General features: G+C 36.2%; 1 protein-coding gene across 1 annotated transcript; it reads left to right on the forward strand.

Moving 5' to 3' along the window:
* Positions 1–10,093: 10,093 nt before the first annotated feature.
* On the forward strand, positions 10,094–98,116 carry LOC131044701 (signal peptide peptidase-like 2). The gene is made up of 14 exons (XM_057978080.2): positions 10,094–10,502; positions 26,205–26,363; positions 32,281–32,392; positions 32,572–32,691; positions 41,917–42,074; positions 42,266–42,448; positions 56,381–56,415; positions 56,551–56,707; positions 65,161–65,214; positions 65,308–65,400; positions 78,434–78,576; positions 94,945–95,015; positions 97,399–97,479; positions 97,556–98,116. The coding sequence occupies exons 1-14, from the start codon at positions 10,377–10,379 to the stop codon at positions 97,657–97,659; spliced, it is 1,596 nt and encodes a 531-aa protein (XP_057834063.2). The 5' UTR covers positions 10,094–10,376; the 3' UTR covers positions 97,660–98,116.
* Positions 98,117–144,179: the final 46,063 nt, after the last annotated feature.

The following is a 144,179-nucleotide window of genomic DNA, read 5'->3' on the forward strand; positions in this document are numbered from 1 at the left end:
AAAGATAAAATCAAAATAAAACCAAAACTCGACACCAACATCCATTGTAGTCCTCAAGTTTAGTGTCTCTTGTCACTTGTATAAGTCTTATTTGATTATGGTCACAATGTTTACTTTCACAAAATGGATAGATAGCACTGAACCATAATGTTGTCTGAGTCTGTTGAAAGATTTGATTTGTTAAAGCCCATTGTTGTTGTTGTGTCTCATCTAAAACTGACTAAATCCATGAAACTGATACTTTATTGCCGAGAAGATGGAAATTTATTGTGGATCGGCGATGCAAGTGCAGCTTTATTATGGATTGTACGCGGATAGACTGAAGAAAACTGGAGGAAACTTGTACTCCTCGAAACATGTGATGCTCTTAGTTCCACACCCATCACTAGACGTAGGATTTGCCTTAGCCACAGATAAGAGCTGATTTATTATGGATGGAAAAAGGTGAAAAGGAGGGATTATTATGAATGGTTAACCAATCTTAGGTAGATCAATAACAAGCCATGATGGGAATGGGTAAGTTTATTGTGGATGAATAGGTTGTGAGTGTGTGCAAAGTGAAAGGATGAAAGTGAATCCTGAAGGAGGGAGGAGCAATGTCTCTACACATGGCGCTGGTGACCGATTTTTACCACGGTACTTGCTCAGGGAGCCACCGAAGTGGTTTTCATCGTTAGATGAAATGTTTTTCTTTACTTTTTTGATTTTTTGATTTTTTTGTGTCACAAGGCGTCTGTTTGCCAGGTTTTCACCAAGTAACGATTTTTTTATTTTATGATTTTTTTTGTATTTTGAATTTTTTTGAATTTTTTTTGTATTTTTAAATTAGGATACTTTGAAGAGCTATGTGTAAAACCTGCGAAGGTGCATGTTGTTGATAGGATCCTCCAAAGGTTCACCCTCTGTGGTTGAGAGTTAATATGCACCGGATCCATAGGTTGCTGTAATGATGTAAGGACCAAGCCAATTTGGTTCGAACTTGCCCTTCTTCTCTCCGTCTTGCTGATTTTTAGGATTTTCCTTGAGAACTAAGTCACCCACCTCAAATGTATGAGGCTTAACCTTATGATTGTAGTTACATCGTTCCTTGACTGAATGATGTGTAGCTCGAGTGACTATCTTCCTTGATGAAGGAACTGAGATAGAATTACTAGTGTGTGGACTACATAAGCCCATATGCGTGTCACCTGAAGAATTTTGGGCATCCCTGATAACAAAGTCCTTCAAGGAAGCTCCATTAAAGGTCCATGATGTATCGCCAAAAGGGAATGGATGTATGGAACAAGTGGATGAGTTATGAAGGCTTATGAATGTGAAAAGAAGTGAAAGTAGGATAGCATGATGGAGACTTAGGATCAACAAGTATTATTTTTTACTTGAAATTGTAGAACTTTTGCCCCTAGTTATTTTGATATTAGGGGAGATCATCTCTTTCTCTTTTTCTTTCATAAAATATTTATCCTTGACTTTGATATTTTCAAAGTCCAATAGCTTTTGATTTTGATTTGGACTAAAGGACTTTTCTTAATTTTTGACTTTTAGATTTTTCTTTTCAAAGCTTGATTTTTGATCCCCAATGAGTAAGGGCTTTTCTGATTCTTGTTGATCCAAGTCTAGGAGCGGACTGGAAATGAAATGAGTGGATGAAATGGTAAATCTATGTGAATTCTCAAGAGGGCTGACGATACACTCAATAGATTATTTGTTAGAACCACTCTTAGGACTATTGTTATCAAGAGCTGCTTGCACCACTAGAGGAGATTTGCATTCAGACTTAGTAGCCACAACACTAGGTGGTTCACACCCAATTCCTTGCAAATTATTTGTAGATTGTTCTTGTCGACTGAATGTGCTAGGAGATAGTGGGAGTTGATCAACATGAAAGATATACTCACCACATCCCAGGTCTTTAATTTTTAACTTTTCTTTGATCTTTGCTTGGTTTGATGTAGAAGCTTTTAATGATTCTGGATCCACATATGTTGATGAAGGAATAGATACTCTATTAACTAGAATTGTTATTTCTGATCTAGGTCGCAGATTGTTGCAATATATGAATGGATTTGGATCATCTTTGATGGTCACTTCAACTCTATTGTATGGAAACTTGATACATCGATGATATGTAGATGGTATTGCGTTCATTTCATGAATCCATGGACGTCCCAAGAGTATATTGTATGTGAGATCTAGATCAAGGACTTGACAAACCACATCCTTAGTAATTGGCCCAACTCTGAGAGGTAAGGTGATTGTTCCCTTTGATGAACGCTCTTCATCATCATATGCTTTGATGGTAATTTTGTTTGTAGAATTTACAACTTTATCAGAATATCCCAATTGTTTCATAGTGCTCAATGTACAAATGTTTAGACCTACTCCTCCATCTATCAAGACTCGTTTTATTCGATGTTTGTGTATGAAGGCTTCAATGTGTAAAGGTGTGTTATGTGGTTGGCTCATGGAGGCGTCATCGGCTTCTGTGAATGTAAGGGAGTGTGGAATGGAAAGGTATCCCACCATGGCTTGAAACTGGTCCATGTTCAGAGCAGTAGGGACAGAAGTGTCTCTCAAGATTTTGTCAAGAATGGCTTTATGTGCGGGGGATATGCGTAAGAGCTCAAGGATTGAGATAAGCGTGGGTGTCTTCCCTAACTGTTTGACAAGGTCATACTCAGGTTTGGTTGATGTGGAAGTGGTGTTTTTAGTTGGAGCTCCTTGCAAAGTGAATTTACCTCGACGAGTTGTAACATTACATTCAGAGGTAGGTTCGGAAGAAGATCCAATGCCTTTTGGGACAATCTTGGGTCTTTGGGTAGAATTTTCAGGTGTTTTGTCCTTGATGATAATGGTAGAGACATAATTGTCCATCAAAATATGATTGACAGTTGAATCATAGTTATAAGATGCTCTGGTATAGTTGGTCTGATCATCTATGGCTTTAGCTTTTCCCTTGTCATGCTTTGGGAATGGTTCCTTAAACATTTCATGTTCTTGATTGGATGAGTGTCCTTCAATCTCAATGTCACCTCTATCAATAAGATCTTGTATGATGTTCTTTAGCTGATGACAATTTCCTGTCTTATGTCCCTTACTTTTATGAAATTCACAATATTCATCATCATTCCACCAATTTGGTTTAACCTTTGGCTCATATGGAGGAAAATCTGGAATTGTGATTATCTTGTTTGCTACTAGCTTCTTGAAAACTGATTCAAGTGGTTCTCCCAATGGAGTGTACTTCCTTCGTGAATTTGAAGTTGTTTGAGTATTCACTTGATTGTTTGTAGAGCTTGATCTAGAAAAAATGATTTTGGGTCGCACTGTATTGGCATCCACAACACCATCATTGACTATGTTCTTGTTTTTATTCCAAAATATTGGCTTGTCTTTTCCTTCAAAGTCCTCTTTCTTTTCTTTGAATATCTTAATGATGCCTTGCTTAATTAGGACCTTTTCTGTTGCTAGTCCTTTCTTAATGACGTCCTTGAAAGTGGACAAACAAGCTTTTCTTAGATCATAACCAATGTCTTTGTTAACATTTTGGGTGAACATCTCTACCATTTGTTTTTGTGGAATTTCACAAGAGCATATGCTGGCTAGATTCCCCCATCTTTGTAAAAATGATGAAAAAGACTCTCCATCCTTTTGCTTGGTGTTGCACAAAGTGGTGACTGATACGTCTGTCTCTATGTTGTATGAGAAATGTTGGATAAAAGCCTCTGCTAATCACCCCATGTTTTAATTCCAGGTGGAAGTTGGGAGAACCATTCCATAGCTTGATCACCTAAGCTTTGTGGGAATGATATCATCAAATATGTCTCTTCTGCTGCTACCTCAATGCAAGCTGTGAAAAATTGTCTTATATGTGCCTTAGGATCTCCTTTTCCTCTATACTTATCAAACTTAGGTGTCACAAAGTGTGTAAGAAATGGAAGCATTGGAATGCTTTTGTCAAATGGATAAGGACATATGTCTCTCATTGTGTATGTTGGCTTCGGTGTATTTATGTCCTCCATTTTCTTTTGTAAGTCCTTAATTTGTTGTTCCAAATTGTTCTTAGGTGGAGACCAACTTCTTGGACCACAACCCATGCCTGAACCACTGAGTGGAGGAGGAGCATGTTGCATATATGGATGATATTGATCATACACATGTTCATATGGAGGAGGTCTATAGTGATGCTGCGTATATGGACCACTTGGTATAGAGTCATGGTGAGGAATGGAATATCTGCTTTGTCCATGTATACCATACTCTACAGGAATGTCATGAGTTTGTTCTAGTGTGTTGCCCCCAAATTTGATGCGGGGTTTCCTTGTGTCCAAATTTTGATCATGCCTTTGGATATCCAATTGCCTTGGTGGTTGATCCTTAGCATTGGTATGTGATTGAGCATATTTTTCCGCATAAGACTTCCATAATGGTCTGCGAAGGTGAGTATCATATGCTTGACCATGTGTGTATGGGACCTCTAGTTTTTGAAACAAAGATGATGGTGATTCAGGCACAAGATGTGGTCCTCTATTGCCTCCACTATTAGGCCTCCTTTGATCTATGTTGAGGTGAGGTTGTTGCAAAGGTCGATTTTCCATTATTTGAGACATGTCAAAATCATGAGGAATCTTGGCTCCACTTTGTGCCATCACTTGTAGAAACTATTGTCTATCTCTCCTCATTATTTCTTCAACCAATCTGTTGAAACGGGGATCCATAATGGTGTCTTCCACTTCTGCTGAATGTACCGAAAAGCTGTCCATATTGTCATTGTGTGTGTCATTGTTGTTTGTGTTGTCCATGTTCTCAACATTTGGAATGTTTCTATAAGCATCTGTGTCAGGTAATGTGTTATGATCAGAATTGAAAAAGACATCATTGTCATACTCATAGACACTCATGTTTACAGACTCTTGAGCCTCTTTAGCTTCTCTCCTAGATTTTTGGAAACAGGTTTCAACCATGAACTAGGTATTGACTGAGATGTTTGAGACTAGATGAAAATGGAAAGATTATGGAAGACCAAGAGTTTGGATGGAATGTAAACAAATCTGAGGTGTACTTGCAATGTCCAAAGTGTAAGACTAAGTATGTATGTAGTAGAGTAGGTGTGGCTTCCAAAGAGATGATAGTTTCTCTTGATGAGGTAAGTTGACCTTGACTCTAAGTAAGACCAAATGAGACCCAAAGGTGATAGACCTTGATGAGGGACCACTTAGACAAATGTTGTTGTATGTAGTGTGTTGACAAAGTACGATGAGGACAAGCAAATGACCTTTTGACTCAAGTTTAGACAAATGTGAATGTAATGTAAGGTGTAAAGCAATGATGGAATTTGTGAGACCCAAAGATAGGTTGAATGCTAGATGAAAACCTGAAGAGATATCTTAGGAAGCTCAAGAATTCTGAAACTGATTGCTCTTGTTTGTTGGACTGTAAAAGTTTTCCAATTTCTGAAGTTGTTGTGACCAAATCTGAATTTTTTTGACTGTTTTTCATGACAAGAGGACATAATGATGATGAAGACTCAATGTTTGCAAGTGTTTAGACTCAAAATGACTCAAAGAAAACTATGTTATTTGATGTAAAATTGTTTTGCATACACTTGAAGACACAAAAGACACAATGTTTTGGTGTTTGGTCTTGAATGTCTGATTGTTTAAAATAAGTCAAGCACAATTCTTATGGCTAGCCAGGGCAATAGTTGTTGATCCCACATGGGGTTTCCCCGAAGGCTACGCTATTCAGAGCAGATACTTAGATGCTTGACCCCACTGGCTCCACCCTCGGCACTCACTTCTCGAGGTAGCCAAGCATTAGTCCCCACGAAAAATCCTCGTGGTGAACTTTGTATCTCTACTAAGAACTGTGTGTGTGGGCCGCTCTAGAGGTCTGACCTCCTGCCCCAACAACTAGAAGGATTTTGGCTTCTAAAACAAAAAGGTGCTAGTAAGGGCATCCACTCGTGTGGCCATACATGCGGCACTTTCAGCTCTGTAAATACAGAAGGCTCCCAACTGGTAGAGGTTACGCCCTACAACTGATCAAATAAATTTGATCAAACGGGTGTATGGGGAGACATAGTGTTGGTATGAACTAATCAACACACGTTATCCATAGTTTTCACCATGAATACAATTGTTTATAGTGGTTCGGAAGAGGTGGGTTTTCCTTGCTACCACTTGGGTCGTTCTCTCCTCACCAGTAGTCCTAATGACCACACGAGGAGATAGGCCCTCTAAAGATTAAACAAAAAGAGCCTATTGCTCAAAACACAAAAGAGACTAGTTCAATTTTAGTGCACCAATTGAAGTGTTTGATAATCTATGAAAACAAGGCACAATAAAGATCAAAAGAAAATCCTTGTCAAGGTCCTTCAACAAATATTTTTTAGTAGTTTGGATTGTTTCAAATGATCACCCCTTCCTACAAGAACACAAGTTAGGTAAATTTTAGATCCAAAAGACTTTGTGAAATAGGGGCCTTCAACAATGCGGTTTTTTTGACCAATTCAAAGATCTGATTCATCATAAAAAAAAGACCACCTGTAAAATTTCAAGAAATTTCCAGAAATGTAAGAAAATCCAAAAAAATTGCTAATTTGCTCCAAAAATTAATTTATTTATGAAAAATCATAAAAAATTCATATAAAATGCAAAATTGATCCAAAAAATCTGAAATTTTTACTGGATAGTCTTGATGATCTTCCAAACCTGCATAAAAAAATTTCTGCAAAAATGTTTGATGCCAAAATTCAAAGCCATTTGTGAGATCATCACATGTCCAATAGGGTTTGAATCTCCATTCTTCCTATCTCCATTGATCTTGCTTGATATATTTGCTCTTGGATTTTATATGTGCACAAGAGCTCAACAAAGAACGAAAATGTGGTTGCAAGTAGGCTTGATCGCATATGAAAGTTTGAAAGTGTAGTCGGGGCTGAATGCATAGTGAGGGTTTGATAATGAAGGAAGCATCTCCTTGTATAGAAAACACTATAAGAAATGGAAGGATAAGATTGAGAGGTGTAAAAGATAAATGGTCGGCTATGATTAGAGGGTAGGTAATGTATGAATTAAGAGATGAATGACATGTGTCATAGGTAGAAAAGGCTAATGAATTAATTAAATAAATAAAGATTTATTTGATTAATAGAAGAAGTGGGATCAATTAAATAAATAAGATATTTATTTAATTTTGGAAAAGGGTAATTTAAATAAATAAATGTATTTATTTAAATGAGAAATAAGGCTAGAAGAGGATAAATGAATTAATTAAATTAATAAAGATTTATTTAATTAATAGAAGAATTAGGCTTAAATAATTAAATAAATAAAGATATTTATTTAATTAGACATGACAATTTTAGGTGTCTACAATGCCATTTTTCATTGCTCAATCATTTTCGACATAGTTCATTGACAAGTTTTTCATTCTTCCTTTTAACCTCTTTAGAGAACTTGTTGGTGCAAGTAATTATTCATCTTGGATATTATTACACCTTACTTAAGTTTACTTAGGAAATGCATTTCATAGTAGTTTGGGTATGAGACAATTGGGTGTTTGTGCCACATTGGGATAGCGTGTGTAGGAGAATTTCCACCTTTTATGGTGTGATCTTGTTGTTACACTCCACATTCAGTGGGTTATCCACCTCATGTGGAATATTATATTGTTTCTCCTACCTACCCACACCTGTTTCCTATCTACCCTTGTTTCTTATTGAGCCACATGTCATGTTTGTGTGCTCACATATCCATATAGCCTTGCCTATATAAGCAGGCTCATATTCATTGTATGTAACATCGCTTGATGATCCAGTTGATCAGTATTTTCATCTTGATAGAATACAGTTTATTTCTATCATATATTTTGTCTCTCTTATTTGTGCTTTCCATTGCCTCTTGATCTTGGCAAAATCTCACATGGTATCAGAGCTAGTCCATGTCTCATAGAACTCAAGCCAAGATGACCTGTAAATTGCAAAAAATTATGAGAAGAAGCCCGTCCCTCTCCACCAGGGACTCATTTTTCACTTGTACCATTTTTATTTAGCCTAGTGTCCTCTAAACCCAGAGTTGTGATGGAGGATCCCCCACACTCTGATTCCTTACCACTACCATTTTGGACTCTCCTGGTGGACATAAGAGTAAAAAGAAGCGCTTATAGAACCTTAGTGTTGGAAAAAGCCCCCCCCCTGCCCCTCCTCTCCCTCCCCTCTAAAAATGATTTGATCCCTAATCACCACCCCCACTACTTCTAGCCCACTGAACCCCCATGGTGATAAGTTCACTCCTAAAAAACCCCTTTCTCTATGCACAACCTTATTGCCGAAGGTCTTTGTGACCTTAAACGGGGCCTTGCTTCTAATAGTTTGGGTAAAATAGGAAAACTAAAACAAACTATGCCCTTGGCTAAAAAAGTGAAGGAAAACTTGGCCCAATTTCAGATTGAAGAGATTAACATTAATAAGGACACAACTCAAGAGAACAGGGATGGAGAGATTAAAGATGCTGGCAACTCCAACCCCTAGAGATCTAATAGGCTTGTGGGTTGGCCCATGGCTAAAGGGAAAGAGAAGGTGAATGTGGATGAGAATGAGGAGGAGTTTGAGATGAAGGAGGCCTATGAAGAATTTGAGGATGAGGAAAGCTTAACAAAGATGATTAGCTGCCAATCTAAGAACTCTCATAACTTGGACAACACTAAGATGAACCCCAATGTACATGACTAAATACCAAATACAACACTACCACCCCCGAAGGTGAAGGTCTTGGACCTTGAAAAGAAGCCAATGAATGTCTTGTGGTTCTAGATGTCTTGTGGTTTAACTAGAAGGTGATGCACATGTCTACCACCATGCTTTGTTTGCTGTAAGAGAAGGAGCTCAACAAAGATGATGATAAGGAAGGGAATTACAAGGATCTTTTAAGTTCCTCACTGAGGATTAGGGTGGCCTCTTTGCTTAGTCCCATGTTGGTTGTTTTTTGGGTCTTTTTGTTGTTTCATTTCAAAAAAATTAAAACTTTATTAATATTGGTTTATTGCTCTATAGACCGTTTCTGATATTAATGACTAGGTTACTATTAATACGCTATTAATAACTTGCTTAAGCTACCTTCCAACTATTTTGTCTAAAGGGCCAAATCCTAGTTTTGCTGCTTTTAATATAAAAAATATTTGAATATAAGTTGCTAATAATATCAAACTTATCATATCTAACATTTCATGTTAGTCAACAATAAATTTTTATTGTGAGCCACAAAAAATATCCAATAGATATATGTCTAATCAACTTTAGATTTACATGGTAAGATAAGTTTCAAAAAATGACATTGAAACAACATTCTACACCGTAATACAACACTCTAATACTTCATTTTTACATTATCCATTTTTATCAAACTCATTCACCTACAAATTTGTGTCTTTTTTCACTTCATACTCTTGCATTATTGACTCTTAAGCTTAAGTTTTCCAATAATGGTGGAATAAATGGATGCCCTTGATCATGCCGCTCGTAGATAACATGGTAGACATTTGTTCATTCTTTTTTATTTGCTTCTATAATCAAATTCTTGATACTAATGACAAATTTGATTTTTTATGTAGTTATGTGAATTGAAGTGTATGTAATTATCACATGTAATAGTTATTTGATTATTTTTAAACATTCTTCATCAGTTCTAATTTTGTCTATGTTTTTATTACTTTATAATATTATTATATTTATTTTTACAAAAAATTATTGATATATTAATGAGAATTTGAATAAAATGACTACCAAACTTACAATATACTTATGATTACTAATAGTTAATTGAATAGAAACTTTTTAACTATAGTAAAATACTCTCCAAAATAGACTCCTACTAAATCAACTATGATAAGAAATGTTTAAAAATAATATAATTTAATTATAAATTTAAAACAAATGTAAACTCATTTATGGGGAAAGGTATTATTTGGCTGATGGTTTACAAAATGAATGAATAGAATAGAAATCAGAGAAATAAGTTTTATTTTAATTATCTTTTCACTATTTTAAAATAAAAATTATTTCTCTCATTTCTATTCTATTCATTCATTTTGTAAACCATCAGCCAAATAATACCTTTCCCCATAAATGAGTTTACATCTGTGAAGTATGCGCGTCTAGAAATTGCATTCTACCAGAAAAAGATTCCATCTAATCTCTGAATAGCAAAGATTAATTATTAAATAATTAAAAAAACTAGGTAGTTGGTCAAACAAGGAGAACCCCGAATTGTTCCTGTCTGTTTCCGTTTACACACAATTGTGCGTCATCTGGAGCCATGGCCTTGTAATGAACTTTACAGGGCAGAAGTGACAGCATTGTGTAAATTCAGTCGGGCGCAATGGGATTCGACCTCTCGATCTTGCTTCTGGTGTTTCTTCTTTTTCAGGGATGTGTTTGCGATGATATAGCCAACGATGATTACACGGGTCCCACGTCCACCGGCTGCAACAATACATTTCAACTGGTATGAATATTTGCACCAAAACAAAACTGGCTTCAATTCTTTTTTAACAGACGATTCTTTCTCGCATTATTGTTGATTTCAGTCGATACGAACCGCTAAGTCATATTAATGACACGTATGAAATCTTTGGGGGTACAATAACGGATAACACAACAATTAGAGGCAGAAAACCCTCGGGTTATCACGGACTGAAGTAGGAAACCCTGGCTCCGTCATTTGTTTTGCAAATTGCCGTCCTGAAAATTAAAAATAGACAAAATGCACCACGTCTTAGTGTGTTTATCCATAATTTGTACATGTATGGCGCATACACGCGTTGTATATGTGGTGTATTTTGTCTGTCTGGTAGAATTCCCGCTGGCTCTTTCCAAATTAACTTTTCATGCTATACGATTTCCCACTTATATTTCTCGAGAAAGCATTTTCATTCATTGGAATGACCTTCGAGCATTGGGATCCTAGTAGATTGCTTCACATTAATTGAATTTTGGAGAATGAATTTTTATTCATTGGAATGCCTTCGAGCATTAACCTAGTAGATTGCTCCACAACAATTGAACGTTTGCCAGCCTGGCAGAAATGAAGTTCTTTGTTTTTCTTCACTTACAGAAGAAGAAGAAGAACTTTCATCGTCCATGAGGCTAAACATTAAATAGTCTATATGACAGTAAGCCTTGCCATCTTCGACTGTTGCAGCTCAGTTCTTTTTCTATACAAGATGATGGTGAGTTTCTCTAATTTCTCAGCAGTGCACACACCGGAAAAGCTATACCAAGAACTAGATGTGAAGACATTAACATAATTGCTCCTGATGCCTCTGTAAGCATCACACTCCAAAATGAAGTGTCTTTCAGATTTGACAGTCCCGGAAGTACAAAAAGTACACAGCATCCATTATGAGAGGATCCCCTGCTTCTACATTAGATGAGAAAACAATTTCACAAGAGCAGTCTCAAAGAATCAACTGACAGTTGTTTGACCTTTGTGATCCTTTGGGCAAGTAAATACTCGCGTCTTGTGATTGGGGAGAGTATCGAGCATATAATTGTCTTTACAAACTAGCTATGTACATGTCATCGTTGGTATCTAGGTTACAAAGTGGTTGACATGTCACAAATAACCATTCATTGTCTTCTAGTAGTTTCCAAATTTTTCGCTTTACATTTAGTGAGCCTAAATAGGAGTTCTGGGGTTACCCTAACCTAATTCTCTCTATTGTTAGGTTTTTTGTATACACAGGTCTGCCTTTTAAAGTAGTTCCACTTTCTTATTTCAATTCATGTTCATCTACATAATGGACTTGCTTTACTTGTTCATTTTGTTTGTATTGTGTGGAACTGCTATTGCCATTATTGTCAATTTCATTAATGAGGTACAAAAACATATTTGCGAGTGGCATTGATTCATTTTTTTGTTACATGAGAAGAAGCTAGGGTAGATTATGAAATTGGCCTTTTCTTGGATAAAATATTGCACTAGTGTGCACTAGGTAATAAAATTTCCAATAGCACCGATGGGTTTGGCTATGTTAAATCCCTATATGAGAAAGTGTTTGGCACGCTAAAAGATTTGTCATAACCTCCTATTACACTCAATTATATTTAGCTACAAAGATGCTCTTCTTACAACCACTTATAAATGTCTTAAAAACTTGTCATAGAATATTTCATAATGGAGATTCTCTTCCCAAATTAACTTCCCATTATTTTCCAACAGATTAATTCCCCTTAATTGCCAATTACCAATTGTAACTCCTCATTTATGAGCTGCCATAAATTTTGTCATAAACTTACCAAAAAAAATGTCAAAAAAGAAGATGCCATATGATTTGGGAGTTACATTATTCCATCTCCATGAATTCTTATGCCTCTCCTTGGGAGAATACATAAAAATAACAATATTTTATTTATACTTTGTCCCCTTTATCAAAAATGACAAATAATAATTAATTTGGGTCCAAATAATCAAATTTTAATTAAACTTATTTCTTTAGCTAGTTCTCCTTAGCCCACAGGAATTGTTGGAATGGGCATTGGAGCCTCAAAGGGGACATGCCATTGATGGGATTGTTGATCATCATCAATATTAAGGACTGAACAAGTTGGTTGGATTTTAATAATGGTATAAGGGAGTAGTGATTGTTTAAGCCATTGAATGGGAAGGGAAATCAATTGTTGAGATTTAATTTTCAACAATTTGATGGCTGTGGGTTATAATTCAAGGAAAGAGAGCCCATAGATTTAGTGGCTTAAGAATAAACCAATAAGATTTGGTCATCACATCTTGATTTGAGCAGTGGAAAATTAAATGTTTAGACATCATGAAGATCAAGAGGCCATCAGCATTGTTACCTAGGACAACGGGACCCACAATGACAAGCTTGTCAGGATATGATCAAGAGGAAAGGTTATGTAATGTTAAAAGATATATATGAAGATTCTTTGAGATTGGATAGTAAAGATCAAATGGATTTAGAATCAATGATGGAAGCTTTAGAATGATGCATAGGCAGATCTACAATGCTTTCTGCACAAGGGCAAAGACCAATAAAAAGTACACAAGTATTTGGGCTCAGAAATATTCAGTGTTTAAAGGACTGAGTATTAAATAAATCAAGAATCCAACATCCTTTGCCTTCAAGAACTAGGGATCGCAATTCATGAACTAAGCAGTGTGAGAACAAGCCAATCAGAGCTCAGCATTCGTAATTGTGTGGAATTTCAATATCACACAAATCAATTTCAAGGATCTGATGTGGCCTATATCAAACAGCTCTCATTCTTAAGAGGATTATAAGTTGAACCCGAGATAGGTAAATGAAGAGTAGGCACTTGTTGCATGGAGAATGGTTGAACTGGTTTGTAATAATTTGTGTTTATAGAGTTCAAACTTTGATCATCATATTTGAATTTAAGGATATTGATCGTGGGTTACTGACATTTAAGGCTGACAAAGTAAAAAAAAAATTAAAAAAGTTAATGAAATCTATTTTAGTGCATGATGCAGCACCTTTGACATGAGCTGATTGTTACACTGGATTAAGATTTTTTTTTTCTCAAAAGTTTTTAAAAATAAATTCTTATGACTGTTATACGGTATACCAATGCAATGGTGACGAACCTAGGATGTCAATGTGAGTATAGAATTAACAAAACTGAGTCAGGCCATAAGAATGTGAGCTCAGGAATGTTGCATATAATTATCATGAAATTGTGAAAGAATGAAAGCTTGTAAAATTTTTGGAGGCTAATTCAGATCATGTTTCATGCTTGGGGAAGGCTTAAAACCTTGGAGCTAAGCTTTATTACACACAAATCTTTCTGAAGTAGCCACAGGTCATGGTTAACTTAAAATTTTTGGCAGTGTGTGCCATAAGATGCCAGCATTGCTCTTCCATCAACAATGGATATATTAATATTAATTGATTAAAAGTTGTTTTCAAATCGTAAGGTCTGATAGGAATACTGGTACCAACAGTCAGCAACCATTTTGTCTCCATCTTCTCTTATTAAACCCATCTTTGTTTTACTCTTTACAATCCTTTCATGGGATTCAAAACTGGGCAATGATGAATGTATATTTATCATATTTAGGTCAAGAGTAAGAAAATTTATAACAATACCTGATACTTGCATGAATTTATCTTTATTAGTTGAAAAATCAGTAAACTTTTCTCCTTCTTAGCTCCCTTGCAAGGTTTCTTCATCACACTGGCCTTGAGTACCAATTGTGTGGTTAATGGCAGCAAGTTCAAGAAGAAATCTTATCCGTTGGGGTTTTGGAAAATAGCGAAATATTTACAACAAATGCTACAGAAGAAGATATATGAATTGTGGGAAGAACCAATGATGAATATATCAACCTTGATACTTACAATAAAAATCAAGCCTTCTTCAAATGCCCATTCTTTAAAGAATGGAGTTGCCTGCTCCAAGCATTGGATATCTTTGTTGAACTTGCAATCTCATTCCTTGGATCCATATCTATATGTTCTCAGTTACGAAGCTCAAGCTTTTGGGTAGACATTCTAAGTCATATGCATTAGAATGATTTTGCTAGGTTATAAGTTTTGAAGTATATTCAAATTAATTAGTTATTTACCTAATACAGTTTCAAATTATTTAGTTATTCGATTACCATTTCCCATGGGATTTGTTCTTCCTTATTTTTAGACATTTCTAAGATTTTCCAAGTGATTTTCATTTGAATTCATCTTAACAGTTAGGCCAAGCAATGTTAGCTTTTAATTTTTTTTGCCAGATGCACTTTACAAGAACTTGAATGTGAATTTTGCTGATTTCAAACAGTTTGATTGCGAGCTTCACTCTCTATGTAAAATCCCCTGTGGATTTCACCCCCAAATTTTCACCTTTCTAACTGGGTAATTTTGACAAACAGTTGGCTTGCTATCTTGAATGCTCAGTTTCAGATTTGCAGGTAATGAAATATGTAACTTTATGCAGTTAAGAATACTGAATATCATATACCACTGCAATCTTAAGTGATGAACGGCAATAAAGTAAATATAGGAATTATAAAACTTATATTGCAAACCTTAATTTGAAGATTCAGTCTGAAAATTGATAACAATCTGAAATCTAACAGAAGGGAAAATCAGAACCTTATGCCTTGGAATGAACACAAGCCAATACAAGTTTATGCCAAAGAACCAATGCAGAGGCAAGCCTTAGTAGAAGCTAACACCAAGGAAATAGGGTTCACGGTCCAATATACTTCTCAATGTAGCCAATACTGTATACCGCTGATATGATACATGTTTGAATCTGCTTGAAAGTAATATGATCATCATGCCCACTGATATTTGTAAGCATTCTGCTGCTACAGTAAATCTTCCACTACTCAAAATCAGAAGTTTAATCTCCGTACCTTTTGTTGATTTTAAGGTAGTGCTCGTTAACCACAGGCAAACACCAGATATGTTGCCTTCCCAACCATAGACGATAAGCTCTTATTGTCACCCCCGAGCACGCTACATAAATCTCTCACCATCAATTGATCTGCTTGTACATGAATTTGATCTGCCTGATTATGATCGAACTTGCTGTCTTATCTCTGTTCCAAAGAGGGAAGACCACGTCCCTATATATCCGACGAAAGGAGATATTCAAGAGTCGGCTCTCATCAAGGAGGCACGACCTTCATGAAGCATCGCATGCCTTCAAATGAGGGGTGGCAGACTTTAACCCAAAGTCGGCCCCTTTGAAACAAATCCGATAAGTCAAACTCAATAATGTATGTTTAATCATTAAACCTGATAATGCATATGTGACTTAATAAAGATATTAAAGGATTAATATAAGTTGATAGATTCATCAAATGTGTAAGGCCAATAGGCCATTCACACATTTGATCTTGCTGAGTCGGCCTGTAGGATTTCTACCGACGCTATATCATCAACACTCCCTCTTAGCTAGGGAGGAATCCTTCTTAATCTCTACAAGTCACATCACCTCATCACGATCACTAACATAATGACTACACTCATGTGAATGAAAGAAGCTTATCACCTCATTGTGATAGCATATCACCTAATGGTGATGTTTAACCACAATGGCTACTCTCAGAGGGTGAATACACACAAATGCTAAGTCATGGAGTCTCTCACATGACATCCACCATACCTACTTGCAGGGGGTGGATCCACCATACCTACTCACAAAGGGTGGAACAAGGGCTGGAACCTCAAACTTCTCTCATAGAGAAGAATGCACAACAATGGCTGATACCTCAAACTTCTCTCACAGAGAAGAATTCATAACAAGGGCTAATACCTCAAACTTCTCTCACAGAGAAGAATGCATAAGGGCTGAAACCTCAAACTTCTCTCACAGAGAAGAATGCATAACAAGGGCTGAAACCTCAAACTTCTCTCACATAGAAGAATGCACAACAAGGGCTGAAACCTCAAACTTCTCTCATAGAGAAGAATGCATCTCCACCATGCCTACTCGCAGAGGGTGGATCTACCATACCTACTTGCAGAGGGTGGATCGAGGGCTTTCACCTCAAACTTCTCCCAGAGAAGAATGCATTAACAAGGGATTGCACCTCGAACTTCTCCTCATAGAGAAGAACTCATTAACAAGGGATTTCACCTCGAACTTCCTCTCTCAGAGAAGAACTCATTAACAAGGGATTGCACCTCGAACTTCTCTCTCACAGAGAAGAACTCATTAACAAGGGCTTTCACCTCAAATTTCTCCATCACAGAGAAAAATGCATTAACCAAATCTTCATGATGACGTGGCTCCCTCTGAAGCTGAAATGTTAGGCTCCCTTTAAAGCTGAAAAATAAGCTCCCTCTGAAAAAAATATCAACCTTCTAACCTCTTCATCCAAGGTTACTTCCGACGATATGTTAGACTCCCTCTGAATGTTGATTCTTCCTCTGCGAAGACATGCAAGCAATCTTCCTTCCTTGAATAGAGATTCGTTAGTGCCTGAACCTTGGGTAGAGTGACCGCCAATGAAAAGCATAATTTTGGCAGCAGTGCCAGGCACACAAGCCCCAACCAGCCCCGCGGCCACGCTGAGAGCAGTGCCAGTGCAACGTGCAGCTCTTGCATCCGTCAACGCCACCCACGGATCTTCTGCAACTCTTCCAAAACCAAATTCAAAGTGAATTCACACTGGGAAGCTGGCAACAAGAATCGGGCGATGCTCTGAGTAGAGAGGCCATCCTTGACGTTGACTACATCGTCAACAAATTTGCAGATAGTGTCAAATGTTCTATCAATCTGCTGCCGCAAATTAGGATTGGGAGCAATACTAGACATACTGAGCCAATAATGCTCGACCATGCGGCCCTCGTCTGGATTGGCAATCAAACCAGTCTCAAGCTCTTCTAGGGCCTTAAAAGTGCTTTGAAACTTGGGTTCCATCGCTTCCACGAATTCATCCGTAAACCCCATTCGGTTGACATCGATACACAATCCGAGCTCCTTGTGCTGATAAAGCCAATCCAAGTACTGATTCCACAAGGTTGCGGGCTCCGTCTCTAGCCCCTTCTTCTACTTCAAAGAATTTGTATTGAGCACAGAAACCTCTCTAGCCGTAGCAGCCCGAGTTCGAGTCACAAGCTGGCATCTTTCAACGCTAACAATGCCGAGCTTTGACATATTGGGCAAAATCCTGTGACTGGGCAGTAGGCAACTTTTTGCACAGGTTGTTGTCTGCGTTTCCCCCCGGAACTTCAAACGCAAAGGATTTTGGGCCATCATACTTGTTCTCGAGGTTTGGGGAGACTCGATCCCCTGATTGCTACCTAATTTGTTTAGACACCTGACCGACGCCACTGTGAAGGGCAGAGGTCAGCGAGTGTAATCGCTGCATTATCCTCTGTAGTCACCTTTTGATTTGGAAGAGATCTTAAATCTGCAATTGTTTGTGATTGAATTTCCCTTGAGAGCACAAGATCTACCTTCAAGCGGTTAGGCTCTATAGAAGGAACCCGCTCCGATACCATGTTGATTTTAAGGTAGTGCTCGTTAACCATAGGCAAACACCAGATATGTTGCCTTCCCAACCACAGACGATAAGCTCTTATCGTCACCCCTGAGCACACTACATAAATTTCTCACCATCAATTGATCTGCTTGTACATGAATTCGATCTGCCTGATTATGATCGAACTTGCTGTCTTATCTCTATTCCAAAGAGGGAAGACCACGTCCATATATATCCGTCGAAAGGAGATATCCAAGAGTCGTCTCTCATCAAGGAGGCACGACCTTCATGAAGCATCGCATGCCTTCAAATGAGGGGTGGCGGACTTTAACCAAAAGTCGGCCCCTTTGAAACAAATCCAATAAGTCAAACTCGATAATTTATGTTTAATCATTAAACTTGATAATGCATATGTGACTTAATAAAGATATTAAAGGATTAATATAAGTTGATAGATTCATGAAATGTGTAAGGCCAATAGGCTATTCACACATTTGATCTTGCTGAGTCGGCTTGTAGGATTTCTACCGACGCTATATCATCAACACCGTTGTCATAGGACTCCAACCACTGAGTATGCAATATACCTCCAGCAATACACCAGCTGTTCTTTCTAATCTCCTTGGCTTTCAGGAACCAATATGACTTTCAAATTGAACCAAGAATAGACCACAATCTTTAAGGGGAATGAAGCGGTCCAGGAAGATGAGTAATTCTGCAACTCAACTCTATTCTTCACATCTGCGTTCCCAAATTGAGTGTATTCATGTCCAAAGACCTCAGGAATACTCACAATTTAGGATAATGATATGCAACAGCATTGAAGGGTCCTCCAAGAGTCACGTTTTCACTACTATAGCTCATGTCAGAAGCATGGATTTCTGATAGACAGGTTCGCTAGCAACAGTCACCCACAGCACTCTTACTTCTGTGTCTCCTCACAAAAACTGAGCAATGAAGCTCTCGATTTAGCAAAGGAAGTCCATATTTCAAGGTGCCAACAAATATATGGACCGGCCAATTCCTCCAACCTTCTCACGCCCAGAGTAATCCACAATACACTGCCTTCATGCTGACAGGATCTGCAGCCAAGTAAAGAACTCCTGATGCTGAAAGAATGGAAAACTCACGCTAAGAATGTACACCTTTGCTTCTGCATTGCCGCTCTGCCAAGAAATTAAGAATTCATCTGCAAGGAGTTAAGAGGGGGTTGTGCCTAGAATTTTAAGAGTCAATGAATGAAGCTTATGCCATGTAGGAAAATTCATGCCAATATGCAAATATTCTCTTCAATGCTTTTGGCCAGCCACATAAATTTTCAACCCGATAATATTTGCCTCCCTTAATAAAGTCGATGCATATAATATAAAGATGCACTTTTATTTTTCTTCATGCCACTAGGGTATTTCACAATATTTTATTTGCTCAAATAATCAGAACCAACAATGTGAGTATTCAATTGACCCAAAGTAGATATCAATACAAAGGTGTCCAATATATTATTGCAAAGAATTGCCAAAACATTAATAAATCTCTGTTCTCTATAAATCAAACCTTTTGCCCAGCAAAGAGGAAAAGGTAATATCATTAAGGAACTTCAAACTCTCAAAAATTTGTCTTTGAAGAAGATAATACAAAATACCAAACCTCAATCTAAATTCAACTGCGAAATCCGAATGACTCTGCCAAGTGTCAGCTAGGGAGGAATTTTGTTCTGTAACTGATCTTCCCAAGAGGGTTTGCGTCCTTAACAGGCTGAGCTGGAACAAATTCCAAATTCTAGAACCACAAGGGTTTCAATTCAAGAGAAAGAATAAATGCAACATATTTCAAATGAGTCCCTCACTTCTTTTTTATATCCTTTTGAGAAACTCTTCAAATTCTCCTTTCCAACTTCCCTCTCTTTTCATATTTCCGTTTCTACATAATTTTAAATTTATAACTTGGGAAATTCAAATAAAAAAGTGGTCCTCTTATAATTTCCCATTGACATAAAAGAGGTTACTTAAAACTTTGGGATTAATGACCTTATTTTCGACAACATAATTTTAATCATTTAGTTATATTCCAAGGTCCAAATAAAGGAGACATTACACTCTATCCAAATACAACTATATTGTTGCCAAGAGAAGCAAAAAATTAATGGTTGTGAAGAATTAAGAGTGTACAACTTTTAATATCTTGGGCTAGCTTTTGAATTTCAAACATTGTGCAAATCATTACTCCATGAATAACATATCATACTTAATGGAGTGTCTAAATATCTTGTTTTACCTTTGCACCGGATAATAGAAATTGTGAAATCCAGGCAACGGTTAACCCTGGCGTTCAGTTAAATATATTAAAACATGGTTCTCTATTACTATATGGAAAAGTAGATTTTAATTCCACTTCTGTTGTGTTGTGACGTATTCACACATCGCCCCATTGCAAATGGGGACCCCTACTTTTTGCCTTCTGGGGTTTGTTTTTCTAGGTTTTTAGGGTTTTGTCTATTAGCCTTTGCATGCTGAGTGTTGCCAGAGGGATCACTAAGAGAGCAGGTTCTGTTTTAGCTAAAGGTGAGTTAGTGGATGCTCCAGGTTAGGGTTTCATTCAAGGTCTTCCTTTGGCTTAGTTGTGTCTTGATTGAGTTCAAGTGAGTCAGTGAATTAGTGTCATCTCTCAGGGTTAAGATTGATCCAATTGGTGGAAAATGAGATCCTAGGCATGATTTGATGAGAAGAAGATCAAAGGAGGCCAGAATGGGTGAGATGAGCAGAATAGGTCAAGAAGCTTGAGCAAAACTCATATTTCGCTCCGGACCCTTCCAAAGGGTCCAGGGTGAAATTTCATAAGAACCTAAAATTGATTTAGGTCAGTGTACGGTTGAGAATCTTGGCCTGGTGATGATAGGAGAAGTCTTGAAAAGTTATATCCAAGGCAAGGAAAGGATGTTTGAGGCATGAAATGAGCTTAAAGATGAATTTTGCTCTTGACCCTTCCAAAGGGTCCAGGGTGAAATTCATATTTCCTCTGCTTTGCTCCTTGTCTTGACCAAGTTTGAAACCTCTATTGCATCGCATGGAGGACTTGGATGCATATTTGCCTTAGGAAGAAGGTTTGAAGCGACAAAATGATGGAAATTAGCTTGGAGAAGGAATTTCGCTCCTGACCCTTCCAAAGGGTCTACAGCGAAATCCTCGTCTGACCCTCTATTTTGTTTAGGACATTGGAAGGACCTTGCTTTGAGCTAAGTAAGTGGCAAATAGACATGATGGTGATAAGGAGAGGTGAATTTGATCAAGTTTGAAGGTGAATTGAGGCAATGGAGTGTGAAAATCAACCTAATTTATGAATTTCGCTCCTGACCCTTCCAAAGGGTCTAGAGCGAAATTCCTAGAAGACACCTTTTCTTCCTTGTTTGCTCTAAAAGTCTCGTTCCTTGGACATGGTGGAGGGTGGATTGGTCATGTTCTTGCCTAAGGAAGTGATTGAAAGTATTGAAAAGTGAGGGTTTTGTCCAAGAATAGAAATTTCGCTCCTGACCCTTCCAAAGGGTCCAGAGCGAAATTACCCATAAACCTCATTTTCTTCCTTGTGTAGACCAACATTCCAGCCCCTTGGACATATTTGGAAGTGGATTAACATGTCTTTACCTTTTGAAGTGATGGGATGTAAAATGTGAAGGATTTTGTCCTAAAACAAGATTTTCGCTCTTGACCCTTCCAAAGGGTCCAAAGCGAAATTCTTGGAAACTCATATTTTCTTCTTGGAGATGGTCAAATTCTTGAGTTTTGTGGCATGGTTGGAAAGACTTTGATGTGTTCTTGCCTTTGAAAATTGGATTTAGGCGATGGAGTAGTCAGAATCAACCCAAAGTGGGGATTTCGCTCCTAACCTTTCCAAAGGGTCTAGAGCGAAAATCCTTATAACTCTCATTTGCTTCCTTGTTTTGGCTAGGTGTTGGATTCCAAGGAATGTTGGAGGGTAGATTGGTATGTACTTGCCTTGAGAAGTAGTTGGACGCATTGAAAGATGAAGATTTTGCCTAAAACAAGATTTTCGCTCCTGACCCTTCCAAAGGGTCCAGAGTGAAATTCTTGATAAACCTCTTTTTGCTTCCATGTTTAGGCCACAAACCTTGTTCCTTGAGCAAGAGTGGTGTATGTTTGCCTTCCAGAGAAGATTGGAGTTGAAAAGATGAAATACCAAGCCTAGAATGGGAATTTCGCTCTTGACCCTTCCAAAGGGTCTAGAGCGAAATTCCCCAAATTTTATGCCAAGACAAGTGTGGACCAAGATGAATTAAGATTGGAAATGTCCTTAGGAGTGACTTTGACTTATTGGTGATCTTCAAACTTGAAGGAATTGAGTAGAAACATGAGTTTCACTCCTGACCCTTCCAAAGGGTCTAGAGCGAAATTCCTATAAACACCTATTTTCCTTGCAGGTCAAGTCAAACTTTTTGTTTTTATGGCTTGGATGGGTGTGAAGAGGTGTGTCCTTGCCTTTTGAAGTTGATTGAGGTTGAAAGGATGAAGAAATAAGCTCAAAACAAGATTTTCGCTCCTGACCCTTCCAAAGGGTCCAGAGCGAAAACCTAAAATCCATCCGATCCTCCAAAATTTGTGCCAAGCCAGCCCTAGACCAAGGTGAGAGAAGCCCTTAGGATTGCATTTGAATGGATTGTTGCCTCCAAAAATGAAGATTCTAAGGTTGGACAAGGATTTCGCTCCTGACCCTTCTAGAGGGTCCAGGGCGAAATCCCTTGTAGGTCCTGTCCCTGGCTATGATTTTGAGCGAATTTTCCTTTTCAAGCCTTTTGAGGATCAAGCAAATGTTGCCATGTTGAGAAATGGATTCAAATGAGGGAGTCTAGAGGAAACAAAGTGAAAGGAATGGAGTTGAGTGAGGGTAAACAAGCAAAACATGAATTTCGCTCCTGACCCTTCCAAAGGGTCCAGAGCGAAATTCTCCAAATCCACCATTTTCTCCTTGTCTAAAGCTAGGACTTTGACTCCTAGGGCGTGGTTGAGGTTGGGATGATTTTACTTTGCCTTGCAAGATGAATTGAAGTAAAGGAGATGAAGAATTAAGCCTAAACTTGAATTTCGCTCTTGACCCTTCCAAAGGGTCCAGAGCGAAATTCACAAAATATCATGTTTCCTCCAAGATTGTGTTCAGCCAAGACGGTGATCAAGGTGGATTGGGCTTAGAGATTGCCACAAGTATGCCTTAAAGGGGATTGTGAATGAAAGAAGTGTGAATTTTGACCTAAAACTTGAATTTCGCTCTTGACCCTTCCAAAGGGTCCAGAGTGAAATTCTCAATTTCACCTAATTCGCTCATGATGAAGGTCAAGAGATGGATTCCCAGGCCTTGGTGGAGAGAAGACAGGTGTATTCTTGCCTTGGAAGACATTTTGGAGTGGAGGAGTGATAGAACTTGAGCCTAAACTAGATTTTCGCTCCTAACCCTTCCAAAGGGTCCAGGGCGAAACCCTTTGAAACTCCTATTTTTCACCCTGTTTGAGCTAGGCAAAGGGCTAGTTGTGAGATTATGATGACAAGAAGTTTGAAGGCTAGGCCTAAGATTATGAAATGATGAAATGAGGTCTAAATTGGCTAGGAATGCAAATTTCGCTCTTGACCCTTCCAAAGGGTCCAAAGCGAAATTCTTATAGGGCTTGTCCTTGGGGGGAATCTTGAGCAAACTTCATTTTGATGTCTTCTTGTTGATGATTTAAGGTAGAAAATGCTATGTTAGAATGAATTTATTATGTGTCCTTAATCATCTTTTGGTTTGTTTTGTAGATAGAAGAAGACCAGGCCAGGGCAAGGACGACCTCGTCCAATCCATCATCATCAAGGACGTTCCACATGCACAAAGGGAGGACTCAAGGTGCTTTGAAGCATTGGAAGACCAGGGGTGTTCAAGGAGTTCAAGTTAGCCTCAAGACCTCATTCTACCACAAGATGACAAAGAAAGGCTTCGCCAACACTTCAAGGCAAGGTATGCTTCCAGAGAAGGACGACTTGACAGTCAGGAAACCTTATCAGACACATGGGAGTCAAAGAAAGGCACACCATTCATCAAGCACATTAAAGACAGAGGAGGATCAACCAAGGTCAATGCAAGGGTACATTGAAGAAGCAGATAGTTTCAGAAGAGTTAATCAAAGTTAACTTTTAAGCATCATCAAATTGAATATTAAAAGAGGAACAAGCAAGTACTAGACAAGGTGGCATCCCAATCATCATTCCTCCAGTTGGATTGGTCCACCTCAGCAGGACCAGATTCAATGTACCTAATTTACTGGAGGCGGCACAAACTTTGATGTACCTACCCCTGCTTCCTATTGGTCCTCACCCTTGGAATGTAATTTTCTAATTGGCTAAGGAATTTTGTTGTAACAAACCCTAATTAGGATTTCTATCCTGTAATCCTAGCCATTGATTTTAAGTCAATCAGAGCCGTCTGTTTGTAAAGGGTTCTCTATATAAAGCCCTGGCTCCTCATTTATAAAGGTTAATAGTTGGTTAATAGATAATAGTCAGAGATTGATTAATAGAGAATAGATAGTAGAATAGCAAATAGAATAGCAATTAGAGTAGATTAGGAAGAGAAGGCAAGAAATTGTTGCCTTGATTGTAAATGAACCCCCTTTTCATTGAAGATATGGTGAAATGTGTTGTTTCTTTGCAATATGCATGGTCTTTTGTGGAATCTTCATTGTAGATGATAAATGATTAGATTGAATGAAAGAAGTTATTGAATGCACTCGCATGGAATCCCCCTAGTCCAAACCACTAGCCTCTCGCTGACTGTAAGTGCGCCTTGTGTGGTCAACTGGCTTAGAATGAGCTTAATCTCAAGTTGTTACACGTCTATTGTTCATGCATTAACTTGAATGATGATCGGTATCTGATGGTATTTGATTTGAATATATTTGAGGCATTCCTTAGAAGATCGCACTGAGTTGGTGTGGAATTGTTCAGCTTGACGGTGAGACCCAGCCTAGTAGGACTCCACCTAGTCGTTCATCCATCTTCTTGCATTCTAGGTCTTAGAGTAGATTCTCTAAACTCTGTACCTTTTGCCATTTCTTTATCTTCCAACCAGTAGATAGGACTTGAGTTCCAGTAGATCAGATGCTCAGGCAGTCAAATGTAAGTCCCCTTGTGATTCCAGCAAAATCACATCATACCGCAAGAGCTTATCCACGAGTAGAGAACCTAACATAACAGAGCCTTGGAGTTTCTTTGATTGATCCTTCTGCGATATCTTCAGCATTCGGGAAGCTTTATTCAAGAGAGGATAAGATACCTCTGGATATTTTATTCTGTGTTTGGTCGTGTACAAAAGACACATCAACATGTTGTAAGACTAAAATTGATACCATAATTCTGAAACTTTAATGTAATCAAGTTGGAGTTGAGCAAAGCTAATCACAATCTACATTTGGCTGATGCATCCTTCCATTATATTTTGATGTAATTCAATTTGATAGACTAATGCTCTGAACTGTTTGACTCTGTTTATATATCCAATCATTTTTACATTATTGCCAATAAATATCCTGTGTGTAATTAACATTCCCACCCAATCAGAATAGCATTTTCACACAAGCATCCAATTTTTTTTTGTGGTCTAAACTGCATTCTTATATTAACATTTACTTTCTGTGTTGAAATGCATTAGCCTGTTTGCTGAAAAGCATGAGAAGCTGTCAATTCTTATTGATGACGCAACTTGATAGCTGAATACTGAGTTCTTCTCAACTCATTAATCTGAGGATCACTTAGTTTAACATATTGCAGTTAAGAATGTGCATTAGATTTATCGTGGAGCTTTGGCAAATAGCTCTTTTTGTTCTTTTTTTGGGGGGCACAGAAAATGAAGAATGATTATTGATTACTGAGCTACAGGAGTTCTTTTTATTATGAAACATTCACCAATATTCAGACAGGTGTCATCAAAAACATCTGTATTCGGAACATTTTTGCATTTTAGTCAAGGATTTTGGCCTTTGTTTTCTTGGATAGGCTGTCCCTTGTTTTTTGATTAAATAGGTGTTATGAGTATAACCAGTGCTGTGGTATGATATTGAATCATTGTATCTAATAGTAATTGATAGTAGAGTTGTTTGTAATGTTTAGTTGGTTTATTTCCCAAAATATTTAGCTTCTTTGTTGATGTTTTTGGCGGTATTGATACATATTCAATGGTTGCTTTGTCTGTTGCTTAATTCAGGTAAAACTAAACAACTGGATAGATGGTGCAAAAGCAAGAAGCCTAGTTGGTGTGAGTGCCAGATTTGGCACTCCTTTACCACATGAAGAAAATGAAGCTCATCGGATGACTCTTATTGAGGCAAATCCTCTTAATTGCTGCGAGAACTCTTCAACAAAGGTTTGTGTACCTTTTGTAACTTCTTGGTGCCTTGCTAAGCGTTTTTGTTGTGATGAGTCCTAGTGTTTGATTGTTTAGAAAGAAATTTTGTGATCTGCAATAAGAGTAGGGTAATTTTGTCACAAGGGGCTGATTGCTTTGCTTTTCTGAAGAAGAATAGTATTTGCGGGGTTGTTACTCTCCTAAGCTAGTTGCTTTTCTGAAAAAAGAAACAGAACAATTTGAGGCATTGACATACTTAATTTTGCATGTATAACTGTCTTAATCTATCGAGACAATCACATACTTGAAGTTGAAATGAATTATGTTTTACTATTTATAAGTATTTCTCCATGTTTCCAGAAGGGGGTGTGTGGCAATGCAGGGACATGGCTTTAAGGACAAATTTTGGGGTCAGTTGGGGGACTATAAAAATAAATAAAACTAACTAAAAGCAGCAAATTTTAAATACAGTCTGCTGAATTTGCAATGTCAATCATCCTCCGTCTTAGCATTTTTTTTTATCATTATTTTAATTTTTTTCTTTAACTCTCAAAAAGTTAACTTGTTTATTTCAATTATTTGTATGTACCAAATGGAGCAGGCTGTTCAGTCCTGAAAAACGTGATGCTCCCTCCCCAAGCTTCTGGGACATCTGAAATGCTACGGATGTCACCCACACCCCCAATGACAAGTAATTGTGGAAAAATGCTATTTATGAACTACAATGAGCATGGATCATTTTGTGTAATGTGAATTAGATCCTAGACTCACTAGGAACATATTTTTTCACAATGTTCAACAATGTCTAGTCCACTTGATGTAGATCATGAAATTGAGGGCAATAATCAACATATAAATTATAATTTGTAAATTGCTAATAATTGATTCATTTGTATTCAGCAGAGAATGAAAGTTATCCCGAGTTTTGCACATTGCTTTATTTATTCATTTTCGACTTCCAACATTTTTTTCAGATATTATAGTGGGGTTTCTGGAGGGGTCCTGGCTTTTGATATAAACATTTGATTACATGAGCACATATCTATCCATAGAGATCTGATAACAAAATTCTGCTATATGAAGAAGCTACCAGCAACAAAAAATGAATAGCATTACCACAGATACCACAGGCCATAGAAAGACTAAGACAAAGATCTATATGGAATTACAACTTATAATGGAATTCACATCTTAAACAAGAGCACCACCAAGGACAGAGAACAAACTAACAGACAGGAAACCATAGAAACATTAAACCACCCCCCAGCACTCCCTACCAACTGGCAAAGAATGCTCTGTGTCAACTACCTCCTTCACTCAGGGCTCAATCTTATTGGTTGTCCTGCTTCTATGATTGCCTGCCAAAGACAGATTTCTCATGCCATAGCATATCTCCCTCTGTCACATGGACCTGTGCATAGAAGGGCCACATAAACTGGGATGGTATAATTGCTAATGACTTCAAACTGCCCCTGGTAGTGATGAACATGCAGACTGGTCAAAACTTTGCCAACATCATCGCAGAAGGCTCACAGAATCCTAACTATACTGCATAACTCCTCCAAAAGCATTTGTTGAATCCATATGTTGAGTCAGACTTGAACCTGACTCTTCTCCTTCCATGTCTGTAGCCTTCATCTCCTTGCTAGCCTCTAACCCAACGTGCTGAAGAGACATACTAGAGAGCTGGTCCAGAAGCGAGACTTGCAAGAGCTTAAGATGAATAGCAACATCTGGGAGGTAATACACAAGATTGGTGATGAAATTGCCTTGGATGGCAGCTTTGGAGCAATGCACAGCCAATAAAGTTTGTTCCCCCAATACCCCGTTGACAAAACCTAGAACTTTTGGATCTTAACAGGAAAACCTATTTGTAACTTAAATTATCCCTTGCATCATGAACCTCCCACAGCTGGTCCTCCATTCTGTACAAGGAGCCAACAGCTATACTTCAAGTTCAAATTAAGCTAACAAAGTCAAAGCCTTAATGACTTCACCTTACCACTGAGGGGAACTGACAATCCATGACATTCTTTATAACTTCACCATACATCATTGCCACCTTACTTATGGGCATTACTGCACTATACACAGAACGATCAGAATACTCAACTCTTTGTATGCTGCCAAGATCTCAAATCATTTAATTTTATGCACAACAGCCTTCCAAACACCACACAAAAGATGCCTAAGAGGCATGACTTAAACTCTGCAGCTAAATCTTTTCTTTGAGATTTTAGAAAAATTAAGGGGCTTTATACAGCTGTTTTATGTTTTCCCAAGAGCTAGCCCTTTAGCTATAAATAGCCATCATCAGAACCTGATTCATGTCTTCATTGACCAAACGGTCTGCAATTATAATTAACTGTCATTTGCAATATACATGATAGATTAAAATTTTGATTTAAAACTTTAACCTCATCTATGTATCAATTCATTTTCTAGTTTGTGCTCGTTCCCTTGTTTATAGCATTGATCACTATCATTGAGTCACCTTCCACTATCAAGTTAGATTGCTTCTGTGAGGCAGCTGCTCCAAAACTTGCAATTAATGCCTCCTATTCCACTTCATTATTTGTGTCAATAAATCAAATCACAATAGGAGTTCTTGATAGCAAAGCCTTCTCCTATTGATCCAGGATTACCCCTTGCAGCCCCTTCAAACTTTGATCTGGAAAACCCTTCTGGGGGAGGAGACCAAAATTCATTTCTGTTGCCACCAGGTTTGAAACAATATTATCTCTACTGATTTTTATTCACTTAACCCTTAAACAGGAAGACATCTAACATTTATTATGATTCAGAAATGTAAATAGTGCAAAGTATCAAACATGCATATTGATTATGAAATTACCGCTTCTGAAACGAATCACAGGAAAGTGAAAAACCAGCTCCAGACCAACTTTGATGAATACAAGTCTTGCAAGTAATTCTTGCTATCTGAAAATCATATATAGCAGATTGTCATCTGTTTGAAAATGTTAAGTGCATCAGTTGTAGTCAATATGAAATTACCGCTTCAGGAAAGAATCACAGAAAAGTGAAAAACCAGCTCCAAACCAACTTTGATGAATACAGGTCTTGCAAGTAATTCTTGCTATCTGAAAATCATTTATAGCAGACTGTCATCTGTTTGAAAATGTTAAGTGCATCAGTAGTCAAAGCAAGGAGGCTGCAGTAATTCAAATCAATAAACATACAAGAATAAGCACAAATGAAAAGTAATGAAAAATATAAAAACCTAGAAAGTAATTTAACTGTCTTCAATCCAGTTAGCTTCATTTGGCCATTAAGGGTATTCATACAATCAGTTTAGTTCACCAAGTCAATTTAAATGCTTGCATATTTCCAAATAGAGTTGAATTTAATGTTAGTCAATGCTCTGAAAAAATATTCCGTTATCTTTAATGGTTAAGTTATGTCTCAGTTTTCATAGCATTTGCTTTCGTACTGAATTATATGTTATGTGTTACCATCTTAACTACATACTGCTAGACCACAGACCCCCAAGAAACAAATTAGGCCATAGGATACAAAATAATAGAATCTGCTATTTCTTGGAATGGTACAGACATTCATACTCAGGGTAAATAATTGTGTGGAAGAAATGGGTATTATATGTATGGATATGTGGACAGTCAAACGAATAATAGTTGGTAAATAGATTACAAGATGTGCATGGGTAGGGCTGTGTGATTACCGTACAACCATTTAGGAATAATATGTATATTAGGTTAATAAGATCTTTGAACTATTAAGTAAGTTTTGATGTCATAAATATGTTGAATATAGACTTCTAAGGTTTCTTATCTTTCGGTTGGGCCACCCCATGACCTCAGACCTGTGCAAGAATTTGTTTTGAAATGTTCCTCCTTTTAATGTCTTTTTTTTTTCTTCTTACCTTATATTTTTGAGCCTCTCTTTGATGTATAGCACATATGCAACTTGTATGGTTTGGTGTCCTTAAGTTTTTCTTGTCTCTTTAAATTTTAATTAATAATTTCCATAATTGAACTTTTTAGGGGTTTCTGACATAAGTCAGGTGGCAAACAAATTTTTGCTATGTTCGTATGACTCTAGCATTAGGTAGGGAAACCCATGTTTTAGTATTTTTATCTGGGGCATTCATGGACTGAGGTTGGTATGACACTAGCTTTGCTCATGGAGAACTTTTGAAGGATGTATATAGCTGATATGTGGTATTTATAACATTGTGGGAAAGAATCTCAGAAGCTCTATGACCGAGGTTGCTATGACCCTAGCATCACTGATGGAGAACCTTTGAAGGATGTATATAGATAATATATGGTATTTGTAATACTTTGACATTGCAGGAAAGAATCTTAGAAGCTCTGCATGTTTCCTAGTCTATTTTGTATCACTGACACCGGGCATGGGATTTGTGATTCTTTATTCCTTAACTCATTACATATGATCACAACAGGCAGGAAACATAGTACTCTTCTGATGGCGACCATTGGTCATAAGAACATCTGAATGGTGAACAATGTTTTGACTTTTTGTTTCAAGGTATAGAAACTTTGCCAATCTTTAGAAAAATACAAAAATCAGTAAGCCTTATACTGATATAGTATGATCCTAAAAGTTAGTCACACATATAGTGTGTCATTCCTCTGATGAGTAGCACTATTCTGCCTTGAATCTTATGCTTTCACCAAGCTCATTTGTGCTTTTAGACTTGATAGTCATTTGAATCTAATGGGTTGTCTTCAAAAAATGTTAACTTAATATTGTATCACACAACAGGGTAACTTCATTCTTCTAGAACATACTATCAGCTCATCCATATTGTCAAATCTCTTTATCAGTGCTAACAATCTACTCCAAATTCATGTCAGGCAGCTTTGATACATAAAACAATAACATACTAGGGAAGCAGAAGAAAATTAGCCATTCATGTTAGTTGTTGGTCCATATGCTGATGATGTTTGTGTTTTTTGTTTTAAATCACCTCTCCTCTCAGCCCGACCTACAAGTTCCCAAAAGGTCATATGCAATAATTGAATGCTTAGTACCTGTATTATTCATCATATGATGAATAACTTATTGCTGACCTTGAACATGGCTGTATCTTTTTACATTTCTGTTCTTGACCTTGATAAAGGAAAATATTTTCCTCAAGTGTAGTCATTTGATTTTCAAGAAATTTTCTGAACCAGCTGAAAGTTCTTGGGTTTTCCATATTATTGTTTTTCTTTTTATTTTTTTGGTGCACTTCTATGTATCACACATGTGGTCATGTCTTTTTTGTGCAAATATTAATCACTTCTAACTTATTTGAATGCAATCAGTAGCTTATGAAGCGATACTAATTACAACGTGGCTTGTTGCCTGACCTTAAATTCATGTCATCTCTGAAAGGTTTCGCCAGTTATATCTCAGTCTGCCATGTTTATGGAGACAACTATCTTGATATCAGGAGATGGAGGAAAGTGTGAGGACTAGATGTTTTAATCTTAATTACTAGAAGCAGATGTGAGATAAGCACTACTCAACATGAACTAGTGTTAGAGAAAATACATGGGCACCAAATTATAGGGTTAGCTACATTGCATTAAATGTGGGTTAGATGTATAATTTAATTGCAACCATTGTGCTTTATGCCTTCTTTGCAATAATTTTATTTTTTGATGACTAATTGCATGTCGTCTGTTAGAACTAGTACCTTTGCATTTAAACTGTACACATCATGAACATCAGCATTGGATATCTTCAGAGATATCTTTCTGAGCTAGCATTCTAAATCTCTTGTACGTTGTGATGACACTCTCTCTTTTTTTAATCTTGATCAGGACCTGGTCTTAATACTATATTAGATTAATGTGCTAACATATACGACTTTAGTTTATTCTACTGGTTATCATGAAAGGCATGTTCAGCTCTGAAAATGCCTGGGAATTTGTTTACATTGCAGCTATCAGGATCAGCTGCATTTTCTAAGAGAGGAGAATGTGCTTTCACTACAAAGGCAAAGATTGCAGAAGCAGGGGGAGCAGTGGCCTTAATTGTAATGAATGATGAAGAAGGTTATGTCTTTTTTCTTGATAGTTTACTATGTTGTATTGAAAATCAATGTAAATGGCAGGGCATCAGAGTAGACCATGTGTATTGCCTTCCTTCCTTGGTTTTATGATTGCTCAATTGTTTAACAATCGATATCATATTAATCCTTTCTGACTGCATGCCAAATTGTGTATTGTAACAGACCTTTATAAGATGGTTTGCACTGAAAATGATACTTCATTGGTCATCAAGATTCCTGTGGTTATGATCCCGGCATCAGCAGGGCAAGAACTTCAAGATCATTTAGCTGCAGGCAAAAAGGGTAAAGTTATGCTATTTTTGGAAAGGGTGTTGATTTTGCAAAGTTTGGCCTCCTTTTTACAGTTATATTTTCCTTATAAAAGATGAGAAGTATGCATTAAAGTCAAGCAAGGTTTCTCCATGCAACAATTGTATTTGGTTATTATATTTGATAAAATCAAGCAATTATTAGAGGAAGGATAGTGTCTTGGTAATTAGTTGGTCTTATAAAAATCTTTATTTGTGCTGACAATATCATTGACCTTATGCTGAGAAAAACTAAAAGTTACTAGACTAGACCATAACGAGCCTTGGAAAGAGGGTTCTAAACAGAAGAATCAGAGTAAAAAAAAATATTAGTTTTCTATGTTTTGCTTTTCTTTATTTTTTTTAATTGTTAATAATAGCATAGATGAACTACTTGCCACTCGGCAAAACTCGCCAAGGCCTGAAAAAAAAAAACGGGGAAAACTTGGCGGAAAACTCGGCAACTTAAAAACACGCTTAAATTTATTTAAAAATGCATTTTTTTTGCAAAATTTAATGAGAAGATGCATCCAATGAGTCAATAAATGAGAACACAAAAGAAACAAGCTGATTCTAGATATATTTAAATGCAAAGTGTCTACAAAATTGCATCCTCATGAGGAATGCTGATGGCTGGAAGCCTGGAAGCACAGTAGTAAATAGTTTTTGTAAAACCAAAAGTAAATACATCATTACAATTACAACTTCCTCTTCCCAGCTCGAGCAAAAACTAGGGGAGAGGTAGAACTAGAGGGTCTAGTCCTAGAAGTCTGCAGTGGCATGATTGTGCCTCCTCGCTCGGTATGGCTAGCTCGTCCTCCATCCTGGATGAAGCTATGTCTCCACCTGCTTCTGACACTGGCAATGACTTTTCATCCTCATCCTCTTCCTCCTCAATGTCATCCAGCGTGAAACCAAATCCACCTCCCTCCTCCTCCATAGTCTGCCTCTCCAAATCAATGATGTCATCCTTGGAAAACAATTGAGGCTGCTCCTATGATGTCCAATCACTGTAAGGATCTATATCATCCAAGTCAATTGGACCACCTTCTACTTCCTCTACCTTCCTTACGTGCAATTGAAGATTTTATTGCACGAAGACAAGGTCATTGAGGCGTTTCTGCACTAACTTGCTCTTCTTCGTGTGGATTGCTTCAAACAAGCTCCAATTGCGCTCACAATTGGATGAGGGCAAATTTGTTGAGATGGGGGGTGTTTCCACCCCAATTTTGCCACCAAGCATCTGCAATTTTTTTTTTTTTGAAAAGTTAGAAAGCAAAGAGAAAAGAGAAAACATAATTTATCAATTTATCAATCACTTTAGATCCCAAATTCCAAATGGCAAATGTTATACCTGAGGATTGAGTGGTTCTTCCTCTCCTAGCCAGCTCTGAAGAGAATAGCTTACCCCTTGCTTCCTCATATTTTTGGACTTCACCCACAATGCGGTCTCACTCCTCAACATCGGGTACCATCCTCTGAATGCTTGTAGTGAGGCCCTCCATGACCTCTCCATTTGAATCTGAGTAAGAACCCCCAAACTTAAAACAAGGTTTGAGGAAGTACCCTACTACATGAATGGGTTGGTGGAGCTGATTGTTCCACCTCTTATCAATAATTTCCCAAATGGGATCAAAGTTGAGTCTATCCCCCTTGTAGTAGTTTTTGATAGACTCCTTGGCCCTATCCATGGCCTCATAAATATATACCCCATGGGGGTTTTTATCCCTATCCACCATGCGGACAACTCTAACCAAGGGCTCTGACACCTACAATTGAAAAATACAAATTACAAAAAGATTAATTAATGAAGTTACAAATTAGTAATGAGAGACTTGAATCAAGAATAATTAAAAATTAAAAGTTTTGAAGTTACCTTCACAATCTCTGCAACCCTTTGTGCAAATTGGTTGTTGAAGACTATGCATGCGACAACCTCTCCTTCAACCTTCTTCGAATAAGGTGAGTTTAGCCATGCTTCACTCAAAAACATTTGTTTCAAAGAATTCAATGCATCAAGAATGGTTTGCCATGTCAAGAAAATCGTTGCAAACCTTGTGACACCAGCTCTCACCAAATCTTTCCCTTGGGTGTGCTCTCTCATCAAATGTAGAACCCAAGGGTGATTGCAAATATATTTAGTGATCCTCCTGGCATCTTCCACAACTGGAGTCACCCCCTCAAGTTTCCCTATTTCCTCCAAGAGAAGGTCAAGGACATGTGCTGCACAAGGTGTCCAAAAAAGAGTGGGGTGCCTCTCTTGGAGGATTCTACCTGCAAAAGAAGAAGTTATTCTTAAGAAAGATGCAACCGAAAAAAACAAAGCCACAACAAATGAAAATGTTGCTAAAGGTGATAATTCAAAAGGATTCTACCTGCTGCCACATATGTTGCTGCATTATCTGTAATGATTTGCACCACATTCTCTACTCCCACCTCCATGACAACGTGTTCCAACATTCCAACCAATGTTTCTACTTTTTTCACCTTATTGGAGGCATCAACCGATTTCAAGAACACTACATTGTCCATGCAAGCAACCAAAAAATTAATGATAGTGCGGTTCTTGCCATCTATCCACCCATCAAAAAGAATGGTGCAGCCATATTTTGTCCATTCTTTTTTTTGGTCCTCGACCACTTCTTTTGCCCTAGCAACAACATTTGTGAGCAACCTACAAGAACAAAGTGAAATTAGGTCTTAGTACACAATTTTGATTTAATAAACAAGAAATCTAAAAAACAATTAAAAATGAAATCAAGTGGACTATTTAGTGATTTACTAACCTCCCACTCAAATCCTTGCGAGAAGGGGCTTTGTACCCCTTTCCTGCAACTGTCATGCGGTCACCAAATTCAGCCAATAAGGATTGTCTGCCACATTGAATGGAATGTTGTTGAAGTACCAAAAATCAGCTGTTGCAATGTCGGTTTTCTCATGTGCCTCCCTATTCCATCGAGTGGCCTCTAATGGTGGTTGTGCTCCAAGTGTGTTCTTGGGCACAAAATAATCACCTATGGACCGTGATTGTGATGCAGCAGTGCCATTGCCAGCCCCAGGTAGTCTACTAGAGGAAGCAGAAGCGATGAGCGAGGTGGTGGTGGGTTTGCGGATACGTGGGCCACGCCGAGAGCCCACTATGCCCTCAAGTGCTTCTTGTTCTTCTTCAATGTCAATAGAAGCACATTGAGATTCAGCTGCAAGTAGGGCATTCATTTGTCTTTTTATTTCAGGATTGGTCCCTTGGCATTCTCTAGCATCATGCCTGTCTATGCCTGCAAGGTGGTATTTGAGGCGGTTGATGCCTTCATGAAGTATTTTTTCATGCTTTATGCAAGTAACTGTCCTAGGATCCGGTCCCTCATAGGCATACCTCCAAGCCCTATCTCTAGCACCTTTAGGACGGGTGCCTGTTTATCCAGATGGGCATGGTTCTAGTGGCCAATTAGAACTTGCCATAATTAATGCTTAGTTAACCTACACATACAAAGTGAAAAAAGAAAGTTAACATTTTAGTTAAACAATTTAGCAAACTATCTAAATTAGTTGAAAAAATTTAGACATCATTCAAAGTTTAAAAAAAACTAAAATATTAGGGTTTGATTTTTTTTTGAAAACTAGAGATTCTCCAAAAAAATAGTGAAAAAATCAACAAAACTTGTCAAAACTAGTGTAAAATCTTGTTCAAATAACTTAAAAAGATTTTAGACTACTTAGGAATGATTTCTAATTCATCTAGATGCAACAAAAAATAAACAATTTTTTTTAAAAAAGCATAGAAAAAAATTAAAAAACCAACCTGGGAATCTGATTTTTCTTGAAAAACCACCTCAAATCCCCTTCAAAACCTCTTGGAATTGGTAAGAATAGCTAGATATTAGCTTGCAAGAGTGTTGGAGTCACTCTTCCCCCTTCTCAACAAAAAAGCCAAGGTAAAATGATGAAATTAAATGTGTTTTTGCCGTTCTTGTCTGTTATGCTGTTGTGGCCGAGTTTATGTCAAAAACTTGGCAAGTTAAAGCGGCGAGTTAAAGGCGTTTTTACTCGCAGAGCTTGAAAACTCGGCGAGTTTTTAAATCTCGCTGAGTACTTGGCGACTTTTTAAAACTCGCTGAGTACTCTGTGAGTGGGCCATCTATAAATAATAGAATTAAACGGGATCCTTTCCCATAAAGAAAAGCCAGGCATTTACTCGCCAAAATACTGTGCTGGGTGCTGGATATTTAAAGAGTTAGGAAATTACATCCACAACTATTTCCTTCTTTTACTAGCTAAATGCTATCTACTAAAGCTTCCTAACTAAAACTATCTGGCAGCACTTTTATGGCCATTATGCATAATGGAGCTACATCCTAATTGGTTGATCTGGGTCTATAGTTCTATGACAGGTGTCTTTGCACATGCCGGGGCATGAGCAGCTGCAGGTGAAATGCTTGGAACTGCTTTTTGTTGGTGCCCTGTGATGTCTGAATTGTCCACTTCTCCATTTTCTGTCCCACTCAAGTGATCTACTTCCAGTTTCTTTCTTCACGCCAGTTGGTACTTTGGTTCTTTTTTGCACATATGCCTTTTGCTGTTAAACCAAGATATTTTCTTGTCTCCTCAAGTAGAATGAAGGCAAATTCATCCCTGCATAGAATTGGTTCTGTGTAGATAACTGAGAGATCTTTTCCTGGTTCTTTTTCTGACAATTCATCGTTGGTGCCATTTAGCTGATATATGCAAAGTCTTTGGATCTCTTGATCCATTAAGAGTGAATTTTGTTAATATTTTTTTAATAGTACCAGAGAAGAATCCAGTGGGTTCCTTGCCCCTATAAATAAAAAATCTGTTAAACAAATGTCCTGATTGGATAAGCATTAAAACAAAGCAGACATACAGGAAGCCAAAGGAGCAGAAAGTGAACAACCAAAAACTTTATAGTAACAGGATGAAGCTACCAACCAACCTCAAATACAAAGGCCACCCAAAAAACCCTAAGAAGTAGGTGCTAACAACCAGCACCATCAAAAAATACCAATTAAACCAAAAGCAACGAAATAACCAACTAAAGAGACAGTAAATACCTAAAACTAAGTAACATTCCTCCTGCCCACCTGCCACAGGCCTCAGGTGAAGCCTCTCAAATGGCGGACATCATATTTCATTCTTGTATAACAATCACAACCTGCTTGGGAGCTGAATTCCCACCACCACCTAAATGTGCCGGGGACTCAAAACATACCTCGTGGATAACCTGGTCTTTTCTTGCTATGCACCATAACTTCCCCTGCCAAAGTAGTCAGTGTAAAAGCACTAGCAACCTCCAAAGTTCCATTCTTATGGGAAACAAGCAGTCTTGACAACCATGGAAAAGAGAGAGAGATTGGAATTCCTACTGAAGAGCCTGCACCTCAAACTGCAAAGCCCTGAAGTTGCTTGCTAGAGGAGACTGGGGACCATTGAAGGCCCCCAGACCCTGTGCAGCATCCATTCCCAACTGAACCTCCTCATCCTGACCAATGGTGTAGTACCACCCATACCTGCTGCCCCTAACGCTGGGTCTTTATATCTTTGGATATAGAACCAGACTATCAAGCCATTCCTGCAGGTCCTCTGAAACCACTGTATTGGCAAATTTGGACTTTAAATCAGCAAAGTTATAAGTCCTGGACCTAAGCTGTCCAAAGTAAAAGAATGCAGCTTAGGAGCCATTGAAGCCAACAAACACGTACATATGGTATCAATTCTAACACAGGCCTTAGAAAGTGACAAGCAAGAAGCCACTCAATTGTAATAGAGACCAACAAGACCACAGGAAGTCTTGAGTGATAGAAAATCCAATGTGTGTCAACATGTTTGGCTGAATGGAGATTAAAACCATACTTATAAATAAGCTACACTAGCTGCAGCCCAAATGAGGGGAAATGACAGAAAATGTCACATCCAAAAATGTAGGCACAAGTGGAAATAAACACACTTCCAAAGAAATCAAGGTGGCCAATTGTCCAATAGCAACCTCCTCAATGATGGCCACGTGACACATCGACCACTGATGAGAGCTGAAAGGGTAGTATGGGAAATCACTACATTGGCAAGGGCATCAGCCAATGTATTCTCTTCCATCAGCCAATCTATTCCCTTGTCTATAAGAATACAAGAACGATACACTAGAGAATTTCTTACTTAACTTGATGTCTTCATCCAGAGATCTCGGAAGTTTCTAAATAGCACAATCTTGTTTTTGAAGACCTGAGATGACATAGACCTGAGATTATACCTGTTGACCAGACCAAGCCTCAGCAGCTCAGCTCACAAATAAAATTCTTTTGACACTTATATGCCCCTGGAAATTTCAATCAACACTGTAGCAACAAAATGTTGACCAAAAACAAACCTGTAAATGTGAGAAAATTGTCATGAAACCCACTTTTTAATGCCAGATGATTTTTTTCCCTGAAATTGCAAGTATTTTGTGACTAAATCTGCAAGTTTGGTGCTCAATTCAACAATTTTGCAGCAATTTCTTAAGATTACTCAGGGCCAAGTATTATGGCAAGTCACTCACCACAGGTTTTAGCTTGTGAGTACTCACAGAGTTTTCCAACTATTGTTATTATAATACAATATTTGTTAATACAATCATCGCAGTAAAGAGAAACCAGCTGCCCCAAATGGAAGTGGAATTTATCCGGTTTCTGACTTTTGAGATGATGCATTTCTTCTAAGTCTCTATGACTGTTTGATAGCATCTTGTATGCGTAAATATGCATGTTGGAGCCATGAAGAGGCATCTAGAGTTTGAACAATATTTGCAGCAGAGTATACAAAATGTGTACTATTGTTTGAGTTGTGATTCATCACAGAACAAGTGTGTTGTTCATTCTAGATGTGCTATTGATCCCACCCAGTTGTCTTTGGATGTACTAAAGAGAGCTTGTTTAATAATATTGTAAATTTGGTGATTGGAAAGGAAACGCAGTTCCATCTTGCTAGAATTTCCACCCATTGTGGGTTTCTCTGGGGTAAATCTTATATTCTTGTGGTTGTGTGCCGAGTTCATCTCTTTCCCACATTTGTACTTCATTTCCATATGCTGTTTTCATTTCTAGTACTTTGGCAAACACTCCAATTCTATGTGAAAACTGATTTCTCAAGGAAAGTACTCAGGGACAGCAGTAATTCATGATGATTTCTGCTATGGGGTGAACTCACAATAATGGTTCCCACTTTTTTGCCACTTTTGACACTGAGATGAACATTTTTAAAATAATCTTCAACTTCCGACAACTATAACTTCTAAACTATTAACAATTTGAAGATGATGTAAATTAGTGATTTGTAACATTTTGTCTGTAGATTCTATATATATTTTTCTAAATTTTTTTGAAGATTTTTTAATTTTTTTTTCCATCCCCCTCGAAAAGCAGTTTTTTATAGCAAACTACATTTTGTAAGAGTGACGTGCCTCACGAAATGTATAATATTTTTTTTTCTATAAATGATAAAACCTCAATTCTTTTGAATTTTGGTTTGTAACATCAATATCCAGGGCTTGCAGTTGGTTTGATAGTGATATGTTGAATATTTTTTCATTTTATTAAGTTTTAAGTTCGACTAATTATATTTTAGACATAGGTGTACGTTTGAACACATAATTTGTTTATATATATCGAAATTCATTTTTTTTTTGTTAGGAAGAAGACATCAATTTCTAGGGCATAGATATTTTTCAGAATTTTTTTGAATTAGTTTACTATGTTTCCCAATGTGTTGAACAGAAAAATTCATGTTCGTTGAAAAACCTATGTTTGGTAAAATTAAAAAAAACAAGTTCATAATAAACTCAATATGTAATAAAATTAAGGTCATTGGAAAGCTTGCTTCGAGGACTACCACTACATTTTGGGTTGTCAAGATTGTTCCATTTGAGCCTTCAACTAGAGGTTTGAAGGCCAAAAATCTGCAAAAAATTGTAGAAAGTTTTAGAGAAGTGTAAAAAAAGGGGTTCGAACGAAGGGGGGTTCGAGCGAACACCCCCAATATAAATAAAAATTGACATAAACAAGCATTAAAGGCGGTTCGCTTGAAAGAGGGGGTTCGAGCGAAGTGGGGGGTTCGAGCGAACCCCAAAGGGTAGTTCATTTGAACATCCCCACTTCGCTTGAACCCCCTACGAATTTTTTTTCCTACCATCGCGTTTTTCCTTTGTGGGTGAAAGTGGGAACCATTATTGTGAACTCACCCTATGAATTGTCAGATCTGCTTGATGAGTCAGAGGTTAATATAATTAATCTAATCATTTGATAACTACCCTTACCCTAGCCTATGAACTGCTTTAGCATGTCTACTAGAGAAATTAGGAGAACTTCTTGTTGTTATCTAACTCTGTTGATGGGCAAAGATCTAGTCTAGAAATCAGATAGCAGGTAAATCTTGGATATATTTCAGCTAAAATGTCCTCCTTTTGCCTTTGTAGTTAGAATGTTGTCTTCTCTACAATGGGTATTTGCTCCCTCTGTTTTGTGTATAGATCTTCAGATCTCTTGGTTATTTTCATATCCTCACATGAATTTAAGAAGCCATTAACGCCCTCATCGCTCCTCTACGAGGCTAGGAACAATCACCAAGAATCTATATCATTTGTGAAGAATGCAAGTTTGATTCCTATGGTTTGGTGGGTGAAGATCTCCTGAGTCTTGTATATAATTCGTATCAATAAACCATTACTAGAATGACTCTGCTTCAATTATTTTTGTGGATAGATTTAGTTAAACTTAACTGGTGCTCTTGACCGTGTCACATCCAAGGTTTGTAATTACGGCGCACAAATTATATTATGGTTACAAGGCAAGAGAAAACAAAAAAGCAAGACTTATAATTTATGAATGAAAAACATAGTTAGTTGATTCCCGGAGTGATCATGAAATTTAATTTTGAATGAGAGGTCCATTTCACACACAAAGATCATATCAATATGATTGGAGGCAGCTGTTGATTAACTTCGTATAAGAGACAAATTTAACAAAGTTGCTAGAATGTAGCACTAAATAATATATACAAAAGCCAAATTTACATTAAGAAAAAGTGGTCAGCGCTAACAGTTATTTTCTTGTAAATATTTTTACTTCAAGACTATAATATCTTGAAATTATGTAAATGCATCATTGGTTTTTCTTTTCTTCGCAAGTTTCTAGACTAATAAAAAAGCATGCTTCTGCCCATGTGGCCTTTTGTCCAGTGGAATTGCAACTCTATTCACCCAATCGACCAGTTGTGGATTTGTCTGAAGTTATCTTGTGGATGATGGCTGTTGGGACCATAGTATGCTCTTCAATATGGGCAAAATTTGTTGCGAATGAAGAACCTGATGATCACTATAAGCGGTTGTCAATAAAGGTGACTCCCTTTTTGATGGAATCCTGCTTCTTGAAAGTACTTTTTTGTTTGGTTATATGTTAGTGGCTGCAAATGGTTTCTGGAGATACTTATTGACATCTCTTTATTTAAGAGCATTTTGCTTCTTTTAAGTAGTATTATCTACATCAGTAGAAGCTAAGTTAGTTTTTCGTTTGGCACTATATGTACAGGAAACGTTGGGAGATATATCTGCAAGCAAAGCTGCAATGGAGAAGGATGTTGTGCAAATAAGCACCAAAGCAGCTGCCTTTTTCATACTAGTATCTTCAATTTTTTTGATGCTGCTCTATTTCTTTATGTCTCAGTGGATCATCTGGATTCTTATTGTTCTTTTCTGCATTGGCGGCATTCAGGTGAGAACATTTTGGTCTTTTTAATGGGTCAAATTAATAAAATTGTCTGTGTGTTTGTAAAGTTTTGTATAACATTTTCTTGATCTAAGTAATTTTCATATGATGTAAGATTTAGTATTGAAGTGGAAGCTTCTTCTAATGGAATGCTTGCCAAAAATGTAATTATGCAAAACGTGTTAACACCTAATTAATGCTGTTTATTACTCTTGTAGTACATATGCATGCTTCCCAATGGATGGAAATATTTCCTTGTTGTTTTAGACTCAATAGATGATTTGTATTTGAAAGAAAGCAAGAAAGAAACAATATTAATGTCAAAGATGACCAAAATAGGTTAATGAGGCATTATAGTATTGTTGGATTATTGTCATTGATGTCAAAGAGCATTTCGTGGTATATTTGATGGAGGTTAGCTTGTGCCAAATTTATTGCACTATGATCGAGATGTCATCAAGCAAGGAGGACATAAATTGCATATTTAATGTCGAGTTCAAAATCTTAGTGCCACCAATTTATGGGAATTAAAAAATGCATTTAAGTATTATTTCAAGAGGGATGACCCCCTTGAGAGGTGCGCCTGTGCCCAAACTAGGGGTTTAAATAAATTAAAATGAATTTTTTTCTTGGGCCGACCTCAGGGAGTTGAGCTCCCACTTTGGAAGGCAAATGAAAACTAAATGAAAAATATGTTTGCTGCTTTGGCCGGCCAGCATGAAGAGAGGTAACCATTGGGTGAAGGGGTGCATTTGCATGTATAAAAAGAAGATCACTGGGAGTTTATTTGAACAAGAATTCATTGAATATTATTCCCATTTAAAGCAGATTTTGAGCAGACCTTAGAGCAGATCTAAGGTGCATATATGAGTAGATTTTAAGATGGATTATTGCAAATATATGAACAGATTTTAAGGTGGATTATTGCAGATATATGAGCAGATTTTTAAGGTGGATAGAAATTTTGAAAATTATAAGCAGATTTAAAGAAGTGTTTTTGAGGAGGAGATTTAGGTCTGATTCAAGAAGTAAATCAATTACTCATCACATCACTCTTTTGGAGGTTGGTGACTCCTATTCAAGGAGATTGGTGTCCCTTGCTGAGTTGGTGATCAGTTGTGGGGATTGGTGTCTCTAGTGGGTTGGTGCCCATGAATCATCTAAAGGAGATTGGAGTCTCCTATGGGTTGGTGCCTACGAATCATCTAAAGGAGATTGGTGTCTCCTATGGGTTGGTGCCTGCAAAGATTGTAAGAATTTTCTAATACAAAAGCAATATTTTGCCGTGGTTTTCTTCCACAAGGGTTTCCACATAAATTGTGTGCTTTTGTGTCCCTAATTGCTAGATTTTGCATTTGTGGTTGATTATATTTTGAAGTATTTCTATTGTAATTAATTGTTTTGAAAGTTAAAAATTTGTTATTATTTTGATTCACCCCCCTCTCAGTATAATTGTGTGCTCTTCAAATATAACCTTTATAAATAGCATGGTGTATAAATAAGAACCAAAAGTAGCTTTAGGCTAAAACTAAAACCTAAAGAACACAAATAAATGAGCCTTAGCTAACAAAGGTGGTGAACTCATGTCTGAGAAACCATCAAATATTAGGAAGATACAAGCATGCATTGCAAACATAAAAACAACCTTAACTTTTAAGAGAGGAAAACTTGATGGTGAAGAATATATATGATCAAAGAAATGAGATGAAAAGCATTTGCTTTTCATAATACTTGATGGATGGAAAAGCTTTTGAATGTTGCTATAAAGAATGAGGAACCTCATAAATATATTTTGATTAAAAAACACACTTGTACTCTTTTGGTATGCTCCACATTGTTTTGGGGATGGTAGGAAAGAGGCCACTTTTGGGGGATAATGGTATATATGTATATGATTTTTTTGTGTGTGAGAGAGGGAGGGAGGGAGGGAGGGATTTGTAGAAAGGAAATTTCTGTAAGTTTAACTGAACCGGGGATAATTGAGTAGGAATTCTCTTAAGAGTTAAGTTTCTGAGGAAGTTCAAATATTGTAATGTGTTTCCTTTGAATGCTAGATAAGGTAGTTATGGGTTTTAAATAGGAAAGGCTAGTTGACAAGTTGGAAATATTACCATAGTTTTTCAGTAATGTTTTGGTTGTTTGAAGTTGAACTTTTTGGAACTCATGGCTTTGTGCCAGGTAGACCATAGTTCACAAAATCAGATTCAACTTGGACTTGTAGACCCCATATATAGAAACTTAGCAAAAACATTTGGAAAAAACCTAACGACTTAAAAAAAAATACTGAGCAAGAAAATGGGAAATTTACATTGTTCAATCATATTTTAGGGCATGTTTTTGAGTATAAAGGCATTTTTAGGGCACGTTTATGTAGTCTAGGGCTTGTTTTTTGTGGCCACGTTTTAAACATGCCAAAATTAGGGCATGCGATAAGGATAGTTAAAATACCAATTTTTTCCTTTGTTTTTGTGCATTTTTTACCTTTTTACCGTACTATTCATAAAGTTACAAGTTAACCATGTGAAAAGTGGGCCATGAAATAGAATCATGAGTAGTTGGCAACTCATTGAATACTCTACAAGTTTGCAAACTATGAGTTAGACAATGAAGGGTATTTATTCTTCATTAAACTGGATTTGAAGACTTTGAGGGTTTTTTTTTGGGTTTTGTGGGAGTTAGTTATTGCTTAATGCATTATCTCACTTATTTGTAACAGTGGATGGTTTTTTTAGAGAATAAAAATACGAAAGATCTTTGCCAATGGTTTTTTCTTGGTATAATTTTACCAGGCTTTCCATGTAATTTTGTGTGTTATCCATTTATTGTTTTTCTCTTCTTAAATCAGCATTATAAATTTTCACAACAATTGGTATTAGAGTGAGGTTTTTTGTGTGGAACTTGTGTTTTTTGAGAAGTGAACTGACAGGGAGTAGGGTTACTAGATTTGAGGTGCAAAAGTTTGATTGTTTTAATTTCACTCTAAGGAGGTTTAAGTTTCAAGCTTAATTGGTGAAGGATGGATGTGCCTTGGTTCTCAAAGGTACAACATCTAATCTGGCAGCCATGATCTAGGTGTATTAGGATGGATTAAAAGGATAGCACGACTAGAGCAACGATCCAATTATTTGTAGTAGATTTAGTAATATTCAATGTTGTAGAGGGGAAAATTGCATGCAACTTGTGGACTAAGCTTGAAAAGCTATATGAGATGAAGTCATTGGCAAATAAAATTTTGTTACATGAACAATCGTATATTTTGAGGGTGTGTGACAATTCATCAGTCATGGATCATTTGAACAATTTCAACACACAAACAAGTTGCCTTTAGTGGGGGTTAAAATCAAAGGAGGATAAGGCAACAATATTATTGTGCTCGATGCCTGACTTGGGATCAATTGGTTATGGCTCTTAGTTTCTCAACACCAAGTGGGAAATTGGTCTTTGAAGATGTGGTGGTCGAATCAATTTTTGAAGATTTAAGGCAAAAGGCATCTTATGGATCTCCTTCAAATGAAGCCTTTATTGCAATAGGTAGAATTTTGGAAAGAGGAAATATTGAGTGTGGACAAACGAGGTTCAAATCCAAGGGGTGGAAAAGAGTAAAATGTTGGAACTGCGGCAAAAATGGACATGTCAAAAAGGATTGCAAGTTGTCAAGAAAGCATAGAAAATCCTAGTTTGCTATCATTTAAGTTAAACACAATAGATGTTCAAACAGCATTGAAAGATAGAGAGGTATTAATTGCTAATCTGAGAAGCTCTTTACTTCATGTTTGGATTCTTGATTCTGGTGCCTCCTTTCACATGACTCCACAAAGAGATTGGTTTTCTTCGTACCAATCATGTGATGGAGTTATGGTTTACATGGGAAATGACAATCCCTGTGAAGCTATCTGGGAAGGTTAGGTAAGAATCAAGATGTTTGGTGGAGTGGTAAGGACTATTTAGCATGTCCGACATGTACCAAAATTGAAGAAAAAGTTGTTGTCACTTGGAGTTTTTGATGAACAAGGTTACCAATTTAGTGGAGGAAATAGTTGTTTCAAGGTAATGGAGGGAGCGTTGGTTGTTTTAGAGGTTGAAAAAGTTGGCAATCTCTATAGGCTGGTGAGAAACTAGCAATGAAGAGGTTGCAGTGGTGTCTGATGCAGGTATGGGTTTAGTATCAACCTGGCATCAATTGCTAGGCCACATGAGTGAACATGGTCCCAATGTACTACTAAATAGAAATCTTCTCTCAAGTGCCAAATATAGAGATTTAAATTTTTGTGAATATTGTTTGTTTGGAAAACAAAATAAATTGTTTTTCTAGAAATGCTACCAAAAGCAAAGATTTTTAGAATATATCATTCAGATACTTGGGAAGCTTGTCGAACATCTATTGGGGTTCGTCATATTTTGTTTCATTTATAGATGATTATTCTTGTAAGATTTGGATTTATCTTCTCAAGAAGTCGTTTGAATATTTTCTTATTTTAAGAAGTTTAAAGCTCTGATAGATTATCAAAAGGGTAAGATTATAAAATGTTTGAGAATAGATAATGTCCCCAATTTTTAAGGTGAAAATTAATTAAATTAATTTTTATTGTTAAAAAAAATTCAAAGGATGACTTAATATTAATTAATTTAATTAAATAATAATAAATTAATAAAATATTATTATATTGTTACTTTATTATATATATTTCTCTAGTAGATACTTCTTAGAGATCTCTATAAGGGGGCCCTCAGTGATGTATTGGATATGCTTTGGATTTGATAAACAATTTATGAGAAGTTTAGGACAAAATCTTCAATTGATTAGAAGGGTTAGATGAAAACCTAACACTTCCTGGGAGTGGGTTTGCGATAGAGTTCAAAGCTGAGCCAAATTTGTGAAGTGTCCATTGGAGACAAATTTGTAGAGGTATATTGTTGATTCAAGAATAAAAATAGACACTTAATAATGGACTTTTACTAGGACTGTTGCCACAACTTGCAAACAATATTTATGTGGTTCCCTTTAATTAAAGTTTGAAGATTGATATATTATTAATCATAGATATTGGCCGTTGGTCTAATGTTTGGGCAAGGAATGAATGGAGAATAGTATTCTTTCAATTAATTAAAGGTGAGCTTGTCTATCATGCTAATTATTCTTTAGTTTGATAATGCCATCGTGAATAATTAAAGAGCGGAACTATTATTCTAGGTGTGAGTTTGATTTGAAGGGGATTCGATTTAATAGAAAGGGAATATAAAAGATCTTGAGCTATATTATAAAGTTCGATTCATTGAAATATCAAAGTTTGAGCAAAGTGTCTTTGTATTCCCATATTGGTGCGGTTCTTGCCTGGAAGCCATTTTTTGTTGTTTCTTGGCATTAGCACCTTATCTATGGTATGAATTTGACCACGACTCACTAAAGATTATTCACAGGAGCAGTGTGACTGATTTTATATCAGACACCCTTAGCCTTACTCACCGTTGAAGTATGATCACTGGGATTTTCTACTAGATACAACATTAGAATTAAGATAAAGTGTCAAAGCCTACTACTGCAATTATAAGGTGAGTTACCTGTCTTTGCCATTGTATTTGACATGGCAAAGCTAGGAATTATTGTGATTAGAGTTAGAACCTGAGTAGTTGGACCGGAGGATTAGTGATAAGGTGTGGGGGTATCCTGAATAATCCATCAATCGAGGGAAAGTTCGCACATCGATACTAAGAGACAATAAGCTTATGAATTGATAAAGGTTTGTCATTAATATTTAAGCAAGGCGAATATTTAGAAGCATATTATACAAGAGGAATAGTATGCAATCCTTTTCATTTTCAATGTATGATTGAGGGTTGGGAATGATAATTTGAAAGCTAAGATTTTGTTTTCGCTACCTGTTTCCGATTAATGCATATAGTGGTGTTCTTCTTGTTTGAATGCATTCTAAGATTTGATAGAGAGACATTCGTTGTCTGTTCTTGAATGATGGCTCAATTCTAATAGTATAAAATCCTCTTCCTTTGATATTACTGGTGAATTTTGTTTGAATTATTTTCTATGTATAAGTGGGTATCTTTCAATTTAGGAGAGTTTAACTAGTTTTGTAGTGAGCATGGCATTGGAAGGCACTTGATGGTTTGTAGGACGATGCCACAACAAAATGGTGTTGCTGATCGCATGAATTGTACAGTCATGGAGTGAGCTAGATGTATTCTAAGTATTTGGAGCAATTTTTTTGGGTTGAGGTTGTTTTTACACCTTGTTTCTTGATCAATAGATTACCCACTACAACTCTTGTTGTTGGTCTTGATTTGGACACAATTCTTGGATGGCAATTCTTGGTGAGCCTCCAAGGTCCTTCAATTGGTTCACGCTGATGTATGTGGGCCAATGAATACACCTTCTATTACTGGTTGCAGGTACTTGTTATTTGTTGACCATTTCAGTCGTAAAATGTGGGTGTATTTTCTGAAAAATAAATTAGATGTGTTCAAAACATTTCAGCAGTTTAAGGCCTTAGTTGAGAAAGAATCCGATTCTCAGATTGTCACTCTAAGGTCAAATAGTGGGGGGAGTTTTGTTCCAATGACTTCTCTACATTTTGTGCTACACATGGCATTAAACGCCAACTCACCACACCGTACACCCCTCAGCAGAATGGTGTCGTTGAATGTACAAATCGCACCATTACTGAAATGGCTCGTTCTATGATAGAGCATTGCAATGTTCCTAAGAAACACTGGGCTGAAGTAGTTTACATTGCAGTCTACCTCTTGAATCAGTCATTGACGCATGTCGTTAAGAAGATGACACGTGAAGAGGCCTGGTCAGGACGCAAACCTAAAGTGGGCCATTTGAAAGTCTGGTTCTACCGCTCATGTATGTATTCCAGACGCCAAGCGTGCTAAGTTGGATTCAAAGAGCCAAACACTTATGTTTATTGGTTATAGCGACAACCACAAGGCCTATAGGTTGATTGATGTGGAGATAGATCATCTCATTTTCAGTCGTGATGTTGTGGTTGATGAGGCTACTAGTCCATTTATGCCTTCTACTACTCCTAGTCTCGAGACTCAGTCTATGAAGACTTCTGATGTTGGTGTTCGTCTTCCTCTTGGCTCCCATGATGGGAGGGCTTCAGAGCATTCTGACTCTGAAGATGAGGAATCTACCGATCTAGCACCACCTGATTTTTCACAGGATTCACATCCAGATGACTTTGTTCTAGAAACTCCAGGGGATGTTGTTCCTCCAATGCCAGATGTTGGTACTTCTACCCTCAGGCCTAAATGGTGGGTCAAGACAATAGGAGATCTTCGTGATGATGAGCTTCTTAAGGATAGATCAGTTCGTCGAAAGAGAAAGCAACATAATACAGTCAACTTTGCACTAATGGCCAACATCTACAACATCCATGAACCCTAGACATATTCTGAGGCTAAAGGCATTCTTGAGTGGGAAAAGGCTATGGAGACAAAATACCAGTCTTCTGAAGAATAACACTTGGGTTCTTTTTGATCTGCCTCCTAGGAAGAAACCTATCAGTTGTAAATGGGTTTATAAAGTCAAGTATCATGCTGATGGTACTTTGGATAAGTACAAGGCCAGATTGGTTGCTCGGGGATTTACACAACGGGAGGGCATTGACTACGAGGAGACTTTTGCTCCTATTGCCCAGATGAGCACAATTCGTCTTCTTCTCGCCATTGTAGCTCAGTTTGGATGGAAACTTTACTAGATGGATGTTAAGAGTGCATTCCTCAATGGTGAGTTGCAAGAAGTTTATACGATTCAACCTCCTGGCTTCAAGGTTCTTGGTAAGGAATGTCAGGTTTGCAGATTGGTAAAAGCCCTCTATGGCCTGAAGCAAGCCCCTCGGACTTGGTACTTCAAGATTGATTAGTATTTGGTTGAACATGGTTTTCAGCGCAATCCCTCAGACACTAATTTGTATGTCAAACTCTCTGGTGATGATATCCTTTTTCTTGTTGTCTACGTGGATGACTTGATCATTACTGGCAATTCAACACATTTGATTACAACCATCAAACAAGACTTGTGCCAAGCTTTTGACATGACAGATTTGGGGATTCTCCATTATTGCTTAGGTGTCAAAGTGTGGCAGACTGATGACAGTATCTTTATTTCACAGTCCAAGTATGCTAGTAGTTTGCTTGACAAGTTTTGCATGCAGGATTGTAAACTTGCTTCCACACCTATGGAAAAAGGGCTGGAGTTATCAGCCAAGTTTGATTCACCTGCAGTAGATGATACCGAATTCAGGCAACTAGTCGACAACCTCATCTACCTCACTGCCACTAGACCTGACATCTGTTTTGCTGTCAGCTACACTCTCACTTCATGACAACCCCAAAAGTTGATCATTGGATTGCAACAAATTGAGTGCTGCGCTATGTGAAAGGCACTTCAAACTATGGCATTTTGTATAGTAGGTGCAATGATCCAAAGTTGATTGGTTATACTAACTCAGATTGGGTAGGATCAGTGGATGACAAAAAATCCACTTTTGGGTACGTATTCAGTTTGGGTATGGGTGTCGTCACTTGGAGTAGCAAGAAGCAACAGGTCGTGGCTCTTTCCTCGACTGAAGCCGAATACCGAGGAATAGTCAAGGCTGCATGTGAGGCAGTTTGGCTCCGGAGGATGCTCTCTGACATGCAGATGCCGCAAGCAGGTCCTTCTCCCTTGTATAGTGATAATCAAGGGGTACTCAAACTGGCCAAAAATCTAGTCTTCCATGAACGTACCAAGGATGTCGAGCTTCATTTACATTCGCAAGGTGGTAGAAGACAGATCAATTTAGTTGCAGTATGTTTCGACAGTGGATTAGACTTAAGATATTCTCACCAAGTCGCTGAGCCTAGATAAGTTTGTAAAATTCAGGGGGCAACTTGGTGTTTTTGATAGATTGACCGTTAAGGGAGGGTGTTAGAATAATATTTCTTTACTGTTAATGGTCAATAATGTAATAAGTTAGTTGGCATATTAGATATATACAGTTGTAGGTAGTTAGAAGTAGGTGACTTCATTAATATCTATAGTGTTTTTTAATTTCTATAAATTGTAATCTTTTCTAAGTTAATAGCCAAGCAATTTTACCATTACATCTTTTTATGCAATACTAAGAGGAAATTTACATGGAACGACCATAAGGTTTTGAAGAAAAAGGCAAGGAGAATGCAGTTTGCAAGTTGAACAAATTGCAATATGGATTGAAAAAGGCATCAAGGTGTTGGTATAACTAGTTTGATTCCTTCATGTTGAGTTTGGGTTTTAGTAGATGTGAGGTTGATTATTGTGCCTGTTTTCGAAGATATGAAGGTGGCAATTCCATTATTTTTCTTTTGTATGTTGATGATATGTTGGTAGCAAGTCTCAACATGCATATAATCATCAGTTCAAAATCTTAGCTTGCTAGGGAGTTTGAAATGGAGGACATAGTAAACGCAAATGAAATTGTTAGGATGAGGATACAAAGACAAAAAGAAAGGAAATGTAGCATCATAAATTGTACATCTTATATTAGGGTGTCCAATTTCATTCTTTTCTAGCACTGATTTTAGTATTTCCCAATCCTCTATGTATTAGAGGGGCTTTATTGATTTATTTTAATATTTAATTCAATGTTATGAGTCTTATTCCACTTTAATACATCATCACACTCTTATTTGGGCCCTTATTTCTAGGTGTGCCTTTATCTTTTATTATCCTAATTTATTATAAATCTTGCCCCATTTCAAATCTCAAGACACGTTTACCCCATCGAAACATCATTTATTTTCATACAAATCTATTTTTGGCATTAGAACTCTATTATATTGCATCCCTAAAAAGACGGGCCGAAATTGGCGGGACCGGGACGCCCCATGCATCTTGGTTTGATGCTTTTTTCCCAAATTGCGGGATGATAATAAGGTGGTCCTATTCTATTCAAATATAGCTCTGTGTGAAAAATTAATAATTCTAAGTCAGCCTAAAGGTGATTTTATTATGAAATCCTTATCTAAGGCATCTCTTTCAATTCATTTCATGATCACATTCTTATCTCCTCATTATGCTATCATTCCAATTCAAGAGCAACACTTCAAGAGTAGATCTGTTTCAAGGAGCAGCAAACTATATCAAGGCATCTTCAATCATGTTTCAATTATGATTTCATGGTGGATTTTATGTGATTTATCATGTTATTGCATCAACACATGGAGGACTTATCCTAAGAACATTGCTTCATCAATTAAAGGTATAATCATTTCAGTCAGTCATTTCAATTCGAGCATTTCCAATTCAATTTCAATTCAATTTAAGCATTAAATCCAAACCTAGGGTTTGACCTAGGCAAACCCCTATAAACCACCCAAACACCATTTTTCTCCTCGTGTGCAGCTCTAGGTGTTCAATAGAGACAAAAGGCTCCAGAGACGCTCAAGGCATAGAGACAAGTCACCATAGTAAATTTGGATAGGAAACCCTTGGACCAGAGCGCTCTGTGTGACCCTGTCCAGACAACGCCTTAGGTGACCTTGTCCTCAAGAAACAACTCTAGATTTGACAGGCATACAGTTTAGGATCTTAGGAGCTCAGATCTAGGTTGGTGTGTAGAAGTCCAAAGACAAAGATGCCCTGGGTGACTGTGTCCTTAGGAAATAGCCCCAAATTCTAGATATAGGTGCACCTTTGTATTTTTGGCTCATTTTTGTACCCAAGATTTCATTGTCTCATACTTAGATCCTAGTTTGATATCATTCCAAACTCATTCACTTTCCAAAGCAGCGAAGGAGTAAAAGCCCTAAGGTACTATCATTTGACTCTCTTTGACAAGAGTTAGTCAAATACAATCACCCTTTTGTGGATTTGTATTCCAATGTTCAAGTGAAAGTGGGTCTTGGTCCTAGTCTCTCATTGTCCCATTTTCATGATGAAATAAGAAAAATTGGTTTTTAACATGTGGAAAAGATTTCTTGTTGATATTAAATTTTATTCATAATAGTGCCCTAGCATAGAAGTGGAGAAGATATAAATGTCTCATGTACTCTACTCATGAGCAATTGGTAGTCTCATGTTTTCCATGGGGTGCACCAGGTTAGACATTGCACAAGTAGTGGGAGTAGTTAGTTGTTTCATGGTAAATATAGGTTGTGATCATTGGATAGTTGTGAAGTGCATCTTTAGGTATTTGAGTGGCACTTCTGATGCTCCATTGTGTTATAGTGCGAGCATTCTTCAGGTTAATGGATATGTGGATGCAGATTTTGGTGGAGATAGAGATAAGAGAAAACCTACTATAGTGTATGTTTTCTTCTTAGGTGGAGGTTTTTTAGTTGGTCTCAAAGTTGCAGAAGTGGTGGCCTTGTCCACTACTGAAGCTTAATATATGGTAGAAACACAGGCTAGAAAGGGGGCAATTTGGCTTCATAGACTTTTTGATGAATTGTAGGTTAAGCAAGATAACATGGTGTTGCATTGTGACATCTAGAGTGATTAGACTTAGCAAAAACTGAACATATCATGTTAGAACAAAGCATATTGATATTCGATATTACTTTGTATGAGAGATGGTTGAAGGCAGACAGATCTCTTTGTCCAAAATTTACACTTAGATAAACCTAGCAGATATCCATAGGTAGAGAGAAGTTCATCTGGTGTAATACTTCTCTAAGCTTGCACATTACTTGATGATAGGCAGCATTGACATTGTTTTTTTGATGGCCAGGATATCCACGAGGTGAAAACTTGACTTCAAGTGGGAGATTGTTGGAATATGAAATCAGTTTTGTTATTCCTGTAGTGATGAGGAGTCAACAATGAGTACTATGATAGTCTACTCTTTGTACTTGTCGTGTGGGGCCGAAGGCCTTTAAATTCTACCAAAGGTTCAAGTGACGAGAGGTTGCAAGGGGGCTGCAGTAGCTTCCCTTGCCATGTCAAAGGTGGGGAAATATGTTTTGGGCATGTGACATGTGGATGACATGCAAAAGTACACCCCGAATTTCTAATTTGGGAAAGTCTTCAAACTGGATTCAAAGACTTTGAGGGCTTTTTTGGTTTTGTGGTAGTTTTTGCTCAATGCATTATCACAACTTTTTGTAATAGTGGATAACTTTCTGAGAAATAGAAATATGAAAGGTCTTTGCCCATGGTTTTTTCGTGGTATAATTTTATCAGGTTTTCCACGCAATTTGTGTGTTATCTGTTTATTGTTTTTCTCTGCTTAAATCTGCACTACAAATTTTCATAACATTTTGCTCATTTTGTGTTTGAAGGTGAGCTATGGTAAAACATGGCTTGAATACAATTAGGGGTTTTTTGAATTAGGTTTTTGATTCTTCTTTAGAGGTGCGTTGGTTTATATTACAATTTAGACATACTTGGAAGTCTATATTATTTATCCACAATAACTTTTGAAAATTGTGCTGCCCTTCACATACCCAAGTGACAACTTTTGCAGCTCCATGTCTAGGACATACTGTTCAAGAATCAGGGAATTGAAAATGAACATTGTTTTTCTGACTCAGGTATGGGTGCATGGTCTTGGTCACAACTTGAATGGGCTCATGTTAATAGTGGCTACAGGACACAAAAATAAAGCTTGGATAATAAAAGTGTAGATTGATATATTAATGTAAACTTTGTACACAAGTAGAGTACAATATACTTACTTTTTAGCTTGTAGGCTGGCTTGGATTAACATCAAGACATAATATAATGTATCTTAGCATGCAAGCTTAATCTGTATATGTGAAGCTATAATCGCAAGCTGCTTTGTGATAGCTTTGTTGGTGGGGGTGCAAAGGAGATGAACTGTAAAATAAAGATGTATATGGATTTGTAATTTTGTACTATAGCTGAAGTGACTGTTTGGATGAGAAGCATAAGAATCCAAGAGTTGTCTAACAGGTATCTCATTTGAAGGTCAGACATATCTGTAATGACATGGAATTCAGTGACAAAAGTTGAGTATATGATACTTGATGATGTTTGGCTAAGAGGGATGATGGGAGCCGTGCCTTGATTCCACTAGAGTAAACACATGGAAGCCATACTCGAGGCTAGTGTATGTTGAAGTGTCTCATGTATTGAGTTGAGTTTCCACATGGATCAGTTCAGTAGCTCATGCTAAAAGTATTCACAAATTTGACATTAGTTGTTTGGAGACAAACACAATTGAATCCTCTAATAAATAGCCAACCAACTATGAAGTTGATGTATCAAAGATTCAAAATATCTTGAAAATTTGCCATATTTGCATCTGATATCATGTCCATATCTGATACTGTATTTGTCTCCATGAAACTCTGACCAAAAGGTGTGGCATACGTTTGTAATATTTACACAAAAATAAAATGTCAGAAATAGAGAGTACTCATTATTTATATGTGGTAATTTACTTGCCAAATAATTGTCAGGAACACAATATTAGTTTACAATTTCATGAGTTCATGTATGAGGTAAATGTACTAAAGCATATTTGTTAGAGCATTTCTATTTAGAAAATAAGTAAATGATTTCTTTGTTTGGAGGAATAAATGATCTTAAGATTTAATGCAAACTGGGCAGGGCATGGAGGAATTTTTATTTATCCATCTCAGACTGCCATCCATTATATCATTTTGGTTATTTCCCTATGTTATCCTTCACATCCACATTTTTTTGTTTATACAAAATCATTTTTCTGAAATTGAATAAGTACAAAAGTTTGAGATCTTTCTGGGTGATTATTCCAACTGTTCCTAACTTCCATGTATCTTACAAAAATAATTTACTAAATTGAATTAGATTGCAAGTGTGTAAGTTGTCTGGGTGTAAAGAGAAATATTGTTTTTGTAAAAGGATAACACCACCCTCTTTATCTGCAATATTTGGTCATCTAATTTACATGCATATAAACATTTGTGTTTAACTCTTTCTAACAAATGTTACAAAACTTTGTCATACAGGGCTTGTATGTTTGTTTGATGTCTTTACTTTCAAGGTACAACTTGGACTTTTATCCCCATTATCGCTTCTTGCTTGAGCACTAACATGTATGATTTGTTTTGATATCATTGGACATGTCATGAGCTTTTCTTATGTAATTCCGTTCCTGTGTAAATGATGTTTTTGCTAGGCCATTAAGCCGCTTTGCTGATATGAAAATGAAGGTTCCCATTATGGGGGAGGTCTCCTTGCTATCGGTGGCACTTTTGCCTTCTTGCATCGCTTTTGCAGTTTTTTGGGCTGCAAAACAACATGCTTCCTATGCGTGGATCGGACAAGATGTTCTAGTAATATTTTTTCCATTTCTTCTTTCTCTTTCAAAAGTTTTTCCATAAAAGAGAATTTTTACTTTTAATATCTGTTACCCTTTGAGCAGTTAACTAGTAGATAAACGAGGCTACATTTGTTTTGTGTGTTACAAGTCAAGCATCACTTGCACCTTCGCAAAGCTTCTTAACACTTGGTATATACCCATGGTAAAGTGACCAATGAAATGTCACCAAAAGTAAACCACAACCCTGCCCATGTTATTGCTTGCCGCAGCTGGGTGTTGGGTAGAGGGGCCTGGGTCAACATGGGTAGCAAGGAAATTTGATAACATGGATGTAAGTGCAGAAATCTCTGCAGCACTGGGTTATATCTTTTTCCTGACAGTATCATTAGTTCTAATCAGATAGGGCTTCAAGTGCCTAGTAATCCAATTCTAATTGAACTCATTTATGGCCACAGTATTTTTAAAAACTGAGTAGTGATGATGATTTTGGACATGGGGAGCAGGAATGGGAGAATAAAAAACAGGATCTCTGCCAACACTAAGTTTTTTAGTTTGTGAATAGCTCCCTAATTCTTTAACCTTCTTCAGGAAATCACAGCCAACATTAGATGGAGAATCATTATGGTGATCTAATTGTTTCTTATTTTAGTGCCAATTTATCTATTTTTTTTGGTCTCCTTGGAGGTGGAAGGGAAACAGTCCTTTTTAGAGTTTTTCCTCGCCACGTGAGAATATTATGGCAAACCATAGAGGAGGTAGAGCTAAAGACAAAGCTGACTTGAAAAACAACAAACACATGGTTACTCACCTATCTTAACACAAAAAATTCTGCAAGGGAGATCAGTACACAGAGAAAACCATCTCAAAATTCCAAGGAATTAAGTGAAACCAATACCTAAACAGGAGAATGATGCTGACTTGAAGACTAAAATTTGAACCCCAGAGCACTGAACCAACTCATATGCTTAAAAGATAATGTTTGGGAATTTCTGATCAACTCTCAGCTGCTACCATTGAGAATTGCTACCATCTCTAATGCACACCTCCTCATTCACAGTTTAAAGCCAAAGTCCAACAGTTTTCACACACCATGACTAGGAGATGGTTGAGAGAGAAGAGAAATGTGAGAAAAACCATAGCCCAACAGTTCTCACATGACATGACTAGGTGATGGTTGAAAGAGAAGGAAAATATAGGGAAATTGATAACTTTGGAGATAATGGTCTACACTCAAAAGAATTATGTCATATGGCTTGAAAAACTTGAGTGTGTACTACCTCTATTTGAAATGATTTCCTTAAGTGCGTGTCTTGTTATGTTCACACATTCAAAGTGTAGAAGCGTGGCTTAGGCTAACTTCCTAACACAGTGCCCTTTTATAATACGAGTGGAATTTTATCAAGAAGAAATATGGTGGGATTTTGGCCAAGTGATATGTTCCAATGGGTTTCTCTCTTTCTCCAGAATATGTAGGTCAAAATTGAAGTGTAAGTGATTGGCTCCAGTAAAAACGTCTCACTATAACTAGCAATTATAAGGTTTATTACTATTGACAATTTCAAGCAGGCTTTATCTAAGCGTCTCATACAAGGACAAAGAGTTGGTTCCTGACTACTTGGGATTTAGAGACAGAGTAGTCATATTCTTTCCCAAAAACTTGGTAGTTCTATCGTCTCACAAGTAATATAACCCATAGTAGCATTCCATTTACACAGCATTGATATGGTGTGGCAAAAGTGTAAACAGAATTCAATATTCTGGTTTTAAAATTGAAAAAACTCAGGTAGCTAAAAACAAATAGTATAAACATAAAAATAGTGAAAGTTTTGATTTTGTTATTTCATATGAAATGTAGTGCAGAGAGATTGGAAAGAATTATACACAGGAAAAAGGTTCCAATTATAAAAAGCTAGTAGGATATACAATTAACTTTTACCTAAGAGGGTTTACTTAAAAATATATAAGGCTGCTTCTAAAATAATAGGCAAGTGCTATCTTCATCAGACACAGGCTACTATTTTAGGGGTGACCCAATGCTGTATATAGAACCCTCATTAGGATATAATTAAATGAAAAATCCTCATTGGTCTTTAAATTTTTAACTAAAAAATTAATCAATTCAAAGTTAAATTTGAAAATTTAGAATGCTCTAGCATTAAGCCTTCTAAAATTTTCTAATTTTCCCATTTTTTTATTTTGTCTCCTAACATAAAAAATTTCAGAACCACTTTTTGAAAACTCTGAAAAAATACAGGAAAGGACATGCCAAATGAGGTTTGTGGTGATTACTTGGGGTTAATTGCAAGTTTTTGGAGTGTAATGCTATGGTGATTTAACTGATTTTTAGATCTACAAAGTTCTTTTTGAGCTCTGGATACTGTTGCAGGGTCCAGTTACTCATCTCTCAATTAGAGCAGAGATTCTGTTTCCACCTAAATATGAGAACCTGGTGTGTTTTAGCAACCACAAGACCTCTCCAAGTCCCTTGAGCTTCTTCTTAATTGTTTGTAAGTGTGCCAAACCTTAGCTGAACACAAAATTAATCCCCCCCTCAAAGTCATGACATATGGCACTGGCTCTTGCAGTCCCTGGATTGCTGTGAGGATTTATAGTCATATGTAACTTTATTGCAGATGGGAAGGGGACTCCCTCGTTAGCTTCAAAACAGTCTTCTCAGCAACGCCTTCATGGGGGATTTTGGAAGGGCATTAAATATTGCCTTTACTTGCTCCTCTGAATGTCTAATATTACTTCGTTCATATGACAGTTACATTATTATTTTCTTACATAAAACAGTTTCAGAGAATTGTATATTTTGTAACCGAGGAGCTATAGGGTTGCGAACAATAGAATTATTCAGGGTGGAGGTGTTCTGTCTATAATTATATTGTGATTTGGCCATTGTGTGACTTTTTTTTTTGTGCCTTGAGAAACTTTAAAATGTTTTATGATATGAACATTTTGTGTATCTAAAATGATAACTATTGAATCCTTGACCAGAAAGCTCTACAAACCATTAAGGTTAGGATGTTCTCTGTAGATTGAATTGGTGCTATTTGACCATTGGCTGATAAATGACACTCACATATGATTAGATCAAAAACAACTTTTTGGAAAATTATATGCTTCTAGAGAGAATCTTTTGTTTGTTGATTAAAGGAGAACAATCCTAGATTGGATTTATAGGGAGAACCGCACTACTTGAGTTCATTAGGATTTCCTCCAGTCCCCATTAATTTTTTGCAAATAAAGATTGCATCTTTTCAAACCATAAAGATGAATAGATACAAAGTCAAAACTTATTGAGATCAATAATGTTTAAAAGAAAGAGGATTCAGGAATAATTGCACACAAAAGATTTAAATAATGTCTTGACCACTTTCTGTGGCTGAGCAGCAATGGGTGTTTGAACTGTGATGCCTCTACCATTCATAGACCAGCTCTAGGCAGATGACACGAAAAGTACTTACTAATATGATGCAGCAGGGACATTAGCAAAGTCCTCAAGATCTAAAACTAATGCCTCATCAGTAACCAGCATAGTAACAATGTAATGTCCCCACTCTGGAATATATTTAATATTAAATGATAATAATAAAATAAAAAAACAAAAGAATAAAAATAAAATAAAAATAAAAATATAAAAGAATATAACTAAATATAATTAAAATACAATTAAGTTAATGAAGGGTCAAAAGACATGGAAGGACAAGTTGTGACTCCCTCAAACATGAAATATAAAAGGGAGAAGAGAACCTCATTTGAGGGGGGATAATTTGTGAATCAGAATTGCAGATATGATTTAAATAAGAAGTGCAGACCTGATTGTGACAGGTTGTGCCCCTTTCAAAGGGCAGTAATAATGAATAGTGGCACTCTTTAAAAGGGCACTAAGGGTGAAAGGGTGTGTCTCCTGCCAAAGGGCATACATGATGAAGAGGTATGACCTCTCCTCTCCCTCACACTGAGTGATATAAGGGTAAGGAATTAAAAGCCTCCAGTGATATTACCATCGATCAGATCAGATCAGAACTGTTACTAAGTTACAGACAATAACATCCTTGTTCTTGGTGGTATGCATGGGAATGTGCTTGATATGTATGCTTAATATATGAAGCCTGATAATGTTCTTATGCAGACTTTAATAGTAATATTAATATAGAGTTTACGGATCTGGAGAAATCAGAATCGAAGCTTTGGAGCCTGCTCATATCCACACAATAATATTTGGGGAAAAAGTGTCTTTCTGGTATGGACTTTCTGTGCAACACCTTTAGAGTATATATATACATGACTGGGTTTACATAACAGCATTTGTGAATATCTGAGATAGATAATAATCAACATTCTGTATATTAATATTCTGAATATATATTTGTTTATTAAGTCTGGTTTTGGCATAATTCTGAATATTCTGAGAAGAGATTGACAGTAGAGGGAGAACGGTTCAGACACCCTCTTTAGCGTATGAGGGAGTATGGTTCAGACAGCCTCTCTGGCATATGAGGGAGAACGGTTGATAAAGACACTCTCACGAGTATGGTTTGATAGAGGGAGAACAGTTTAGACAAGTGGGGCTTGATTAAGGGAGAACAGTTATTAAGACACCCTATCAAGTTACCCATCCTAGCTTGCTATGATTGGGGTTCATTAGTTAAATAACCTTGTATTTAATTAATAAGTTATGATCTATATCTCTACATATACAGTCTGTAATTATTATTCGCTTATATAATATAATTTGTAGGTCATTTTCTAACTTGTTTTCAGTTTTTCCCTTTTAAGGAGATAAAGGTACTCCCCTTCTAACCCTCTATTATTGGCTGAGAATTGTAATTTAGGGCAAACTAGGGCACTTTACAAAAGGGGACATTACAAACAAGGTTCAAAAGGTTTGGCAGCTTTGAATAGGTAAAAGTTTTGGCAGCTTTGAAAAGGTAAAAGGTTTGCCAATGATTGGAATCTTAAAATGTTCCAGAAAAAAAGGAAGATATATCACATATGGATTATGCATAATTCCACAATATAATATGAAAACAATTTAATATAAATATTTCAATGGCCAAAATCCAAACTATGCAGTTTCAAATTTGATCCCTAATACTATCATACAATATTTAGGAAATGGAACTATCTCATAAGTCTCCCTATTCAAGGCCCTGTTGCAAATAGCCTCAAAAATCTCAATTTGTACATCTTCATAATAAAACTTGCCACATGATCTAATTTATGATCAATAATGCAATTGATGCCAAAATCTCGATGCAGCATCTGCACCACCGCAACATTCATTGCCCATAATTGTTTTTAAAGCATATAGGTTGTTTGTATGAAAAAAAATGAGATCTGATTTTAAAGTCAATGCGCTCAATAGATGTTGGTTTATTTAGTAGAAAAGGTTCTGCCTTCTTAAACAAGTTGAGGTTTTGAAGAGCCATAAATATTTGATGCTCGGTTCAACCTTGTCACTATGATTATATTAGTGGGAATGGACATAAATATTATATTATTAAGTCCTTGCCAGAATTCCACATTGTCAGAGATCTGTTCCAACATTATATGATCTTTTTTAATCTTTTATTCATGGTCACTAGGAAGCACAGGTTCAAAGACCAGAATACCTTCTTCATAATGGTTACTACATATCTTTGTAACTTTATGAAAAATAAATCACAGTAACGAAGAAATTCATGGACAGGGGTGAGGATTGCATCTTTGTACCCACACCTAAATCTTCCACTGCCCATATTTGTATATAAAATAGTTGCAGCCTTATGTATGTACTCATGGACCATGATTTCAATGGTATCTACCCCCACATCTCCAGATGACTATGATGGAAATGTAAAATAGCCTGATTTAAGATGGCACTGATGTTCCCATTCTTATATACCACACCCATTGGTGACTATGCTTTAATTGTTCTAACTGTTTGTTTATGTTTTATTAAACATTATATGCTCTAAGATCCCGTCAATTCCACAAGATATCTCATCATCTCATTGTTTGTGGACTTTACAAGATTGTCTATCTTCTAATTATATACATTCTCACAAATAGCCTTTTATCATGTTAAGTGAATGTTTAACGAAATCATTATTTGTTCTGAGTCCTTTTAAAATGTTTTCATGTCATGGATACCAAATTGAACTTGTAGATACGCACAAATATTTTGTTTTGAGTTCCATGCCCTTCTGTATTCTTATGAGTTTTAGTATTTTTAAATTTTACTAATTTCCTTCTCAACACCAGTAGAGTCCATCAACACGAATTTAGGTTTCCATTGATACTAGTAAACAAATGCAGCTAATGAGATTGGCCTTCATAAATACAAAATAATTTGGCTGCATTGAGACTCTGAATATTGTTTGGAATTTAGTAGTATAAAAATGTAGTTATTGTAATATTGGAATAATCTTTCATTTGAGATGCTGGCATTTAACTTGGGCCCCTGGAGAGTCATGTTTATGATTTGCTGAGATTTGGATGGTCTTACTGTCATAGATGGAATACTTGCAGAGTACTTGCCGAGTTTTGAAAGACTCGCAAGGTTTTTTGGTCGGCGAGTATTTACGCCATTAACTCGCACAAAAACTTGCCGAGTTTTTGGCGAGTTTTTCACAAAAACTCGGCGAGTCTTTGGCAAAAACTCCGCAAGTCTTTGGCAAAAACTCAGCTGCATAAAAAAAGAGGCCCAAACATGCCAAAAAAATATCTAATTTTTTTTTCAAGTCAGTCTCATTCTCTTCATTAGAATATATACATGAAATATACCATTTAAGTATAAGAAAGGAAAAAGACTTATATAACATTTAAGTATAAGAAAGAAAAAAGACATATATAACATTTAAGAATAAAAAAGGAAAAAGAGTAAAGACATATTGAAATGTGACTTATACTTAAAGTTATATTTCATGTATATATTGGTAGGATGTTTGAGAGTGGTTTAAGATCTCTAGGAGTTATAATGCAAATTCTAGGTTTTAGAAGATCTTTTAAATTTTCAGACTTAGTCAAATTTTAGTAATCAGTAGGCTCCCATCACCATTCTCTCACTCTCTCTATCTCACTCACATTATCTGCCCCAAATTCTAGATCTATTTATATCCCTATCACTCTTCCTCTATCCCCTCTCTCTACCACTCTCTATCTCATTCTCTCCTCTCTCTCCCTAGATCTAGACCTATCTATCTCTCTACCTCTCTCTTTCTCACACTCAGACCCCCGTGAGGGGTGCTACCCTCAACCTCGTTTTGGTGAGGTGGTGGAGCCACATCTGACTTCTAGGACTAGACCCTCTAATTTTATCCCTCCCCAAGTTTTCACTAGAGCTGGGAAGAGGAAGATGTAAAAAGTTTTGATGTAGTATTTACTTTTAGTTTTACAAAAACAATTTGCTATTTCTTTTTGTTTCACTCTATCAGCCATCAGCATTCTACATGAGGATGCCATTTTGTACCCAATTTACATTTATATCAATCAAATATATCTAGACTTAGCTTGTTTCTTTTCCGTACTCATTTATTGACTCATTGGATGCATCTCCTCATTGAAATTTGCAAAAAAAATTCATTTCTAATAAAATTTAAGCAAATTTTTTAGTTGCTGAGTTCTTGTTTTTGGGCCTTGGTGAGTTTTTGCTTTTGGTGAGTAGTTCAACTATGCATCTAATATTTGTACTTTGATTGGAAAATGGACAACAAATTGATTATCCAATGATAGCCTTTCTACAGTGAATATTTTATCTTTCAATGCCCTAATCAGACATCAACAGTCCATTTCATGGAGGCTTATAGCTGTGTAATTTTTTCATTTCTAGGATGAAAATCCCTAGTCTCATCAAGGTCCAGGCCATAGTTTACAAGTTTCAGGCACTGCATTTTCAGGCATTTATCTAATTAAATATTCTGTTGTTTTCTCATTTATTTGTTCTTATTTGAAGACTCCAAATGTCTTGTTTGAGAAAATATTATTTCTTCCTTGCAGCAGCTATTTTCTAGGTGTTTGCTATGATGCATCTTATTTTAGATCGACTGAGAAAACTTTAAAATGTGAACTATAATAGAGGTATTCATTGATGCTTTGAACAGACACAACGAACCATTTTATAAAGGATGGTTATAGATGCCTAGTCTTCTTCCTTGTGAGATCAAAATCCTTATCCTATCTGGCCATTGTTTAAGATACCGAATCTTATGTGGAGAGGCTCTGAATGTTTTGTTTGAGAAAGTATTAGTTCTCCCTTGCAGCTGCTATTTTCCTGGTGTCTTCTATGATCTCTTTTATTTTTCATTGATCACTTGTTATTATCTATTTCTCTGTTGTTTTAATGATCACTTTACCTTTTTAGGTTTGTGTTTTTTCCCTGCAACTGGGAATTAAAGTAAGCACAATAAGATTATTGATCTAATTTCAAATTAGTGCTTCTTTATTTGTCTTTGAACTAATGATAGGCCTATTTCACAGGGTATATCTTTGATGATCACGGTTCTCCAAATAGCACGGTTGCCAAATATCAAGGTATTACCTTTATACACCTTTATATTGTTTACATTGTTGGCTATATCTTTGAAATCTGTCACTTTTGAATTACTGCTGATATGCATTTTGTAGGTGGCAGCTGTTCTGTTAAGCTGTGCCTTCCTTTATGATATATTCTGGGTGTTCATATCACCTCTTATTTTCAATGAGAGCGTTATGATTGCTGTAAGTATATTGCCTTCCATACTGAGATGTTTATTTCTCATCTTTTCCTTGTAAACAGGTTACAAAATGAACCAATCAAAATTATCAAAAATTGAATATGGTAATAATTGCTTTAATTAACACCCCTTTAGAAGTTTAACTTGGGTTAGTGAGTCAGTTAAGTTAAAATATCATTATAATGTGTTGAAACCATGACTCTTCGGAAATGTGATGCTACTTTTATTTATACATGTATGAATATGGATTGGTAAGGTTGTCAATTATTTGTGCATGCGTTAAAAAACTCTTCCTCAATTATTTGTGCTTATTTTAAAAAATTCTTCCTCAATTATTTGTGCTTATGTTAAAAAATTCTTCAATTAAGAGGAACACCATATTTATAAATGCTTCTTTATCAAGTGTGTAAGAGCATAGATTATGTTTTTGTATCATTAGAAAGATAGGAAGAAATTATATCAATGTTCACAAGCATGAAATCAAGGATGTTCTCCCTGGCCATCTTGATTCATTTCCTCTGGGCCTTATTTTGCTTTGTTCCTTTCGTCAGGCAGATCAACTTAAAAGAGAGCAACTGAATGGTAGTAGAATCTTACTCCAAACTGGTTGATAATCTTTTTTGCTGAGAATTTCTGGAAGAAATCAGGGCTGGAGAGGGTTCCTATGTGCTATGCTGTATTTACTATTAAGTGGTCAGTTTGTATAGATCCATTCAAGTGCTTTTAGATTTAAAGCTGAATGAACTAACTCTTCAGATTGTGGAATACAATATGTTCATAATACAATAAATTTCTAACTTGGTAAAAACTCGGCAAATTTATCGAACATTTGAAAATATATACACTTTTAAAACTATTCTTCAAAAGAACACATATAATTGAATTTGTAGAACATATTAAGTGATTTCCATGATATATAAATCAAAATTATAGTTTAATATTATATTAGACCCACAAACTGTTAAAATAATATTAATATCTTCTATAATGGTCATCTTCTATTTTTAGCAGTCATCTTAGTTGTCGACTTATTTAGCTATTTAGCTTTTTAGTTGACTTATTTAGCTTGTTAAGTTAGCTTTTTATTATTTAGCCTTTTAAGCTATATTTAGCTTTTTAAGCTTATTTGATTTCACTTTAACGACTAGTTCTATTTATAGAACATCGTCTTGTAACCTCTATATATACGTGTGTATATCTCTCAATGTAATTATCCGATTATTGAATCATTCATTCAATTTATTTTTCATAAACAAGTTCAACCTCTGAATACATTTGAACTTAAACTTTCAACATCAATAAAAATTACAAATCATAAATCTTGCCCACAACTACAACTCAAACAAGTCTGCTGTCACTGTGTGGGTGACGCGGAAGTGGATGGTATAGCTGCAATATTCTCAGCAGGAGCCTCAACAAGTGCCTCATCCATAGTACTTGCAAAACTTGCACATTACTTGCAAGCGTTATTGTGGATTTGTTTTTATTTTGAATCACAGAATCACAGATATCAAATTGAATAATGTAATAATGTAAATTTGCCAAGAAACACTTAATGGATGTCGACCAAAAAAGAAATACATTAGTGTAAATTATATTTTTTGATTTGTTTGAAAATTTGCCTTTCATATAAAGTTTTCAGTCAGTATGCGTTTTTGCTAACTGCAGAACTTTGGAATTCATTAAATGAGAAGTAGACAGAAAGTTTTGGTGGCTGTTAGCTAGATTTCTTTTTAAAAGCTATATTGTAATTTGTAAACATGATCATCATTGATAATTTGATAGTAATTAGAAGCTTGCATACTAAAATATTTTATTTATGTTTGGCATTCAATCTAATGTCTGATTCTGTGACACTAATTTTAGTCAAAATGTGCCCTAAGTTTCTTTCAGTTGCATGCCCTAAGTTGCCTTAGTCGTTCCCAATCACATCCCGAAAATGCTATAGTTGCAATAATTTTTTAATTTCAGGTGTAAACATGATTTTATACTGATTTGGCAAGTTTACCTGAAAAATGTGGTAGAGGTATGACAAGTATTTGCGAAAAAACTGCAGTGAGTTTATGAAAAATTGGCAGCAAGTTTTTTGGCGAGTTCTCACCACCATGTCTAACTTGTGAGAACTCTGTGAGTATTGCATCTATGGAGGAACCAAAACTCTTGGTGGTAAAAATGAAACTGATAATGAGAGCTCTTGATATCAAGAATAGATAGAGCCGTGACCATTAGAATGAATGTTGGGCTGTTGAGGAGCATAGAAGCATATTTCTTTCTTGGGAATTTCTCAACTAACAAATGATAAAGAAAGTTTCAATTTCTTGGGAGGGAACCCAAAAAATGCTGAAAATTATAAAAAAGAGAGAAATAACTGATTTAAAAAAATAAAAAAGTTGGAGCCGTCTTATTTGCATAGAGAGTGAGAGATATTACCAAGCACTCTACATAGTCATAGTGCATTATTGCATAGTATACTTAAAATCAATTACAAACTAGAAAATACAAATGCCAACCCATGAAATACAAACTACGAAATAACACAAAGCAGATGGAGCCAATGTGGCTAGTTGCTATGAAGTACAATCCATCAGGTAGATGCAATTATTGATGATGAAGCTCATACATTCTGGTTTCTCCTAACTTGATTCAATTGGTCATCATCAAATGCACTTTTTTAAAAAGAGAAATAATGATGTTTTCTTTTTAATTCTTTAAAGCCATCCTAATTTCTTAGAGAGTGGTTATAGTGCACATTCCATACTTAGGGTACATTTTCACATGGTTTGACTTTAAAGTCTGAACCTCAAAATCAATTATAAAGTAGCAAATACAAATGGCAACACAAAAGATACAAACTACCAAGTAACACAAAGTGGACGGAGCCAATGCAGCTAGTTGCCATAATTACAATCCACTAGGGGAGTTTAGTTCTTGAGGATGAAGTTCCAATATTCTGCCCTCTCCTGATTTGATTCAATTGCTCTTCATCAAATACCTTGGTCATCCTCTAGATATCAAACTCTCTCCCCTCAAAAGGTGTCTCATCTTCATCTATGAGCCATTTTTGAATCTAGATCAATCTCGTTGAGGTCAATCAGTAGAGCATTCTAAATGCTTATTGATATAATTAAATCAATTGCATTTGTTAGTTATCTATACAAAATAAGTATCGTAATTGCAAATTGCAAGAAGACAATAATTGAAATTTACAAATAAAATGCATTTTTTTCTTACCTTGAAGCCTTTTTAATTGTAAGGCGAAGGTAATGGTGGACAGAAAGCAATCATTCATCCATTGTTGAACCAAATAGTTGCATTTCTTGGAAATTTGTGTTCAAACACACTCTTAGAATACTTGCAAGTAAATTGATCACACATCCGTCTCAAAATGCACATGTAAATCCATTGTTATTTGCATGTTTACATGTGACAACATTTACATTCCTTGCACCCTCAACGATTAGCGTGAGATCTTGAAAATATTCTTGTGTGAGATATCGAAAACATTCTTTAGTATCTTTAGATCTGTCAATGGAACTCTTATCAACATCTAAGCGGCTATTGGCTTCCTGAGTTAGATGGATATTGGCATATTGAGGGATAGCTTATTTACTTACCTAATGATCTTCCCATACTTTGTAATGTGTCTTGCTAACATTTGGCAAGATCTTGCTAACTTGTGCAAATTTACTGCTACCGAATATTGAAAGATCATCATAGTAGTAAGCTGATGATCTTTTTTTGGTAGAAATGGTTTGGCAAGGACCATTTTGCATGTGGCAACTTCTTGTAGCTTAAGACTTTTTCCATAGCTAGGGAAATACACGGGGATGCAAGAGTGTGAGAAACTTCACTTGACACTTCATGATTCAAAGTGCTTAACTAGGCCAAAGTTATTTTAAGTTTGACTAGTGCACTTGAATTGAGCCAAACTAATTGACTTTTTTACTAGATCATGTCTCTTTTGCATACTTTCAACACTTAGGGTTTTGGCCTTTTTTTGATCTACAAGAGTATGAATGCCTTTGCACACAACTAAATGGGCTTGAGCTAGACTCCTTTCATATCTTGGATCTAAGTGATAATTTATGCTACTACGTGGCTTCAACAAGACTAGTTCATAATATAAGTTATGCTCAATCTGAGATTAGTTACTTGTCTTAATCCTAATGACACCGGGGTTTCTTAGGTTGATTACACAATGTCATGCCCCCGATCCCATCATAATGAATTTAGTCAAATAAAATATATAATAATAGTCCTTAACATATCAATGAAATCAGAAATAAATAAAGTAATAAATTAAGTTCAAGAATATATATAAATATATTTTTTACTCAGAAAATCGTCTTATTCATCAGACTTCACGATTTTCTGTTAACAGTAATTATGTTAACAAATGAGAGGCAGTGATGACTCCTAAATCTGTACCATAAATAAGTGCACAGCAATTCGATTCATTAAAGACTTGACTTGTAAACCCAACAAAGGTTGTCCAATGCTGGCTGATAGGATAGATCACTGGGATCGCTTGCCAATACCTTTTGTACTAATTAAATATAAATACTATGCTAGCGGGTCCCACCATCAGGAAAATGTAAGGTAGAGGCTGCGATTATATAAGGTTAAGGCAGTGAGTATTATCCCTTCTGCCAAAATTATTTAAGCATGAGGCAAAGGTCAACTCCAAGGGACAAGTCTTCCCACTTCATTGAGACATCACCTTTGCATGAAATCACATCCTTTATGAAAAGGCATAGGGGTGGTATTAAAAGAACACCACCAAGCAGTGAAGGGATGGGAATTGAATATATACTATCTGGCAACCATTGGAAGGATCAGCAATTATTATATATAACCTGTGCTCATAGAAGGAGATCGGGTTGCATCACTGGCAATCAATATCTATAACAGCAGATTGGTATGAAGCTAATATCTTATAACATCAATCTGTTTATATAATTATATATATTGTTCCCAAAAATTTAATACAATCAATTATATACATGCACTAGGAATATTGATTACAATATGATTGATGTTTATATTATGCCAATGATATCGATATATGCATATATTTATACTACAGAAGATACTAGCATATTTGTAGCCCAATTACTTAATCATAAGTACCGCCCCCATAAGGAGAGGCTTAGTGTTGTTAGGGAGAGGTGGAGTAAATCCATCCCAAATTAGGTGAACCCCAAGGGTGGTCCGGATGGATGTTCCTGAAATCTGGGCCCAATCATGGAGGTGGTGTCATCACGCCTTAGACAAGTAAATACCCATCCAGGGTTGAGGAATAGAAAGGAAGTAAGAACTGGGGCTTGAATATAGCCACTATCAATTGTATTATTGTACCATGAATAAATATGGTTATCTAGTTTGATAAATTAATTTAAGGCATGAAAATATTGAGTAATGGGTGTTGATCACTGGGAAATTGGCAGCCTCCTAGTATGGGTCATTACACACAACCCATGCCATAACTACTAGCCAATTAGGTCCTCACACATATGATGTGCTAGATGCTAGGCTAATCTCATTGCACATGGATACTTTCAAAAGACCTTGTGCCAATTAGAATAGCTTCTATTTGCTTGGGGATGTAAGGATAGTGCACCTTGCAGCGTCTCTTACACCAACCCCAATGTCACCCATCCATACACACAAATAATATAAATGAATCTAAGCTTCCCTATCCAACATCGTTGAACATGAACTTAGATAATCATTTATACAATTCTAAGCTTGAGAACTCATTTCACATAAAGAGATTAAATTCATTATTAAAATACGATGCATGTACTCATAAAAAACTTAAACATAGCTTCTTCTATGCCACTACAACTCAAGGCTTCACATTTGGAGTTTCCCTATTTCCAAATAAAACATACATACATGGCTCCTAATATAGGAAAGAATAATCATAGATTCTCCCATGCCACAATGTGCTTAGGGCATTTAGTCATTTCACATATATCACTCTTAAATGTCATCAAACATCATGCCATTTAAAAAAAATCAATACAAAGCGTCCAATTGAGGACAATGAGTCCCACATCATACAAAATGTAACAAATCAGTCTTACAAGACCAAGGCATCCTCCTTTTTAACAATTCTTCTTTGCATTTGTCCTTACTTGTCTATGCTTTCCATTTTAACTTCTCAACACTCACTTCGACTCCTCCCCTTTTGAATCTCCTTCCTTGCAGTTTTGCATTTAAAAGTTCTCTAAATACATAAGCCACCTTAAATTAAGAACATCAAAAACCAATTCTTCTAGCTTCATCCCTTATATATCATGTCTTTTCTCTCCTAGCTTGGAAATTCTCTGTGTGTTCGATTGGCCAAGTTGGGCTGCTTGATTATTCCAAACATCCCCTTAGGGCTTGCTTCTTGTAGTGTCCAAGTTCTCCTCAGAGCTTCAAAAGTTTCTTCAAACATTTTTGTGTTAGAATCTACAAAATAGAGATTGCCCCAAAATCTAGTACAAGGAATAGAAACTATGAAATTGTAAATACATATGGTTACGAAATCAAAATAGTATAATAGAGTTAGTTTCCTATGAGAGAAATGCAAATTCTTAAGAAGCAAAACAACATTTGAGAGCTCAAAAAGCATTAATGAATAACAAGTTGGAGAAGTGGATACATATTTAGGAACGAGAGGAGGCAAGATCAACCAATGAGAAAGGTAACACTACCCAAAAATAGGCAAGTGTTACATTCTTCAAAAGATGCCATCTATCCACATTTGACTCAGTCATTGCAACTAAACAAGCCAAAATTATGTAGTAAAATAAATAATATCCAAGTAAGAAAATATTAAACCTACACTAACATCCCCCCTTAGTGAAACATAGATGGGTGAAAAGATGGCTCGACAAATGAAGCCTGATGAGGTATCCATGCACAAATAAATCCCCCCAAAGAGAAGAAGCCCTCCCACTACACCCCACAACCCCAAAGAAGAGAGAGAAGACTTCACAAAGTAGAGAGAGAGAGAAAGGACTAGGACTAATAAGAAGCTCCCCGTGAAGTAACCTTCTACACTACCAACAAAGCTCATAAATGAAGAAATTTGCTTTTTGTGGATTTTATGGTGGAAATGTCAACAATCTACTTAGACTTTCGGAAGTATCTGACCTATCCACGGATAAGCTTCCATGGAGTGCATGTGAACCTCTATGCACTTTGTCCGCTAATGATGGGTTGGGCTTTGTGAAATATGTACGACACTTTAGTTGTGACAAAATATGATTGATGGCTGTTTGAAATGGATACCAAACTTAAGTGAGAACATGCTATATCCAAATGATCTTAGTGGAGCATTAATAACCCTTAATACTTTACCTCAATGGAAGACAAAGCAATAGTAGATAGCTTCTTGCTTGATCAACAAATATGACTTGAAGCAACTGAGAAGCTGTAACTTGAATTGGATTGATGATCTTGAGAATTGCTTGCTTAATTTGAATTTGTATGCCCACCAAGTCAATGCCAATGCTTGTAATATAGTGAATCTCAAAATTGTTAGTACCTTAAATGTAACGGAGAATGTGCTTGGCTGCCTTTCAATGCAGCCCTTGGGGTTCTTGCATAAACCAAGAGACCATGCCCACAACAAATAAAATATCAGGCCTTGTATGAGTCAAATAAATGAGGTTGCGAGCAAGTTGTCAATACTAGGTACTATTAAGTAAAGTTGAAGAGAATTGAGCTTCATGTTTGACTTAGAAAAAGAAGTTAGAGTAGGCTTGTAGTCAGCCATTTGATATCATAGGAGAAAATCTAGAGAATACTTGGATTGTCCCATATTGATCCCAAAAGTAGATCAAGAGATCTCAATCTCAAGAAAATAATGCAACAAGTCCAATCTAGTCATAAAAAGCCTATCAAGAAGGGCAATTTTTGTTACTGCAATGGATGAAGAAGTCCTTGTCATCAATAAGTCATCAATACAAAGAACCAAAGATAGGATAGAATCATCCTATTGCAAAATGTAAATGTTAGAATCTGAATGGCAACGAGAACACCCAATTGTAATATCTTGGCATGTTAAGCCTGATGGGCCTCCTTCATGCCACAAATAGATTCCCTAAGCTTGCAAACTGAGGAAGAGTCTCATAGAAAACCTTGTGGCTCCTCCATTTATATTTCCTTCAGGTCTTCGTGAAGAAATGTACTCTTCACATCCATCTAGGGACCTCCTAGCAATGTGTTGCATTGATAGCAAGTGTGAATCAATTGAAACCATCTTTGCAATTTGTGTGAAGATCATAGCATAATCAACACTAGGAAATTGAGAAACACCCTTTGCAACCAATTATGCTTTGTACTTATTCACTAAGTAATCTGTTGCAAATTTTGTCCAATAGATCCATTTGCATCGAACAAATTCCTACACTTAAGAAGGGGAATGAGATCCAAAGATGGTACCAAAAAACCATATTCCTCTTGCATGGTGGCATCCCATTTAGGAATTCCAAGTGCCTCTTGAAAATACTTTGGATCAGAGGAAGAAGCTATGTAAACATATGGTAGTCCTTGAAATTGTGTATGTCTTCACCTAGTGTTTGATGGATCCTTGACCCAATCGCTTGTAGCTTGCTATGTTTGTTATTCCCAAAGTAGAATTTAAGTCAGATAATTAGGAAGAGAATCATCAACCTTTGAATGAATTAATCTTGGCATCTAAAAGGGATGAAGAAGAGTCTTTCATCATTAGGAATCTAGCTAGGTGGATTCACATCCTTAGAAAAACTCTCATCTAGCCCAAGTGACTTCAATGTGATTGTAGGAGAAGTGTAAAGAGTGGAACTTGAAGAGGTCTCCTCAAAGTGAACACTCGTCTTAGTGAATGGCTCATGTGTTGTAGGATAGAGTAGTCAATAATCATTAACACGATTGGATAACGCACAATTATGCAAGACCTCCTTTGAAGATCTATAGGGTTACATTTTTCTACAAGAATGTGGGCCCATGTAGGAGAAATAAAAAATTTGAAGTGCTCGAGGCTTCAAAAGGAGCGACTCCTTTCAACGTTTGATGAGAAACACAATTATAGATGTAACGAGCACAATTGATGGCCGTTGCCTATTATTGAGGTGCAAGAGATATGGAATGTATCATGTAGTTGGCCATTTCCTTCAAAGACTTGTTTTTGGCTTCTGCCACACTATATTGCTAAGGGCTATGAGGAACAATGCACTATAAATGAGTCCCATTTGTTGTACAAAATTGTTCAAAATGATGGTTGACATACTTACCACCATTGTTTGTATGCAAAACTTTGATGGCTTGCGTTGATTGTTTTTCTACAAAAGATTTGAAGCCTCCAAGGTTCTGAAACAACTTGGACTTTTGTCGGAGAATGTACACTCATATATACTTTGAAAAGTCATGAATGAGTATTGAAACATATTTGATCTTGCTAAAGAAAGGATGTTGAAATTGCCTAGCCAAATCACTGTGAACTAATTCTGGAATCGGTGAACCTCTCCATGCCCTTCCTTTGTCAAACTTCTGTTTGGAATGCTTACCAAGGATGCAACCCTACCAAACATTGTTAGAAAAGCGAATATAAGGAAACCCTGTAACCATGCTCTGTAAAAATGGAAAAGTTGATTGCAAATTGCCAAAAACCTGGTTTCAAAATGGTCCCACCTTGTACAACACAAACAATGGCAAAAAATCTCTTTCCCTGCTAGTGAGCAACTTTCCCATGGCTGCTCATTGATCCTATGATTTGGGGAAAATTTTCTTGATACATTGGAAGAGCCCCACATTCACCTCTTCAACGAGAGTGAAAGTCACTATAAAACAATGCTAGATTTATGAGGTATCTAGCAAAATGGAGGATGTAATGTATGAGTTGGTTCCATGTATCAGTTTTATATTATGGAAAGATATGAACTTAGGTGTTCAAATCCTGTCTTTTTTAATATGCGTGAATACGTATTAGAGTGCCAGCTGTTAGTGTGGAGTTGCAGGTTGGTTTCTAGGGCAGAATTGCAAGTTGGCTGTGGGCAGGCAGTGTATCAGACCAATGAGGAAGTCACCCACTAGTGTGGAGTTACGGCTTGACTGCTAGGACAGAAGTGCAAATTGTCCACAGGTAGAGAGAAATTGGGAATCAGATGATGCCACTCACGAAATTTTCACAGAAAGAAGTCTTTATACAATTGGCTATCTTCATCCACAGGTCCTCCTTGTTGACATGGTGCAAACAGGCAACTCAGAAATTTTCCCATCAATCTCCATCAAAATTAAAGGATGCACATAGGCAATTTAGAGAAACTCTTTCATCCTCAAAAATATAAGAGAGCGGGAAAATGAGAAGAGCAAAAAAAGCTAGCTAGAGAGGCCAATCATAGGAAAGAAATCAATTCAAAGGCTTCCAAAAAAACCAGAAGCACATATCAACCAAATGCATCCAATTGGGGAGAGGTGGGACCAATCGCAGATCAAACAACCATCAAATTTCACCAAAACAAGAATGAGAGCAAGAGATTCATAAAGGAGGAGGAGCAAGGGTAGAGATTTATAATTGAAACAGAATTTACAATATGAGGGTGGAAATTTCTTACCTGAAGATGCTCCAGACAGAAAAAAATCCCTATATTTTTATTACCCAGAAATAGAAAGTGCACCAAGAATCCAGATTATTGCCAAAAAAGGGTCGCCTTGTGATCAATCATCATTGAGGGGGCTCAGGGAAGCAATCATAAAATCACAACATGACAAGACCAATTTTCAAGGTGATTCAGTTTGGTGGGATTTGTGAAATCATGAAAAAAGAAGTGGGGAGAGAGGGAGGAGATAAAGGATACATCCAAAGTTAGAATGTTCTTGAACTCAATGGGGTAAGGAGCAGTGCAAAAGGTGTTCAGTGCTCCCGATGATGCCAATAAACTGACATCTTTGTTTGAAGTTAGTTTTGCAGTGTGATTTCTCTCTCTTTTTGAATGAATAAAATTTAATTTGTCAAAATTAATTGTTAACCGCTGAGCTTCCTCCATATTTGTTTCCTATCATTATTCTCACATCATTCCTGCATCTGTAGCGTTGATTACCATCTTAGAATCGCCTGCTACTAGGAGGTTTTTCCAGCCTCAGATTATCACAATCTACAATCCTTTTCCTATTCTGCCATTGCCTCTGCTTGGCTATTAGTTACCCTTTTGAATGTCAATTATAGTGATCAGAAGAGAATGCCAATCAGAATTCCTGAATATACTCCCAATACTTGCTTGCCCACATTACCTTTTTCCCATTCATGAATGTGAAGCTTCAATATTCCAGGAGGCAGTGGACACCAAAAAACCTCTAGATTTGAAAGTCCATTACTGTGAAAACTTTTATTTGATGGGGTAATATCATATTAATAAACAACAAAATTAAAGCATAATCCACCTGATATAGGTTTTTGATTTTGATGATTCCAAATTGTGTAAATAGTTACAAGAATTGGACATCGTAAATACATATGAACAGTTAAATCCTCCATCAAGGTGACAGAGAGAATAGCATAGCTATTAAAAAACTACGCGTGGATTTAAAGTCAGCAACAAAAAGTACCAGCCCAGAAATTATTAAAACTACCATTAGAAGAATTAGCTTGATTCAATCCCCCAAAAATTCTGCCAAATTCAGCAGATACCAACACCAAACTGAAGTTTGGTACTGGAGCAGGCACTGCGAAGGCTCTCTGAAATATGTTAAAATCCCCCACATTGTCTGGGCTGCCCTGCAACTGGCTATCTTCAGTCACTTATCCTCTTTGTTGACATGGTTGATTACTTCATTAACCATTTGCTTGATGGTGTTGAAGAGATAATTAATAGACTATTGGATATCTGGCAGGATGATATGCATTAGATTGGAAGCTAGAGCAGAAATTTACTCCATGCTGTCTACTCTTCTCAAACATTTCTCTCAGTTTCTCAACTCCATTGATCCACCTCTTCCACTTGCCCTTGCAAGTTCTATCTGCTTTGTAGGGATCTTAGAGCCCCGTGTTTTCCTTATTGAGCCTACATCCTCACCCATGTACCTGTCTCTCCCACCTGCCCTTGCATGTTCTACCTGCTCTGGTAGGGATCTGAGCCCCATGGTCTTCTCATTGAGCCCACATCCTCCCTCACCTAACTCCAACTTTGGATTGGTGTCTCAGATGAGATCAACTAGAACTGGAAGGAATACTTTTTGCCGTTCACTCAGGAACATGCCAATCGGACCACCAGGAACATAGCATTGTATTAAGCACCTCATTAGCAAGCAATAAGATCTTTCAGCCATCAATTTCCTATATCCATTCAAATATCGTTGTATAGACTTTAGGGCATTAATTTTTGATAAGGGTATCAGTTTTTGAGCTCTCATGGATATGTCTAAAAATTTGATTCTTATACAGTCAAAGCTATATCAGGGGAACAATGTAAAAAATTAAAGTTGTTATCTGCTAGAGCGAAATTGAAGACATACATGTAGCTGCATATGAGTTGCAGACAAAGTGCTGCAATGAAACATTCTAGCAAAACAAATATTGAGATAAATATTTATTCTTGGATTTGAAAAGTTCTAGAATTACGAATGTTAGGTTGATTAGGTATTCATTAAAGATTTCAGAGTTTGTGAATGGCATTTTTTGTTGATGTTAATCAAAGGAAGAAAAGAAAGGAGATATTGATGAATTTCTCTGACATAAATATGAACCTAAATTCTCTGTAAAGAGGTCATAATTAAAGATTGGCAGCACACACTTCTTCAGAACTGCCAAAATTCAATAGAACTTGGATCAAGAATGAGGAAACCAAAGCCTTTTAAAAATATTACCATGTTTTACTAACTATTTTAAAGGCAAAGCCTTTTAAAAATATTACCATGTTTTGCTAACTATTTTAAAGGTATCTTTGTTTATGGCTTTATGCGAATGAATGGGGAAGTGGAATAGAGGGAGACACATAAGTGACGTGTACTGATGTTTGAGATTAGATTCATATACAAGGTTCTCTAAGATGGTTTTGGTCTTTCAGGTTGCACGTGGTGATAAATCTGGTGGTGAAAATATTCCCATGCTTCTTAGGATCCCTCGGTTTTTTGATCCGTGGGGAGGTGATAATATGATTGGTTTTGGAGACATTGTTTTACCTGGATTACTCATCTGTTTTGCATTCAGGTGATCTTTCAATCTTAGACCTTTACATGGATTGTTATGTTATCAAAGGTTTTACTTAATTTCATTATGGTGTTGACAGTTGGTTATTAATATTAATGAAATTCTGTTAATTTTAGTCCTAATAGTGGTTGTAGGATAGTTCTATGCACTCTATACATTTTTTGTTCTTCTATACATTTTTTGTTCTTCTACATGTGGCATTAGTTTGTGTCACATCAACATTTTAATTTCTAACCTGTGTTAATCTTTACTTTCAACTTTCATTTGTTTGTGCATTGCTACAATCTTGCATTCGGATGTTGATTGTGCTAGGTGTTCTGGAGTTAAGTGATCTTCACCAGTCCATCTATATGTTTAGTTTTGATCACTTTTTTCAGTAATTATGTTGCCGCTTCCCTATATTAAATAAACTCAGAGGCTTGCGCTACTGTAAAGGGTCATTTTAAGTTGGATTTTTTTTTATGCAAGTGTACATTTTCTTTCCTCACTGTGGAAAACAAATCAAATTGGGCTGGTAGGCACATTAAAACTTGCAGGTTTGATAATGAGGAGGTTTTGCTTTCAAACAGTTCAAATTATAGTGTGACAAGCAAGTGATAGATGCAATTCCTGGCTCCATACTCTCTGCAGCAAATTCAGGCTGTGGAAAGGAGGAATTGAGGAATAATGAAAATGGCTCACTGCATGCATAACATGGGCAAGTCATTAGACATTGGGGTGAGGCAATTCATATGATAAATCTTTTGAGTAGAAGTCTGTGCGAAGTCTCACAACAAATAATTCTTGAGACAAAAGCCAAAGGTAAAACATCTCCACATCTTTAGTTCCATGACGTATGCTGTGGTTGTGGATAATAAAAGAAGCAAGCTGGATGCTAAGAGTAGGGAATAATTGATTGTTGCTTATGGCGAGCAATCAAAAGCTCATAGGTTTATCGACACTACTACTAACAAAGTCATGATTAGTAAGGGTGTGCAAATAAAGGATTTTGACCCATTCTTTTCTAGTTCTTCAGATAGTATGGATAGTTTTAACCAGCATGCTGTGATGTCCCCTTCTAGTTGACATCTGTCAGCTAAGTAGATTAGCCTATCATTGACCCTCGTACGCTGATGAGGTTGGTTAGAGGGTCTTTCGGAGATTGATTCTTCATCTTTAGAGTGAGCATTACAGGACTGGCTTTCATTTGAGGTCTCCAAGACTCCGTTTGAGACACTTTCTATTTTTAAGAGTCCTATTTTTAGCCAGTGGGTTGGGCAGTGGCAGAGTATGGCTTGGCAGTCTCCAGTTCTGACGACAGGCAATTCTGATGGATACTTAGAGAGATATTAATAATTAATTACTTTAATTAAATATTAAATGGCAAACTTTAATGTTTTAATATTTTAAAGTCACTTTAAGTTATAACTTAAGCGAGGGTCTATTTCTCATCGGATGGGGCCACTTTTATATTAAATTGAAAAGAGATTTATTTTTGAAGCTTCACTAGTCAAAAATAAATATTAAAAGTTAAAACATCATTTAATGCCAAATCGTACTTTTCTTGGGAATAGTGCCACACCCTAAAGGGAAGAGATAAAAGAAGTTTTTAGGTCTTCTTTTCATTATGTGAAGATTTGATATTGAGTTTGCTCTGAGGAGACTTTGGATTGAGGGTTTCAGCAGGGGTTTCTTCCTGCAGATGATCTGAGAGTATTGGTACAGGGAAACGGTGGATTTCTGTGCAACAGCATTAGAGGCTGTGAAATATCAGTTGATTTTTCTTTCAGTTGGTTTCATCCAGAAACCAAGATTGGGCGGATTAGACAAGGTTTCATTCATTTTATGCAAATGATTTACTGTAGCCACAGAGTCAGAGCAGAGGCAGAAAAGAGTGTGTTTACAGCTGGGCTTTTGGTGCATGCATGGCCTCTAGATCTGCCGTACCTTTCTTCCTAGAAAGGGTTCGATATTGTTGAGGGAGGATTCCATAAATTCTGAAATAAATCCTAAAGGGGACGCCTAGCTGGTAGCTGCAGTTTGAAATGCTAAACTCACCATTCCGGGTAGTTTGGACTATTAAATAATTCTGCTGTCATTTATTTACTGCTGTACGGCAGCAAGTGTCATTTATTTACTGCTGTACGGCAGCAAGGACAAATAAGGGGTTTCATAAATTTGAGGTATTTGACAATAAATCTTCTTGGTCTTGTCTGATTTCTTTATTGAAGGTGTTTATGCAAATTGGATGTAATAAGGGTTTGATAATCCTAATTCTACGAAGTTCAATTAATTTCCAGTTTTTTCCAATGTTGCTTTTCGCATACTATTTGTTCAAAACTAGCCTTGTTGTTAGAAACTGCAAAATACAAAACATAAAATGCAACAGGTTCAACTAAACCTCTATTGTCTGAGTTGAGAACCCTTGGTAGGTTCTTACACATTCAGTATCTGTTTACTTGCTATATGAGTACACAAGTATTTAAATCATTGTAAATTGAGTTCTTAAACATAAATGATTCATCCAAGAATAGAAAAAGTAATTCAAGAGTGTTCATATGATATAACAGTTGCTTTTTTATACATTCAACGCTCTTACGCAAAATTGGATAAAGGGAGTAATTCTATTCCTAACACACAATCCCTTTTCTTGACTACAAAGAACTATATAAACGTGCTGATGGTTGTCAGGGAATTCCGAACATTGGCAATTACCAAAACAAATTCAATCAGCCGATGAGGCATAACCATACCTGCTGAGTAACTAAAGCACGGCATTATTGATATGCAATTTATAACTTAATATGTATTTTATGCAATTTACATTAAACCTGCCCCCCAAAGGAAAAGTTGTCTTCCAAATAACAAAAAATTGAATAAACAGTCATCACTGAGGGGTGGAGTTAAGAGATGTACTTGGAGGTAGTGTAGACACTAAAGGACTCAAATTCTTGGATATAGCTGCTCGTAATTTATAGATTGTTTGCTATTTTACATGATGTGTAGCCAAAAGTTCTCATTCTCCTGATATTTTGACCACCTGCATGGCCTCCATGAATTGGTTCTTGGCCTTTTCATTAGCTATTTGGTGTTTAGATATCTCCTTATCTTTCTCAGCACACTTACGTTGTTCCAATTCGATCAATTGAGCTTGTTGAGCTAACTAGGCTTGAAATCTAAGCCTCTGACCTTCTAAGTCCTCCCTTAATTGTTTTAAAATCTTAATTATTTATTATTAATTTCAATGCCAATTGTACGTTGGGCTTTCATCTATTAGAATAATATCTTGATTATTTATTACTGATGGTCAATTATGTAACTTAATGTACATATTAGGTAGTTTCTAATTTTCTTCAATTTATGATTGTTTCATAATAGAAACATCGTTTTGTAATTCTTTAAATGATCTTTTGATCATTTCATTAATTCAATCAGTAATTTACCAAAACAAGGTATTAGAGCCAAAACACAAAACTTTGTCAAAAAAATTTCAAAAGTTTTATAAGAAATTTTGGAAAATTTTTTTAGTGAGTTGAATTTTTTGGTCTTTTTTTTTCTTTTCTGACTTCAGTTCGTTTAATTTCGAGGGTTTTTGAATCAGCCCGTGCGATTCCTTTCTGGTCTTTTTTTAACAGAGGCTGCTTTTTTTCTAAATCGCGATTTTCTTTTCCATTGTCGGCACCTATTTTTCTCATTCGCTTTTCTTTGTGTTCTGCTCGACATTTTTTTTTTTGAATTTGGTGTGTTGCAATTCGACGCGATTTCTTGTGTTGCATCTGGTGTCTTCTACGTCGCATTTGTTCTATTCGCAATTTTTCGCGATTTGCGATCTCAAAACTCTGCGATCCGTATTTTTCTAGAGCTGTTGAGTCTGGTTTATAGCATTGTTTTCCAAAAAAATTTGTGACGTAATTTTGCGTTTTCGACGAATCTTTTTTTTCATGACCTATCTATGTCCTCTCTTTGTGCCTTCAACCTGGAAATTTTCCTTTGCAGGTTTTGAAATTTACTGGGCGTTTGTTATTTTCGACGACCTAGAGTTCTGTCGGCTAGGGTTTTGCTGAAAGTCCTCTGTTTTTTTGTCGGAATTATTTTTAACTTGCTAATTCTGTGGGTTTTTTACGAAGATTTATGGGTCAGTCAAAATTTTTGGGTCTATTGAAAATTTTACCTCGTGATTTGTGCCATATGTACTTCATACTTCTCGAAGTTTGTACCTGAATATGCCTTAGTTTATGCATTGGGATCCGTACCTCGGGTTCCATAATCAATATTTTTGCCTTTTTAGAAATTCTTGTTTTCTGTGCCTTGAAAAGCATGCACAATAGCATCTTTGATCAACATAATTTTGGAAGGCAATTAGCGATTCAACAACAAAAATTATAACACATGGAAGCACCGAATGATGACCATCTTTGAATATCGCTACCTTGATACCCTCGTTTTGGGTATGGAAACTCGTCCTACCACAATTGGACAAGATCAGGATAAGTTTGACGAGTGTAACCGAGAAATGGTCATGCTTATCAAACTTTTCGTTATTGATGATCAGTTGCCACAAGTGCCACCCGACAAGACAATTGCAGAGATCTGGACTATTTTGAAGGATATCCATGAGACATCAGATAAGAGATGAGCGTTCTTCTTGAAAAACCAACTATGTTCTATCATGATGGATGAGTGTATGTCCTTACAGTAACATCTGACAAATATTAAGGACATTTGGGATCAACTGGAAGCAATTGATAAGAAAATGGAGGAAGAGGATATGGTAGTTATAACTCTAAAGAGTCTACCTAAATCCTATGAGCACTTCATAGAAACGCCTCAACATTACTTCTACGGATGTTGACTTAAAATTTCCAAACTTGTGCACCAAACTTCTGTAGGAGGACCGTTGGAAATAACAGTTTGGTAGCAGTGCCACTTTGTCCTCCTCAGAACAAGCCTTCGCAGTGAAATCCCTTCACAAGGATAAAGGCAAATCATAGTCATTTCAGTAGAAAGGCCCCACTCAATCTCAGGATAGCTTGAAGAAGAAGAAAGTTCAGTGTAACTACTGCCACAAATTTGGACACTTGATAAAGGACCGTCGGAATTGGATAGCTTCTGAACAGCGAAAGCAGGGAGGGTCTCAACCTAAGGCCAATGTTGCAGAGCACTCAGAGCAGAAAGAATCTACATTCTATGCTTTCATGGTGAAGCGTCCTACGGATTATGTGAAATCTTTTGCTTGGTACATAAACTCTGGTGCCTCTTGACTTCTCACCTCACTGATTGGTTCATAGACTTCTCACCTTTCACTGATTCAGTCATTTTTGGAGGAGAAGAGTATACTGTTGTTGGCAAGGACAACGTCCAGATACAGTCTGGTGGGAGGAATCTCATATTCCTCAATGTATACTATGTTCCTGGCAATGAACTAAACCTTCTCTCAGTGAGCTAGATTATGGGGCACTCTCCTCAACTTGACGTGATATTCAGTTTACACGTGTTCAATTGTTGATTGTGCCACTCGTACTACTGTGGCTGTTGGCATCGAGGATCATGGTCTATACAGACTTGTAGATATGGGTGATTCTTTTGAGCATTCCTTCGCAACTAAATCATCTTCTATTAGCAGTCTTTGGCATTAGTGGTATGACCACCTGAACTTTCATTATCTTGCTCAGCTTGTTCGGGAGGATCTAGTTCTTGGCTTACTTGAGATTCAGACTCAAAATCATCGAGTTTGTGGAGCTTGTCAGGCTAGGAAGCAACACAGGACACCATTCAAAGATGGTGACTCATGGCAAGCCTCAAAGGTGTTGCAGTTGGTTCATGTTGATGTATGTGGTCCAATGAATACGCCTCTTGTTACTGGTTCTAGGTATTTCTTGCTTTTTTTTATGATTTCAATTGTAAAATGTGGGTGTATTTTCTTAGACAGAAATCAGATGTGTTTACTGTATTTCAGAAGTTTAAGGCCTTAGTAGAAAAAGAGTTAGGTTGTCCCATAGTCACTCTTAGGTTAGATAATTCCGGGGGGGGGGGAGTTTTGTTCTTCCGCTTTCTCTAACTTCTGTGATACACACGACATCAAATGCCAGTTAACCACACCTTACACTCCTCAGCAGAACGGTGTTGTAGAATGTCACAATCACACTATCACTGAAATGGCTAGGTCAATGTTGGAACACAGGGGTGTTCCTAAGAAATTTTGGGCAGAAGCAGTATACGTTGTAGTCTATCTCCTTAATCGATCTCCCACATAGGCTGTTAAGGGGAAGACTTCTGAGGAAGCCTGGACTGGTTGCAAACCCAAGATCAGTCATCTGAAAGTCTTTGGGTCTTTAGTGTATGTTTGGATTCTAGATGCCAAGTGCTTCAAGTTGGATTCCAAGAGTCAAAAACTTATGTTCATAAGGTACAATGACAACCACAAGGCTTCTGGTTGATTGATGTAGACACAGATTGTCTCATCTTCAGTCGTGAGTTGTCTTTGATGAAGAACGAGGACCTTTTTAGCTATCCTCCTCTGAGCATAATTTTGAGGATCAACCTTTGAAGGCTACTGATTTGGGTGTCCGTCTTCCATTTGGTTTACTTGATGGGAGGGATGATGCAAAATTTGAATTTGATGATTCCCTACTTGAATTTCGTTTGGATGATGCTAATCTTCCATCTGTTCTAGCTCCAATTCCAGTCATTCCTCCCACATCTGATGTTGGCTCTTCTACTTTCTGACGTAAATGGTGGGCTAAGACCATCATTGATATTCGTTCTGATGAGCTCATTGAGGGTAGATCTTCTAGAAATAAGAACAAGCAGCAAAATACAATCGACTTTGCTCTCATGGCCAACATTCATAGTATTTTTGAGCCTCAAACATATTCTGAGGCTAAAGGAATTCCTGAGTGGGAAAAGGCTATGGAAGCTGAACACTAGAGTCTGTTGAAGAATAACTCTTGGGTCCTTTCTGATCTTCCACCAGGGAAGAAACCCATTAGCTGCAAATGGGTGTATAAAGTTAAGTACAAAGTTAACGAAACCCTTGACAAGTACAAAGCTTGTTTTGTTGCTTGGGGGTCTTCACAGAAGGAAGGCATTGACTATGAGGAGACTTTTGCTCGTACGGCCAAGATGAGTACCATTCGGCTTGTCCTTGCCTTAGCAGCTCAGTTTGGTTGGAAAGTCCATCAAATGGATGTTAAGAGTACATTCCTCAATGGCGAGTTGCAGGAAGAGGTCTACATGACGCAGCCTCCAAGGTTTAAGGTTGCTGGAAAAGAACATCAAGTGTGTAGATTGGTGAAAGCACTCTATGGCTTGAAACAAGCTTCTTGGGCTTGGTACATCAAAATTGACAAGTACCTCACAGATGATGGCTTTCAGAGGAGTCCATTTGATTCTAATTTGTATGTCAAAAACACTAGTGATGATATTCTTATTCTTGTTGCCTATGTTGATGACCTCATTATCATTGGTAGTTCGACACTTTTGATCGATCAGAGCAAACAGAGTTTGTGCCAGTCCTTTGACATGACAGACTTGGGACTTTTGCACTATTGCTTAGGTGTTGAAGTTTGGCAGATTGAAGGTAGTATCTTCATATCTCAGTCTAAGTATGCTCGTAGTTTGTTGAACAAGTTTTGGATGCAAGACTGCAAACTTACATCCACACCTATGGAGAAAGGGTTGAAGCTGACAACCAAATCAGATTCACCTGTGGTGGATGAATTAGCATTTAGGCAACTAATGGACAGTCTCATCTACCTTATTACTACTAGGCCCGATCCCAATTTTGCAATGAACTACATTTCACACTTCATGACAGCTCCCAAGGTTGATCATTTGGTAGCAGTGAAGCATGTGTTGCGTTATGTGAAGGGCACTTTTGATTTTGGTCTTTTGTACAACAAAAGTCACGATTCTAGACTCATTGGTTATACAGATTGAGATTGGGCAGGTCTTGTTGATGACAAAAAACAACATCTGGGTATGTATTCAATTTGGGGTCTGGTGCAATCACATGGACTAGCAAGAAGCAACAAGAAGTGGCTCTTTCCTCGACAGAAGTAGAGTATTGAGGAACAGTTAAGGCAGCTTGTGAGGTAGTTTGGCTTCAGAGGATGCTTTCAAACATGCAAATGTCTCAAACAGATCCCACTCCCCTTTTCTGTGACAATCAAGGGGTGCTCAAACTGGCCAAGAATCAGGTCTTCCATGAGAGAACCAAGCATGTTGAACTTCATTGTCACTTCATTTGGAAATTGGTTGAAGACGGATCAGTTTAGTTACTGTATATTCCGACGACAGATCAAATAGTGGATATCCTCACCAAGTCTCTGAGCCCGGACAAGTTTGTAAAATTTAGGGGGCAACTTGGTGTAGTTGATAGATTGACCATTAAGGGAGGGTATTAGAATAGTATCTTGATTATTTATTATTAATGGTCATTATGCAACTTAATGTACATATTAGGTAGTTTCTAATTTTCTTTCGTTTACGATTGTTTCATAATAGAAACATCATTTTGTAATTCTTTAAATGATCTTTCGATCATTTCATTAATTCATTCAATAATTTACCTAAACATCATCCCTGTCTGCAAAATGAGGTAGCGGTGTTGGAATTGATATTTGATGGAGTATAGAGCTTCTCAAACTTTTCCATTTGATCTTCCAAAGGATGTTGAAACTTGAAACTTGCACTAAAATCCATTTGTGTTTCATCTTTGATAGTTTAGTAGTAGGCCACCCACGAGAAATGTAGATTTGGATGAACTCATTTTGGCAATCTCCTTCCACAAATGATTGAATGCACCTAGCTTCCTATAAGACCAATGGAGAATGACGGTTGTTTAACTTCTAAGCAATATCTGCTACCTCACACATATTGTGCGCCTTTGGTTCCAGATACTAAATATATACTGAATGTTACATAATAGATCATGAGGATTATTCTTAGAGAATTGAATGGAAATTTCTTCTTCCTCACTTTGTGTTGGGCTATGTGGCAATGCGTGCCTAGACGATACATTGTCATCATGCAATTGTTGATGACTTCCTTCTAGCTGAAGACTAGGGAGTGACTATATATTTTGTTTTAATTGTTGCTTTGTTTCATGCGTAGGAATTCAATGAAGGATACTCTGTGAGATCAATGGGAACCCCCATTAAGCTCAACCACTGGTCGATATCATCTCAGGCCTCTTTGGATATTTATATCAGTGTGGTAATAAAAGTAGGTTCTTCAGGTGTGGTGACAGAAGTAGGTTCTCTAGGTTTGGTAATAGAAGTTGTAGTTATTTCTATGGTCTCGGCTTTCTCATTCCCTTCATTGTTGCCTTCTTTTGCGTGTCCTTGTTTAGAAGATAATTCAATTTGTGCACCTTTTCACTTTCTTGCAGTGGTATTGCTGGTCCTAGCTTCCTCTCCTTTACCTTCCACTATTTGTAAGCTAAGTTGCTGGTCCCGGTTTGGGCTCGGGTTCGGGTTCACAGGTTCGGCCAAATTTTTTTTGAGGGTTTTGGGTTTGTTAGCACAGAAACTTATAAAAATAAAAATATATACATATATGCAATAGTAGTTAAGTTCAAAATACTCCACTATGCTAATAGTCAAATAATATAGCAAAATACACCATCATATATTAAAGTCTTAGTTCAAATAACATATCAAAATAGTAAATACACCACCATATTAATGTTTTGGTTAAAAAATAATCATGTCAAACTACAACAATCAGTGATCATTGATCAAATATCATATGGGTCATCAAAAATATCTTCATCATCCTCCATATGCTGTGGTAAATTAGAAGAACCACAAACAGTGCCACTGGGACTGGAACTGGCATTAGCACTAGCAGCGGTACTAGCATAGTCATTGTCATGATCACTAGGAGTTCATGGTCATCATCATCTCCAAGTGCAGCAAGGTGGGCAATTGAATCATCCAACTCGGCATGCTCTAGATCAATATCCCATTGCTTTGTCTCCCCTTCTTTGTAGGTATTTTCTTTGTGTGTGATGAGCGGCAAGTTTGAATGTACAAAGACCAAGTCCTCCGCCTTTTTGGAGTGTAGTCTATTGTGCTTTATTGAGTGGATGGAGGAGTATGTGCTCCAATTCCACTTGGATGAAGATGAACTAGCAACCTATCAAGATTTTGAAATTAGAGAGTTAAGAGTTATAAATAAAATTTAAATTTAAAATATAAGCAAGATAGAAGATTTTGTTTTAATAACTAAGAACTTACTTGTGATAAAACTTTGATGGCAAGAGGTTGTAGGTGTTGGTATGCTTATCCATGGAAGTACCACCAACTATGAGCAAGAACCTTATTCTTGTCCCAAAGAGCTTCAAGATCACAATCATTTGTGCTTGAAAAATCATGAATTCAACCCTCACCTTGGGTCGCAGGTCTTGGGGAAAGAGTCTACGTATGGCTGCCTTGTACCCTTGAGCAACTTTGAGATCTCTATATGGGGCAACTCTTGTTTCACTCACAGTAAGGACATCCTGACTATAATAATTCAGACTCAATGCAAAGGCAAGGAGATGCAATGGAGTGGTCATTTTGTTTCATCTCTTCACAATTTAGAAAGTTAACTAAACATTTCTATTATTTAATTAAATTTAAAATTATTAAATTAACTTACCTTCAATAACTCCAATCTCAAGAATTGTCTAAATATGCCTTGCGACATATGGTGGTTAGTGATAAACATTTGGATCTCCTTACCCTCAACATACACTTATTCGATCCAATCAACTTTGTTGCCAATTTTTTGCAGCATTAGGTTGAGTGAGTGGACTGAACGAGGCATCCAAAAAATGTGTTCACACCGCTCCTCAACCAATAACCCATCTGACCTATAGTTTTTGGCATTGTTTGTTGCCACTTGAACAACATTTGGAGGGCCAACTTCCTCAATGGTTTGGAAAAGAATATTAGCAATGAATGGACCATCCTTTACTTGCTCTTCACAATCCATTGCTCCCAAAAACATTGCCCCTTTAGGGGACATTGCAACAACGTTGATCAATGGGCGATTTCTTGCATCTTTCCATCCATCAGATACGATGGACACCCTTGTTTCAATCTTTGAATCCTTGATAGGCTTCAAGGAATCCTCTACATGTTTCACCTCTTTCTCCAATAAGGAAGTATGCACCTTCTCATAACCTGGGTCCTTGAATCCCTTTGGAGCCTCATTAATTGATCTCACCATTTTTTGCCAATAAGGTGAGCAAACAACATTAAATGCCAATCTAGCTATGTCTTGCTCGGCAATCTGTCTACCCTCATTGTGAAATGATGTTTCCAATGGATGCTTTGCTCTCTTATGTGGTGGAATAGGTTGATCTTGAGGTATAGACAAGAATAGATGGTCCTCTGTATGGTCAAGATTGAGATGTGATGGAGAGGCCATCGATCCTTTCTTACTCTTATTCTTTACCAAAGGATGAGAAGATTCTTTCCCAATTGCTTCTCCTGCTTTTCTTTGCTCTTCTATATATGCCAAATACTTATGCCTTTGCAAGAAGCCCTTTACCTTTTGGCTTTCCTGCACAAAATTTAACCATTTGAGGGATAAAGAACAAATGTGCTTTCAGTCGATTGTATGAGCTCTTATATGGTTCTTTGCAATGAGAACAAATCCAAAGATAACCTCCTCCACTTGGAAGTTGTTCTACCATTTGCACTTATTTCCAAAGGGTTTTAAAACAGGGTTAATTCCCAGCACTAGAAATGCATGCCATTCTACAAGCCAAAATGAAAAAATAAAACAAAACTAGAGAGTTCATTTCAATTTGTGAAAAAAATGCAAATGAAGAAAAAAACAAAGAACAGCAAAAACCCACCTCTTATGTTGAAATCTTCCTCTTCAATGTCTTCAAGAACGAATCTACTTTTGCAATGGCATAGGAGTAGCACAAGAACTAGCTAGGAACAAGCAACAAACAATCTTCAACTCTCCTTGAGCAATGGCAAACAAAAAACAAAGCTCAACAATGGAGCAAAGAAGTTATGTTTTCCATTCTGTTGTGCAAAAATGAAGTGGGTTTTACCTTTTTAGTGTTTTAAGAGGTCAAATTAGGGTTGGGAGGGGCGGATTTGCTTTTATGGCATTAAAAAACAATAAAAAAAGTCAACAAAATCAACTTTTCTGTCAAATTCCTGACAGGTTATGCGAAATACTCCAAAATTCCTCTTGAGTTCTCTAGGTTCGACAAGGACGAACCCATAGTGTTTGGGTGGGGCCCTATTCAAATCCAGGGAGAGCCGGACCCAAACCCCAACTAGGGGGGGACTGGACGAGGACCCCGAGGTTCCTAAGGAAGAATCCGGTAACTTAGTTTATAAACCCAAGGACTTCCATTTGAAGATAGAGGGTCAAGTAGGATCATGTTTTGTATTGGGTTGAAATTTGCTAGCTGCCAATCATGGTGTCTGTGTCATAATTGGATGGTTGGTTGGGTTGAAGTATTAATGGGATCTAAATTAATATAATTAATTATGCATATATTAAGAATAATAGAAAGAATGATAATATATATTTGAGGCATTATATTAATTACGTGTCATTCCCAAATATTATTGAATTGCAGACATGCTAAGTGGATCAGCAAGACAAGTGTTGTGTGTTATGCATCATACCAAGTACTTGTAAATGTCTAAGTCTGCTGACTACTCTTCTTAATTCTGAAATTGATTATTTTCTTATTTGATTGGCTGACTTCCGAGTCTGATTCGATCTGCTCTTATGAATACCGATGCTTATTGAATTCTTTTCCTTGATGCCTTGTCCCCATCGTGGTCTCTCCAATTTTATATCTCAATGTCTTCATGAATAGGGATGACCCTTGGAAAGTTGCTGCTCCTTCAGGAATGGTCATGCCTTTTCAAACCAACTGGTGCCTTGTTCTGTTTATTTGTTAATTGCTGCATTTGTTTTATAAATCCCTCCTCCTAGAAATCGCTTTTGCAGTCCTTATTTATATGTACAACTTGCTTTAGACTAAGAGGAAGTTGGGCATAAATCTGTCCCAATTGCTGCCCTTTAAGAAGGAAGTCGTCTATGCCCTTTCTATTTAAAAATACAGTCGGCCTTAATTGTATAGTGATCCACATTTTTTATTTAAGCTTTTGCATTTATCATGTCCTTAAATAAAATGTTCTTATTCTAATCTCCTTAATCTGGGTTGGCCTAAGGGAATGTAATTATCTTATTTTCATACTTAGGTTTCATTACAAAGCTGCGATCTGGACCAGTACCAGTATGTCTGTTTTTGAAAAATAGGAGACAGGTTACTTGGAGATGCCGTAATAAAAAATGTTGAGACATGGACCAGCTAGGACTCGAACCTAGGACCTTCCATACGCTGCTGGAGTGCTCTACCACTGAGCTACTGGTCCATCTTGGACCAGTCCATCATCGGTCCGGGTGTGGCTTATTTCCAACACCAATACCCCCCCTTAAGCCACACCTCTCGTGTGCTTGGGGCTCCTAGCCTGGACCTGGCTCTGATACCATGTTGAGACATGGACCAGCTAGGAGTCGAACCTAGGACCTTCCATACGCTGCTGGAGTGCTCTACCACTGAGCTACTGGCCCCTCTTGGACCAGTCCATCGTCGGTCCGGGTGTGGCTTATTTCCAACACCAACAAAAAATAATATTAAAATTGTAATACAATATATATTATAAATAAATAAAACATAATATAAATAAATAATAGTAAAATATATGGGGTTGGGTGCCTGGTTCGATTGGCGAGAGCTTCCTGTGGTAAAGCATGAGGTCATGAGTTCCAGTCTCCCCCCAGCCCACGCGGTATTGGAGGACATGTGCCAGTGTCACTGTTCATGTTAAAAAGTTTTCCAGGTGCACTGCAGTTTATAGGGGGTGCTATACCCGATTCCTATAGTCTAAAAAAAAATGTTAAAAAAACATAATAAAATAATTAATATTAGGATCATAATGAAAAATAAATCTGAGGTCAGCCATCTCTTCTATCCATTGCCGTTCCATCTCTTAGAATCAAATTTCAGGGTAGACACAATATGTCTTTTCATAATTGGATATGGATGCCGTGAAGTGGGATGATATTTGGACCTTGAACAGGCACCATGAGGAGATGAAAGCAACTCAACCGCAAGAAGAGGAAAATAAAAAAAATGCATCCATTGAAACCTGAAAACACGGGATATACAGACAAAAGATACCCAGAAAAGGGAAAAAGAATTCCTAAGAAATATTTTTCAAGATTCTTTTGTCTTTTTTAAATGAAAATTTAGGGAAACGTCAGTGGGATGTCTTCTGCAAGCAGGGATGTCTACACACGTGTTTCCAGTACTGAAAATGCGTTCTGGTCCCTGAGATTCGTCCCAGGGGTTGGAGATGTGTCTCCTTGCAATCATGTTTACAACTCTTTTACCTTTCCTTAGCAGCGAGCAATTCAACTTGTTATTGCAATTTTGTTTATTTTTTTGAAGTATCTCCATTTATATGTATGAAGTTTTCTTTTGTTGCTTTCTTTATCGACATTTGTATGTAACACTTCCGTGATATATGTGCTATGTTACATGGGGATGTATCCCTGGGTCTTTTTCATTTTTGTGGATCCTCCTCCAGTACATTTTGGAGACAATGGAGATGCCTTAGAGGTGTCCCCATTGCAGTCTGCAGGCCCCTATCCTGATCAGAAACTTTCAATAAATGGGGGAACATCTGGCCATTGCTGGGATACTAGGGGACATCCTTTGTGATCCTGGGGATGTCAAGGCCCCCTATGAAAAGAAAATGAGAAAAGTAAAGGTGCTTCGAGATGATAATTGATGAACATTTCTGGAATCAGTTGTTACTAAAAATCTGTGGCTAAAATTTGAAATTGATATAAACTCAGGATTAAGATATAGAATTTTTTAAAAACAAACCAGAATAGTAAGTGCAGCTGAAATATTCTGGGGGATCCTGAATAAAACTCTTTGTTTATATTAAATAATGTTTCAGACAGATGCAATGAAAAATATAATAAGAAGTTTGAGGCACATTCCATTTTGATCATCCATTATTGCTAATGATAAATTTTGCCTGTATCAATCTGAATGAATTTATCCCAAAGCTTTGTAGTTCAGCTGTTTGAACTGAAGCCTACCTTTTGTTGTTTATCACAAGAAAATCTATTTGATGTTGCTGTTTTGGGGAGAAAAAGTGCTGCTAACTTTGATCCAGTCTAATCAATTTTGGGAAAGAAGAGCAAACCTTGTGATTGCTTTCTACTTGATGTCTGTAACTTACAAGATGTTTTTAACAATGGATATCATGTTGGATTTTCATTCCACTTTATTCTTCTTCTTCTCCTTTTCCTTTCAGCTTAGTGTGTCATGAAAGAAGAGGATATTACACCAATTATGAGGTTGAGAGTTTGAAGAAATTGCTTTGAAGTGCCTTTTATTGTACTTGTTATATATGGTATAGTAACAATAAAAACAATGAAAATTCGCTAATTTGTGCATTAAATCTCTTGTGAATTCTTAATTCAACTCTTATTTTATGTAATATGGCTCTATAATTAATATGATGATTGTCTTATAATACCAATAATTTAAATTTGCCTATTTTTTAATTGCTGCCCCACTGACCCCCTCCAAAAAAAAGGCCTCCCATCCCATGCCATCCTGGAAATGCATTCCTTCGTTTCTTGCTGTCCCTATGCCAGAAACAGTGGAACATAGCATTTATTATTTCTCAACCATCTGACAATTAATATGAGTTTTTATTTTTCCCTCCGATACATTTTGGTCAAATGATGATTAAGAGTTGCTTACAGATGCTTTGAGAACTACTGGTACCTGCTTAAATGTCATTGAATATTCAATCATGTAGTAAAAGAAGGCTTCCCATTCCCTGCCATCCTGGAAATGCATTCCCTCGTTTCTTGCTACCTCCATCCCTGAAACAGTTGAACATAGTATTTATTATTTTTTAACTATCTGACAATTACTATGAGATTTTTCATTTTTCCCTGCCATACATTTTGGTCAAACAATGATTAAGAGTTTCGTATAGATGCTTTGAGAATTACTAGCACCTGCTTTAATGTCATTGAATATTCAATCATGTAAATATGTAGTTCATGTTTTGTTTTTCTTCTGATGTCCGTCTTATTGTTCTCTTTCCAATATTTTTCTTTTAATGTCAGGAATATTAGTCTGTACAAACAGGGAATTCACCATTTGGATCCAAGTCAAGTTTCAAAGCTTTTTTTTTTTTGGCATTTCAATAAAATCATTTCATCCTTTTGATGTTAAACATTAGCATGCTATATAAAGATGTCAGTTTTTTTCATCTGGTGAATTGTTATTTCTTAGTTATCTGATCATCTTGAATGCTGCAGATATGATTGGTCAACACATAAGGGCCTTTTCAATGGCTATTTCTTATGGTCAACCGTTGGATATGGATTTGGTATGTCATATTCTTCCCATTTTCTTTTAGTTCATGTGATCCTCTTGTTGCACTCATTATCACTTCAAATGAGAAATACTCCAGGAATCAAAACTAGTCTTCTTGTTTAGGACTTCTTACTGGGTATCTAGATGTAACTCTTTTTTGATGCAATGAAGAAAAGTAAATACTCTAAAGACTGCTATATAGGATGATTATAGCAAAATACTCCAGATCATACATGCAAGACTCGTAGAGTATTCAATGAGTTTTTTGCTCTGTGATTTTTTCAGCTAAAAACTTGTCACAAAAACTCAGCGAGTCTCTAACAAAAACTCGGTTGCATTAAAAAAGGAGGTCCAGATGTGTCAAAAATTTATCTAATTTTTTTTTTTCAAGTCAGTCTCATTCTCTTCATCATAATATATACATGAAATATAACATTTCACATTTCAATATGTCATTTTCCTTTCTTATACTTAAAGTTATATTTCATGTATAGACTGGCAGAATGTTTGAGAGTGGTTTCAGATCTCTAGGAGTTATTATGCAAATTCTAGGTTTTAGAAGATCTTATAAATTTTCAGACTTAGTCAAATTTCAGTAATCAGTAGACTCCTATCAGCATTCTCTCGCTCTCTTTGTCTCACTCTATTTACGATGAACTCTAGACCCATCTCTCTCCCTATCACTCTTACTCTATCCTCTCTCTCTACCATTCTCTATTTCACTCTTTCCTCTCTTCCCCAAGATCTTGGCCTATCTCTCTACCTCTCTCTCTCACCCTTAGACCCCTGTGAAGGGTGCTACCCTCAACCTCGTTTTGGCGAGGTGGAGGAGCCATAGCAAACTCCTAGTACTAGACTCTCTAGTTCTACCTCTCCCTTAGTTTTCACTAGAGCTGGGAAGAGGAAGATGTAAAATGTTTTGATGTAATATTTACTTTTAGTTTTACAAAAACAATTTGTTATTTTCATTTTGTTTCAGACTATTAGCGATCAGAATTCCACATGAGGATGCCATTTTGTACCCAATTTTCATTTAACTCAATCGAATATAACTAGTTTTATCTTGCTTCTTTTATGTACTCTAACTTATTGGATCCATCTCCTCATTGAATTTTGCAAAAAAAAAGAAGCATTTCTAATGCAATTTAAGCAATTTTTGAAGTCGCCAAATTTTTGCCGAGTCGCATTTTCGGGTGTTGCCGAGTCCAAGTTTTTCAACCATGCTCTAGACATTGGAAACCTTGACAAGAAAATATCTTGTTCGTACTCATTGATATATTCCCATTTGAGTGATACTAATTAGAGTTAGGCAAAACAACCTTATCCTACTCTTTGCTAGATCTTAACCTTAACCTTAGCTTCAACTCTTCACCATCATAACTCTTGATCTTTCTTATCAAACTAGTAAAGTGATAAGTTGTCCTATAAGTATGATATTTCTACATTCTGATACTTGGAGCACCTTATCAATATGATTGCAAAGCTGTCTTTGATGCTTTCAAGAGGACCTATCATTTACATCTGGACTGTAAAGTGTATAAATTCACCTTATCTAATGATCCTAATCTTTTGGCTAGGAAAGCCTATCAATAACATCAGTCTAGATGAATTTATGACACTTGTTATCATTCAGGAAGCCAAAGAAAATAATGTTTACAACCTCCAACACTCGGCACTCAAAACTTCTTTTCAGAATTTGTCTTAGTTTATGGGACATAGGGATGTGGACAAGTGATGCATTTTTAATTAAAGCAAAAAATTGCTGGATTCAGGGCATAGAGGGAAAATGATTGCTAATCAAATGTTAAACTAATTTATGAAAAATATATTACAAATAATAAAATTATAAAAAAACAGGAATAAGATGAAATTAACTAACACGAAACATCCATGACAATTCTGAATATCTCAAGCAGGCTGCTGCCCTTTCTCAATTCCTTCTATGCCTGTCAAATAGATCTATTCAGATATTTTTCTGAGACTAATACAAACGTTTTATTTATATATATATAGTTTGGCATTTCCATGAACCTCTGTAGTCTTTTTCATATCTATCCTCATTTCCGGGTAGCTAAATTTAAAAGAATATGTATCTTACCACCTAGCTTGTGATTGTGCATTGAGAACTGTAAAAACCAGAGCATTTTTTAGTATAATTGAATGCATGGTTTCTGAAGAAATAGACATGGGAAATGAATGTTCTTAGTTATGAGCTTTCATAGAAGATTGCAGAAATTGGATTTGTAAGAATGTGGACGAGAATTGATAGCAATTTAGATAGGAACGGCAGTGACAATAAAACCATAATAAAATACACGGTGAGTTTATATTATTAATTATTTACACGTTTTTAGTCAATATTGGAAACTTAAATCTGTGTTTCAAACTGTTTGCAGGTCTTATGCTCACGTATATTGCCTTGTACCTGATGGATAGTGGCCAACCTGCACTGCTTTATCTTGTTCCATGCACGCTAGGTATGCAAATATTCCAATTTGTAGTTTTTATCTAAGAGCTTTTGTTTCATCTTTTAATTTGTATACTGAAAAACAGGACTTATCATAATTTTGGCATTCTTACGGGGAGAACTGAGAGACTTGTGGAATTATGGAGAATGTACACATTCAAAACCAAGTGAAGAAATACAGAATGCCTGATGCAACTCTTAGTTTGAGTGTATTCTAAAATTTATATATATGAAAATCTTGTAAGCTAGCTATATTTTTTAGTCAACAATTCTACAGATATGCATGTGTTTCAAATGGTCCTTTTTAAGTTACAGATTGCTGTTCTTTTTGTTTCCTGTTCCAAATGCATCACCAGAATCCGTTACTCTTGGATGCCAGGTAGTAAATAGAATTTTGGTTTGACTGGAGCTTTTCCAATAATCTCTGGAACAGGCATTCCTGGTATTCTAACATCAATGTGATTTGTATTGTTTACATTAAGCCTGAGCAAAATCCAGTTGGCCTAAATTTGCAGTTTCACATGAGAAACAGAAAATGACCACTGTGCTGAAGAGTTTAATTGAATGTATTTTGTCAGTCTCTTAAGATAATTTCATATTCCACGCCTGCTTCTTTAACAATCTTTAACAATCTTTTTTCGATTCAATTCTTTTTGTCGGAAGAAATGACTCTCCAATGTATTATGATAGTTAACACGAGAAATGTTCTATATTAGCCTAAGTTATGTATGTTGCAATTATATTTATGGATATTGTTGCATCAAATCGAGACCATAAATTATAAACTCTTATACCTAAAAATTGTTTTTATTGGAATTGCTTCTATATCTAAAATAATCATGTGTGGTTTTATAGAACATGCTTTTGACATGACATGATCACATGAAGTAATAAAGAGTGATTTTAACACATCTAGTATATTTAATTTCAAATGGGATTACAACTCAATGATTATAGGCATCAGTCGGTTTTAACTTTAAACTTGAAAACAAACAAAAAAATTTCGTTGGTGGCAGCCGATAGATTCTTTTAGCGAATGGAAGTGGATCCATTTATAGTCCACGATACCAAGCCACCTGTTTTGGATCTGCAGATGGCTTATAGAATATACTATATGTGTCTACCCCTTACTTGATGTAAAAGGCACTTAACTGTGCTACAAATGAGGCTTACATACCCTTATCCCTGTAGGATTTAAACTTGTGACCTCTTTTTCAAGAGTCCAAGCTCTCCACCATTAGGCCAACTCAGGAGTATTTTAACTATTTAATACTTTAAAAAAAGTTATAATGAAAAAGTAGTCTTAAGATTAAAATAAATAAATGAATTTCATTGGTTTATAACTTAATGGTGGACAACTAATTAATTTTAGTAACCCACATTTAGACTGAATTTAAAAATTGCTTGTTTTCATATGGTCGCTACAAGTATTTATGGGGCATCAAAATACATACGTAAGTGGACTCATTTACTCTCTCCCTAGTCTTTGAGGTGGCCAAATTTCTGAGAAATTAGCTTCAAGTTTTGGTTACTCATACCTTTGCAATGTCAAAAGGTTCACTCTAGTCTATTAGAATCTAGTAAATGAGGGATATATATTTATTTTTTTGGTAGGTAATAGGCCGAAGCCGCAATATTTTGAATTATTATTATTATTATGTTTGATTAGATTGACCCTAGACCTTCCCCATTTTTATGGAAGGCCAAGAGTCACAGCTTAGAATTCCATTTTAGATGTCCCTATTGGGAGTTGAACTTGGGTCTCCGCAGTGAGAACCTACTGTTTTAACCAGTTAAGCTCAACCCCTTGGACAATGAGGGATATATTTTTGTTAGTTGGACTCTGGAATAATTATTTGCAAAGATACCCATTATCTCTGATTTGACCAATGAAGAAACAATTGAGTCATTCAAAATTAGTTTGGATGTTGCATTCTTTACTTCCAAAAAAAGAGATGGAATTTACATTAATTGGAGCTCATTTATTGTAGACGGGCGTCATTTTGTTCATGGAAAGCCTAAAAGAGAAGACACAATAACCAACTAAGATTCGTAGATGTCACTTTTTCAAGGTAGTCACTTGGAAAGGCGAATCCATAAATAGTTTCTTTTAGAGCCTAATGTCATAATAAAAGCAAATTAGATTCATGAAGAGAACCCAAAAAATGGACCTTTCCCATTTTTGTATGTTGCATTACATAAATCTAGATGGCACTTGCCCCCTCACCCCATCCGCCGTCCCCATCCCTTGCCCCCCGTTCCCCGCCACTCTCACATCAAGTAGACCAAAAAAAACATACAGAGAACCTTTCTGGGGATTAACAAACCATACTTCTCAGGTGTAATTATCATAAACTTTAACAAGAGCATTGGATTTTTTCAATGAACATTATGACAAAGAGAGTTAATGTAATCCATAGAGCTGTACATAGAGCAGCCAAGTAGTGATTGATGGCCCAATCTATTCTTCCCATAATTTGTGTAACATGCTACTATGCAAAAGCACTCAGGTAAGAAAGCATCATCAAAACAATTTGTTTAACCTTTTAAATGGACTTCCTTTGAAGAATGGCACAACTTGGTCACTTTTTCTAGCATCTTCAATTTCTAGACCTTCTTCTTTTGGAGATAGGTGTCTGCCCATTCTCCTGTTCTGCATGGCATGGAGTTAAGATAATGTTATTTTGCTGTTGGATCATTTTGAAGTTTGATTGCTAATAGATATTTTGCTAAAACCAAGCTATTTGCATTAAATTTTGATAAATTATAAAGCTTTAGATTATGCAACAATGTCTTAGCTTCTTTGATTTTATTTGTTCTGTTATAACAAAATTGTTTTTTAATTCATATTTTACTTGAGCTAAACCAACTTCTGTTATGTCTTCATGCCCCAAATCTGTTGTGCCCAAACTTTAGGGCACAAAAACGGAACAACAAAATTTTTTTTTGACGTCATGAACTCGCAACATATTCTATAATATAATAACTTTATTAAAGTTTTGCCTTATCTAGGATGTAAATAAACTTACTTCTAAGGTTGGGTAAATTAACCGACTCGAGCGAGCGACTTGTTTGGTGGAGATTAATTAGCATCGCGGATTAGCTAGCTAGCTCAATTACCTAAGACAAGTTGTCGCTAATTAAATCAAGGGATAATTGGTTATCTTAATGTATTAAATCATTCCCAATCCATATAAGGATAATGCTAATAATTAATTGATGCATATGCAAAATTTATTATTTAAATCCAACCGATGAGGGTTCGAATTTCTATAATGACATTTGCCCACTAAAACCGACAATAAGCTAAGGCCAATTCTAATTTTCCCCAAACCCCTTAATTTGACAATTTAATTTCAATCCGACCAAAAAAATCGGTCTCAAGGGCTTAAGGTTCATAAATTTACAATTACCTCCTTTAGAATTTTCCTAACGTCCAAATATATTGGGGAAAATCTATTGATTAATTAAATAAATTAATCGATTTAATGTATGGAGTATCCAACTATAATAACCCCTTCATTTTTAAATCCCTTTAATTTTACTTTATTAAAATTTTAATCCCCTAAAGAATAAATGGACATATAATAATTCCATTATTAAAATAACCCCAAATATATATATATATATATAAATCAAAGTTTAAAATTCCAATTTAAATCTCCCATATATATATATAAAATTCTTAAAATGCTAACCCTAACCCGAAATTGTATACACACAGTGGCGGACGGCATAGCCGCCGCCCACTGTGTATACACACAGTGGCCGGCGCCGCCACTGTGCTACGCACAGTGGCGGTCGCGACCGCTCCACTGTGTTACACACAGTGCGGTGCCCTTCGGCGCCGCCCACTGTGTGTAGCACAGTGGCTCGGCCGTGGCCGTCCACTGTGTTACACACAGTGGCCCGCGTTTTCCCACATTTCCTTTTTTTTTATAAAAAAAACATTTAAATATTTCATGGTTTTTCAATATTATACGATGTGTTATTTTTTTTGAATATCAAATATATATATATATATATACACATATAAACATTGTTATGATCAGAACATAACATATATGTCTATATTCTTTTTTTTTTCTACAGGCATCCATAGAGTATGTTTTCAGATGCAGAAATATATATATATATATATAGGATTAAGAAGTTTATTCTGTAATATATATTTTTTTTAACACAGCAGCATGCAATACGTTTATATATTTTGTAACAGGGATACACAAGTTCAGAATATATCTCTTCTCTTGTTGTTGCAGGGGTATGCATATCCAGGAATTTATATATATATTTATAAGTATATAGGTATATATTTTTCAATATATATACTTATATACCTATAGATATATATAATTTAAATGTTAAAATAATAGGGCTGAAAACCCTTATATTGGTTTGAGATTTTAACCATTAAACATTCTGTTCTAGTCTTCTAACAGCATTAAGAATAGGTCTAATTTTTTTCTTCTTATTTAGCAGTCTTACATACTACTTTCTACAGCAATAAAAACACTAGTTTTCTTTTTTTTTAACAGTCATAAAATAATAGTAATCTAAACTATGCAATTAAATAATGAAACCTAATGCATTTTTTTTCTTTTCTTTTCTTTAATATTGCAGTAAATAAACAAGTGAACAGACCAGATTTAGATGTAGTCTACAGCAACACAATAGACATCAAAATATAAATAAAAATTACATTGTTTTCCAGAATGATAAGTTACAATAGCCCATATATAAAAATGGGTGAATAATCTAAACAATCTTCTCTTTCTTAATCTTTACACAGAAAATAAAGAATACATTTATTTAAACAGAAAAAGAATCAATTTAAGCCCTATATTTACATATACATTTTCTTTTTTTTTTGCTACAAATCATAAAGTTACATTTCTTTTCTTTGCTTTTCTGCATTTAAATAAAAATCTGAGTCCGAAACATCTGCAACCAAACAAACTGCAACTCTTAATCTTTTTCCCAAGCAACCTGCATGTAAGATTAGGACTGTGACCATGGGATGCTCACCTCCCAGCCTAGGCTTACCAGAAGCCACTCCCGAGCTAGGAGAATCAAGTTCTAGACAGGTTACAAACAAGCATACAACACAACAATAGGGCAAATACTCAAACATACACCTTCCCATCCCAAGCTACACTTTCACCACATTTTGTGATGATCAATCTACGGGTGGAAGTGGACCAAGTACCATTGGGGAGACTGCAGCCAAAATACAACCCAAGCCATCTCATGGAAACACCAAATACACAACAGACTCATCCCACACACCTTATGCCCCCCAAAGGCTCAAAGCCATATCCTCTTCCCTTATGACCCCCAAATGCATACACAAGGCTATGCAGCAAGGGTCACAAAGGACACCCTTGAGATCACTCTCCTTAAGGAGAGCCTCTCACCCAAGGCTGTCATGCTTTTTCCACCCCAAGATCATCCTACTCCCCCAAGAGTAGGAGATCTTGGACACTCCCAAAGCAAGAACACATAAACAAAAAAAAATAAAAAAAATGAAACTTACATTTCTCTTTTTTTTTCTACAACAATCTACATATACACAACTCTCTTCACAAGCATTTCTTTCAAAAGAAGGAACAACTTAAACAACATAAACAAAGAGAATACAACCAACCTTAATCTGCCAATAGGTATGTTAGACTTAGTTGGAGATGAGCTGCCCAATCCACACAACTTTCTGCAATTCCTTGGCCCCCAAATTCCTCTATTCCTGAAACTGGTTTTTCCTCCAAAGTTTTTCCAAAAATCTCCAAGGATGGAGAGTGGGTGATTAGCTCACTAAGCTTCCATTCTTAGCCTAAGAAGACCTCTCTCACTCCTTCCAACCTCTTGGATAGAGTGAGGGATCCCCCATTGGGTTGGTCTTCCCTAGGTCTTACACACTCCCTAACCTAGGTGTCTAGAGAAGGGAAATGGAATGGGGAAGAGGGATTACTATCTCCAAGAAGGTTATCCTACCAAGGATGGCACTCCTATAGATGGAATTCGTCCATCTTGGGAAAACCACTTTTTTGGGTGGTTAAACAAGTCCTAAGGGAAAGACACATGGCCAATTTTGGCCTTCACCCATAGGTACCCCATGAGGCCTGATAGAAAAGCTCTAAAATTGACTCTAGGAGTTGATTTGACCTTCAGAAAGTCCACCTGAAGTTAACCTACGGGTCAACTCTGAGTTGACCTTCCTTGTGGCTCACTAACCTAGATTTCTTGGTTCCTTCAAGGATAATTAGGAGATATAACAATTAACAAAAATAAAACTCTCTAAAAAGGTGACATGACAAATTGCCAACACAACATACTACATAGGTGTCAAGTGACACTACAAAATAATTCCACATCACAATATACACATGGCAATTGTCCCTTAAACAATTTAAACAAACCAATAAATACAAATTACACTCATGCAACATTTTACGTTTACGAATAAAATACAGTACATACGGGGTGTTGTCTCTCCAAATAGACAACCCTTGGTTTTACTAACGCACATTGGCCTAGGCTTGATTCTCCATAATATTTCCATGGTCACATGGATAATTTCCTGCACATCTCAATTAAAGCATTAGTACTTCCCAAATAACCTCATATAATATATAACACATAATCAGAATACAATACATTCATTCTGCAGAGGCTCGTCATTATAAAATACGATTTATCACAAATCAAAGCAATTTATTATAATCCTCAAAATTTGATCCATCTACAAGATATGCAAACATTTTTCTAACATTATAACAAATTCTGAAATTCAGATAATAACATGCATCATCACAATATTACCCTAGTCTAGAATCATATAATATTCTATAATCCACAAGGCATAGAAATGAAGCATCCATATATATCAATGTTACCAAAATCATGGGACCATGTAAAGTTCTCTATCCATAGTGTGTCAAAACTAGCATCTAAAATAGTTCCAAAATGAAAATAGCTAAAGAGATAGGATGGATCGGGTTAGGGCCTCACACCCTCCCCCTCTAGGCATGAACGTCCTCCTGGAGTTCATCAAAAAGATGAGGGTACTGTGATCTCATACGTGCTGCATCCTCCCATGAAGCTGTGACCTCATCATAGCAATCCCACTGGACCCTAACCTGGTCCAGCGCTCGACCTCGAAGGGCCAACGTCCGGCGAGCCAAAATGCGAATGGGCTCCAAGGCTAGCTGCCCGTCCGACTCCACCTGCAAGGCATCCCAATCTAAAATATGAGACTCATCATAGATATATTTTCTCAAAACTGACACATGAAATACATCGTGGATGGGTGACAGGCTAGGTGGCAAAGCTAGGCGATAAGCAACTGGTCCTATCCTCTTAAGGATCTCGAAAGGTCCGACAAAGCGAGGTGCGAGCTTAGAACCCTTTCCATAGCGGATCGAACTCTTATGTGGTCGCACTCTCAGGAAAACTCTGTCCCCAACCATGTAACTCCGGTCTATCCTCTTTGCATCTGCATATTTCTTCTGCCTATCATGTGCCTCTCTAAGGCGCTGTCTAATCAGGATTACCTGCTGCTCCATATCACGGACCATCTCAGGGCCTATGGCCACTCTATCCTCAATACGGTCCCAACTCAAAGGTGTCCTGCATGGTCTGCCGTACAAAGCCTGAAAAGGTGGCATCCCCAAAGAAGTGTGATGCCCATTATTATAGGCAAATTCTACTAAATGCAGGTACTCCTCCCATCGGGTCTGATGATCCATGACGTACATGCGGAGCATATCCTCTAACACCTGGTTAACCCGCTCTGTCTGTCCATCTGTCTCTGGATGATAGGCTGTGCTGAAGTTGAGCTTGGTGCCCAATGCTACCTGTAATGCCTTCCAAAAGGAAGAAGTAAAGAAAGAATCTCTATCAGAAATAATCTTACGTGGGACACCATGAAGCCTAACAATGTCTTGCAATAACACCTGTGTCACTGCTGGAGCTGTGAAGGTAGTCCGGATTGGTGAGAAGTGGGCTACTTTGGTCAATTTGTCAACTGTCACCAAGATAGCATCATGGCGACGAGATGACATAGGAAGACCAATGATGAAGTCCATGGATATAGTATCTCGCTTCCACTCTGGTATAGCATGGGACTGGAGTAACCCATCTGGATGGCGGTGCTCCGCCTTGACTCTCTGACACTCAAGGCATCGGGCTACTAACTCGGCGATAAGTTGCCGCATTCCTGGCCAATGATATAACTGCCTCAAGTCAGCATGCATCTTCTTAACCCCGGGATGCGCTGCATAAGGACCTCTATGAGCCTCCATGATAATGAAATCTCTCAAACCCCCAGGAGAGGGTACATAAATGCGCCCTCTATGGCGTAATAAACCATTGGACTCCAAAGAGTAGTCCACAAACTTCCCTTCCAGGGTCTCCTGATTACGGATCCTCTGACAAACCTCTAGATACCAATCATCCTCTGGCAATCGCTGCAAAATACGGTCTCTCAAATCTGTGCTCATGGATATGGTGTAAACCTCATGTCGTCTCCTACTTAGGGCATCTGCGACCACATTCTCCTTTCCTTTGATGTAGTGAACATCAAAATCATACTCACAAAGGAACTCCATCCATCTCCTCTGATGTGCATTAAGGTTAGGCTGGGTGAAGATGTACTGCAAACTCTGATGGTCCGAATGAAGCTCGAAGTGATGACCTAAAAGGAAGTGTCTCCACCTCACAAGTGCATGTACAACTGCTGCAAGCTCTAGGTCGTGCGTAGGGTAGTTAAGTTTCTGAATCTTAAGCTTCCTAGACTTGTATGCTATAACCCTACCCTCCTGCATAAGAACTGCTCCCAATCCATCTAAGGAAGCATTTGTGCATACCATGAAGTCGGTCGTGGGGTCTGGCACAATAAGAATAGGTGCACTAGTAAGTGCCCTTTTTAGATCCTGAAAAGCCCTCTCACACTTCTCTGTCCACTCGAATTTCTTCCCTTTTCGCTGGAGGGATGTGATAGGGTGTGCAACTCTGGAAAATCCCTCAACAAAGCGTCTGTAGTACCCTGCCAAACCCATGAAGCTCCTGACCTCTGTCACACTGGTAGGCGCCGGCCAATCCATGATGGCTCTAATCTTTGATGGGTCAACTGAGATCCCATCACCGGATATAACATGCCCTAGGTACTTGACCTCTGATCTAAAGAAAGCACACTTCGACAAACTGCCGAACAACTGGTTGTCCCTCAAACACTGCAAAACCTGCCTCAAATGCTCCTCATGCTCCTGCTCATTTCGGGAATAGATCAATATGTTGTCGAGGAACACTATCACAAATCGGTCGAGGAAGGTGCGAAATACCCCAGTCATGAGACTCATGAATACAGCTGGAGCATTCGTAAGACCGAATGGGACCACAGTGAATTCATAGTGGCCATATCTGGTGCGAAATGCGGTCTTGTGGATATCACTTTCCACAATCCTCAACTGATGATATCTTGACTTCAAGTCTATTTTGGAAAATACTTTAGCACCCTGAAGCTGATCAAACAAGTCATCGATCCTCGGCAAGGGGTAGCGGTTCTTGATGGTTACTTTATTCAGTTGCCTGTAATCCATGCACAACCGAAGGGATCCATCTTTCTTCTTCACGAAGATGATTGGTGTGCCCCAAAGGGAGACGCTAGGACGGATTTGACCCTTCTCTAAGAGTTCCTCTAGCTGCATCTTGAGCTCATTAAGCTCATGAGTGGTCATCCTATAAGGTGCTCTCGAAACCGGCTCGGCTCCTGGTACCAAATCTATATGGAAGTCAATCTCCCTGCTAGGCGGCATACCAGGTAGCTCATCAGGAAACACATCTGCAAATGCTTCAAGGATGGGATGGTCATCTATAGAAGGTTCCTTCTCATTTTCTTCCTCTCGGTCACTGATCGTGATAGCAAACAACTGGCATCCCTTTCGCATGCTCCGCTTAAGTTGTATAGCGGATATCATACGAAGAGACACAGGTCTCTGAATCCCAGTGATTATTATGGGAGCACCATGATCATCCTCACACTCGATCTTTTTCGAGCGACAATCCATCTTGGCTCTGTGGGCGTAAAGCGAATCCATGCCAAGTACGATGCCATAAGATCCGAGTGGCGTAACTCTAAGGTCTACTAAGGTGGTGGTATTACCAATCTGGAGCGGACATCCCCTAACCTCTGAATCCACTGACACTCTAGCCCCTGAAGCTAACTCCACTTCCCAACTGACACTTTGCCTTACTGCCACTAGCTCGCAACGCTCCACAACCAATGGAGATATAAAGGAGTCAGTCGCTCCTGAGTCAAATAATATAGAAATACTACTACCTCTGACCTTACCTCCAGCCTCGATGACTGTGGCTTGGTGCTCTGCTTGGCGGTTGTCAACCGCTGCGAAGACTTTATGGGACTTGCCCATGTCCCCAACTGTAGGCTCTGATGTTGCCATCCTCTGATTCCCTGTCATCTGTCCCTGTGGACACTCTCTCGCCATGTGCTCCATGGCTCCACACGTGAAGCAAGCACCACGTGCCTGAAACTGTGCGCCCTGAGGCCTAGAAAAAGGATGCCCACCTGTCCGGCTAGAACCACTGTACCCACCCCTGGAGGACTGCTGAGCCCGTGCCGGGGGTGTGTATGTACCCTGTGCTCTCTGGTCACGCCTGGGACCCTGTGAGTGCCACTGCTTGGGCCTGGAACCCTGCTGTCCCTGAGGTGGCCTCTGTCTCTGACTCTGCTGTGATTGTTGTGGAGGAGGGGGTTTATAGGACCCCGAAACATTTCTGTGGTTGCCTTTCCAATGGGGTTTCTGAAACCCGAAAGGCTGGGAAGCTGGGTTTCGGTTCTGGAACTGATCCCTCGTGTCCTGTGGCCTGATCTGAATCTCTTCGGCTATAAGGGCCTTCTCTACGGCAACCCGAAGGCTCCCTGGAGCGGCCATCCTCACTGGTCCTGCTATCCCAGCATTAAGTCCCCTAACAAATCGGTTGACGAACAGCTTCTCGTCCTTCAGGTAATCTACATAAGGTAGGAACTCAATAAACTTACTCTCGTACTGGGTCACTGAGAGACCCTTCTGCTGGAGGTCGTGGAACTCATCGATCCTACGTTGCCTGAAGTGCTTTGACAAGTACCTCTCTCTAAACCTCTCTGTAAAGATTTCCCATGTGATGGTATCTGCAGTGAGTCCGCACTTGAATTCCTCTTGCTTCCACCATGTGGAGGCCGTCGATCTCAGAAGGTGGACTGCAACTCGTGCCTTCAGATTGCTTTCATAAGATCGCAATGCGAAGCACCGATCTAGGCTCAAAAGCCATGCCTCAACCTCTACTCCGTCAGTAGTTCCTCCAAAAGATGGTGGCTGGAGGCGTAAAACCTCTCTAATCAGGTCTCCTGGTTCCTGACGTGCTCTCTCAAAGTACACAGGTGCTGCTACTGGAGGGGGTTCGAGCAGGTGAATGGACTCTGGCTCATGCTCTGCCTCGCCCTTTATGGAATTAGGAGGTGGACTCCTACTCCGTTCCCTCTCTACTGATCTATGACTCCCTGAGTTCTGATTGTCTGCATGACGGTCCACTGCTGGAAGCCTATCCTGCACGATCCCGATCAAGTTCTGAAGAGCTAGCAAGATGTCTCGGTTAGGGTCAACCGGTGGTTCGAGAGGTGCTTCCGGGTTCCCTTCTGGAACCGGTTCCTCCCTAGCAACATCCTCGCGTGCCATACGTGTACGCCTAGGACCCCTTCCGCGCTTGCGAGCTTGTCGCGTAGTCGGAGGCATCCTAATGAGAAACAAAGATAAAATAAATAAACAATTAATTAAATAATTTAATTTTCATATATTTATATTTATATTTTCTTTTTAAGAAAATATTTGATTACGAAACGTAATGGAGAAAGGTTCCTAGTGTCGGAAACCTTGCTCTGATACCAAAATGTCGTGCCCAAACTTTAGGGCACAAAAATGGAACAACAAAAAAAAATTTTGATGTCATGAACTCGCAACATATTCTATAATATAATAACTTTATTAAAGTTTTGCCTTATCTAGGATGTAAATAAACTTACTTCTAAGGTTGGGTAAATTAACCGACTCGAGCAAGCGACTTGTTTGGTGGAGATTAATTAGCATCGCGGATTAGCTAGCTAGCTCAATTACCTAAGACAAGTTGTCGCTAATTAAATCAAGGGATAATTGGTTATCTTAATGTATTAAATCATTCCCAATCCATATAAGGATAATGCTAATAATTAATTGATGCATATGCAAAATTTATTATTTAAATCCAACCGATGAGGGTTCGAATTTCTATAATGACATTTGCCCACTAAAACCGACAATAAGCTAAGGCCAATTCTAATTTTCCCCAAACCCCTTAATTTGACAATTTAATTTCGATCCGACCAAAAAAATCGGTCTCAAGGGCTTAAGGTTCATAAATTTACAATTTCCTCCTTTAGAATTTTCCTAACGTCCAAATATATTGGGGAAAATCTATTGATTAATTAAATAAATTAATCGATTTAATGTATGGTGTATCCAACTATAATAACCCTTTCATTTTTAAATCCCTTTAATTTTGCTTTATTAAAATTTTAATCCCCTAAAGAATAAATGGACATATAATAATTCCATTATTAAAATAACCCCATATATATATATATATATATATATATATATATATATATTTCTTAAAATGCTAACCCTAACCCGAAATTGGGTTAGGGTTGCATTTCTTTATATTACACTTTTTTTTTTTTTTAAATCATTTTATACCCTAACCCGAAATGGGTTAGGGTTTATAATACCCTTTTTTTAAAATTTGTTTTGGTGGTGTGATTGCAGGTACGGAGGCGGGGCGACGAAGAGGGTTTCAAAGTGGGAAGAGACGGAGGAAGTGGGGAGGGTTTCTGGGCATCGCTGTGCATACACACAGTGGCGGGCGCCGCTCACTGTGCGTAGCACAGTGGCGGTCGCGACCGCTCCATTGTGTTACACACAGTGCGGTGCCCTTCGGCGCCGCCCACTGTGTGTAGCACAGTGGCTCGACCGTGACCGTCCACTGTGTTACACACAGTGGCCCGCGTTTTCCCACATTTCCTTTTTTTTTTTTTTTTAAACATTTAAATATTTCGTGGTTTTTAAATATTATACGATGTGTTATTTTTTTTAATATCAAATATATATATATATATATATATATATATATATATATATATATATATATATATATATATATATATATATATATACGGTGCACAATATCTTGTATAAATATGTAAATATATACAAATAAACATTGTTATGAGCAAAACATAACATATATGTCTATATTCTTTTTTTTTTCTACAGGCATCTATAGAGTATGTTTTCAGATGCATATATATATATATATATATATATATATATATATATATATAGGATTAAGAAGTTTATTCTGCAATATTTTTTTTTTTAACACAGCAGCATGCAATACGTTTATATATTTTGTAACAGGGATACACAAGTTCAGAATATATCTCTTCTCTTGTTGTTGCAGGGGTATGCATATCCAGGAATTTATATATATATTTATAAGTATATAGGTATATATTTTTCAATATATATACTTATATACCTATAGATATATATAATTTAAATGTTAAAATAATAGGGCTGAAAACTCTTATATTGGTTTGAGATTTTAACCATTAAACATTCTGTTCTAGCCTTCTAACAGCATTAAGAATAAGTCTATTTTTTTTCTTCTTATTTAGCAGTCTTACATACTACTTTCTACAGCAATAAAAATACTAGTTTTCTTTTTTTTTAACAGTCTTAAAATAACAGTAATCTAAACTATGCAAGTAAATAATGAAACCTAATGCATTTTTTTCTTTTCTTTTCTTTAATATTGCAGTAAATAAACAATTGAACAGACCAGATTTAGATGTAGTCTACAACAACACAATAGACATCAAAATATAAATAAAAATTACATTGTTTTCCAAAATGATAAGTTACAATAGCCCATATATAAAAATGGGTGAATAATCTAAACAGTCTTCTCTTTCTTAATCTTTACATAGAAAATAAAGAATACATTTATTTAAACAGAAAAAGAATCAATTTAAGCCCTATATTTACATATACATTTTCTTTTTTTTTTGCTACAAATCATAAAGTTACATTTCTTTTCTTTGCTTTTCTGCATTTAAATAAAAATCTGAGTCTGAAACATCTGCAACCAAACAAACTGCAACTCTTAATCTTTTTCCCAAGCCACCTGCATGTAAGATTAGGACTGTGACCATGGGATGCTCACCTCCCAGCCTAGGCTTACCAGAAGCCACCCCCGAGCTAGGAGAATCAAATTCTAGACAGGTTACAAACAAGCATACAACACAACAATAGGGCAAATACTCAAACATACACCTTCTCATCCCAAGCTACACTTTCACCACATTTTGTGATGATCAATCTACGGGTGGAAGTGGACCAAGTACCATTGGGGAGACTGCAGCCAAAATACAACCCAAGCCACCTCATGGCAACACAAAATACACAACAAATTCATCCCACACACCTTATGCCCCCCAAAGGCTCAAAGCCATATCCTCTCCCCTTATGACCCCCAAATGCATACACAAGGCTATGCAGCAAGGGTCACAAAGGACACCCTTGAGATCACTCTCCTTAAGGAGAGCCTCTCACCCAAGGCTGTCATGCTTCTTCCACCCCAAGATCATCCTACTCCCCCAAGAGTAGGAGATCTTGGACACTCCTAAAGCAAGAACACATAAACAAAAAAAAACATAAAAATGAAACTTACATTTCTCTTTATTTTTCTACAACAATCTACATATACACAACTCTCTTCACAAGCATTTCTTTCAAAAGAAGGAACAACTTAAACAACATAAACAAAGAGAATACAACCAACCTTAATCTGCCAATAGGTATGTTAGACTTAGTTGGAAATGAGCTGCCCAATCCACACAACTTTCTGCAATTCCTTGGCCCCCAAATTCCTCTATTCCTAAAACTGGTTTTTCCTCCAAAGTTTTTCCAAAAATCTCCAAGGATGGAGAGTGGGTGATTAGCTCACTAAGCTTCCATTCTTAGCCTAAGAAGGCCTCTCTCACTCCTTCCAACCTCTTGGATAGAGTGAGGGATCCCCCATTGGGTTGGTCTTCCCTAGGTCTTACACACTCCCTAACCTAGGTGTCTAGAGAAGGGAAATGGAATGGGGAAGAGAGATTACTATCTCCAAGAAGGTTATCCTACCAAGGATGGCACTCCTATAGATGGAATTCGTCCATCTTGGGAAAACCACATTTTTGGGTGGTTAAACAAGTCCCAAGGGAAAGACACATGGCCAATTTTGGCCTTCACCCATAGGTACCCCATGAGGCCTGATAGAAAAGCTCTAAAATTGACTCTAGGAGTTGATTTGACCTTCAGAAAGTCCACCTGAAGTTAACCTACGGGTCAACTCTGAGTTGACCTTCCTTGTGGCTCACTAACCTAGATTTCTTGGTTCCTTCAAGGATAATTAGGAGATATAACAATTAACAAAAATAAAACTCTCTAAAAAGGTGACATGACAAATTGCCAACACAACATACTACATAGGTGTCAAGTGACACTACAAAATAATTCCACATCACAATATACACATGGCAATTGTCCCTTAAACAATTTAAACAAACCAATAAATACAAATTACACTCATGCAACATTTTACGTTTACGAATAAAATACAGTACATACGGGGTGTTGTCTCTCCAAATAGACAACCCTTGGTTTTACTAACGCACATTGGCCTAGGCTTGATTCTCCATAATATTTCCATGGTCACATGGATAATTTCCTGCACATCTCAATTAAAGCATTAGTACTTCCCAAATAACCTCATATAATATATAACACATAATCAGAATACAATACATTCATTCTGCAGAGGCTCGTCATTATAAAATACGATTTATCACAAATCAAAGCAATTTATTATAATCCTCAAAATTTGATTCATCTACAAGATATGCAAACATTTTTCTAACATTATAACAAATTCTGAAATTCAGATAATAACATGCATCATCACAATATTACCCTAATCTAAAATCATATAATATTCTATAATCCACAAGGCATAGAAATGAAGCATCCATATATATCAATGTTACCAAAATCATGGGACCATGTAAAGTTCTCTATCCATAGTGTGTCAAAACTAGCATCTAAAATAGTTCCAAAATGAAAATAGTTGAAGAGATAGGATGGATCGGGGTAGGACCTCACAAAATCTTCAAGTTCTATTTCTCGTTTTTCACTTCTAGGGCCTTGCTTTGTGGGACCTTCCCACCAGCTCCTTAGTTTACCAAAAAAATAGCCTAGCAACATAATGAACAATTTGTTGGTTTGTCCATGTACTCCTAGTTTCAAATAGATTCTAAGATTATACCATGTACAAATTATGTCAGATGGATCAATAATCTTATCAATATTGAGAATTAAATCATTTCCAAATTTCAGTCTCAATTGTTCAGGATGAGCATTTTCTTTTAACGCTTCTTCCATAATCTCATGACAAAGGCTACTGGTGAAAGTTGGGCTGGGTTTGTGCTCAAATGAAGAGGAAAGTTGATAGTGAATGTTTGGCTGGGTCACTATGTTATCAACTTGAAAGGATTCGGGCTGTGAGGGAGAATAGACTAACTCATTCAAAAGAAACGAAAATAGAAACTGTTGGGAGGTTTTGGCCGCTTGGTTTTGGGAAGTTCAGACAGCAAGGGAGAATATTTAAAATGAAGCAGTGTAGTTGGAGTTAGAGGAAGAAATTGTTTCTGGAGCACTCCAAGAGTCCAAACTAACGGTATTTCCCTTCGTTGTCTTTGTTTGAATTCTCTCTCATCCTATGTTGTTCATGCCGGATAGTTATTAGTTTATGGTGGTTTTTATAAAATGAGTTTCCTTGCATTTGTGTTGGGTTTGACTGTATGCTCTCGGGTTCTAGAAATATCTATTTTTTTTAATAACCTCAAAAAAAAATTATAGATAAACAAAATATATTCTTAAATAATTTTATTGTTCTTGGGTCAGAACAATTAATTATAGAGGCTACCCTACTGTAAATATTAAAAGTACTAGTAAAATTTTCGTTTCAATTATTACCATTAATCGCTTATAAGAAATGATAAGTTGTGCCTTGGCAACCATCTAATATATTATTTTATCTTGTTTATATATCACACAGAGAAACTAAGTCTGAATTTGATCATATGAATGTTGCAAAAATTTCAAAATAGAGATGAGAAATCTATTAGTTGAACATCCAAAAAAAATCTTCTTGGAGAAAAAAACACTTGTGAAATTTTTATAATAAAAAAATTGGCAACAGAAAACAATTGAAATTGAATGTAATCTACATCTTGAATAGGGACGATGCTATGAGAAAAGGGGGAATTGAGAATCTCCAATTGGCAAGATGAAGTACACAAAGGTAGTTTTATAGGTTGACACCAAGCGAGACGTTAATTTGGTGTATGGGGCCCTCTTTGTAGACGCGTAAAGAGGGGCTGCATTTCATTTGACTTACATTGTATTGGAAACTTTTACTATGAAGTAATTAAAATGCCCTGGAAACAATACAAACAATCCAATATGTTTGTGGAGACGCGTAAAGAGGGGCTGCATTTCATTTAACTTATATTGTATTGGAAACTTTTACTATGAAGTAATTAAAATACCCAGGAAACAATACAAACAATCCCATATGTTTGAAAATGAAATAGGCAATTTGGCAAAAGATTATATTGATCTAAACATCGTGGGGTGAAAGATATCTGAAAGTGGGTTACTTGGAAAACAATCCAAGTATGCTAAAACTTTGCAAAAAGATAGAAATGCTATCTGGAATAAGGAGCAATTACGAAGGCACTAGAATTTTCATGTGGTGGTGGTTTAAGTGTCAAAAGCTACATGTTGTGGAGTCATCATGCTGGCTGTGCCCACAAGTGGTGGTTTCAGCCCATTAAATATGGCAATTATCTTAAGGAAACTAAAAACTCTAAATTAATTAAAGCAGATGGTCTCTTTCCTCTTTTGGCTTTTGGTTGAGCATACATTGTAGTCATAGATCATTATAATATTGGTCTATTTCCAATTTAATTGAGTGAAATCAATTACTTATTCTTGGTTAATTGTAAATAACAAAGCATTGTAAGTGTTAAATATTATAATAGCAGAGATTGGTTTTGTGAAGGCTTTAAGAAGTGAGCAAGCTTGAAATTGCATTGGAGATAAGTGATCAAAAAGTGAAATTCTCTTTCATTTGGAGTTTTTTCCTAAATATTTCTGTGGGGTAATTTCTTATGTTTGTGTTCATTTTCTTGTAATATTTTAGTGCTTGTTTTGATTATTAGATGCAACTTTTTTATATTTGTCTTTATTTTCCTGTAGTATTTTAGTGCTTGTTTTGATCCTTAGATGTAATGACCATATCTAGCATACATTTTGATTATTTTCTAAGGAAACAAAGAGAAGACAGTTTATTCACCAAGATAGTAATTTGAAAGAATAAGATTCGTCTTGGTAGTTATAAAAATATTTGTACTTGTTAATTGATCTCAGGTTAATTGCATGTGTTGGTTTTTATGATCTTTTGTAGTACAATCAATTTCATAGGTTGATACTTATTATTAGAATAACTTTTACATGAGGAAAAGGTGATTTGATTACTCTGTGGTAGGAGGTATCCGCCAAGAAATGGAATAGAGAAGTTAGAATTGTGACCAATGAAGAATATTTTATTCCTCAAGATCCTCAAATTTGAAAATGTCTTAGAGCAAGTAAAGAGTTGAGAAAAAAGAGCAGAGTAAGACTTATGAGTAGGAGCAAACCCATACCAACCTAAACGTCTAGCTTCACCTATATTGAAAGCAAAGGATAATATTGATATTTCTCCAACAATGTGAAGTAAATGTTTTATCTAGATTTTATCAATAATTCTCTCATTTCAATGTATATTTCAATTTACATTATATTATTGAAGAACAAATATTTTTTTATGAAACAATTTATAGATTATATACTTGGTTAGAAAGTTATGATAATCTTTTAGCTATTTAGAAATTTGAATAACGATTTGTAGATGGGATGGTTTTAATGAATTAAATCAAAAGATTATATGTCTTACAAAGATGAAAGATCCATTAAGTTTTTGAATTGATAATAGATTACCAAAAGTAGTCTGAGTGAACAATCAATACAACATAGAGGGCAAAGTACCCTACAAATTCAAGTTGTTATCACAATTTAAGAAGCTATAGTAGAAACCATGAAAGATCCACCAATAGACATTAGAAAAGTCAACCAAATGAAAGAATGAACATACAACAAGGTAAACTTAGAAATGAGTACGAAATCATTGTGAAACTTGTCATATGTCACTACCATATATCATTGTACCCTTGTCAAATATCACTTCCATATAACACTATATTGATGTCATAGCTTCATGGAGAACAATACAAGTTCGAAAGTAAAGAAAAAGTGTCATAAATCACTATACCTTGTAGAAAGCAACAAGCATAGTCCAAATATTAAGCATCTAACATACGTACTGCTGGACCTTGTAGAAGGATGTCAAGGACTCGTGCACAAATAAAACATGGCGAAGTTTGAGATTGCAAAGTCAACAAGAACTACTTCTATCACAATATACTCTACAAAAAATGCCTCTATCATCATAGTCTAACATGGAGATGTTTTACCAATGGAGTCAATGTCATCAAACTGCAAGCTCATTATCCAAAGTCTTTAGAAATTATACCCCTATGTGCTCACATCTCACAATAGTAACCGAGAAGCTCATTGAAAAGGACATCCTCATTAGGAATAGACACTTTATTCCCATCTCTGCTATCTAGGTCTTTGATGGGAATGGTTTGGTGTTTTTTATTGTATTGGCCCTGGAGGCATTCAAAAAGTCATCATTGTTCTTCCTTGGAGCATGCCAAAGACAATTAAAAAATATCATAGGTATGCTACCAATTGAGTGGTCAAAATCCATCATTCCATCAAATCCGTCTCTAGAGGTTGCAAGTGTGATAGTCACCTACATAGTCACAAAGTTGAAGATGAGTCTTCTAAAAGACTTAGTAAGTTTCCTCATTCAACTTTGATACCATCACCATTCCTAAACTTCCACAAAGTCCAAAGAATCTCAATAGAAAGGACAAGCCAAAAATGATATATTCTTTATCAAGATCTTTAATACATCCCACTAAAATTTCACAAAAGAATAACTATAATTAAGAGACCAACAATTTAAACCAAACATAAAAATGGACCAAACTTCTTTTGCAAACAGGCACTTAAAGAAAATATTCTCACTATTTTTAGGAACCTCACTCAATGGGCAAAGATTTGTATCAAACCTAAACAAAAGAAGTTTTTTTAACAAGAGAAACTATTCCAAACATGCTTTCTTTGGTTCAACAACACTAGACCATAAATGCACAAAAGTCTTAAATGTAGAAGTTGACGATCCAACCTCACAAGCCAAGAATCCTCTACAAGCACATCACCTCTCATAAAGAGAAATCAAGCAAGGATAATTTGCTCAACACAACTCGAGAATTTTGTCTTGATTGCACAAAAGATTAATGTTACAATGAATGAATGAATCCTTTTGAAAGGATGAAGAAACCCTAAATGCAAACCCTAAAGCAACATTAAACTAGCTAATGCCAAGTGTCACAATCGTAATGAATGTGGCAACTTAAGCTATCATTACCCTAATTTGATAAGAGCAAAAAACCCCTAAATTTATTTTACATGAATAAAGTAATTAAAGGAACCAATTGATTAAACAATTTGATAAATTCCTAATTACTTCAACATCCTCCTACCCCCGACTACCCCCCCTAAGATTAACATAGGTATAAGCTAAAGATCTAATATGAATGGAAAGTTGCAAGCATGGATGGTTTCAACAACAAAGGCTTGATTAGGTGCCCATGTGCAATCCAATGCAAGTATCACAGATTAGAGAAAAGGAGAAAACTCCATTAGGAGAACACTCCTCTCCAAAAGAGAAAAAAAAATGAAAGAGTACATGTGACAAAGCATGAAGGACTCCAAATGTACCCCAAGTACTGAATTGGTCACAAAAGTACAATCAAGATTCCCCCACAGTAGATAAAGGAAGAGTCAATGTATCCTCCCATAATGATGAAGCTCCAATTTTGAAGGTGAATGCTCAAAGTTGAACACAAAAGATGATGTGTGCCATGGAAGACTACTCAATTGTCCACATGTCTAAATAATGATATGCCAAATCAACTAAACGAGGATAAAAAAACTATGAAGATACCTAATTAACAACTTCTGAAGGCATTGAAGATGAGGTGAAAAGAATGCTCAATTTGTCATTAAGGAGGAATGAAATATCCTCAATCATGTCCCAATGTCTAGAGCATGTGATGTATCAAACAACTCTACAATATTTGTCATGTACTCATCCTACACTACTGAAGTTGGAATGGATCAATCAACCTATTGAATTGAATTGATCTCTGAAGAAATAGGAGGTAGAGGAGGAGGCTTAACAAAAGTCTCAGGAACCACAATAGATGATTGAAGCACACATAAGTTCAAGTAACTAAACTTCTCCTCAGATACCTGATCCACTCTAGATACATGAGAGTTGGGACTAGTCAATAGAACTGCATGCTCAATGGGAGCAAGATGAGAGAACTCATATAATCGTGATGCATGATCAACACTAGAAACTACAATAAGCTCTCTATTGTGAATATCACTAATGAGCATTGGCTTAGGGGTGAACTCAATTGTCTTTCTTGTTCCACTGTGAGTAATTTGGTAGATGGAAAGGAGGTTGGAAGATAACAAAGGGATACAAATAACATTATTGAATGTGCCACCATCAACCTCAATAGAGCCACTCTTAGTAACACTCATTAAGTGTTATTACCCATCAAAATCTATGGAAATATAAGATGCTCAAAAGAAAAGAACGTACCCTTGGATGATGCCATATGATGAGAGGCTCTTGAATCAAGAAGCCACCTGGAGAACTAAAGGTGTGTCGATGCAAAGGGAGTATGACTTTTCATCTAGCCTTCACCATATATCATAGAAGTCGACCCTGAATGTGTAGGCCCTAAAATGGTAGAAGATGTATTAGATGAAGGCAATTGAATATTGTGCTTCTAGAGAAGATGTGTCATCTTATCAATCTTCTTTTTATAACACTAATGCTTGTCATGTCCCATATTAGTGCAATATGCACACTTCAGATTATCCTTCCTTTATGCAGACCTCTTGGAAGAGGAGGAAAATTTTGAATTATGTGCATGATACTTTGAAGCTATCATAGTAGACTATGAACCTCTATTCTTCTTCTTATGTTTCCCTATAGATGTTTGAGCAACTAAAGCCTATTATTTGGAACTAGAAATTGAATTAAGTTATGAAAATTTAGCTTGTTCCCATATCAAGAGCTCACAAAACACATCAAATGAAGGCATAGTGAAGGCGATACCCAAAGCATCCATGATTGAATAAAATGATGAATCAGATAACTAAAATGGTCCCTAAAGCTTCAACAAAATCATAAAGATGCACTCTCTGTTAGTCTTCTCCTTGTCACGACCTTGTACAAGTGATATGGTGGATCTGAATTTCTCTAGAAAGTCCTCATTGGAGGGGAAGGAATCAAGTACCAATGATGTCAAATTTGAATCAAGCTAAAGTGCATGAAACTCATTAATATCCTCAAAAATCTATTGAAATTTGAGCCACATAGCCTTAGGAGTGGAGCAGGGATCAATATGGAATTAGAGACTATTTGAAACATGCAGACTAATGAAACCCATAACCTCATCCATCTTATCTCTACACTAAATGATCTCAAATTGATGGGTAAAATTGGTTGATTCATCTAAATGGGGCCATAAACCCTTAGATTGAAGCAATCTTGTCATCTTGATCTCCTAGCTATGATGGTTATGGGGCATAAGTTTTTCGACAAAGGGTTCCACCATTGTAATTGATTTTCAAATTAGGTAAGGGCTAGGGCAATATGTGAATATGAAAGATGATGATTCTACTTCCCTTGCAGGAAGAAAAACCAATCCTTTTGCAAAATTTTATGCTAAAAAAATAACAAAATTAAGAAATTAAAAACTGAGATCTCTAAGTACCTGATGCAAATATTGAAAAAATGGGCTTGATATTTGTGTAGAGGACTCCACCAGCTTTCTAGTGTCTATTGGTTTGCAAAAAATGGAGTCTGAATGTGCAAGATATAGCCTTGGAAGCGTGGAATCGAAGATTTGACTTAAGAGGACTGGTACAAAAAATTAGAGTAGAATCTAGCAAAAAGACTAGCACCACAAGATTGGTGTTGGAACTAGCTTTTTGATATATCTCATTGGAACTAGCTTTTTGATATATCTCATTTGAAAAAGCATACTTAGGTCAAAATGCAAATTGGAGGCTTAAAAGGGGCCAAAAGGTGTCTGTACTACTGACATCAACATAATATTTTAGGAATATTCCTCCCTACAAGAAAAAAGTTCTCTGTGTCAAAAAAATTTGAATGTCGTTAGGATATTCTTTACTTTGCCAAAATATTCTTTGGTTTGATGGAATATTCTAAGTTAGTGGAATCCTCTTGAAAATGGAATATTCAACGTTGATCTTTAGATGATGTCACCTTTCGATTAACTAAATATATGCAAAAATAAATTAACTAAAAAAATATATATGCAACAAAAAATTATGAAAAAGTATCCATACACTAAATATTTGTGTGACAAATGTATATTTTAAAAATTAGACTTTTATTCTTTCTATAAAAAATGTTATGCATGACAAAATAAACACCATTTTTGAAAAATGTTAATTACTGTAAAAATTTAGTTGTTAAAAGTTACATACAAGTATGCACAATTTATTTGTAATTTAAAAAAAAATTATTTAGAATATATATGAAAAATCTCACAAATCAGTATTTTGTTTCATCTTTAAATTCTTAATGGTTTAGTTGCTATAAGTGTTAGAAAGTGAAGGTTCAATGCAAAATGCTGATTTCAATGTCAATTCGACCAAAAAGTGTAACCCATTATTGTGGCATCACTTGTAGGCTTGACATAAAAGTTCATATGGACCTATGAATTTTGTCCAAAAAAACGTCTCCCAAAAGACAAAAAGTTGAAATTACATAAAAATTCCTAGATTTTATTATTAAACTCACTTTTTTTTACAAGAATTTTTTTATGCACGTAGGGTCTATCGTATGGATCCATATAATTGTACGAAATTTTGTACAATAGATCAAACTTACAAAAAAAAGGTCAAACATTTTCTTAGGCTTGGATTTTAGTATTTGAACAAGCGATTCTAGGGGTTTTTACCTCTTTGAGCACGATGGTGAGGTTGGATTCGCTCCAAAGTGCCTATATTTTTTTGTTGAGCCCCAAATTTTGCATCAATTTTCATGCCCTCAACCTGACCCAAAACTTCAACTGGTTGTGATGCTCTGCAAAAAGGATTAGAAAATCTGTTTGATGGCAACACACACAAGAGCACAAGAAACAAACGTTAGTGTTAGCAACAAAAGATTATCCTAAATAGGCATATCAAGAGAGATATTAAGCATGAAATAGAAAGCATATAAACATAGAATAAAATAGCTAATCAAGATGCTCATAGTTTCTCCTCCCTTGTTCCTCTCCTCTCCAAGTCCCAAATGAGTGTAGCTCTCAGCTTTTAGCACTAGCCATGGATGCCATATGGAGATTCAAGATGGTTGAATATGATAAGCAAATACTATGCAAGAGTAGATAGTGATGCTATGAAAAAGCTCTATGCTAATGCCAGTGTAACAACAATACTCTAATGCTTTTTTTTTGCTTGAGGAGAAGGGTTCTATTTATAGAAGAAATGGGGAAATGAAGGGTTAAGATTGAATGGTTTAATCAAGGGCCAAGTTTGAAAGTTGGGGATCCATGTGCACAATTGGCACCAATAAAATGGTGACAAGTGTCAACATAGGATTGGGTTAAGAGAAGAGGTTGGAGGCATTAAAGGCCTGAGAAGACCTCATGGTTATCTAGAGGCTAAGGGTCAAGTCCAAATTAAGATTACCCACTCGATTAAGAGTTAATCCAAGGATAAACCTTTGTGCAAATGTTTAAGAGATAATCATGGTCAAAGCATTAATGGCCTGATGAGACCTTTGGGTTGGGTAGAGGTTGAGTCAAAACAAATGTTTTAACCATGTGGGAGGGTTTGAGGTAACCATTAATGGTTATTGGAGACTTTGGGGATTAAGTGGTTGAAGGTTGAAAGCCTTCAATGGTTATCAAAGACTTTGAGCCATTTAGTGGTTGAAGGTTGAAAGCCTTTAATGGTTATCAAAGACTTTGAGGGTTTGAGAAGTGACTTCCCTTTTGCTTAGGAATGTGACAAAGTTTAGAGAAGGGGTTAGGTTATTTAGAAGTGATTAGAAAATTCTAGAAGGGGTTTAGGCATGCAAGTGGATTTTGTAGGAAAATGCAAGTGGGAGAAATTTTGGTATTTTCAATTAAAATAAAATCATTTATTTCAATTAAATGGTGTAATTTGCATTTGGATAAATATTCAAATAAATATTAATTTATTTAAATGAGAAAAATGAAGATAAAGCATTAAAATGCTTGAAGACTTTGAGGGAAACCATTAAAGGCTTGAAGACTTTAAGGAAAACCATTAAAGTCTTAAGAAGACTATAGAAGGAAGCCATCAAGTTTGAAGACTTTAAGGAAAACCATTAAAGTCTTAAGAAGACTATAGAAGGAAGCCATCAAGTTTGAATACTTTAAGGGAAACCATTAAAGGTTTCAAGTGGGTGAGGATAAATAGGATTTTAAATAAATAATTTATTTAAAATAGTTGTGCAACTTGCTTTTGTAGGAAAATACAAGTGGGTGGAGGATAAAGGTGATTTAAATAAATTATAATTTATTTAAATGTGAGAGGTGGGATTTTGGGGGATTTAAATAAATATTAATTTATTTAAATGTGAGAGAATATTTAATTAAATAAATATGATTTATTTATTTAATTAATGGTCTGAATTTGGTTAAGTGAATTAAATCAAATAAATTGAATAATTTATTTAATTAATAGGAGAAGAGGGTTAAGATGAATTAATTAAATATTAATTTAATTAATTATTAATTGATGGTTAAATAATCAAATAAATATTAAATATTCATTTAATTAAGTGGACAGATTTATGTGACTACAGGTTGAATTTTGACAAAATGACAACTAATCTATAGGTTTTGAGACACTACAAATGTAATGGTAGCCTTTTTTTGAGTCCAATGTGCACATGGAAATCTCTTAAGGCTAGATACCTCAAGAATATGGACGTAGATCTATTGTGATAGATGTGGAATTTGATGATCCAACCTTAGAAGCAAAGAATCCTCTACAAGAACACTACCTATCATAAAGAGAAATCCAAAAAGGATAATTTGATCAACACAACTTGAGAATTAGACTATATTATTGCACAAAATATTAAAGTTAAAATGAATGAATGGATCCTTGTGAAAGGAGGAATGAAACCCTAGATAAAAATGCTAAAGTAAGATTAAATTAGCTAGTGCGAAGTGTCACGATTAGAATGAATGAGACAACTAAAGCTATTATTAGCTTAATTTAATAAAACAAAAAAAAAACACCTAACTTTATCTTAAGTAAATAAAAGAGTTCAAGGACCTAATTAATTAAATAATTAGATAAATTCTTAATGACTCCAACATTATATCATTAGGAAGGGTTAAGGTTCAAAATCCAACATTGATTGAGGTGTCTGGTCATAACACTAGCATCCATCATAGAACTGCAAATCAATTTTGAGGTCATTTTATTAGCGATGTACCATCATTCCATCTAGCTTTATTGACCAACTCATCATCATAAGCTGATTTAACAAGAAAGTACAATATTTTAGTGGCTTTTTTTGATAATTCAGTATGTCCTCCAATGGTGTTGAGGAATCCCATACTCGGTGCTTAGACTAAACCAAGATCTTAGCTAAAGATTGTCAAGAATATGTGCAAAACTCTTAATACCTTTACTATACCAAGATTTGGAGGAACAACGCAAGGGGTTTGTCCTTGTGATGAATGTTCCACCATATTGATCTATTGTAAAGATTTATTATCTACATGGCTTTAGAAGTCATAACCCTTAACATTCTATCTAACACATTCTCAAGCCTTCCAAATGTTCTTGAAGACATTGGATCCATAGGGACAACATATAAGTTACCAATTGGGGAGTCAAAGATATTCAGATCTTTCCAACCTTTAGCATGCTTAGGTGAGGCCATCTGGATATTATTTCGGACAAGGACTTTCCATTGTTAAATATAGTCTAGGGATTTTATAATAGATACTTGATTGTTAAGGAGATACCATGCATCTTTAGGTCTTTGAGCCCAATACCTCCTTGCAACTTATTAACACAACACCAGTCTGACTTTATTGAGTGCCTTTTCTTCGTGCCTTTACCATATGACAAGTAAAAGGACCTTTTAAAAAAAAAAATTAATTCTTTTGACAACTATAGAACAACTAAACTAAGGCATAATATAGGCTATGAGAGGAAATTATTTTTTGATAAACTTGTAGTCTACCTATTAGAGAACGATAATGCCTATTCCACTTAGCAATTTTAGTAGTATTCTTGTCTTTAAGTAGTTCCACATACTTTTGAGACAATGGATTAAAAAAATTGGGACACGTAAGTATCTCACTTGCCTACTAGGATACCTCCACTAAAAATTATACTTGCCAAACCATTGAGGAGGTTTGTCCTTCCATCCTAGTACCATTGATTTGGCCATAGATATTTTTGCACTTAAAGCTTTACAAAAGACCTTAAGTCTATTCATCAAGCAACCAAAATTCTTTTTATTAAGTGCAACAAATATTGTTGTGTCATCCACAGATTGCCCATGTAACACATTCTCTTGATTTAGAAGCGTGAAACCTCGCAACAGGAGGTCTCGGGCTAGGGTTGTTCAAAAGATAATTCAAAGAATAAAAAACAATGAAAAAGAGGGCAAGGGCAAAGGGGCATCCTTGCTTGATAGACATCTAAAGAATAAATATTTCAGATAGTGTGTCATTTGCATCAACTTGTGCCCTAACATATTGAAAGAGAGTCTTGATCATTTGGAAAAAGTTAAGGGAAAAATGAAAGGTCTCCAAGGTCATGATAACAAAAGGTTACTCACTCTATTATAGGCTTTTCAAAGTCTAAAAGAAACATACCCACATCTTGACCAAAAATTTTGGCCCACTCCATTGCTTCTTAGATTGTTATTAGATTTTTATGAATATATCTTCCTCTTATGAAGCCAATCTGAGTTTTACTAATGAAATGTTGGTAGGACATCAATTAATTTCAGATCCAACATCTTGCCAATAATCTTGGATGAGATATTCAACAATGTTATAGGACATTGATTCTTTATTAATGTCTTATCACCATCCTTTGATAAAAGTCTTATAATGCCCCTATTGATATTGCTACCCAGAGAACCAACATCAATGGTCTCTACATAGACCTGCAATAGGTACTCACTAATCTAATGACATTTTTTCTTGTATAATTTTGTAGGAAGGTCATTAATCCTAGGTAAATTCTCATTTTTAAGAAACTAAATTGCATGTATCATCTCATCCTTAGATGTGTTTCTATTAAAGTGCTTTGCTACATCACTAAATTTTTTCTGAAGAATCATTCTTTTGTAGTAGTCCCTAGTCTTTGCGATGCCATAACCATTTCCTTTAGATGAGAAGAGTTCTTTATAAAAGAGAAAGAAATATTGTACAATTTCTTTTGGCGCTTTTACCATCTTACCCTATTCCAAATGCCATCGATTCCCTCTTTAGCATTTGTTTGTTCGATAAAATTGAAGAAAAATATTGAACCTTTCACCAAGAGAAGCCCAATTCATTTTGGATTTGATTCTCATTCCTTAATTATCTTAGTTTGGATAATTGTGAGATTGTGTTTAGTGAATGTCATGTCATCAACTAAGACTTCATTATTAGGCTCATAATGTAAGTAATATTGAAGAGAAAAAAAGATTATTTTGAAGGACCAATTATGTTGTTCTTCCATGTGATTCCCTATTCTTTCTAATAGTTTGAAACAATGTAGACCAACTATTGACATTTGTAATCCATCTTTCAATAGAACTACAATCTTTTAGGAGCCTATTAATCTTCATTAAAGTGAAAATGGTTTCATTACCATCCTCTATATTCAATAGTGAAGTTAGAAGATGTATCATTATTGCTTAAAATCTTTACTTCAATAGAGTTGTGGTTAGATAGAGTATTGGGGTGGACCTTAACTCTGAAATCTTTATCCACTAAGTCAAATGCAAACAGGTTTGTATTTGCATAGAACCTATCAAAGTTACAGTAGATCCTTTTGCTGGCTTTTTGTAAATTACACCATGTATACCATATTCCTTTACTTTCTTTTTTAAGTCGCTTGAAAGGATACAAAAGATTCAACTTGTAAAGATCCATTAATTGATCTTATTGTAGACAAAAATAAATTGATAGTGTACTTGATTAGAAACATGAGTTTCACAAGAACATTGTACATATAAACATTGATCTCTAATAAAATAACACTTTGTTGAAGTTTATAAGAGGGAATCATAGGTATTTAAAGAGATCCATGTTATTGACCAATACTAAAAATGTAGAGAAGGCATGCTCAAAACTCCATTATCTTGAGGTGGACAATAAAAATGGCCCATCTTCCTCTTCAAATTAAAAAAAACAACAAAGTGCTTCCATGTTGAAATGGAAAGTTAAGAAAAATGATACTGATAATATTTATAGGAAAGATTCTAAAGATTGTGGACACAATGATTATAATTCCTATGTATGAAACTTGATGCAAGCTACATTTAGAATTACATACATATAAGTGTACGAAAAAAGTTTGCTTTCTTTTAAAGAAAAGATTTAGGATTTAGCTCCGATGTTGATTATAATATGACTTACTTCCATTTATGGAGAGTATGTCGAACAACAATGAGGATTGTGATAAAGGTAAATTTAATGAATTATTTCATATTTAAATTTAACTAATTAGTATGAAAATTAGTGTTATTTTTAAGTATTCTCGTAAGTGAATTATGATTTCTAAAGACTTGGTGACAAATATAACTTTGTTATATATAATCTTTCTAGTTTTGATTATTTGGATTGGGTGAAACACAAGTATTAACTTAAGCATTAAAAGTGCAAAGTTTAAATTGGTATCACTTTATTGACTAGGTAGTTTTTAGATTTTATTCTTCTTGATGTGTGTTGTGCATCCTTTGGAAGTTGATGAATGTTTATTATAAATAATATCTAGTGTAGAGACAATAAATAACAATTTTTCAAAGGAATGAAAATAAATTCAAAATCTCTTTGAAATGTCTTAATCAAAATAAAATATTATTGATGTTATGAGGAAGTTTGATTTGCTTTGTTCAATCAGTAAGAAAAGATAATGAGGTAGTTGAACATTGTTTTTTTTTATCTAGCAAAACTACTAACAAAGTTTTTTATATTAATACAACATATTAGAATGATGTGATATTAACCTTACAATAATATATACTAATGTCAGTTCTTTAATATCTTAAGAATGGGTACTTAGATGTGCATGTAAGTAGTTGACATTTTAATTTTAATTAATAGTTATAGTTGCATTAAGAGGGGATGTTACTCATGTTTATGGCCGTTAAAATGTGATTTGAAATCACTTATATAACTTTCCCAATACAACAATGGAGCATCTTGTTATGATGGGTGAGGTCCACATTAATTAGTTTTCCACTCCATTTTGTAGTGTCATACTTGGGAATGTGTGATCTCTTCACATGGACCAAATATGTTGTTACTAATGGTTTTTATTCATGGAGAATTCATTGATTGGTCACAAGATGTGTTGAATTTTTGCCATTTCATGGGTTGTGGGAAACCATTCATTATTTTCTATTTTTGATTCTTTATACATTGGATGTATTAGATAGTTGTTTTATGAATTCTTCACATGTAAATAGCATCAAACTCAATAGGAAAAGTTAGATTTATTAATGTAACATTTTTATTAGATTAGTATAGAATTGTGCTCTTTGATGTTGAAGCTTTTTTATAGTATATTTCATGTACATCTAATGCTATGTGTTTATTTTGATTTATTATTTTTGAATCCTTACATGTTTCTCCAAGATATATTTAAATGATAATATTTTATCACATGAGTTAAATCAAATTTGAATATTTAATTTACACTATCACTGCATTTGCTCACATACCTAATCAAAGTTTGATTAGAGTGTATGACTATGATCAAAGAGGGATGACTTTTTAGAAGTATTGTAAAACTTTTTTCTTCAATGGGAGCAAATGGGTTTTACAAATCCATTTGTGCTTGTACCCATGACATCTACATCTTGCTTAGAAATTGAGAAGTTCAATGATTCTAGGTGTGAACACTAAAATAAAAAACAATAGAAAACAAGAATCAAATGAGAATCTTACTTGATATTAAGCATGCACATTTGATAGAGAAAAAGAAAAATTTAAATAATAACAAGAAATTAAGAATTCATACCATACAAAAATTTTATGACCTAAATGTTGTGCTCCAAGTGATGGTTGATGGTTGAGGTTAAATTGCAACATAACCTTGTGATGGTTGATGGTTGAGGTTAAATTGCAACATAACCTTGTTGCATCCAAACTTCTTCCTTGAAAATGACTTGTGAATGAGTCAATTTATAGATTTTTGATAGGTTGGTTGGATGGATGAGATTAGATTTTGTGATAAAAGGGTTAGGGTTAAACCTTCTGTAGGAGAGGATGAGAAGATGATAACTAACATGTTGTGATTGGTACACATGATTAAGATAAGGATGGAGAAGAGATGGAGGGTGGAAATTGATAAAATATTTGATAAAGGGATCACAATTGAAAATATTTGGAGCCATATGCAAGGTTGACTTTGATTATTAATAAACATGAGATATTCTCCAATGAAAAGGGGTAAAGTGTAAGGACAAGAGTGTGTTAAAAAAACTCACTCTTATAGCCCACACAGGTAGTGGAGTTGGCTTGGGCCTATGTTTTGCTCGTCATTGGTCTTGGGTTCGACTTCGAGGCCCAAAATCACCTGATGAACCTGGCTTGTGGGTGGCTTGGTACATCCCCAATGGCCTAGTCTCACCTCAACTCGCCCCTTCCTGAACCCCAATTTGGTAGTAAGTCCAAGGTAAGGCGGGTTGGGCGTTGGGCTAGGTTGTGGGGATACCACTAGCGCAACAAAAAAAAACTCTTACCTATTAGATTGAGTTTAATAATCAAGAGGTATTCTCCAATGACAAAGGGTGGAGTGTAATGACAAGAATGTGTTAAAAAAACTCTTATCTATTAGATTGAGTTTAATAATCAAGAGATATTCTTCAATGACAAGAAATAGAGTGTAATGACAAGAATGTGTTAAAAAGCTCTTACTTGTTAGATTGAGTTTGATAACCATTTACATATCAAAATATTTAATATATAATAATACATACTATTAGTATTGAATAAAAAACATGAATACAATGTTACATCTAGCATATAGTTTTTGGGATGTAACTCTCAGCCTCTGCTAAAACCATTATAGGTTTAGATATTCTCATTGATGGTCTGTCATGTGGTTATGACTCTCCCCTTTCCTCTTGTTTTTTTTCTTTCCCCTGGGTTACCACGTGTTGTTGGTTCACTGCTCACCAACGATTCACTGTTCGTCATTGGTTCATTGCTTGTTGCTTGTTTTGTCGCTCGTTGATGAATCACCACACATTGTTGGTTGCCCCCATGTGGCAGCGAATGGTGGTACCTCCTTTGCTAATGTGGTGGGTTGCGTTGTGCCCTCTTTTTCGTGTTGGATGGAGCACTCACTACCATGGTCACTTGCTCCTTAGGTTGTGGTCTGTAGTAAGGTGATTGAAATTGGAATTGGAATTTTTTTGTCATTGTGTTATTTTCAAGTTGAATGGGCCTTGGCCTTCCCTCCCGAATTTGCATAAGTGGGTTTTGAATTCATGGAGGCCTCTCTCAAAGGAGTTTATTGATCTTTATCACTGCATTATGGGTTTCTTTATAGTAAGTTTCATCTCTATCAAGACGACTTGTAGGTTGTATTGGAGGGTTAGCGATGGTTTTGAGGAGAGAACTCCCTCTCTCTCAAATTGTGGTTTCACTCTTTCAAACCACATATTGAACCTCTCAAGGTTGTGCTTGCTTGGGTTAAAATGTCTTACCACTCTCTCCCATTTTAGGAGAGTTCCTTCTTTGAAGACATTGACAATGCTATTGGGCATTTTTTAAGATGGATTCTTCTTCGTTAAATATTGGCCAATGTATATATTCTCATATATTAGTGGCCTTAGAAATATTCAAACCTCTTCATGGAGAGGTAAGTTTAATGGTGGAAGACAAGAAGTTTGTTCAGCCGCTTGATTATGAGAACCTTCCTTCTCAATGCTAACGGTGCTTTGCCACTGGTCGCTTTGCCTTTAAGCTTTCATCCTCATTATAGAATTGTGAAGACTTCTACTTGGTGGTGTGAAGCCCTTTTCAACCATTTGATAGTCCACCCTATTTGATTTCTATCATTGGGAGTTGAGGAATACTCTCTCTCTCTCTTGTCAAATTTGGTTGTTGACCCTTTGGTGTCTTCCCCTCAAGTTGGCACAATTTTTATTTGATCTTATTCTATTTTTAGGACCTTCTAGAGGACATCAAGAGATTTTATGCTACTACTAAGTTAATGGATATCTCTTCTCCATTGGATTTTCCTTTCTTCACTTTACATGTGACTCCATTGGAAGTGATGATGGCTGAGGATGACATCCCACTCCCCAATATAATGATCTAGATGAAGATGTTTCTTGGATGATCAGCCAAAGAAAAAAGGTATTTCTAAACTGATTTCATACTCCCATCCTCGTGTTAAGCGGGAGAGGATTGATAGAAAAAATTCCAAGCCTTATTTAGTTGTCTTTCTAGTTTTTTGTGGTTTGCGGACTTGAGGTCTAGTGGTTCTATTTTGTTGTAGTTTGAGTGTTGTCTTGTTGTGTATTCAAGCCATATCACGGTTGTTGTTTAGCTAAAGATATTTTGTCTGTTATTGGTCATTTTGTTAAGGGTTTTGGGTTCCCTTCAAAACCTATTTTACCTTAACAAAAAATAAATATAAATATATGAAATATAAAATAATTATTTTATTATTTTTCATAAATTACCTTCATTGATATTAACACAAATTTAAAGATAAAAAATAAAATATTGTATAATAAATTTAACCATTTATGAGTCCTATAATTGCCACTATTTCACTTTCTTTACTATTACTTTTATCAAACTTTTATACTCTTGAACTATATCCTAAACCATACTTGTGTGTGAGAGTGAGTGAGTGAATATGGTATAAGAATTTCTATGGTTGATATATTGTCAATGTGTTATAAATAATGCTAATGTGGACAAATTCTTGCTTTTAGAAACTATCATGTAGCTTAAAATTTTGCAGTCAGCGTGTTGCCAAAGCAGATCGTGCTCTACTGATCATTTGAAATAATTCAAAGGATTATCAACAAGAATGTGACTGTAATGAAGTTGTGATGACTTTGTCTTGTAGAATAAATGCGGAAGAGGATTGTAGGATTTTGTGAGATGATGGAGTTATCTTTCACAAATCCACATGCATGAATTCTTGCATGTTCTTGTTTTGTTGTTACCATTTTAAATTAAGAGTCCAATTTAGACTGAGACTCATGTTGAAGTTAGTTGTTATTTCAGTTTCTCTCTAGAATAAGTCATCCTCAGTAGTAGGGATGATCGAAACATGTTCATAATAGGTTTAGAGACATAATTGTTCCACTCTCGTGGACTGATTATAAAAGTTCAATTCTTCCTAATTTGGAAATCTTTAACTTCCTTGACACATATGTAATCTAGATTAGATTTTCACCTAGATTTATAAGTAGTTGAGAATAATATTATTACTACAGTTATGCATTGATCAATATGAATAAAGTGAATGTTCAATAATGTGTTGAGGTAAAATATTATTTGTGATTCAACGTTACATCTCCTTAAGAAAGAGCCACTTGAGTTAGTGTACAACTCTCTATTAGTTGCATTTGTTTGAAGTTTTAGTTAGATTGTTATTGCTTTCATAGAATTATTGTTATGGCTTATCTAGTTCTTGTAATTTGTTAACATAGTTAATAGCTAGAGTTCAAGTTGCACCCAATGCAACTTACCAATTACCTACAACAATTTATGTATAGAAAAATCTCATGTTCTAGTATTTTTTATACTTCCATTAGTTGGTAGTTCCCTTTATGCGATGATAGATAGGGTATGAGTCATGTTCTGCACATATAGTGCCAAAATCATCCAAGTATGTACACCCCTAGTCAATAATTAAATGAGCCTATACTTTAGGACACTAGGCTACTCCATGTGAGATTAGTTTCCCAATCGAGAGAGTGCATTGAGTTGTTGCACCAATATTTTGTACTTATTAGAGATCAATCATGTTTGGCGTCATTGTCAGCATGGTGCTAAGGTTTAGGATTCTTGAGTTTAGATTTTTTTTATGTTATTTCTTTTTGTTATATAGTTTTTATTATTTATTTTCCGTTAGACTAGATGATTTTTTTTCAGCATTAGGAACAATAGACTTTAAGATTATTTTCAACCTACTCATTAATAAGTGCAGGAAGGAATCCCATAAGCTTGATATTTTTATTGCATGTGACGGTAGATAGATGATTTAGGAAGGTTTATTTCCTCTACACAAAGTCCAAAATACATCCTAGCTTCACAAAGGGGACTCAAAGACCTATTAGACACAATAAGAGTGCCAAAAGATCTATTTAGTGCACCAAGACTTACAACATTTTTTGACGATACACAAAAACAAGAAGAACCTATAATAATAGACAAGCGAACAAAAGAAACACTTGTAATAATAGCTAATGTAGGGGTGAAAAACCATGCAGAACTGGTTACTTTTGAACTCCCCATCTCTAACAAGGAAAGAGAAACAACATTCAAGAATATACCCCCATCTAATCTCCCAAATTTTTATGGTTCAATCACAGAAGACCCTGACACTTTTTTGTTTGACTTTAATGTATTGTGTCATAGATATGACTATACCTCTGATTCTTATAGACTTAAACTCTTCTCAACTATTTAAGGTGAGAAATAGGGGTTTCACAAGTTAGGCTATTAATCCACTTATTTCTACTAAATACATTAAAAGGGAGAGTGATCCTAAGAAATCCAACCTCAATTCTATTAGGAAAAGGGATGAATGCAAATTGGATTCTTCTCTCCTTTTTTGTTTAGTTGAGGATGCAGTTATAATTTGAAACCTAGACCTGGGATAAATGATTGAAATTTGACATAAAATGACATAAATAACAACCTACAGGTATAGTATGCAGACATAGAGCTAGATCTAGGTAGAAGTAACAAAGAGCAACATGTGCCTAAAAATTCTAATTGAAAGTACAGGACTAGGCTGCAAAAAGCAACATGGTCCCCATCTATCAAACATAGAAAAATAAGAAACTTTCAAAATCAAAATGTCGTTCAAAATATGTTCCCTAAAGCTCATTAAAAATTCACATGATCGAGATGCAAAAGTTGACAATGTATTTTGATTTTTGCTCCTGCAAAAGTCAAATATGATTGTCATTGAATTTTGTGCTGGAATCTTCATCAACAACTCTCAAGTCTATTCCCTGCACACAAAAAGAAATAAAATAGTGTTGTTGATAGGGGTTTGCCTAGGTCAAACCCCAATTTTGAAATTAACCCTTGAATTGAATTGAAATTATAAATGGAAATACTAAAGTGAATATTGAATGATATACATCAAATCTACTACAATTGATAATGGATGATGATGCACTTCTTTTGAATATAATCACAAGTGTTGATGCAATAACATCACATGACATGAACATGAACATGAATAACCTAATCAAACACACATTCTTGTATGAAGATTGATGTAGATTTGTTGCTCCATGATGCTTGAAGAATATGGTGGGATGAAATGCTACCTTGATTGCTTGAAGATGATAATGGATATTTGTGATTGGAATTATTGAGGAGTTTGGATGGATTGCATCTCTTAAAATGGATAGGAAGATTGATCTTATATAGGGTTCCCAAGTTATTTTACCAATTAGGTTGACCTTCGTTTGTCTAATGGAGACATTGAGAACCAGAATGATCAAGGAGCCGGGGAAGTGCATTGACATATTTAAATTAGGTCCTATTTAAGGAGGACTAGGATGCCCCAGGTGCCATGGTCATGGAGTAGGATGCCTTGGGTGTCATGGTCCACCAAAAAAAAGGCAGTCAAGTGGGAAAGTAGAGTGCATAGCTCAAGAAACAAACTTAGTTCCCTATGTAGACCCCACTTTAGTGGAAGTATGAGCCCACACACATACTTATGACAAAGTAGCAAAAAGAGAGATAGAGAGAGATGAGAAACTGTGACCTAGATCACAACGAGGTAAGACATCACTAAATTCAAGGGAACAATCTCCCAATATTAGGATCTTAACTCATACAATCATATGTAAGGACACATGAAATGAGACAAAAGAAATATAAATTCAAAGCTCTCTTAATTGCTTCTTGTAGAGTAGGTGGGTTGAAAACCTTAACCCATCCTCTCAAAGGTTTGTGCAACCCATCAGTAAAGACAACAATGTGCATCCTCTTTGATTTATTAGTCACCAAGATTGCCAACCACTAAAAATAAAGAACATATGCATCTACCAAACCCCACTATTTCAACTATGTCAACTCCTTGAATTGGCGATCTGGATCCTTCTTATCAAATCTCTCTATGAGTTTCTTAGTAAACTCTACATAAGATGTAATATGTGCATGTACCATTATGATCATTTCATAATTTCACCACTCATGTAAAACTCCATTTAAGTGTATAGAAGCATTTTTTATGGACTCTTCTTTAGGCGTATGGTTGAGATTGAAATAACTATCCACTATTTGAACCCATGCTCTAGTTGAAGTCTTATTAGATTCATCAAAATAAGGGAGGCTAATTTTCCCAACTTTCTTATGCAAGTCATTATGTTGCTCTCTATTGCCCCTATTAGGAATATGTCTCATCCTAGCATCCATATAATCTCATAGGGATAGATCACACTAAAAATCTCGCCCTATATCAATCTAATCCTGTCTAAGCCGCTACTGCATGTCAATCAAGGTAACTTTATTCCCTACTTGTGGTTGAACTCTAGGTGGGAAAATTGGCATGAGAGCTCTAGCTATCTTCCCTTTTGTGTTGATTTGTTGCTCTATGAGGATCCAAACCGTCTCTCTATCCATCACTTCCTCTATTGTTGACTCACATTTGAGAAATTGCATTAGCCAACTATTTAATGTAGTAATTGGTTGGCTCCTTACTTCTGACCAAAGCATCCAAAAGGAGTGTCATTCGAGCTGGTTCTTGGTCCCTATTACCTCTTTCACCCCTTTCACCCATATTTTTAGAATGACAATTGTTTTAAATGGTTTTTAGAGTATCAATCTTTTGATTTTGAATCCTAATGATCCCAAAAATCTTCCTCACACGTCCTTAGTCTTTTTTGGTATCTTCTTTCTTTGTCATTGATGCTCATAGAAACTCATTAACCCCCTAGATAGTAGGAAAAAGTGTGCTCTAATAACACTATCATTTCCTACCTAGGTTGCCACTATTCTTTTATGTTTTTCTCTTTGTGTAATTATACTAAACAATTTGCATACTTTGATTTCTCATTATATTCAACACTCTTAACTATAAATTTAATCAAACAATTTGCAAGATGTGTTTATGAGATGTTTTAGCTTATAGATTTTATCTTGTTTTTGGGTTTAGGAATAGAGATGGAATGTTTTGTTTGAACACTTTTAAATACAAAGTAAGATTGAACTGATGTGAATAACTGTTGTACAGAATCAAATTAAAATAATAGAGATAAAACATATAAACCTACGCTTTAAGTTGCATACAAGGATTTGATTGATAATAAAATAAAATCCTCAGCCAATAATTTAACTACCATAATAGAAAATTGTTCATTAATTACAACAAATATACGCAACCTGACCTTATAAGCTGATTTGAAGTCCCTTATCTCAAAGAATATTGATTAATAATTTACAAAAAGATAATGTGGCATTGGAAAGAGATAATAGACAAGACCCAAAAAAACACAAAATAAAATCTTTGTTCACAACTAGTTTTTCCTTTGAAAGTCCAAGACAACTAGAAGATGAAGAGATAATACAAGGAGTTAAAAAAATACAAACAAAGAAACTTTTCAATCTACCGGTTCCTTAGAATGCTTACATATATTTATCAATTTTAGAAATTAAACCAAGTCCACATCAGTTGAAGATAGTGGGCTTGAACACAAACACAACAAAATTATAACTTTAACTCTTCCTTTTAATTAGCAACTTGTAGAAATTTATTAAAATCTGCAAACATTACTCCTGACCAGCTAACTTTTGAGGGTGGAGATTACCCAAAAAATAATTAAATTTTTTGACCATTCAAAAAAAAGGAAGTGAGCTCAGACAAAAGAAGCTTTTCCCTAATATCTTTTTGTAAATTAGAAATGAAAAAATCTTTGAATATCATTATTAGGTACATGAAAATAAATTTGAGCACACAAATTCTTATATCTACCAATGAAATCAATCACCTTTTCTTTAACATCTTGTTTACAATGCATTAAATCAGTCAAAGTGATTCTAGGACCAATGTTGTTTTGAAATTGTTGGATGAAAGCATTTGCTAGTTGTTGAAAAGAAGTGATGAAATAAGAAGGCAAATAGCAATACCATTGTAAGGCCTTATCTCTTAGTGTTCTTGTAAACCATTTTGCAAGTAATCGTTGATCATAAGAAAAATCAGTACACAAGGTTTGAAATGTTTTGACATGCGTAAGAGGATCACCTTTTCCATGATAGAGTTCCAATTGAGGGATCTCGATATGTTTAGGTGGCACGACCTTAACAATATCAAGAGAAAGTGGGCTCACAACATTAAAGCTGGGCATACTAAACTTGGATTGACTCATAGAAGCAATTTTTTGTTGTAAGGAAGACACAACTTGAGCAAGATTGTTGATTGTCATTTCGGTAGAAAAATTGATGTTAGACATAGGTGATTGAGAAGGTGGTGTGATGTTATTGAAAGAAGGCATGGACTAAGAATAAGGTGGTGGGACATTATGATAAGTAGGCATTGGTGATGATTGGTTAGGAAAAGGGACACTTAAAAGGAGGAATAAAGTTGTTGAAGGAAGTGCCCCCTTGTGTCACATTGATTGGTTGAGGAATAATAGGAACACTCATGGAAGACATAGGTAATGATGGAGGATTAAATGAAGAAGAAGGGTTGCCCCCATGACCTATGGTTGTAGGAATGACATCTTGAGTTGAAGTAGCCATGATGTTAGATGTGAAGGTAGGAATACTAGTCATAGGATTAGTCAAAGAAATAGAGGAATTGGCTTGTGTTGAAGGTTGTGAGTAACCTAGGGTTTTGGCACAACTCTTGATAGGCATGACATTAGAATCAACAATATGTGCAATGCCACGCAAAATATCAATTCCATTCTTATCACTTTGAAGCGTGCACTTAAGAACTTAAATTAATGGAAGAGCTTCACTATTAGGGTATTCTTGGGACATCCATTGTTGAAAGTTGTCAAATTGATTGTCCAATGTAGAAAGTTGATCTAAAGAAACCCTAGTTAAAGCTTCTTCTTCATCATGGGATCCATCAATGGGGTGAATAGGCACATGATTAGGATGGGAAGAATTAGCATGATTCTCATTAAAGAAGTCGCCCAAATTAGGCTTCATCTCCTCGGTAATTAAACCTTGGGAAGCCTTAATTCTAATACTTCCTCTAACGGGGATAGGATAGGTAGGACTAATAGTGGTAAAACTCATGCACTAGAGAGAATGTTTGAATTTTAAATTTTGGAACAAAGCTTTACAAAATTGAGTAATGCAAAATTCAAGAAAATTATGATTACACAATTTGAATCTTGTTGGGAGAAGAGGATGACACAATTTCCAAAAATGTAAGGAAATTGGAATTGTTAAAATTAGTGTCAAGGGAATACCACTTAATTTTAAAATTTGAATTTTTAAAATTAGGCCAAGCTATAATTAACCTCTTACGTTTAAATTTTTTCTTGAAAGTTGAAATGTTAAATTTTGAAGGTATTTCCGATTCTAAAGGGATCAAAAATTGATAAAATCAGTCAATCTTTCGGATTTAGGCTATAAAATACAGTCTCCTGAAATTTCGGGAAAAAAGTCGAGGACCGTGGCGAGAATGCACATGGTCGGACCAACATTTTTCAAATTTTAGGGATGGATGTTATGATGATTTTAAAGCTAACCCCAAAAAATTGGTGAATTTTACGATCTCTAGATGGGCGAAATGAAGGTGGAAATGTGAAAATAGGACCCTATTAGGGTTTTGAAGAAAAAGAGGAATTGAATTACAATTTTGAAAAGGGTCAAACCTAATGGATAGGGACACCTTGGAAAATGTTTAGAAATCTGAATGTAAATGAAATTGATTTAAAATTCACACAAACTCCAATTAATTTTAAAAATTAGGGTTTGATGACCTAACCACTTAATTTTGAATTTTGAATTTTGGGAAAAAGGGGGGAAATTGAAAATTTAAATTGTAAGATTGAAGACAAATCTGAGAACAATCATAAATCTGAAAATTAAATTGAAATCCAAATTTTGCACAAGTTCAAGATGATTTTTGAAAATTAGGGTTTTAACAAGTAACCTCTTCATTTTGTAAATTTTGATTGCAAATTGAACAAGACAATGAGGAAATTGAATTTGACAAACAAAGGAATTTTCATATCTAAGATAACTACAAGCAATTTTTACAAATCACAAGTTCAATTTTAAATTTAAAAACAGGTTTTGAATGAATTAACCACTAAGTTTGCAAAAGGTTGAAACTTGTAAATGAAAAATATGCAATGTTGTTCAAAGGAAAACATGTAAGATGTCGAGTTCACCAAAATGTAATGGTGGGAAAATGATGAATGATCAATTAATAAGGAAACTAGACCCTTTCCCTCAAAGAGAGATGAAAATTTCGCTATCAATTACCATTCAAGAACTTTTCACCATTACATTAGGAAGAGGAGAGGATAATTCACTAGATTAAATCTCTCCACACACTAAGATGGAAGATAGAATTCTCAATGAAGTGGGAATGATAAGTTGATCCCCTCTTCCTTGTTTGTTTTGAAAAGGAAATTGATTATGTTATGTAGTGCAAAAGTGACAAAGAATCGATTATAACTTGAGATTGGAATATGGGATGAAGTTGTGCACTTGGATCTAGCAGTAGAATGTCGAGACGAAGTCGCCTTGCAAATTTGAGGAAAAGTTGCCCGGACCGTAGCGGGAATGTACACGGTCCTCTGAAAAATTTGCGAAACGAAAAGGGTTTTTCCGCCTTTGCAAATGAAGCCTGAATCCGAAAGTACAGTTGCGCACCTGCAACCTACACATAGAAAAGAGAGGAAAATAGGTTGAGATTGGGGGTTTGCCTTTAGGCCAAACCCCAGTTTTGGAATTAACCAAGTAATGAAAGAAAGTACGTGCAAGTAGATGTAAATGAAAGACTAAATTGTAAATCACCTCAAGGGAGGTTGTAGTAGCAATGTTGATAGAAATGCTTGTGTGGAATGTATGTTGGAATCAATCTCCTCTTCAATGGTTGAATCCTTGACTTGAATGCAACACCTAGCCTTGAAAGGAGACTTGAGAATGCTCAATACTGGAAAAGAATGCTTGATCGCTTATGCAACATGACCTTATCAAAATTCTACCTTATGAACTTATGAACCTATGCAAATGAGAGGGAAAATGCCCCCTTAAATACATGTTAGTGGAGTTAATTTTCATCACAGACCGACATCAGGGGAGTTTCCCACTCGAGGCACAACCCACAATGCATGCTCTAGGAAGGGTCATGCTACACCCTGGTCCAATGGGGGATAGTGGCACCACGCCCCTGTCCTACCCCTTTCTCCAAGGCAGAGTCCAAATGAGGTGATGCAGAGGCCAAGCAAGAAGTTGTTTCTGCAAGTTGAGCAATCTCCGGTCTCCGATTAGGCTAGAGGATTCGAGTTTGCATGGGCGAGGACCCTAATGCAGTAAAAAATTGCTAGGGTCACAATTTTATGACACTACAACATCTATGCGTGATAAATATTAACCTATGTGTAAACCCTTAAGATCCAACCACTAACCCTAGATCTACAAACTAATTCAACAATTAACCAATAGAGAACTAAAAATGCATGCAAATAAAATAAAATAAACAAAAGATAAATTTATTCATTACTTAGATTTAAATATTAAATTAATTAATCAACTTAATGACCATTGGATGATCGCAAATCAATGGCATAAGCTCTATTTTGGCCCAAAGTTCTGAAGGACAAAGGTTTCTTCAAAAAGTCATCAAAATAGAGATAGGTCTGAGCATTGTCTAATAATTAATTAACTATTATAAATTATATGCTTAATTAACTCTACTTTTATACTTAATTAATTTTAATCGACGACATAAGCTCTATTTCGGGTTGAAGTTGTGAAGGACACAGGTTTCTTCAAAAAGTCCCCGGAATAGACTTAGAGACACGTGTGAGAACTGTTAGGAATGAAAGGTTTTAATAAATGAATAAATGTTTTTTTTTCCCTTTTAGGAAGCTATCGAAATTAAGAGAGAGGTGTTGTGGAGGGTGGAGATTCATCTCCGCTTCCAAGGCAGGGATTGGTTAGCATCAACCATCCATATTTGTTTTCCCTGGAGGATATGCTCTGGTTCAGACTTGAGATATCATGTGAAAATGGGAGGATCGTCTGGAGAATAGGATTGGTGGAAGTCAGGCAAAGATGATCGAGCATGCGTAGGAGTTGGATAGGGGATTTAGTTAGATAAGGAATATTAGTACCACTATGGACTTTGTTGGTTTTGAAAGTTGTATCATGAAGTTGATTATGGGCAATTTGGAAGGGATGAATCCAGATTCGGGGGTGCAAGAAAGTCATTTCAAATTCAAATTTTTGGCTAAGTTCCTGAGAGAAATACATAATGAACTCAACAATGCAAACATATAGAGATGAATCCAGAATAATATTATAACACTTCAAAAATAGGATCACTTACCTTTAGGTCGCTAATAGTCGCCAATGCAGTCGGCAACAATGATTGTTCCTGGTCTGAAACTTCGCTAGTGATCTGAATCAAGAGCTCAAAACCGACCAAATTGTGTAGAGATAAATATGATCTTTGATTGTATTTATACCAATCCTTATTTGGTGATTTCGGTGAGAATTTTATATGGTATACAAATATTTGTCAAATCACACTTAACTATAACACGTCTTATGTAATTTTTGAAGCGATTATGGATCGTCTGATTAATTGGCAATTATCATAGAGTTGGCAAAAATTGGGGCGAATTGAGACATGCTTTTACAAAATTCCAAGTGAATTGGGTCCTCTTGGCCAATAAATCTTTATATGGTTATTGGCAAATTATGGCCATCTATTAAGACAACCTCGGAAAATGTAGGCGAAAATATTGAATTTAGCGTGTGGAAAACATAGATTCTATTAGCAAAATCTTGATAGAGATACAATTAATTACATAAAATAATGGGCGATTGGGCCGTGCATTTGATGGATATTTATAAAGTTCGGGCAACATGGCCACCCTCGATCGATACAATATATTCACCATTTTCCAGGTTGCCAACATGAAATATTCACCATTGGCGAATATTCGCCACTAAAGTAAACTCTGACTACCACTACATTAGTGAGGACCTTTATTCAATATCAAAAGGTTTTGTTTTCTTATACCTTTTGTTTCGCGAGTTTGCTCGAATTATAAAAGTAATGAGATGGAAACTCATAGTAATTAGGGCCAACAGTACTATCATACTAAATTATATGGTCTTTGCATCACAACTATCATTGTAATATTTCTATATATTCTAGTGCATCTTAAAAATATCTAGGATGATAATTTCATCCCCATAGCTCTTGCACCACCTTATTCAATTGGAATTTATTCTTCTCTCATTGAAAGAGAAAATGCATAGTTTAATGGATCATGAGGGAGGAAACATGAATTCCACTAGGATGACACCTCTTGGAAGTTCAAATGATCTCTCCTTAATAGATCTAGTGTATAATTTTTGTGCTCTAAAACCAACCTACTTAGATGCTACTTGTCTAACATTTTGTTGTAGTATCTTAGACCAATCAATATTGTAAGACATGTTATGCAAATTTTTTCCTTCACTAAAATGAGTTGATGCATTTTGAAGTGGTAGACCCTTATCATTTCTTGCTACTTTATATGAGAGGCCCTTCATGACACCAATCAACTTATTAATTTTTTCCTCAGTAAAAATTGGCTTTCTTGGGGTATATTATCCATGTTTGCTTGTGAGACTTTCACATTTATTTTTTTAAGAGGCTTACTAGGAACCCCCTGCATTGCTCTTAATGTTTACAGTTGTGACATAGGTTTATCTAAGTGTTTATGGACTCTTGCCTCACAAACAATATCCAATATTTGAATCAAATGCATAAATTGAAGAAAAATACATATATTGATTCATTATATTGGAGATATGGTGGTCCCTTTCTCATTATAGTGATAAATTTCCTACTGAAATTCACTATTTTCTCATTGATGCCCTTTTCAATAGTTGTATGTTCATGTATGGCAAACTTGGAGTCAATTTTATTCTCATAGTGTAACCTAAAAAATATTTATAAACTCCTCCCAAGAAAAACTATTATTTTTGGAGAGACTTTTGTACTATTATTTGGCACTTTCTTCCAAGGAATATACAAATAATTTTATCATCACATCCTTATCATCTTTCTCATATTCAGTTTTGATATTAATGAAATACCTTATAGATGTTCTTCGTAAAAACTACATTACTATTGTAAAACCTAGGAACCTTTTATCTTATTTCATTAGGGATTGGAGATGGGTAATTAGGGATTCCAAAGAAATTTGACTGCCTACATCTTTCTAGTCCTTAGATTTTCTGAAAGGAGAAAATTTGTGAGCCTAAGCAAATTTGTGGGCCTATTTTGGGACTTGATGTCTAGGGTTCAACACATTGTCAAATTGTTGATTTTTTTTCTAGTTGAAATGTTGTTGGCATTGACTTTGTGGAACCTAATTATTGTTATGTTTTCCATATCATCATTACTTTCTTCTTTTTTTAATCATTTTTTATGTTTATTTAAGTTTTATCATTAATGATTCTTTCTTTCTTCAACATTAGGATGATTTTTTATTTTTTTAATATAAAGTATGTATCATGTATATGTTCTTTTGATCTAGTAGGTGAAACATGGTGTTGGGTAGTAACATGTGCTTTTGCATTTTGGTCAGAACATCGCAAAAAAAATC

This window comes from Cryptomeria japonica, chromosome 3 (assembly GCF_030272615.1).
Source record: "Cryptomeria japonica chromosome 3, Sugi_1.0, whole genome shotgun sequence".
In the NCBI taxonomy this organism is placed as follows: domain Eukaryota; kingdom Viridiplantae; phylum Streptophyta; class Pinopsida; order Cupressales; family Cupressaceae; genus Cryptomeria; species Cryptomeria japonica.

Excerpts from the sequence above, each read along its gene's own strand:
- LOC131044701 (XM_057978080.2), top strand. The coding sequence starts at position 10,377 with ATGGGATTCGACCTCTCGATCTTGCTTCTGGTGTTTCTTCTTTTTCAG. Across the intron at positions 32,692-41,916 it reads TTTAGCTGCAGGCAAAAAGG|TGGAATTGCAACTCTATTCA; the intron begins GTAAAGTTATGC and ends CCTTTTGTCCAG. Across the intron at positions 65,215-65,307 it reads CACGGTTGCCAAATATCAAG|GTGGCAGCTGTTCTGTTAAG; the intron begins GTATTACCTTTA and ends TGCATTTTGTAG.